The 106834-nt window shown below is 39.9% G+C and overlaps 3 protein-coding genes and 1 pseudogene across 3 annotated transcripts; 3 read left to right on the forward strand and 1 right to left on the reverse strand.

Annotated features, from left to right (window-relative positions):
• Window positions 1-7389: 7389 nt before the first annotated feature.
• EFCAB9 (EF-hand calcium binding domain 9) lies at window positions 7390-12884 on the forward strand. The gene is made up of 4 exons (XM_036846333.1): window positions 7390-7999; window positions 10801-10949; window positions 11736-11912; window positions 12676-12884. The coding sequence occupies exons 1-4, from the start codon at window positions 7864-7866 to the stop codon at window positions 12781-12783; spliced, it is 570 nt and encodes a 189-aa protein (XP_036702228.1). The 5' UTR covers window positions 7390-7863; the 3' UTR covers window positions 12784-12884.
• A 2901-nt stretch (window positions 12885-15785) lies between these two features.
• Window positions 15786-79882, reverse strand: UBTD2 (ubiquitin domain containing 2). Its single transcript, XM_036846332.1, has 3 exons — window positions 79688-79882; window positions 33380-33616; window positions 15786-18357 (listed from the first exon to the last, which is right to left on the reverse strand). Exons 1-3 carry the CDS (start codon window positions 79755-79757, stop codon window positions 17960-17962), a joined length of 705 nt encoding a protein of 234 aa, XP_036702227.1. The 5' UTR covers window positions 79758-79882; the 3' UTR covers window positions 15786-17959.
• On the forward strand, window positions 32428-32485 carry LOC118893748 (annotated as a pseudogene).
• LOC118892132 (gamma-secretase subunit APH-1A) lies at window positions 54597-56691 on the forward strand. Its single transcript, XM_036846330.1, has 2 exons — window positions 54597-55528; window positions 55868-56691. Exons 1-2 carry the CDS (start codon window positions 54796-54798, stop codon window positions 55930-55932), a joined length of 798 nt encoding a protein of 265 aa, XP_036702225.1. The 5' UTR covers window positions 54597-54795; the 3' UTR covers window positions 55933-56691.
• Window positions 79883-106834: the final 26952 nt, after the last annotated feature.

The following is a 106834-nucleotide window of genomic DNA, read 5'->3' on the forward strand; positions in this document are numbered from 1 at the left end:
GAGGCCCACCGTGTCTCGTGGCTCCCAAAATTTCTGCGGGAGCGAAAGGGGAAGCAGATTGGTTATTCGCGAGCGCCCACTGATTGCTGTCCAAAGACCAAAAAGGCGAACCGGCATTAATCATTGAATCCGCCCCGTAACTGCCCCGCGCGGCTGCTCTGCTCGCGCCCACTTTTAAGGTGGGAGCGCCCGGCGGGCGAGGGCACTAGCCCCGGGCTGCACATCCTGCTGGCGGATCCGGTGCGGATTGCTTGGCGTGGTGCTGCCTCCTAGCGCGGGAAATGCTGCGCCCTTGCGGCGGCGGTCAGTCCCTGAAGACCCAGGCTCCCCGGCTCGCCTCCTGCTTCCCAGGGGCTCTGCCCCACCGAGATCCACCAACCGGCCAGGATTACAGGGCTAAGAGAGAGCGCTCCTTGGGGACTTACTTATCACATGCTTCCTGCTGGATCTTCAGATATATCTGCATATTAGGTAATAAACGTCCTTATTCTTAATTTTCCAATTTTTTAAAATAAGCTCATTATACATAGAATTGAAGTTTTCTTTGACCACCATCATCCTCGATCCTGTCCGTTTTCTACCTGCCACTGTTAACTGTCTCTAGGACAGTTAACACTTGTATCTAAATCTAAGTGGGTTCCAAACAGCGAGTGCTGAGGGGTGGGCAGGTGGGCAACCTGTAAAGCTTATTATGGTAACTCTCCCACATAAGCAAATCGAGTCTCGGGGAATGTCACACTCCAATAGACCACGTCCCTGCGGAGAAGGTCCATGTTGAGGTGTTTTCACCCCTTCCTGAGCAGCATGCAAACACCAAGTATAGTTCTAAATTTGGAAAGCCAAATGCAGAAGCCTAGGGTACTGGTGGTGGTCTGCACAAAGGATGCCCTGAGTAAAGGTTGCCAAGCACTTTGAAATGTCCCCACAACTTAATGAGTGGTTGCAATTGTAGAGGGTCTTTATCACTAAAAGAAGGAAATGCAGCACAAGACCGGGCTGTCACCAAGTAAGCCCAAGTTTAAACCTCCCAGAACAAGCTGGAAGGCCGGTCTTTCATTAGTTTCAGTCCATTTGACCAACACTGTGAAGGGGGGTGGGGGGACAATGGGGGAGGCTTTCCCACTGGGAGGTGGGGGCTCTGACCACAGGTCAGTCTAGGGGGGCTGGGACAGTTCATCCCCAAGCCGGGCCAAGCCACACAGGACTCTGTGAGACTGGCTCTGCGATAGCTCCAGAAAAAATGAAATGAGAAACAAAAATGGAGAGCTTCACTCAAAAATGTTATAAGTGAAAGAAGCCAGACACAAAAGAGCACACGTTATATGATTCCATTTGTATGAAATGTCTAGAAAAGGCAAATCCATAGGGACAGAAAGCAGATTAATGGTTGCCAAGGACTAGGCTGAAATGGACATGAGGAGTCTTATTGGGGTGATGAAAATGTTCTAAAACTGGATTATGGTGATGATATAATAACTTGGCAAGTTTACTAAAAGTCACTGAATTGTATACTTGAAATGGCTGAATCTTATGATATGTAAATTATACTCAAGTACAGTTGTAAGAAATCAAACAGAGAGGTTCAACAAAACCAAAGCTATATCTCTGAGATAACTAATAGACAAGGCTGGTCAAAAAGATTAAATAAAGAGTTGCAGAAAGAAAAATATTCTCCAAGACAATGAAAATGAAAAAAGAGACAGAATATTAGGTACAGTAGAGATTTTGATATCATAATATTTTAAACAATTTTATGTGAATACATTTTAATGTGACATGGGTAACCATGTAGAAGAAAATATAAATGATATAAACAAATGATATATAAATATATGATATGATATATAAAAGACACATAATTTCAATAAGAAATAAAAAGCCTAAATAAGCTAATAACCAATAAAGAAATGAATCAAAAATCTAAAGTCTGCCCCCACTGAAAGACATCAGGTTATGTGGTTTTACAAATTATCTCTCCCTTTATATAAATACTTTAGGAAGATAGAAAAAAAGAAAACAGACTCATTTTTATGAGATGAGCTTTACTACAATTAGGTAGGAATAGTAAAAGAAAATTATAGACTAATTTCACTTAGGAAATAGATGGGGGGGTGGGGGGAAATACAAGCAAGATGAAACCAGAGGCTAATAAAAACATCATGACTAAGAAAGGTTTATCCAGGAATAAAAGAATGGTTCCATCTAGGAATAAAAACCATTAAAGTAAGACACTGGATTGACAAAGTAAAGAAGAAAATCGTATACTCTTGATAGTCACAGAAAAAGCATTTGACTGTATTCTTAGGCTAGATTTCCCCAAAGATAAGAATCTGAATGCAAATAGTTTATTTGGGAGGTGATGCCAGGAGGCACCAGTAGGGAGTGGGAAGCTAAGACAGGAGACACTTGAAGCCAGTAAAGGGTGTACTTTGTAGATGATTACTGCTGTGGCCAACTGGGGCTTAATCCCACTGGGGAATTCTGGGGATCAGGATGCAACACACTTCAGACTCAGCCTATCTGACAGTCAAGGACACTGGGGAATTTTCCTCTAAACCTCATCTGTCCTTGGCCAAGGGCTGCTCCCTAGGGCGGCACTTCTAGCCTGCCCTGCTAGAGGGCCTAGAGGACACCTGTAAATTGAGAGATGTCACGGGTCTTTGTACAGCTTCTGCGGTAACAATCCTTACACTTCTTAATTTCTTCTACTTTCCTATAGCATTTGCTAGAATCTTTAGCTTTATGTTAAACAGTAACAGTGAAAATAGGAATTCTTGTCTTGGTCCAGTATTTAATGGAAAAGGGTTTAAAGTTTCTCCTTTAAGTATGATGTTTACCAAAGATTGTGGCAAAAGATCTTCACACAAAGTTCCCTGCTATACCTAATTTGCTAATAAGTTTTTCTCATAGCTGTAGAACTTTATCAAATGTTTTTTCTGCATTTATCATATGATTAACCATAGGAGTTTTCTCATCTAGCCTATAGACATGGTAAATTTCATTTATTGAAACATTCTTGCATTCCTGGAAAGCAAATATTTTATCTCCCTCTAGGGGGGCTAAGTAACATTCCCAAGGTATGCTTCTTCATAAGTCAGTCCCCATTCACGCGCCTCACCCCAGGCAACCACTAATCTGTTTCTTGTCACCATATATTGGAAATATCTTTCCTAGTTAACCATATAAATGGAATCATACAGTAGTGCTCTTTTAAGCCTGGCTCCTTTTCACTCAGCATAATATTTTTGAGATTCATCATGTTGTTGTATGTATTTGTGGTTCGTTCTAATTGCTGAGTAGTGTATGGCTATACCACAATTTGTTTATCCATTCAGCTGTTGATGGACATTTGAGTTGCCAGTCTTGTTATCATGAATAAAGCTACTACGAACATTTGTTTACAAGGCTTCGTACGGATATATATTTTCATTTTCCTAGATGCACCTAGGAGTGCAATTGCTGGATCATACACTAAGTATATGCTTAACTTTTTAAGAGGCTGTCCAAGTATTTTACAAAGTGGTTCTATCACTTTACATTCCCACAAGTGATGTTGCTCCAATCACACTGATAACATCAGTTTTTAAAAACTCTAGCCATTCCAGTGACTATGTAGTGCTATCTTACTCTAGGCTTTTGCCCTCAAGACATTTGCCAAATCCTAAACTACAGAGCTTAGGGAAAGAGGTCACGAGACCAAACAGAAAGCCAATAGGCTCATGGACCAAAAAGCTAAGCAGAGCCTAGATTGTGGTCTCCAAATACAATTTTCCATAAAATGATACTATGGCTCCTTGGAGAAGTCTTTCTAGATCTAAGACAGGAAATGTCTATCCTTACATCAACATCTGTGCCTCTGTCTTGAAACAAAATACAGATGGCAAATATGCACATGTAAACATGCTCAACTTCATTAGTCATCGGGGAAATGCAGATAAAAACCACTGTATCCATTTGAGCAGGCTGTTATGCTGCAATAAAACCCTCAACATCTTGGTAGCTTAACCCAACAAAGATGGTTTCTTACTGTATAGAAAGCTACAAAGAATGTAGCATCTATCTTAGTGAGAAAAAAAGATGGATGATCTACAAAACTATAACTGTTCTTGAGCATATCAAAGAACTGAGGTCACAAGGCAACCAAGGAAAGTGAATTCTAAGAAAGAACAGGCCCCTGCAAGGAGAGAGAGGGCACACCAACCACTGGACCTTTGGCAGAACATGGCTGAAAACGGCAGCCACCGTACAAGTGAAGAAAGCAACTACAGTTTGAGCAGATCATTAGAGGCAAAGTTTGGGATACCATGTCAGTGTGGAATAGCCGGAGTTCCCAGACACAAGGGGCGATCACACACACTGGCAAACTCCTTCCCATGGGTCGCCAATGGGAGCCTGTGAGAAAAACTGGGGGCAGGGCAGCAGACTGGAGACTGCCAGTTCTTGCTGATGCAGGAGTGAAGGGGTGGTTGGTGCCTGCCGGGGGATGAGTATAAGGTCTCATCTACTTCCTCAGAAGTAGCAAAAGCAAAATTCTTCAAAGCAATAGCTTTCTGCTGCTGGGAGAGGGGAACCCCTCACTCTCAAGGTCCAGGTAAAATCCACGGTTCTCACCCCCAGGACATGGAAAGATCCTCTGTCTTTTCGTGTAGTCACTGAGGAACTCAAGACTGATAAGGAACCATCATCTATTTTTTAAATTTATTTTTTATTGGTGTGACATTGGTTTGTAACATTAAATAAGTTTCACGCGTACACCGTTATATTTCTACTCTGTGTACACTGTGGCACCCTCAGAACACCATCATCTTGAATGTTACTGCTACTATGGCACTGGAAAAGAGAGTTCTGACATTGTGGGAATTGTTTGTTACAGAAGTTAGCAGTACTCACCCTAATACGCTGGGAAAATGCAGTTAAATATTACACCATTTTTTCTCCCTTCCCCTAGCAGCAATAGATCTTTCCCTACGTAGCTCCTGGTGAGTTCTGAGGGCACCACAGCTTGCTTCTTCATGTGACATTATTTTTAGTGTTTTATACAGTCAATATTCATTTAGATTTACTCACATATTTTCAATTTCTGGTACTCTTCATTCCTTCCTGAATTTCTGTGTTTCCATATGGAATTATTTTCCTGTGCCTGAAGAATTCACTTATGGCTGTTAATTTTCTGTTTTTGTGTGTATGGATTTATTTTGTTAGTTACCTCCTTCTGTCATAATTGTATTGCATTTAAATTTTATCATTTTAAACTCCCTATGACATTGTTATTATTTTACTCCATGGTTGTTTACTTGCACTGACCCATGTATTTTTACTACTTTGTTGCTCTCTATTCCTTCTGATATCTTGGATTTTCTCTCTGTGATCATTCTCTAACTACCGTAAGTTGATCCTTTAGAATTTCTTTTGGGAGGGTCCGTTGGTGATCATTCTTACTTGTTTGGTTGGTTGTTTGTTTTTGCCTGAATACAGCTTTATCTCATCCTAATTTTTTTTTTCTTTTCACTATAGAAAATTTCAAACATATTCAAAGTAGAAAAAATAGTATAAGCTAGTACTCCTGTATACCCATCAGTCAGTTCATGTTTGAACAATCCTGTTATATGTATACCAACACCCATGGGCCTGGATTATTTTGAAGCAAATTCCAGACATCTTACCATTTTATCTTTTTAAACCACCACCACATCCACTGTCATTCCTAATATTACATCCAATCAGTGTTCATAGTTCTCCATCATCTCATGCTTTTTGGTAAGCTGTTTGTTTTTGTGGGTTTTTACGTACACAATCTATATGAATTAGGATCCTCATAAGTCCATACACTGTAATTGGTTGATGTGATTTGAAAGAAATTTAACTATTAATCTATAGATCCCTCTTCCATCTCTTTTTCTTTTCTTGTAAATGTTTATTGAAGAAGTGGAGTCATTTTCTTTTAGAGCTTTCCACAGTCTGGGTTTTGTTGGTTGTGTCCCCATAGTGTCATTTAACATGGACCTCTGCTGTCCTATTTCCCTGATTTATATTTTCTATAAATCGATCAAATTCAGGTTTGATTTTCCTCCTCATTCTTTTAAATGAAGGTGGAATTCACATAATATAAAATTACCTATTTTAAAGTGTACAATTCAGTGGCATTTAGTACATTGATGGTGTTGTTCAACCATCACCTCTGTCCAGTTTGAAACATTTTCATCACCCCAGTGGGAATCTTTGTATCCAGTAAGCAGTCACTTCCCATCACCCACTCCCCCAGCCCCCAGCCCCTGGCAATGACTGATCTGCTTTCTGTCTCCATGGCTTTGCCTCTTCTGGATATTTAATATAAATGGAATTATACAATATGTGACCTTCTGTGTCTGGCTTCTTTCACTTACTATAAGGTTCATCTACACTGTAACATGTATCATTCCCTTTCATGGCTAAGTATTTCACTGAATGGATGTGCTACCATTTCATTTGTCCATTCATCAGTTGATGGACATTTGGGTTGTTTCCACCTTTTGCCTATTATGAATAGTGCTGCTATAAACATTTTGTACAAGTATCTGTTTGAATACTTGTTTTCAGTTCTTTTGGATATATATCTAGGAGTGGAAATGCTAGGTTATATGGTAACCTCATGTTTAACTTTAAGGAACTTCCCTTCAGTCTTGAAAGATGATTTTACTGAGTGTATAATTTTAGCTTGGCTATGATTGTTTTTACACATTGAAATAGTATTACATTATGTTTTGGTTTCCATGTTGTGAAGAAGTTGATTGTTAAGTTTAATCATCAGTCCTTTGAAGATAATCTTTCTTCTCTGATTGCCTTTAAAATCTTTGTCTTTGGTATAATGCAGTTTCACTCTGATGTGTACATATATGTACACATATGTACATACACATTTCTTCTTATCTCAACTACTTAGGACTTCAGTCTTTTGAGAGGTAATATAGCATAGCTATTAAAAAGCAGTGATTATTGCCAGACTAGGTTCACATGCTGACTTCACTATTAATTAGCTTAGTGACTTTAGGAAAATTACTTAACTTTTCTGAGCCTTTTTAAAATTTTTATTGATACAATTCATGTACAATATTATACAAGTTACAGGTGTACAACATAGTGGTTCACAATTTTTAAAGGTTATAATCTATTTATAGTCACTATGAAATATTGGCTAGGGAATTCCCTGGCGGTCCCGTGGTTAGGACTTTGCGTTTTCACTGCCAAGGGTGCGGGTTCAATCCCTGGTCCAGGAACTAAACTAAGATCCCTCGTGCAATGGGGCACGGCCAAAAAAACATATATATATATTGGCTATATTTGCTGTACAATATATCCTTGTTGTTTATTTATTTTATACATAATAGATTGTAACTTGAGCCTGTTTCTTAATCTGTAAAATAGGTATAATAATCTCTACCTCATAGGATTGTATGATTAATCTTCAGACTAAATGAGTTAATATATTAATACACTTAGAACAGTGTAAGATGTTACTATGTAACATGTAGTTATGTAACTGTTCACCTTGATAATGATGATGAGCACAGTCTGTGGGTGGGTGTCTTTCAATGGTTTTGGAAAATTCTCAACCATTTTTTTTTTGGCTGCTCCGAGTGGCTTGTGGGATCTTATTTACAACCAGGGCTTGAACCCAGGCCACGGCAGTGAAAGCACTGAGTCCTAACCACTGGACCGCCAGGGAATTCCCACAATTCTAATTTTTTTATTGACTGTTTCCTATGATGCTTTGACGTAGGAAGACCTTTACTACCAGAGCTTCTCTCTATCCAACATTCTAATTCTGAGGCAGAATTCTCTCTTCTACTTCAGGTTGCCAGAGTCTTCGGCTTAAAGGGCACCATAATGAAACTGAAGCAAGGATCGTTTCTGTGGTACCTCTATCTGGATAAACTATATTGCTTATTATCCGTGAGAAATGTGAAGGCTTTGGTGCAGTATTTTCACCTGCTTGATGTGCACCGCAAGAAAACCTTGAATGGTTAGTACTTTCAGAAATGCTTCCTCTGGGTCATTACCTGGTTTTTAACGAATGTGCAGGAAAATTTACAGAACCACAAACTATTTCATTAATGTATACATCATATCTTCTAAATGAAGCACAGAGAAAAATTGCCAACAGAGACTTGAAGGCAGTTCTGTGAGGAGGATAAAACTGCAGGCTCTGGGGTTAGGTCCTCCACCCATTATTCCTGGGTGATTTGGAGAACAACATCATCCTCTTTTAAGTCTCATTTTCCTCATCTGTAAGTGAGGCTTCTAATAATGGAGTCCATCTCACAGCTGGAAAAAAAAAAGATAAATGAGATAATGCATGGAAAATGCTTAGCATGGTGCCTGGCACACTGTAAGGGTTTAATAAGTGTTCCTTATTATTACAATTATTCCTGGGGACTGAGCCCCACTCAGGCATTAACCCTCAAGGCTCCCTTAGCAAGACTTCTCGTCTAGCGATTGGGAGGTTTGAATCAGATGATCTGCAAGATCCCTTCTAATTCTTGGTACTTGTGAGTGACCAGAAAGTGCTGATGATCTCGACCCTGCCTTTGAGTGCACAAACTAATAGAAGACCAATTAAAACACTTTAGGTTTTTTTTAAATATTTATTTATTTATATATATTTTTGGCTGCGTCGGGTCTTAGTTGTGGCACGCGGGCACTTTCGTTGCGGTGTGCAGGCTCTTCATTGCGGCATGTGGGCTTCTCTCCAGTTGTGGCGCGCAGGCTCAGTAGTTGTGGTGCACGGGCTTAGTTGCCCCACAGCATGTGGGATCTTAGTTCCCAGACCAGGGATCGAACCTGTGTCCCCTGCATTGGAAGGCGCATTCTTAACCACTGGACCACCAGGGAAGTCCCCTAGGTTTTTTTCGTTTGTTTGTTTTGTTTTGTTTTTAGGACTGGGTATAAATAAGGTGTCCCTACTCATTGTGACCTGAGAAAGATGTCATTTATCAATAAGGAGTTTCTTCCATAAAGATATTTTAAAGAGTTCATTCAATCTTTATAAAATAATAAAAAGATACTTTTATTTTCTCATACTTTCATGCCTCCAGTTTACACACAGTATGTCACCAAAACTTCACAATAACCCAGTCCTAGATAAAGCAACTGTAGGACGCCTAGATGTAAACAGAAGATCTGGGACCAAAACCCAAAGCCCACACTCTTAGTCTCACCAGCGTTTGCTGAGCAGAATCTGATCTCCCTGGTAACTAAATCACTCCCTGGTGATGCAATACCCAAGAGATAAAGTCATACTTGTGTCTTCTGGTCACCAAGGGACTGGATGGTGACCTGAAAGAGTGAAGGCATAGCCTTGAGTTCTGCCTTCCAGGGAGGTAGTGACTTAAAGCCTTGGAGACTTGAGTGGGCCAGAGCCAGCTGATTGAAAAACAGTATTTGTTAAGTAACTACTAAGTCTCACAATAAAACATTTCTCAAGGAGCAAACATCACGGTGTTTACACATGGTGTGTTGTTCCCAAGTGCTCGTACCTGGTTGGACTCATACCTGGTGGGACGTGGGGAAGGAACATCAAGAGGCCATCAGAAACCCCCAGATCATGACTTTGTGACGACTGGTTTCACTGTGCACTTAGCCAGCTTCAGCCAGGACTCCAAACCACACAGATGTGCTTTACGGATTTAGTGGAGCCATGTCTTGTGCAGGAGGTAGTCTCTGTATCAGTGGGCAAGGAGAAATCACATGTAGACAAAGTTACACTTGAAAATCCCTGAAATCCCCTGGGTGATTTGTACATACAACCTGTACAGCCATATATCACTGTGTAAACTTATCACCATGTTTGTTTCTTCCATCTAACACTCCCTGAGACAGATGATTAGTGAGTGGAATTTCAGGCAAAAACCTTCCATGTCCTTTAAATTACAGTATTTTTTTCTCTGATTGTATATGACTGTATATGCATTAACTAATGTGCAAAAGATATGGCTTCACTGTGGAAAGAGCAAGGCTGTGGAGTCAGACGGACCACATCTGAATCCCAGCTCTGCCACTCAAAGTGTGGTCCATTGACCAGCAGCTGCCGCATCACTTGGGAGCTTGTTAAGAATGCAGACTCAGTCCCATGCCAGAGTTCCTAATCAGAATTGGTGTTTTACAAGATCCTCAAGTGATTGGTATGCCTATTATAGCTCAAGAAGCCCTGAGATTAGTTACTACCTGAGGTTTATTGTAAAAGGCTGTGTAGGGTTCAGGGTTCAGTGACATGTGGCACTTAAAGCGCCCAGCATCTAAGGTGCTCAGTGATAGCTCCTTTCCCCCATCACCGAATGCATTTGCTTTATGTAAGCATGAGGAAAAGTGATACTTTTACGGAAGAGGAATGATTTTTAAATTTCTCTTGTTTTAATTCTCTCAAGTGAAAGGCCCAGGTGAAATGTCAGCTTTTCCAAGAATGTGTCATAGGTCCCCAGTGAGAATTAAACTCTTCCTTCTATGTACCAGGAGCACTTTGAGACTTTTATTGGTTACGTATACACATCTGTCTGCTCTGTCGAGCGTGTAAGCTGGGCTCAGGAACCAAGCCCTATCCACTATCTCCTTCTCCACAAGTCCAGGTACAGTGCTTTTCCACACAGCTCAAGGGCAACTGAGGTTTGAGAAATTGTGGAAGGTACAGTGGCAAAGCTGGAAACAAAATATTATCGTTACTATGGCCAGGTCAACAAGCTTCCAACATGACAACCATTTATGTGGTTCCCAGATGTTTAACATTTTGGAACCGTTTCAGAATAATCCATCTCATCTCCTTACCAACAGATGTGCTATTCTACCACTTCCTTCATCACGTGACTGACCTGAAACGGAACCAGATCACAATCGTGTTTAACATGCTGGACTGGAATGCTGTGGGCGAGATTGGTTTTGACCAGTTCTACATGCTGGTTTGCATATTGCTGGCACAGGAGGCAAGTAACGAGTCAGGCTCTGTGGAGCACAGGGGGCACAGCTTGGCTGCTGCCACCATTTTGCTAAAGGTAGCACCGAATTAAGAGTGCATCAGAATTTTTCTTTTCACTTGAACCAGGAAGAAAAAAAAATGGGGGGAGAACTACTTTTGGTTCCTAAATGGCCCATCTATAACCTAGGAGTTTCCAAAGGTTATCCAGCCTCCCTCCCACATTGCCTTTATAAAGAACGAATCTCATCCTGTCACATCCCTCCTTGGCATGCCCTTCCTTGCCCCTTCTAGCTGGTGGGTCTTAAAATAATCACCAGTAATCCTAACTGCCTCTCTTCCGCAGTGATCCCTTTTCTCAGAGAACTTTCTGAAAGGGATGAATGATAAAGACAAGACACACTCTTCTTTGGGTTCCCACCTTACCTGGTACACACTCCTAGTGTGTATTTACCTCTTTCCCACTCCTTGAGGAAAGGCACCTTGTGTCAGCATTTTACTGCCAGTGCCACAATTTTCTAAGTAGATTTTCACTGAACATAAGGAAATACATTCTAGTGACTAGAGTTCTGTCTAGCAGAACCAATCACTACAGGTGGCGTTAAGTCCCCCTTGAACGCAGATGCTGAAGCAGGATCTGATACATCGACCATAGAACCCTTTCAGCCCTGAGCTGCTATGATTCTGCCTTTTGCTTTTAGCTGTCTAGGAAATGGATTAGTGAATATATGAGTCTTGATGTCGCAAGTTTAGAAAGTAGCACCAACAACATATTTACATATTTCTCCCAAAGCAGAACCATTTGGAAGAGCAATTTATTTTCCGCCATTCCCGGCCTGTTTTTGAGCTGCTTGACCTGGATGGGGAGCTGAAAATTGGCCCATCCAACTTCCACATGTACAACTTTCTCTTCAATATTAAAAAACAGCAACTCAGAGACCTGTACCATGACTTTGACATCACAGGTGACTGTGTAAGTGCAGATCCCTAAAGTGTGGCCCGGCAGCCCCTCTGTCCAAAGGTAGAGGACCATGCATGGCCTGCTACCTACAGTGGAGACGGGGGAGGAAGAGGGTGGGAAGAACCTACTGGAGCGTGTCATGGCTCTGGGATCATAAAAAACTAAAGAGATATATAGGCCTGTGAAAGAGAGAGGACTGAATAACTAAGTGCTACGTCATAGAATGTGGATATAAAATGATATAAGTTTGGAGAAGGAAACTTTGTTTAGAAGTTCAGTTGAAAGAAGGAAATACATTAATATGGCAGAAGTTGGTCTTAGGGGAAGGGTTTATAGATTTTAATAAGCAGAAAGGAAGAAATTCTTAGATGGGAACACATGAGCTAAATCCCAAGAGAAAACAACTGTGGAGAAGACAGTGGATCCTGCCTATTTAAAGAGGAAGTCCATGTTGACAAGCACATGAGAGCTAACTAAGGTTTACAGTTTAAAAAGATGGCTCATACTCTGAAGAAGCTCAGATGGCAGCCTGAGGGAGTCTGGACTCGAAGTAGCAGAAGTAAGAAAGTGACCCTTGGTGCCTTTAGAGTCTACAATAGACTCTCTGTTCCTGGCTCCTAGACTACAATTAGACTATAATTATGTCCTAATTACTGGGCCTCTTTAATAAAGTTTCCAAGGTTTTAAATGAGAAATGATTACAATCCTGCTGTCATCTGAAACAAAGTATCAAAGCCTTCCTGAAATAACTTTTCTTTTTGCCCCCCAACACAAGCGTCTTAATTACAAGGAATTTAAGCTGTTTACTATCTTCTCCATGGACAAATACCAGGAGAGTCAGAAAGCAGTGAAAGAGGAGAAAGAAAGCTCTGCCCAAAAATAAAGTGTCACAAGTTAATGTGAGCCAAAGAGAGAGTCTTCTTGGAATAAATGATTTTGAAAGTAATTACAATTGTTAACATCTCTAAAAATAAATTTAGAACATCAAAGTAGATATCTTTAAATTGATTTTTACACATGCGGGGTTCAGATAAGCACTCGTCAATCAGCATATTCTTAACTTTAATAACCTTTAGACCTCACAAATGACTCACAATTATGTAATGTGAAGTAAAAACTTTCTCTTTGTTGACATGTCCCAACTCTGCTGCTGCTTTTCAGATCAACTCTGTCCATTAGGTCCCTGTGTATCCAAATAATTACCAACTCTTACTGGAGCCAAGCAGTTGGAAGGTGATGCTTTCCTAACATTTGTCACTAGTGGTCCAATACTTTCAGAATTCTAATTCTTCCACTCCTTAGGCTAAAACAAACTTCAAACTGGCAAATGGCGAAGCGCCTCCAACCATAAGGGAAACTGACTTCTAAGGATATGGGGACTGTGTTCTTCCTAGAATTTAAGTTACTCTTTGATGTGTTAAGTGCTTAAGCAACTATACCAAATCTACTAGGGTAAAATAATTATTACATGCCCTTGTATAATTCTATTTTTTTGTATAATTAATGCCTTGAATAATTTTTAAGTGTCTTTAGCATGGGATTTGTGAATCCTCCCTGACTACTGTGATGTTAATGATAACTACCACTGAGTAAGTGCTTGCAATGGGTCAGGCAGGGGCTTTAGACGCATGACTTTATTTATCCCCTAACCCTGCGAATTAAGTGTTATCCTCAATTTACAGATGAGGAAATTGAGGTGTCAAGATTAAGAACCTTACCCAAGGTTCTTAATGACTCACTAGTGGCAGGACCAGAGTTCAAATTCAAGGTCAATGAGACGCTTGTGCTGAGAACAAGTGATTTGAGTAACTCACTTCAGTCTTAGCAGATTCTGTTTAAATTTTAAGCTGGCGTTTCACTGGCTCAGAAACCCCTTCTACCTAATGCTAATTACCACATCTCCTTCCACCATAGATTTCTGAGGGACATGTTTGGTGATTAAAGAAATACAGCTCATTTACTATAAACCAAGAATTTCTTAAGGAAACAATATATGCAGTATAACTGACCGTAAGGCATTCAGTGAGTTCCAGAGTACTTAATAATCAAAAACCACTTTGTCAATGTGCAACAGACAAGAATACTGCCTAAGACTGTCATTCATAAGTCACAGGTAATAACTGAAATCATGTTAATTACTATGAACATTCTCTATATTTACTCTAATAGTCATGAGATTTCGATAACACACTTATGAGTAATGCTTAGCAGCCAGAACTTTTGTCTTCCCCACAACGGTTACTACAAAAACTAAATGGAGCTAGCGGGAATCCCCTAGCGGGAATCCCCTGGCAGTCCAGTGGTTAGGACTCCGTGCTTTTGCTGCTGAGGGCACGGGTTCAATCCCTGGTTGGGGAACTAAGATCCCATAACACAAAGTAAAACCACATGACACAGGTTTCCACCTAGACTGTCAAAGATCAGTAAGTTGGTCAGGGACTTCCCTGGTGGCGCAGTGGTTAAGAGTCCGCCTGCCAATGCAGGGGGCACGGGTTCGAGCCCTGGTCCAGGAGGATCCCACACGCCGCAGAGCAACTAAGCCCGTGTGCCACAACTACTAAGCCTGTGCTCTGGAGCCCACGAGCCACAACTACTGAGCCTGAGTGCCACAACAGCTGGGCATGCACGCCTAGAGCTGGTGCTCCACAACAAGGGAAGCCACCGCAATGAGAAGCCTGAACGCCGCCACTAAGAGTAGCCCCCGCTCACCACAACTAGAGAAAGCCCGTGGGCAGCAACGAAGACCCAATGCAGCCAAAAATAAATAAATAAATTTATAAAAAAAAAAAAAAAGTTGGTCAGGGTATAGGAAAATAAGAGCAGTCATATTGCTATAGTATTAAATTGGTAAAAATCTATTTGGAGGGCAATTCAGCATCTACTCCCTAAATGTATATACTGTTTGATATAGCAATGTACATAGATGTAAAGATGTAGCTATAGAAAAGGACATTTCACAGTAGCATGGTTTATAGTACCAAAAGACTAGAAACAGGCAGACTGACCTGTGGTACTCCAGACAATGGGATACTACTGCACCTGTAAGAGGAATGAAGCAGATCTAGCTCAACATATATGGAACAATCTCTAAGATTAACCATTTTAGAGAAAAATCAAATGTATAGAACAGCATATTTATGGAAAAAACAGGGTAGGGCGGGTAAATATACTCACATACACTAGAATGGTGGTTCTCACATTGGGATCCCCTGACTAGTAGCAGCAGCACCTGAGAACTTGTAGAAATGCAAATCATTGGACCCCACTCAGACCTACTAACTCCGAACCTCTGGGGGAAGAGCCCAGCCATCTGTGTTTTAATAAGCCTTCCAGGTAATTCTGATGCATGCTGAAGTTTGAGAACCACTGTGGTAGAGCATCTTTAAAGATATCTAGAAAACTGGGAACAGATGTTACCTCTGGGGAGAAGAAATGGGAGATGAAGAACAGGCATCTTCAGAGAGACTTTTCACTTCGGTATGTTTGGATTTTTTTCCCCATGTGTATGTATCACTTATTTTAAATAAAAATTAACAATCAAAGCCTACCACTTTGATCCAAAATGGATAAAGAAATGAGCTCAGTGCTTCTGAAAAACTGAATTATGGGTTTTGGTTTACAGCATGATTCTTAAAAGAAAAAAACAACAACCTATTTGAGACCAAGATTTCAATGCAGCAAATAAAGTATATCTATAAATGACCATGTATGGTTTGACATAGCAGAGCCTAAGTTTGCTAGTAATGAACTTGTTAGTTACTGAGCTGGGAGGTTTTAAAAAGGGGAAAAACCTTTTTAGAGGTTTTTATCGGAATGAAGCAGATTACCCTTATTGTGGAGAGTAATAATAATTAAAAACCCAGAATAAAAGCAAAGACAAAGAGAAAAATTGAACTTTTTTTTAAAAAAAAGCACAAAAACCCTACATACTAAAATTGTACACATCAAGTATTGGTCCAATCTTATATCAATCTATTTACAATTAAACAGCACCATGGTTTTCTCACCTAGGTTAGTTAAATGCCCAGAAAATTGTTATTCAAAGTACATGTTCCTTTAAAATAAACTATTAAGAGAGCTCAAATCCTCAACAAAAAAACTTCTACCAACTATAGATTATTATATCACCAAATTTACTTAAGAAAAATAGATTTGAACACTTTTTTGTCCTCCAGTTGACAAACTTTGAGAGATGTTGCTGTTCAATGTGGCACACAAATTAATAAGGAAACATTTTGATGACAGGGCATTATATTGAAATACCCTCGCATATCTCCACCTCCATATATAAAAATACTCCTTTGGAATTAATGCTGCTGTTGCCTCTTGAATTTAGATTCAATTATCAGTAAACCTAAATTAAATGTAGCCACAGTCTTTAAAATGATTGCATGAAAAAGAGAAGTAGTTAAAGCTCTCAGAAACATATGTTACAATTATAGATATTATGTGCAATCAGGCTATAGGAAATTTAATAGTATTTTAAACATTACATTTAAACTAAATAGTTTCATTTTGCCATTAAAATTAATAATGGTGCTTCACATCCAAAATACATGTGAAGGTTTGATTATTTCTCATTTGAGAACAACATAAGTGCCTTCTTGCTTCTACTTTTCCATCTCATGGATTCTCAGGGGTTCAGAAATCACGTGGTAGACCCCTTCTCACTTATGGAACCAACCTTGAAAAGGCTCCAAATTAAATATAATCCTTGGCAGGTTTAATCCAGTCCTAGTACAGAAGAATCAGGTTATCTCACCAAATTTTTCAGTCCTCTAATATAATCTGCAGATGCTTCTTAATTTGCCTCTTTGCTAGGAAAGATGAGAGAGGAAAATTCTCATCCACCACAACTACAGGTAACAGTGAACTATGGAAAGCACTAAAGCATAAAGCAACGTATCATCATTTGGTCTCACTGTCGATGTTTACGTGATGTCAGTAAATCTTTCTTTCACACTAGCAAATTATGAGTTGAAATTTTTTCTAAAAGATTGAAGACAGGCACAATTCTCCCAGGCACAGACAGAATGGGTTTTCCTTACACCCTTCCTGCAAATTGGGGGAGAAGAGATAATTACTTTATTATCCTACAGTAGGAACAGCTGTACTTGATTCCGTGCATTCCCTGGGATTCCCTTGAATCCCTGGAATGATTCAAGTACATTCCCAGCTGTACTTGATTCCATGCATATACATGCATTTGGGGGCACAGTTAGCTCTGAAAAGTTCTAAGCAGAGTAGGTAGATCAATGAAGGTATTACATAGTAGTGTCCTTCTAAGCCTGGATATGAAACAGCTTCATTATATAGACATTTCAAAATACCTATGCAGCAAGAGGACAACAGACTTTTCAACTAAGTTATCAGTTGAAAGTCAGAGATCTGAATGCACTGACCAAATTATTGCCTAGTGTTCCAGAAAGGTGCCTGCCACCAACGTGCTGGAAGGCACCAAAATTTAGTGTGAATGTAAACAAGGAGCTCAACATATGGGGATGGGGAAAGCAATACTGAAACACAATTTGCCAGTCTCTACTCCTTTATGGCTAAATATTAATTGAGCAAGGAATTAAGACCAGAAAAGAAGAGAACCTCAAGTACTGCTCTTTTCAGTTTCCATTTTAAAAAGCTCAAGTTTTATAACTGTTATTGTATTTTTTTGTATTTGATTTATTTTTTAAGAATTCTGTATTCACAGGTGCTTGGTGCTGTTCTGCATGGATGCAATGGTCTATTTACAGTCCAAATCATTTAAATACAGCCATTATATAGTTGTTGGGTATTTTAAAATAAATGGTTATCTATTTCTTAACTGCCTCTTGAATTAGAAACTGTAATTACATGAGTCTCAAAGGCTGGCTCTTTGTGTTTTATTAATTATTTTCGTTGGTCTCCATCACAGATGGAAGTTTTCACTGGTAATTCCTCAGAACTAAATCCATTCATACGGAATTCAGAGCAGTGAAAATAAATTTCACGCCGTAGAGTAGGAAATGATAACAACAACAATAAAAAGGAGCAGGAGGGATCTGGGGACAGCCGACAGGACCAGTTCAGTTCTCAACTGGTGTTGGGTTTTGCAAAGGTTGGCTCATTATAACCTGTACAACATAGTCCTTTGGGATCTTCAGCTCTTCCAGCTTCATTTTGTCGGTGAGAGGTCTGCCAGAAAAGAACCACCGCTGACTACCCGGTTCCACTCCTTCTGCTGCATGTAGCCGCCTCTTCATGTGGTACACTGTGTCTGTGCTGCGGACCACAAGTTTGAGGTCCTTGCCGGTGGAAAGGCGCAAACGGAGCTGAGATTCATACCCCGAATTGGGTGGTGGCTCAGGAATATCCAGAGTCTCTATGTCGCTCTTTTCCTCTATCATGTTGATTGGTGGTGCCAAGCAGTAGACTGGAAGCTGATACCTATTCCCCAGTTCATCATAGCACTCTGTAAGTGCACCTTCAGAAAGAGAAGATATGAAAAAGAGTTTAATCTAAATGAATGCATTTTTCTTTACACCTTGCAAAATGCTCAAACATCTCATTGGCTTGCCACTGTAGAGAAAAAAAATGTAAAATAAGGCCAGTCTCTGTCAGTGATCATCAATAATCATTATCAAGACCCATGACCAAATATTTCAGTGTTTATCAAATTTTACATTAATCAGGACCCTAGCTCCTTGCCCTCACTTCTTCTAAGTCATTTCATACCTAATTCATACTTTTGTTAAAAAAGGAAAAGAAAACACACAAAATTCCAATTTACTAATATTATCAATGCTTAGACCAAATTAATGGGAGATGAAAATTACATTGGGATATCTTTTTAGGAAATGAATCAGCTAATGTTAAAAAAAAAGGCAAAAAACCCCAGATCCCTAAGCTCAATTCTCCACAACACAGTGTTCCACAGTGGTTCTCTTAGTGCCTAGGCTTCCTAAGTTGAAGTACTTGGCCAGAAGTCCTCAGTCCAAAGAGATAACAAACTAGAGAAGACAAGCTTACCAGCTGCCACTGTCTCATGGCTTATGTATGGATCTCATTAGCACAACTACCACAGAAATGACTGAGGTGTTTTATTTAACCCTAATTAGTCAATCTGTTACAGAGAAGTTTTGAGTTAAAAAGGAAGAACAAAAGGGGCATGAAGTTTATAACTTGCTAGCTCAGGGGAGGGGGAAAAAAGTGTTTATGGTTTAAAAGAAGGTATTCATGGGACTTTCCTGGTGGCGCAGCGGTTGAGAGTCTGCTTGCTAATGCAGGGGACACGGGTTCGAGCCCTGGTCTGGGAAGATCCCACATGCCGCGGAGCAACTGGGCCCGTGAGCCACAACTACTGAGCCTGCGCGTCTGGAGCCTGTGCTCCGCAACAAGAGAGGCCGCGATAATGAGAGGCTCGCGCACCGCGATGAGGAGTGGCCCCCGCTTGCCGCAACTGGAGAAAGCCCTCGCACAGAAACGAGGACCCAACGCAGCCAAAAATAAATAAATAAATAACTAAATAATAAAAATAAAGGAATTCCTTTAAAAAAAAAAAAGAAGGTATTCATGGTTAATTTCTTTATAAAGTATAAACTGCATTGTAATTACCAGAGCTTCCCTTGGGGAACTTGAAAGCATACTTAATGAATGTTTTATTGTAAGGTTATTCATAATGTGTCTTTTGCTCAAACTGGAACATTAACGTCAGCTGATTATCAATTTGGATAAAAACCAAAAACATCTACCATATTCAGAACACTCATACACAGGCTAATGAATATGGGGCGTGGACACTGAGAAATGGTTACCAATGAACAAATGAGTTAATAAACTGATCTCCATCAATAGGCTGAAAATCCAAAGCATCCCAAATGAGACTGGAACAGTCACCAATCCACCAAGGGTTGAACTGGGCCTGCTTTCTAAGTTACATAAGATGCGCTGGGGTGAGAACTCAGGCACCAAGCATTAATACACGCGGATCTCCTCTTTCCTCTGTGTTTAAAAATAATGTTCAGCCTCTGTGTTATTCACTAATCTGAACACTGCTATGACTGTAGAAATAGATATGCTTCAAGCCCAGTTGTGATCACCAGCAGTTCCCTACACTAGTAACCATCACACTGCAGTATCAATATTATTTATAGTCAGTTGTGCAAACTTCACTGTTTATATACTTGATATAGCCTTGTCCTAAGGCAAAGAAACCTCAGTGCCTTTCAGGTGGGCTGCCCATTAGGAAACTAGCCAAGAGAAGGTGGAGAGTTCACTACAGACTCATCATCTCTCTCAGGAAAATACCTTCAAATACATATCCCACTGATACTGGGGCATCAGTAATGTCAGCCTGACAGGAACAAGAACATATATACTTACATAACTGTTCTGCTAGAAAAACATTCTCTTAGAGAGGCACCATTCTAAATCATTACCTTTGGAATCAGGAGACCAAGATGATATTCCCAGCCTTGTTATTAACTAGGTGTACAACCTTGAGCAACATTCTTTAACCTGTAATACTTCTCTCAATTAGCAAAATGAGGCAGGATAAAAATGACCTCTAAAGTGACTTCCAGGTTTGCACATGCTGCTTCATCTTCATGCACCACAAGAGATAGAAAATAAAAGTGCAAACCAAAGCTGTCAAACTACAGGCAGAACAATGTCTTGACCGAAAGACAGCCTGTATTTTTAGCCTCCCTAGAAACCAGGACGAGAGGTGCCATGGCAGCCTCTAGCACAGTGCTGAAACAGTAGTGCATGCCAAGCTTAAACAAATGTACAATCTAACAGGCACTTTGGCTCTTCCTAGATCTGAATACTCACCCTTTCATCACAGTAGAAAGCTGAGTCTTTCCCCTTCTGCCCTTCAGCCCAGCAAGTCAGGGGTTCAGTTTTCAGACTCAAATGGGTGAGAATAAAAACTCCATTGAAGAGGTACAGCTGAAGATGGCATACCTTCTTATTCTAGCTCAGGCAGCCTCCCATCCATGAGGCTGGAAATCAGCTATCCAGACTCTGTTGCTTAGAAGCTCCCATATTCCAATATTTTGGGGAAAGATAACTTGCAATTTATTTAACATGAAGTTTTCTGGTTTATTCCTTTCCTCACTCCTACCCGTCAAATTATACTGTAATCTGAGTTATAAATATGCTCTAGTTTTAGATTAAACGAAAAACTAAATAGGGGAAGAATTCAGGCCATGAAGTCAAATATTATTTAATTACATTTTTAGGCTGCAGTTTTATGGGTTACCCTCTCCCCAAATTTAATATCTGGGATCATAAAGTATCAATAAAGATAATCAATATAGCCCAGAGCTGAATATTACCCCAAAATTACCTATTCAGAGCAAAATGACTCCTCTGCAGGCTCAAACTCTTTTGAATAATATACTGCTAAATCCTCCACCACTTTATGGCCCCATATCTCTTTATTAAAGACAAAACTGCTCTGCTAATAGTGGTCTCTATCACACAATCTCTTTAGGACTTAATAAAGATCACTAGAAAACAATTCTTGCGTTCCAGAGTTGCTACATGAACACTTACTAAACACCTGGAAGTCTGTAGGATATGTCACTGGCACTAAGTAGAGAAGGTTACAAGAGAGCCAAGACTGTCCTTGACCCCCAGGAGCTTATAATCAAGGTGAGCAGACACAGCATACCCACCAAAGATTTAAATACAAATTGATACACTGAAAATCAAACATAGGAGCTGAGATATCACACAATAGAAATGTGACTAGAGTTGGCAGAGCCAAGAAGGAAAAATTCTGTAGAAATAGTGTGTTCTGGGCATGACAGAATACAAATGTAGGGCATCCCAAGAAATACGAATGATATGGAAACAAGAATTAGTACAAGAGGGACTTCGCTGGTGGTACAGTGGTTGAGACTCCACACTCCCAATGCAGGGGGCCCGGGTTCAATCCCTGGCCAGGGAACTAGATCCCACATGCTGCAACTAAGAGTTCGCATGCCACAACTGAGGAGCCCTCGAGCCACAACTAAGGAGCCCACTTGCCGCAACTAAGACCCAGTGCAACCAAATAAATAAATATTTTTTTAAAAAAAGAATTAGTACAAGATAACTAGGGAATAACAAGTGGCTCTGCTGAGGTGGAATACACAATCGATGGTGTGAAATTACTAAACAGAGAACAATAGTGAAAACCTGATAGGAGGGTTCAGGAGTTTAGACTTAATACTCTAGGAAATTTCTAGAGGAGGCTAGTATAGGTACATGTGGCTAATATAGGTCCATGAGTCATTCATCCAACAAATATTGAGTGCCTACTATATGCCAAGCAATGTTTCAGGTGCTAGGGTTATGCTAGTGAAGAAGACAAAGCCTAAAGATTATTTTATTATTTGCATGAAGGGAGAGTGACTGACTGGAATCAGGGGGCCCTGCTAAAATGACTGGCTGACTAACAGTGGAAAGAAATGGATCTGAGAGAACTGGTAGTAAGGGGCGAGACCTAATGATAGGTTATGAAAGGTGAATCACCTAACCAGGAAATGAGAGTGACAGAGAATTTAGGGTTACAAGATTCTCTACTTGGATTCTTTCTTTTTAATTTATTTATTTATGTATTTATTTTTGGTTGCGTTGGGTCTTCGTTGCTGCGCGCGGGCTTTCTCTAGTTGTGGCGAGCGGAGGCTACTCTTCGTTGCGGTGCGCAGGATTCTCATTGCGGTGGCTTCTCTTGTTGCAGAGCACAGGCTCTAGGTGTGCGGGCTTCAGTAGTTGTGGCACACGGGCTCAGTAGTTGTGGCTTGCAGGCTCTAGAGTGCTGGCTCAGTAGTTGTGACACACGGACTTAGCTGTCTGCGGCATGTGGGATCTTCCTGGACCAGGGATCGAACCCATGTCCCCTGCACTGGCAGGCGGATTCTCAACCACTGTGCCACCAGGGAAGCCCTCTGCTTGGATTCTTAACTGCTTCAGGTTCAGGGAGATACTTCAATTGAGTTATCTGAAGGTAACTGAAGAAGCATATTGGGAAAAGGGTAAAAGCAGTTTGTAGAGTAATAATCTCGAATGTGTTAGTTTAAACATAAAAGCAAACACTTAAGAGGGCTTACTAGCTCTGTCTAAGCACTTTGCATACATTAACACTTAATCCTCACAACAGCCCTCTAAAGTAAGTCTATCATACTCATTTTACAAATGGGAAAATTGAAAAAGAGAGAGGTAGCTTGCCCAGGGTCAGAGATAGTTAAGTAACACAGTAAAATAATCTGATTCCTGAAGAAGTAAATGTGTAACATAGGGATAAGGCTATAGGGCTTGTGACAGCTCTACAAGACTCCCAGGTTAATGATATTGTTAAGGGGAGGAGGAAATGTGCTTGGAAAAAGGCAGAGGACAAATACAAGAGGGATGAAGAACCAAATGTGAATCACAAGGAGCAAGAAACCAACACTCCAAACGCAGCCCAACAATACGTTTGCCAGTGATGTTAGTGACAGGTCAAAGAAGGATCTGGAAGATGAGGCAAAAGAAAGTAGTGACTAAGAAGTTTCAGTGCTGCGAAGCCACCACATGTAGTGACAAAACGGACCTATTACTATCACTGTCTCACCTATGATATTTAAGAGCAATGTGTAAAAAACAGGGCATGGTTAGAAGACAGAGTTTTGCTTAAAGAAACACTGTATTTAAACACAGAAGGGAAGGAACCACTCTAAAAGTTGAAAACATAAGGATTTTTTTACGTTTCCAAAAATCACTCCTAGCTACGTTTGCATTTGCAATTTACAAAACGTTTTTAATCATCACCCACTGGCCACTGGCAGTGCAGTTCATCTAATAATTCTTCACTAGTTCTAAAGACGTTCTAGCCAGGCTTGCTTTGATTGTTCACCTAAGTACACTTGTCTTTTTTTCCCCTTCTCCTCAAAAACCCATTATAGGCCTCACTCAAGTCCTAGCAGAGACAGATGGCCACCAGGATAAATGATTGCCAGGCCACTGCTTCCCCAGGTCAGGAAGCCCTGAAAGCTCCCCAGGGTAGGAAGAAAGCTGCCAAGACTACCTTCTGTTCTGATTTCATACATAATTTTTTGAAGTTGTTTTTATTTATCTTCTATCTAGATGACTGGCCCAGATGTTCTATTTTTCTTGGTCAACTCTTTTCTATGGCTGTTTTTAATTAGGCTTCAAAATATTTCAGAAGAAACTTATAAAGATAAGACTAAATTATATACCAAATAATAAAAATAGCTTTACTAAATGCCAGAACGTCTAACACTTTATTCTTTCTCAAGTAGTCTTTCAGGTTAAAAAGAAAGACGTCTTTTTAAGCATTCAAAGGCCTCACTGGTTTTCCCTCTATGTTCACTCCTGCAAGATTGCAGCTCAGTCTTAAAATTTTTACCACGTGAGACTTGCAGAGTTACATGAACAAATCTGCAAAAGTTAAAAATCAATTTTTATGTAAGGAAACTTTTGAGGATATTAAAATGTTACCTTGATTGTAGTGATGGTTTCATGGGTGTTTACATGTCAAAGCTGACCAAACTGTACACTTTAAGTATGTGCTGTTTAGTGTTCTTCAATATACCTCAACAGAGTTGAAAACATTTAATATTTAAAACATACTAGCAATCTGATATAGAAAACGGTCCTCCCAAAATTAATTAAGAAATTAGGAAAGCAATATCCTAGAACTTCAAGGCTTTTGTCACATTGGGGGTTTCTTCCAAGGATGAGAAAGGACGTCTTTATTCTCGACTTCACTTTTCTAACTGATCCAGAAGGCATGAACTCTTCATAAAACATGACTTCCTAAGACAACAGAAGACCTAAACACATAAGTGAGTTGGACACAGCTAAATAGGAAAAGAACACTGAAATAACAGAAAGAATGGGAAGGAAAGAAACAGTGGGTTAGACCTATGATTCAGGCAGCCCACTGTTGAGCCTGACAGAGGAACAGAAGACTGGAGAAGCAGTAAATCTGATAGAAGGAACAGTGGCTTTGGAGCCATCGCACCCAAATTTTAATTTGAATCCTAATCTTGGACATATTCAGTCTGTTTCCTCAAGGACTATACTATCTACCTCACAAAGTAGTTGTAAGGATTAAATAATAAAACACATGCAAAATTGACTAGTACATATAATAAATCCATTGAAAACACTCAGTAATGTCAGTTCCCTTCTCATACGAGTTTTAAATCTCAGAACCAGACTTATGGAGGAAAGCTCACCAATAGCAATATCACAAAGGATCAAAGTTTCATAATGTTTGAGTCCACTGCTTTATGCTTCATGGGGTCCTTTACAAACCTCACAATAATGTCAAAAGGGCCATCGAAATGACCCTTCATCCAGGTATTATGAGCCGTCTTTCAGGACTAACAAATTACAGGCTCTCTCATGCAAACACTTTGCTGGGAATTATATTAAGCTTATGTCTGATAGTCAGGCTTTAGGAGAAGCAGGTTCAGTTGTCTCATCCCACCAAATTAGCTATTAAGACTGGGATTCAGAAGTACCAAGTCTATCATCTCTTCTAGCAAGCACAGGTGAAAAGTGGCTTAGTTTGGATGTATTACCAAAGTCTTACTATGGTTAGACCATGATTAACAGCTTGTGTAACATTTGGTCACATTTCTAACGGGACACTGATCTTTAATTCCAACTCTTTAAAATGAACAGAGGAACAGACCAGCAGCACTTGGGCACTGGTTTATTTAGCTGACCTGGCTTTACAGAAGTGGAAGTCGGTGCAGTACACTTCCTGGGACCACATCAGAAACCCTGCTTTCCATCCACCCCCACCACCCAGAATGGCAAAGAAAGGAGGTCTTCTTCAGAGACAAGCCTACTGACTCAGGAACAAACTCCCACCTCAGCTATTTTAGGCGCTTTGTTGCTCTACCTGAAGAAAAAGGGTGACAGCAGCCGAGGAGTGGATAAAGCTACACTGTGTAACTCCAAATCATTTTTGTTTCGTTGAGGATAGAGAGAGGAAAAGGATATAACATTTAATTTATGATTAGTCAGTCATCAGATCCTTTATTAAGGCCCCATTTCATTTCTAAACACAAGTCTGATAAAAATCCTCTGTCTCTCATGTATGTACAATTTTCATGCTTTCGTTCTTAAGCTTTATGTTCATGAATTAAGTTTATTAAATGACAAATTCTTATAGGGACCTTTAAAGGAATCAGAATTCATGGCTTGCTTTTTTTAAAAAAAAAAATTTATTTTATTTATTTATTTATTTTTGGCTGCATTGGGTCTTCGTTGTTGTGCGCGGGCTTTCTCTAGTTGTGGTAAGCGGGGGCTACTCTTTGTCTCGGTGCACGGGCTTCTTGCGGTGGCTTCTCTTGTTGCAGAGCACAGGCTCTAGGCGCCCGGGCTTCAGGAGTTGTGGCTCGCGGGCTCTAGAGCGCAGGCTCAGTAGTTGTGGCGCACGGGCTTAGTTGCTCCGTGGCATGTGGGATCTTCCCGGACCAGGGCTCGAAGCCGTGTCCCCTCCATTGGCAGGCAGATTCTTAACCACTGCGCCACCAGGGAAGCCCCATGGCTTGCTTCTTAATGGGCGTCTAACACACTTAAAGGAAAGAGAAACAAGGCCTACACATATGCATTTCCTATCTGTCCATGTCTGAGAGAATCCACTTGTTTCTCTTTTGTATTAATAGAAGTATATCATTTTAAAGTATTCTAGGGACTTCCCTGGTGGCACAGTGGTTAAGAATCCGCCTGCCAATGCAGGGGACACGGGTTCGAGCCCTGGTCCGGGAAGATCCCACATGCCATGGAGCAACTAAGCCCATGCACCACAACTACTGAGCCTATGCTCTAGAGCCTGCAAGCCACAACTGCTGAAGCCCGTGCGCCTAGAGCCCGTGCTCCGCAACAAGAGAAGCCACCACAATGAGAAGCACGCACACCGCAACGAAGAGTAGCACCGGCTCACCGCAACTAGAGATAGCCTGCAAGCAGCAGCGAAGACCCAATGTAGCCAAAGATAAACAAATAAAATAAATAAATTTATAAAAAAACAAATAAAGTATTCTATATAGTGTGGGAGAGACCTAAAATGATACACACGGAATTAACATTGAAAATTACTCGTCTAGTAACTTTACAGAAAACACAGATGAAATGACTTGACCTTGTAACTTAGTTGCTTTAGTTACCGTTAGATCTAGGACTTGAGTTCAAAACCCAATTTCATGACTTTTACCTTGGAAAAATAATCTAACTTCCTTGTGCTTCAGTTTTCTCATCTGTTTAAAATGGGGACTGTTGTAGGTGATTATCACAGGCATGAGAATTAAATAACATCAACTCAAAACATGAATTGATAGTATTTTATTATTTCTGATTCTCAGACCAGGAGTTCTTTTCATCATGTTGGCTTCCTATACACAGAAATGCTCTATCTACGCTATTTATAAGTGCCTTAGTTTTAAACAACTTAAACTGCATTATACATAATTTAATTTATTCACATTTGATATATTCTGAGATAAGAAAGATCAGGAAAAAGAAAAAAAAAATTCTGGGCAACTCCTTTCCCACCTGGATTTTGAAGGTGACTAAAAAATAAAGTTTTTTCAAGAATTACTATTTTCTACCTCCCATATCCTGAAGAATGAGAAAGGACAAAAGAAAATGGCCTTCAAAAGTCCAACTGAATGACTGGTAACGTTTAGCCATGAGAAGTAAGAATAAACTTGGAGTTAAGACTTTAAATATGAGAAAAGTAAGTGTTTGGGTAATAGTGAGCAGCTACTCCTCCTATACAGGGAAGATTAAGAAGGGAGCTTTTACATGTGAATTGCAGGGAGATGGAAAACACATTAATTGTAGATGCTAAAGAAATAAACAACAACCTTTCTAGAAAATTGGAAGGTAGGGAAAGGAGTAGGCAATTTTAAAAATCTTTTTAAATCTTCTGAATAATAATTTTAAAAAAGCATTAAATCCTCCTCTTTACCAGATAAACAGATACTGTTTCTGAACGAGCTCTCACCGAAAATATCTGAATAGCCACTATGAACCAGACTCTGTGAAAAATGAAAATAAAAACCACCTTCTTTTCACCCTGTTTATGCTAATTTGGGCAAGCCACTTAATCTATAATCTGGTTTCACAGGCAAAACACTGTATTTAGGAATGTTTTTAGGAATTTTAGGTAGTGACAAAATAGCACTCAATTAGAAAAAGGAAATAAGCTCTTTAAGAAATTTAAGACCATGAGTAAAAAATGCTGTGTAAATAAAGAAAAATAAAGCTCTTCTAGGATGGGGAGGCTGTGGAAAAGAAGTAGCAGACATTAGAATCACTGAGGGAGCTTTTTCCACAATAGTACACTATTACACATGTCCATATCATCCTCTACCTGAGTCATAATTTCCAAAGTGAAAATATATGTTCATATGTAAAATCCCCAGGTAGTTATGACACCAACTTCCCTCTTAAAAATCCCTACTGCCATTTGAGAATAACAAACTAAAGACTTCTCACAGATATTAATAGAGGAAGATAATTAAAGAGCACAGAATTATTTTGTGCTTGGACAAGGCAGGAATATAATAAATATGACCTGCTGACTGGAATTAAGATGAAACACATTAATTATCAAGGGAACCACTATAAGAGAAAGAAAAGAAAGAGAAAATATGGGGAAAAGGGTTTTTTGTTGTTTCCTTGAAACAACAGAAAAGGTAACTATAATCACAAGAAAAAAGGCCATTGACAAATACATAATTTTTATGCATAAAACACTGACACTAAATACAATTTAAATCAAAAAGGGCATAATCCTTGCTTACTTCGAGCATACAATCTAAAATAACAGACAACACAGATACAAACAACATTTACAAAGACATTTTCATATGGTTTTCAAGCTTTAAAGAACTTTTTATAATATTTATACTGGGAAGATAATATGAATAAGGTTGAGATAACAAAAAGATTATGGGAAGAGAAGAGAGGATGAGATGAAAACAAAAAAGGAGATTTTTGGAAGAAAACTTAGAAAGGAGTGTATATCCTAGGATCTCTTCAGGCTGTCAGTCTATGATTAGTTCAGTAACCTTATGGGTAATACTGATAGATGGAGATGAAGGGGATGGGCATGGATCAGGTGTGAGATGATGCTAAACTAACAATGTCCTCCTCACTGCTAGGTATCTAATTAATAAATCTACTACTGGGCTTCCCTGGTGGCACAGTGGTTAAGAATCTGCCTGCCAATGCAGGGGGCACGGGTTTGAGCCTTGGTCAGGGAAGATCCCACATGCCACGGAGCAGCTAAGCCCATGCACCACAACTACTGAACTTGTGCTGTAGAGCCCGCGAGCCACAACTGCTGAAGCCTGGGCGCCTACAGCCCATGCTCTGCAACAAGAGAAGCCACCACAATGAGAAGCCCGCTCACCGCAACTAGAGAAAGGCCGCACACAGCAACAAAGACCCAATGCAGTCAAAAATAAATAAATAAAATAAAATTTTAAAATAAATAAATCTGCCACTATTGTTGCTATTGAATCAACATAACCTCAAAATTCCATTAGGCATATGCCCAAAAGAAGGGTATCCTAAAAGCCAAAGAAAGATGTTACCAGTAGACAATACACCCAGAAAATGATTGAAATCTATAATTTAAGATTTAGGTGCAAGGAATTTACTTGTTAATGTCAGAGTTCAAGAAATACAATCATCGAGAGGGTAGACAGCAGAAGCAAGAAGAACTAAAATCCTGCAGCCTGTGGAACTAAAACCACATTCACAGAAAGAAAGACGAGATGAAAAGACAGAGGGCTATGTACCAGATGAAGGAACAAGATAAAACCCCAGAAAAACAATTAAATGAAGTAGAGACAGGCAACCTTCCAGAAAAAGAATTCAGAATAATGATAGTGAAGATGATCCAGGATCTCGGAAAAAGAATGGAGGCAAAGATAGAGAAGATGCAAGAAATGTTTAGCAAAGACCTAGAAGAATTAAAGAACAAACAAACAGAGATGAACAATACAATAACTGAAATGAAAAATACACTAGAAGGAATCAATAGCAGAATAACTGAGGCAGAAAAACGGATAAGTGACCTGGAAGACAGAATGGTGGAATTCACTGCTGTGGAACAGAATAAAGAAAAAAGAATGAAAAGAAATGAAGACAGCCTAAGAGACCTCTGGGACAACATTAAACATAACAACATTCGCATTATACGGGTCCCAGAAGGAGAAGAGAGAGAGAAAGGACCCTCACACCGGTCAGAATGGGCATCATCAGAAAATCTACAAACAACAAATGCTGGAGAGGGTGTGTTGAAAAGGGAACCCTCTTGCACTGTTGGTGGGAATGTAAATTGATACAGCCACTATGGAGAACAGTATGGAGGTTCCTTAAAAAACTAAAAACAGAATTACCATATGACCCAGCAATCCCACTACTGGGCATATACCCAGAGAAAACCATAATTCAAAAAGACACATGCACCCCAATGTTCATTGCAGCACTATTTACCATAGCCAGGTCATGGAAGCAACCTAAATGCCCATCGACAGACGAATGGATAAAGAAGATGTGGTACATATATACAATGGAATATTACTCAGCCATAAAAAGGAACGAAATTGGGTCATTTGTAGAGACATGGATGGATCTAGAGACTGTCATACAGAGTGAAATAAGTCAGAAAGAGAAAAACAAATATCGTATATTACGCATATATGTGGAACCTAGAAAAATGGTACAGATGAACCGGTTTACAGGGCAGAAACTGAGACACAGATGTAGATGAACAGACGTATGGACACCAAGGGGGGAAAGTGGCAGGTGGGCGGTGGTGGTGGTGGGATGAATTGGGAGATTAGGATTGACATGTGTACACTAATATGTATAAAATGGATAACTAATGAGAACCTGCTGTATAAAAAAATATATAAAATTAAAAAAAAAAGATACAATCATCAGCACTACTATTTACTAAGTATTTTCTGGACTATGGTAAGCAATTTACATGTCTTATAATCACATTTAATCAATACAACCACCCTACAAGGTAGGTACTTACAATCCATATTTTACAGATGAGAGAACTGAAGCTTACAGAAAAGAAGCAATTTGCCCAAAGGCACATAGCTGTAAGTAATACACTAGAGGCAAGAAGTAAGGCTAGATCTGATACCAATGCCTGAGCTAAACAAGAGCTAAAGCCTATGCAATATTTTAAACTCAAAATATGAAGTACTTTGGGATGTTTAGGGTTTAACACAACAAAATGTGTCCAAAGTAAAATTTCAATTACGTAATTACACCTAAAAGATGGAAGGGATTTCACCAATACCACTGAGGTCTAGGTAAAAACATGTAACTAAATAGCTAAGTTATAAACTGATGGTGAGTTAGAGTACCTGACGAAATATAATTCAAAAGTCCACCCAAGAAACATTATTGATAAGTTTCAGGTATGAACAAGGGAAATCAATCAAGGGTACCAATGACAATAATATTAATACACACAAAGTTATTACAGAGCTTTCAAAGAGGAAAGCTTGAGGAAAGTCAATTTGATTCTTTCATGCTAAAGCAGAAAATATTCCTTAAACATAGAGGGGACAAGTAGAGGCTCATCCAATATTCTCAAATTTCCAAGAATAATTCTCCCCAGTCTGTTGGTTGGTGGGGCTGCCAGGATCATTACTTTGCTGTTCACACAGATAAGCAGAAATGAGGGACTTGAGTTTTTAGAGATCTGAGCCCATTTCTAATAGGATATGCGTAGGTCCCTACCTTAAATGTAACAGAGCTGTTATGCCTCCATGAACTTGTAAACAAGGCCATAATGTACAGAACAAAATTCGATTTTCCCATAGGTAACTATGACAGGTACAAAGTAAGGAAGTCAAAGTTCCAAGGTTCTGGGCCTTGGGTTCCTAAATAAAGACAATCGCAGATAAACGCCACCCCCATCCCACTCGCGGGCCTGTACAGATACCAATCTATTCTGCTTTTAAAATATAGGATGTAAGCAGTAAAAAGAGATGGATGATAAAACTAACTGTAAAGGAAGGCCCTTCCCCTTATATTATATACAGGTAGTATTTGAAGACAAATTATAGAACTAAGAAAGGTAATGGAACAAGGTGATGTCCTCTCCAGTCATGTAAGAGGTAAAGAATTCAGAGACTATCCATGAAAATGGGACTAAAGAGTCATACTAAAACTGCATTCTATTATACATTTTTCAAATGTAGGACAGATCATTTTTACACCTCCGTAGAAAAAGTGATCTATATATAGTGGGTGCTCAATGTTATTAACCCAAGCCCATCCTAATAAGGTTTTATTAATAAAGAACAGGACAGCTATGGAATATATATTTTTAAAAGTTTCTTGGAAGCACAATTAATTCAGAAAACTAATGGAGATTTGGAAAACTGGGAAGGATACTAAGTTAAATATCTTTTATTTGACAAAGAGTCAAAGCAGATGATTAAACAGTGAAAAGCACTGTTCCTCTGAAACTGTAGACAAAGTAAGATACTGATCGATACTCATGTTTCTCTTCAGATCATATGAATCTTTCGCCTTTTACTAAAAATTCCCGTGGGGGGAAAAAGAAAGGAAAGAAGAAAAGAAAAAAAAAGGAAGATACTCCAAACAAAACAATGAAAGTATAATAATAAATAGTAAACTATGCAACGAAATACAGGATTATATCGGGCCTAAAGAGACAACTTAGAAAAATATTAACTTGAAAAACTGAAAAGTCAATTTATAAATATAGTAATCAACAGAAGAATATACTGTAAAATTAACATCTAAGTCTTAGTATAGCATGAAACTTTTCTGTTTCTAATCAAGGAGACTAAACATGAGGATATGCATGCGTCCAGCATACATGTGTCCCTGGAAACATTCAAAGCTTATGGTGGTCCTTAGAGTCACATTCCTAAGCAAAGGAGAGAGGTTTCTAATAAAGCTCAGGGATACAGTCATAGAAAACTGTCCTTAAGAATACGTGAGACTCACTTCAAAGTTTAGGTTTGCTCATTATGTTAAAAACAGGCTTAATGAGAAAGGATAATGACTAAAGGTGTGTCCACTGAGTCTCCATGGCTTCTGAGATCTAAATTTGAGACTACTTCTCTAGTGCTAGCAGGAAACCAGTGTACTAGAATCTCTAGAAGACTGGGGCAGGGGGAGGCCTTGATGGAGAACTAGATTAGACGGAGGTTAGAAAATACAGGTTTATCAAGTGTTCTCTTTCTTGATATTAAAAAATACACACACACACACACACAAACACACACACACACAGAGTAAACCTATCTCCAGCTAAAAGATATACAAGAAGTAAAGAGGAATGTTCCTCTTTGCTACATTAAAAAAAAAAAAAAAATAGAATTGAATAATGCATAGCAGGAAAATGAACTCTTCCCATTTGGTTTCGTGCCATTAGAAAGGAGCTGATGATGTCCCGCTTTGTCCTTGACAACAACCAAACCTACCATGTGGTAACGTTATGTTCGCACCATCAATGATTGCCTGCGCCAGTTCATGATCGTTGCTTTCAAAAGCATGTGCTGCAGCCTTCAAGGCATCCCAAATCTCTTTACGGCCTTCAAAAGCTGGTGCAGTATCCCAAAATTCATCTCTCTTGCTGCGCAGTTGTCCATCTGTCATGGGATAATCGCTTTTCCATTTGGGTTTCTCCTTTTTCAAAGGCTGGTTACGACCTAAAGCGACTGAGAAGAAAAATAAAAGGCTGACATCAAAACCAAAATTTATAAAAGATGTTTTAATAGCTATCTGGTCATTCTTCTTTGGTTCTTTCATCAAAATTATAGCTGGAAGTTGGTCCACTAGCTAACTCTTGTGTTCTGAATTCCCCTAACCTATTTTATTTTAGATCTACAAGAGCAAATGGAGACATTAGGTGGCTCTACCCAAATCTTCCAGTGACAAGTTAGTAGCTCTTTTCCATTCAGTCTGCCTTCTCCAAAGGAGAATTTTTTAAATTACCGAGAAAAATCCTAGTAAGTGTTCCATCAGACAGCAGTGGCAGAATTTAAAAAGAGTCAAAGGATAGCATAAAAGAGAGGTGAGACACTAGGAGAAACCAAATGGCATATGTTCAAGGGTCCTTGAATCTCAGGACCCTTGAACATATGAAGCCGGAAAGCAGGAACTGAGAAATCTCAAAGAGGGAAAAGACTACTTTGTGGTATCCAAAGGAATAACAGCCAAACCACCAGATCCACAAGGAAACCTGATCATAGAAAAGCTTCCTCTAGCACCCTGTTCTGGACATGAGTCTAAGAACTGTGAATATCTTTCTCTGAAACTCAAATATAGGAGCTAATTTAGAAAGGGATGAGGGAGAGAGGTAGTGCTCTACTCTTTGGAGGGACCAGGATTGGAACAGGCGATCCTTGATACTGGGCCAAAGGAGAAGTGCCCAAACACAAGGAGAAGAACTACAACACCCTACTCTAGTTTTAATCCAAGAGGAGAAGAAAAAAGAGGGTAAGAGTCCACTCCTTTTTTGCTCTAAGTGGCAGCATGGCTCCTTAGAGAATGTAGAAGTAGTGCTATAACGAGTCTGAGGCAGCTTCTTTGCACCCAGATACTTACCTGGCATATGATCACTGATCTCATACTGACATACAGAGACATTCTTATCTTACACAGAGCCATAGATAAGAAATTGTTAAACAGATGGAAGAACAGGTAAAAAGAAAACTGAAGCTCCATAGAGTGTTGGGTAAGAGTGGGTGTGAAATAAATGACAGAGTGGGTAGGAGGGAGAGGGTGTATGTCAAAATTCAATGTTCTATATTTAATTGCAGGAAGAATACTAATTTAAAAGAAATTACTCTCAAAATGGTTCTAAAGAATCCCTGAAATCAACCACTCCCTCACTGGCCCAGGGCCAGATGAAATTTGGGTTACTCATAACAGAAATAAAACAAAATAACTCTAGCCCCTAGGCAATCTCTACATCCTATACCAGGCTATATTTCAAGATGATGGGACCAATTCATGCTGCAAAGTGTATCTGGTTTGACACTTGGAGTAAACCATGCTCTCTTCACCCAATCTGGCCACCTTATTTCAAGGCAGCACATCAGGTCTCATCCCCTCACCTTCAGAACACCCAAAGGTGTTCAGAATATGTCAGATAATCATATTCCACCCCCTACTGATTCCACCAACAAGGTAAAATTAAAGGTAAATTTTATTTTCTGCTACATTAACCTTTAGATGAGTCAGAAACAGTTTAAAGACAACATTCACTATTAGTTTACTGAGTAGGGAGTGGAAGATAAGACATCACAAGTGTATACCTATTTGAATAGGTATCTAATTCAATACTCACATAAAATACCTATTTGAATAAAATTTCATGTCTACTTGAATAGTTCCAGAGAATTGTCTAATGTCATATGTATTAAATGTATGAGAGAGAAAGTTCATATAATTCTGCCATTGTGGAAGAATCGCAACGCAAAGGTAAAGGCAACAACAAAACCTCCACGATCGCGGTACTTAAGCAAAGGAAACTGAAAGGCCCTCAAAGAGAAGAACCCAACAGAAAAACTAGCTCACAGTAAAGGTAGAAAATACTTTGGAAAAAGTAAAAGCACCTTCCTTACAAATATGACAGCTTTATTTTATCTCCCCCCATCTGCAGAAGGCATAAGAATAAAGTCAAATAAAAAGTATAGATGGGACTTCCCTGGTGGCACAGTGCTTAAGAATCCGCCTGCCAATGCAGGGGACACGGGTTCGAGCCCTGGTCTGGGAAGATCCCAAGTGCTGCGGAGCAACTAAGCCTGTGCGCCACAACTGCTGAGCCTGCGCTCTAGAGCCCGCGAGTCACAACTACTGAGCCCGCGTGCCACAACTACTGAAGCCCGTGCGCCTAGAGCCCGTGCTCCGCAACAAGAGAAGCCACTGCAATGAGAAGCCCGTGCACCACAACGAAGAGTAGCCCCCGCTCGCCACAACTAGAGAAAGCCCACACGCAGCAATGAAGACCCAACGCAGCCAAAACTAAATAAATAAATTAAAAAAAAAAAAAAAGTACAGATGATACATTATGCTGCTTAGGGATAATCATTACTCTAAATGCATTTTCAAATCTGTATGCTGCCAACAGTTCCAAAGTAATTACTTTGTGTAAAAGTAAATAAGACAAAATGAATGCTTGTGACATCTAAGTAAAGCTTACTTTTACTTCCGCCTAGGTCTCTGCTTTCCCTATATCACAAACATATGTAATGGAGAATATCTGCCTATCAAATGTCCACTATAAGAATACTTAAGTCTTGGGACTTCCCTGGCGGCACATTGGATAGGACTCCGTGCTCCCAATGCAGGGAGCCCGGGTTCGAGCCCTGGTCAGGGAACTAGATCCCACATGCGTGCCACAACTAAGGAGCCCATGTGCCGCAGCTAAAACCCAGCACAACCAAATAAATAAATAAATATTTTTTAAAAATACGTAAATCTTTGCAACATAAAATATTATTTTAGTGAAACCACTGAGCAGTACAGAATTTTCACTACAAAATATGAGGTTAAAAGTTTCATGTTAAACTAAATGTGGTTTATTGTCTAAGTTACTTTTGTTAAATAAACTAACTGGGGAAGAAAATGAAAATTTAGCAAAACTATCATCCTGAAATATTTATATTCATGAAAACATTTAGGGTTGTTATGAGGATTTAATAAATTAACACTGTATAGCACTTACAATAATGATAGATATATAATAAAACTACAAATAAGTGCTTGTTAAATAAAAATAACTTTGGAAGTATATATGAATTTTTAAATCTTCAAACATTTTTGCAAAAATATACAGACTAAGTCTTTTTTCTTTCCATGATTTCTGAACAGAACCTGACATTCTGAGACCATAAAACAAAGTACCTTCCTTAACTTAAAAAAGAACTGTTCTATGATTATCATGTACTTCCTATGAATTTATCAGTGTACATTTTTTAGGAATTTGCTCACCAAATCTGTGCTTTGATTTTAGGTGATATCACAAACCTGAATTTCTAAAATACTTATAACACAGAAATCGGCCTAGCAGGTAAGTAGCTATGTCTGCGCCAACTCAATCATTTTCAATTATTATGAAATAAGTCATAAAATGTATATACTCAATTGGATTACATTTTATGCTCTGACACTTTCGGATTTATCCGTTTCACACATCTTCTGACTCCTGATACCAAGAGAGAGATGTTCAGTATCAATCATACTATCTGGAACTAACTACTATGCTCTAACAATAAATTTAAAGACAGGAAACAGGGACTTCCCTGGTGGTCCAGTGGTTACGATGCCACCCTTCCAATGCAGGGGGCGTGGGTTTGAACCCTGGTCTAGGAACTAAGATCCCACACGCCACGTGGTGTGGCCAAAAAAAGAAAGACAGGAAACAGTTCTTATTCCCCAAATTTGTTTCTAAATCTTTAAATTATAGGCATCCAACCATACTAAGTTTAATTCCATGGTTTAACATACAAGAAACAAAAGATTAATAAAGCAATTAATTTTTTTTTAAAAATCTAAGTTATTTCAGAAAACACCCTTTTTTCCCTATCAATACACATTTACTTTCAAAACTTTGCCAAAAACTCACCCTCTCAGAAGCCTCTTGATCACATTCATCTACTCCTTATCTTCTCTTTCCTTGTAACCTTTCAACATTTCTTCCCAAAAATGTGACAAATAAATAGATCTAACATGTAAAAACCCCAAGAAAGATTTGCTTCTCAGGGCTAAATATTGATAAGAAACACAATCTTAAATATTTTTACTCCACAACTGAATGCATTTTGCAACTCATTTTGACATTTTATTGGTAAAAAACAATGATCTCCAAAGTGAAGTATGTTTGTAATTGTTTTCCTGCTTTTGGTTCCTCTTCTGAAAACTGATTTAATATTGGGACTCTTCAAATGAAGGAAGGAGAGGCCGTTAATGCACAGGTACTGTAGATATCGAGATATGACTCAAGAAATAATAGCTTTAACAAACTGAAAACTCCAAGAGTTTTCCTAACACAACATTCAGGGGAAAAAAACTGAATATTTAAAAAGATCACAATCAAAGGGAAAAATGCTGTTCAGAAGAATTCTGAAGACTTTAAAGAAACACAGTATAGGACTGGGATAATGCACCTATTTTAGATTGATTAGAGTCTTAACATCGTGAAAATGAAAGGGAAATTTTTCTGTCACTTCAATAGTTAAGAATAGATCCTACAGAACCCTTCTGTAACAGATTGTGCTAGCCTAAAAGGATAGTTGTAAAATATTTTATTCTCACGTAAATTTAGAATACACTATATATACACATATGCACACATATATTCCCTAAGGCAACTAACTGCCAAAATAAAAACAGGGATATGGGGCTTAAAATGCCTAAAATACGAGCATCAACATGCCAACAGTCAATACCAAACCCATATCTGCTCTACTGTCTGAGAATTTAGAGGTGGAAGAGACCTTAGATGGTATGAGCAACCTTACTATTTGACAGAAGACCTAACGAGGATAAATGACTTGCTCAAGGTCAAAAAGAGCCAAGACCAGAACCCAGATGACTAGATTCAAAGGCCAGAGCTCTCTTTCCATTATAGCACTCCATGTCTTACCAGAGCTGAGAAGTGTGTTTTCTTGTACAAACCAAATCAATTATGAAGGTTCACTCAAAATAAAGCATGTGTTGAGCTGTTTTTCTAGTATCACTCATCCATCTTTCACGGGCTTCATTATGACCAATGGAATGTCTCTGGTAGGACAAAGGAAAAACTAACCAAGCAGCACCAGCTCCCCAACTCCATCCAATTTACCACCTAATTCATTTCTTTGGAGATATGCTCACCGAAGAAGAATCGTATAAGGAAAGAGGTAATGCAGTTTTCTGGCCTGTCAGCTTCAACTTAACAAAGTACTCAGCATCTATACCACATTAGGCACTAAAGATCACATGTATGCATACTTACTTAAGTAACTTAGATACATCATTTTTTAATGCTACAATTTTATAATAAATAGAAATGAGAACTTTGATTATACTTCTACCCTAAAGTTTATAAAACTTAAGCAACTAGAGCATAATTTTAAAGGCATATATAATAATTTCTAATGTTGTTTGAGCTACCTTTATTGAGGGGGAAAAAAAATCAACATAATGACCTCATATCGACTTCCTGGCCCTGTTTCTCAGAGTATAAGTCTACTTACCAATGGTCTGAGCACACAAACAGGCAACAGGAAAGCCTAACTGCAACATAATGTTTCAAAGACTTTTTTAATGGATGAGCCTTATTAGAAATGTTACAAAAACATACAATTAAATCACACACACAAAACAACTTTATTAAAAAGGGCAACATTACATAAAATTGGGACTAAGAATATGGTCACCTAACACCAGCACACTGTACCTTTTAAGTAATACATTAAATTTTCAGATGGTTCATTCTACTGGGGGGTAGGGAGGTGGGGAATGGCTTTATCCAGCATTACATTCTTTGGAATGCAGGGGCCTTTTCTTCTCTCAATTTATGGGCAGTTTGGGGGAGGGAAGCACACACAAATCAAGGATGCCCACAATTTCCACTACTATCTAACACTGTGTTGAAAGTACTAGCCAGCACAAGCAGACAGAACAAAACAATTAGAAGTGTAAGAACCAGAAAGGAAGAAAACCATCTCTAACTGCAAATGATATGATGGCATGACTGGAAAATACAAGAAAATCAGTGCTAAAATGAAATGATAAAAGAAATTAACATAGTAACAGGATATAAAATGTAGGCCTTCTTATATACATAAACTACCCAGCGAGAAGATGCAATGGATGAAAAGGTCCTGTTTATAATAGAAACATAGGGACTTCCCTGGTGGCGCAGTGGTTGAGAATCTGCCTGCCAATGCAGGGGACACGGGTACGAGCCCTGGTCTGGGAAGATCCCACATGCCGCGGAGCAACTAGGCCCGTGAGCCACAACTACTGAGCCTGCGTGTCTGGAGCCTGTGCTCCACAACAAAAGAGGCCGCGACAGTGAGAGGCCCGCGCACCGCGATGAAGAGTGGCCCCCGCTCACCGCAACTAGAGAAAGCCCTCGCACAGAAACAAAGACCCAACACAGCCAAAAATAAATAAATAAATATCATAGAAACATAAAAGATATAATACTTGGAATGCAACAACTCAGGAAAACTTTTTTAAAACCCCTGAAAGATGCAAAAGTAGACTTGAACAAAATGAAGACATCTCTTGTACTTGGACTTCGACATTATAAAAATGTCAATCCTTCTAAAGTTAACACCTACATTTAACATGATTCCAGTGAAAATAATTTTTTCAAAACTTTTTTCTCACGCTAGATGAGTTGATACTAAAATACATACGTGGGACTTCCCTGGTGGCGCAATGGTTAAGAATCCGCCTGGCAATGCAAGGGACACGGGTGCGATACCTGGTCCAGTAAGATCCCACATGCCGTGGAGCAACTAAGCCTGTGCACCACAACTACTGAGCCTGCGCTCTAGAGCCTGCGAGCCACAACTACTGAAGCCCGTGCGCCTAGAGCCCGTGCTCCACAACAAAGAGAAGTCACCGCAGTGAGAAGCCCGTGCACCTCATTGAAGAGTGGCCCCCCCTCTTGCTGCAACCAGAGAAAGCCTGCGCGCAGCAACAAAGACCCAACACACACAAAAATAAACAAATAATTAATTAATTAAAAGAAAGAAATCAACCTAACTGTATACCAAGTGTTAAAATTACTATACAGGGCTTCCCTGGTGGCACAGTGGTTGAGAGTCTGCCTGCCGGTGCGGGAGACGCGGGTTGGAGCCCTGGTCTGGGAGGATCCCACGTGCCGCGGAGCAACTAGGCCCGTGAGCCACAATTGCTGAGCCTGCGCGTCTGGAGCCTGTGCTCCGCAACGGGAGAGGCCGCGATAGTGAGAGGCCCGTGCACCGCGATGAAGAGTGGCCCCCACTTGCTGCAGCTGGAGAAAGCCCTCGCACAGAGACGAAGACCCAACACAGCCACAAATAAATAAATAAATAAATAAATAAATAAACCCAAAAGTTAAAAAAAAAAAAAAAGTATGACTGAGATGCAGTACTATATGGTTAAAAAAAATTACTATACAAATTAAAAAATAATGATTTCAAGTTAATTTTGAACATGATACTCTGACTATACATCTTTAGTGGGATAAATTCTAAGGAAGAAAAAACATACTACAAAGATATCTTAAACTTTACTCTGTATGTTAAAATACTAAGAATTCATGTACAATACTAATTACTATAATTCTAAAACATTTGATGTTTACTGTAGGATAAAGCAAGTAAGGAACTACATTAACATCAATAGAAACAAAGATTTTTTTATGAAAGGGAAGAAAAAATTAAATATAAAATATAAAATAAAAAGACAGGAAAACAGATTTTTTTGAATTGGAAATAGCAATAGGAACTTGTAATCTAATGATAAAAAGTATTTTATAGCTCTGTTGACTAAAAGGGCTTAGAAAGAACAACAACCCAGTAGCACTGAGCATACCTAGCTCCCAGATCTTAGTTTTAAACACCTTTCCCCACTGAAAAGGTCCTAGGGCTATTCAGAGAAACGGCTATTTCTAAAATTAGAGCTGGGAAAATTCAAAGCAAGGCTGGAACATCTGGTTGTGCCAAGAAAGCAAGAAAGTGCTCAAAAGACTAATATTAATGAGATCACTTCAAAGGCACAAAGGAGTCAGTTTGAAGGAGATGTCTGCATCAATTTTGCAGCATCAAAAATAATGACTGAAATGGACTTTAAAATACTGAATAAATAAAAATTCATAAATCACTACTAATACTAAAAGGGAAAAATAGGGCTTCCCTGGTGGCACAGTGGTTAAGAATCTGCCCGCTAATGCAGGGGACGTGGGTTTGAGCCCTGGTCCAGGAAGATCCCCCATGCTGCAGAGCAACTAAGCCCATGCACCACAGCTACTGAGTCTGCGCCCTAGAGCCCACGAGCCACAACTACTGAGCCCGCGTGCCACAACTACTGAAGCCCGCGTGCCACAACTACTGAAGCCCGCGTGCCTAGAGCCCATACTCTGCAACAGGAGAAGCCACCCAACGAGAAGCCCGTGCACCGCAACGAAGAGTAGCCCCCGCTCACCACAACTAGAGAAAGCCTGCGTGCAGCAACGAAGACCCAATGCAGCCAAAAATAAATAAAATTAAATAAATAAAAATTTTTTTAAATAAATAAAAGGGAAAAATAAGAGAAGAAAGGCTCTTTCTTACTGACAAATGCTGGTAATAAACAAAGAAAAGAATGACATATTTAAAAGAATCATTCTTTAGAACCCCATAACTGATTCAGGTAAGGATTATCAATAAATATACTAAAGCATCATGGGTAACAGGATACACAGGGTGTCAGAGGATCACCCCAAAATATTGTGAACTGCTAAGGAGAAATTACACTGTAGATACCTGACATTCATTACCTTAACCAAGTGACCAAACTTAGCCCCCTGATGTGCTGCAATATGAAGTAAACAAGACAAAGATGAAGTGTTCTTACCCAAAATGTTTAACTTGACTCTAATTAAACTTCTAAACCTAACTTCTCATTTATAGGAAATACAAAGACTAAAGGAAAAAGTTAAAACATTTTCAGACATTGCCAAACATCCCCTGGAGGGCAAAACTGTCCCCAGTTGAGAAACACTGGTCTACACCAAATGAGACAAAATATGAACTTTGGTTGGAACCTGGTATGGAAAAAAGTTATAAAAGATAATCTGGGACAACTAGATAAATCTAAATAAGAATAGATAATAGATGTCATTAAGAAATTACTTTAAGATTTTCCTAGGGGAATCCCCTGGTGGCGCAGTGGTTAAGAATCCGCCTGCCAATGCAGGAGACATGGGTTCGAGCCCTGGTCCGGGAAGATCCCACATGCCACGGAGCAACTAAGCCCACGCGCCACAACTACTGAGTCTGCGCTCTAGAGCCCACGAGCCACAACTACTGAGCCCACATGCCTAGAGCCCGCGCTCCGGAACAAGAGAAGCCACCACAATGAGAAGCCTGAGCACCAGAACGAAGAGTAGCCCCCATTCGCCAAGTAGAGAAAGCCTGCGTGCAGCAACAAAGATCCAACGCAGCCAAAATAAATAAAGAAAGAAAATATTTTTTTAATAAATAAATAAGTAAAATGTACAATTTAAAAATATATATATAAAATTTTCCTAGGTATGAAAAAGTATCGTAATGACACAGCAAAATAGCCTTATTCATAAAGTAGAGGCATGCTGAAATTTTTATAAGTGTTACGATGCCTACAACTTTCATTGGTTCAGCTGTTAAAATGGAGAGTGTGCCTGTATATATACAAAACATACATATACACACATACAAAAGAGAGAAAAAATGTGAATACAGCAAAACGCTGGCTACAAATTTACATGGGAAGTACATGTGTACTTATTTACCATTATGTTTACACAACTGTTGAAGCTCCCCATATTTGATTTTAATAAAAGATTAAGGAATTATACATTTAAGATACAAAGCAGATAATTCACAAGCTGAATCCTTGCTACTCAAACTCCCACTTTCAGAGTTCTCTTTAGGTATGGCTTTTAGGCACATACCTAATCCTCATATATCCCCATGTCCGGATTCCAACGCCAATCCTGAGCATTGAAGCTTGTTGGGACCATCTACAATTTAGAACACAACAACTGAATGGAGATCTGGAAAACTCAAAACAAAAGCAACAGAAGTATTGAACAGTTATTACTTAAACTCTCATCTGTGGGATAGTGCTTATTTGGAACAAAGAGTTAATAAATCAGCAATAACATTTTAAAAGAACATTAAATAATGAAAAAACACCCAATTTAGGGCTTCCCTGGTGGTGCAGGGGTTAAGAATCTGCCTGCCAATGCAGGGGACACGGGTTCAAGCCCCAGGCCGGGAAGATCCCACATGCCACAGAGCGGCTAAGCCTGTGCGCCACAACTACTGAAGCCCGTGTGCCTAGAGCCCGTGCTCCGCAACAAGAGAAGCCGCTGCAATGAGAAGCCTGCGCACCACAACAAAGAGTAGCCCCCACTCGCAGCAACTAGAGAAAGCCCATGCACTGCAACAAAGACCCAACACAGCCATAAATAAATAAATAAATAAATAAATAAATAAGAATTTAAAAAAAAAAACGGCCAATTTACCAAGAAGATATAACAATCATAAATGTGTATGCACCTAACAATAGAGTTTCAAAGTGCATGAAGCAAAAACTGATTGAATTAAAGGAGAAATAGACCATCCTACAATTATACTTAAATACGTTAAATTCTTCTGAGTAACTCATAGAACAAGAAGCCAGAAAATCAGCAAGAATACAGAAGACCTGAACATTATCAACAAACTTGACTTAAATGACAATGATACAACACCCCACCCAACAAAAAGAGAACATACGTTCTTACCAAGTGCATATACAGGGCCATTCACCAAGACAGATTATATAAACCTTAAAAGAAGTCATACAAAGTATGCTCTACAACCATAATTAAATTAAATTAGAAATTAATAACATAAAGATACATGGAAAATCCCCAAATAACTATAAATTAAATAATACACATATAAATAAGTCATGAGTCAAAGGGAAATTAGAAAATAACTTGAATGGAATGAAAATGAAAATACAATATATCAAAACTCTAGGACGGACTTCCCTGGTGGCGCAGTGGTTATGAATCTGCCTGCCAATGCAGGGGACACGGGTTCGAGCCCTGGTCCGGGAAGATCCCACATGCTGCGGAGCAGCTAAGCCCATGCGCCACAGCTACTGAACTTGTGCTGTAGAGCCCACGAGCCACAACTACTGAGCCCGCATGCCACCACTACTGAAGCCCGCGTGCCTAGAGCCCGTGCTCCGCAACAAGAGAAGCCACCGCAGTGAGAAGCCTGCGCACCACAACGAAGAGTAGCCCCCACTCGCCGCAACTAGAGAAAGCCCGTGCACAGCAATGAAGACCCAACGCAGCCAAAAATATATAAATAAATAAATAGTTTTTTAAAAAAGAAGAAAAAAAAACTCTAGGATGCTGCTAAAAAACCTGCTCAGACAAAAACTTATAGCATTAAAATGCTTCCATTAGAAAAGTCTCAAATCAATAAAGCAGGCTTCTACCTTAAGACTAAATAAACAAATTAAACTCAAAGTAACCTTAAGGAAGAAAATAATAAAGAGCAGAAACCAAAGAAATTGAAAACAGAAAAATACAGAAAAATCATAAAAGTAAAAGCTGATTTTTTAAAAATATCTAACTGATAAATCTCTACCTAGACTGATCAAGAAAAAAAGAAGACAAGTACTACCAATATCAGGAATGAAAGAGGTAATATCACTATAGACCCAACAGACACTAAAGGGATAACAAAGGAATATCTATCTATTCACGAAGAAAACGATAACTTGACTAGCTCTGTATATACTAGCTGTCTATATACTAAAGACATTGCATTGTTTCAACAAAGAAAACTCCAAGTCCAAATGGTTTCATTACTGAATTCTATCAACATACAAGGAAGAGATAATACTAATTACTCACAATCAGTTTCAGAAAACAAAAGAGAAGGGAACACTAAGTCAATTTATGAGGCCATGACTGCACTGATAACAACACCAGACAAATATAAGAAAACTATCAACAAATATGCCTCATAAACATACATGCAGAGATGGCTTAAAGACCTTATCAATCATATAAGAACTGAAAGAATTCATCACCTACATACCTGCACCACAGGAAATATTAGAAGTCCTTTGGGGACTTCCCTGGTGGCGCAGTGGTTAAGAATCCGCCTGCCAATGCAGGGGACATGGGTTCAATCCCTGGTCCGGGAAGATCCCACATGCCACGGAGCAACTAAGCCCGTGCGCCACAACTACTGAGCCTGCGCTCTAGAGCCTGTGAGCCACAACTACTGAGCCTGCATGCCACAACTACTGAAGCCCGCGTGCCTAGAGCCTGTGCTCTGCAACAAAAGAAGCCACCGCAGTGAGAAGCACATGCACCGCAACGAAGAGCAGCCCCCGCTCGCCACAACTAGAGAAAGCCCGTGCAAAGCAAAGATCCAACGCAGCCAAAAATTTTTTTTTAAAAAATCCTTTGGGCAGAAATAAAATGATAACAGATGGAAATATGAATCTACATAAAGGAATGGGGAGTACCAGAAATGGATAACTACATGAATAAAAACATTATTATTCATATCGCCTTAAAAAAATATTGGGTTGGCCAAAAGCTTTTGTTCAGGTTTTTCCATAAGATGTTACAGAAAAACCTGAACTAACTTTTTGGCCGACCCAATAACTGAGTGATATCATCGGAAAAGGAAGAGTAAGGACTTCCAAAAATCTTCTCCTCCAGTAATGCAATGAGAACATTGGCAAAAACTCAAAATAAACTTCTTCAGTATTTTGGAAATTAACCAAAGACCTGCAACAATCCAGGGAACATTTATTCTTTCTTATTCAAGAAAAATAGCTGAATTTTGGTAAAAAAAAAAACAAAAAAAAACTGGGGCTTCCCTGGTGGTGCAGTGGTTGAGAATCTGCCTGCTAATGCAGGGGACACGGGTTCGAGCCCTGGTCTGGGAATATCCCACATGCCGTGGAGCAACTGGGCCCGTGAGCCACAATTACTGAGCCTGCGAGTCTGGAGCCTGTGCTCCAGACAAGAGAGGCCGCGATAGTGAGAGGCCCGTGCACCGCGATGAAGAGTAGCCCCCGCTTGCCACAACTAGAGAAAGCCCTTGCACAGAAACGAAGACCCAACACAGCCATAAATAAATAAATAAATAAATAACACATTAAAAAAAAAAAAACTGTATGTGGTATTTAAGCATACCCTAGACCCATCCCCCTCTCCTCAGCTCCAGGGTAGCCTTGAAAACCAACAGATAGCAATACAATGAAAGCCACCAACTCAGCAGCCATAGGAAGGGTCAAAACAGGGTTGGTACTCTTTAAAAGCCCCATCTGCAGAGAATTGTCATTTTTTGGCCTATCTGAAAGTTCTTTAGAAAATACTACTCATAAGGCTTGTCCTTATTTGACCTGACTTAGAGATAACCCAGTATGAACAGCCTTTTCCTGGGGGCATTTGTCAAAAACAATCAGCAGCAATTGTTAAACACTGTACCTGCATGGGGCAATGAAAAATTTGGACCAAGAAGCTAATCAAAGCTGGAGAATGAGATGTCCAGGAAAAATGACATATTTCTGGGGATCTAAAAGGTTACACATATGCATATAACTGTGTATACACAGGGCCGTGCATTCAGGAAAGACCTGAGAAGGTCCTACACTCCCACTTATGACTGAATATTGAGGCTCTGTGCACAAAGGAAGTAAGAGCTAAGGAAACTGCCTGAGTTTTGAAAGTAAGCCCTAATCTGAACATAGGGCCACTCAGCAAAGAATAGGAGACTTACTCATTCTAGGCTGTTAAGGAAATCTGTCCAATCGTTAGCTTACCACTAAGCTAATTAAGCAGAGATTTCAGTGGCTACACCTAACAAAGAATATAAACTTTACAGGATAAGTTCAGGAAAGTCAGTAAACAAAAAGCAACAACAATAACAAACCCTGAGGGAAAAGGGAGAATCTGATTTCCAGGGTTGCCATATATTAAATGTCTAGTTTTCAACCAAAAATTATGAGGCATGCCAACAAACAAGAAAGTATGGCCCACACATGGGAAAAAAGGCAGATAATAGAAACTGTCACTGAGGAAGCCCAAGCATTGGACTTATTAGCCAAAGATTTTAAATCAGCTATTTTAAATATGTTCAAAAACCTGAAGGAAATCATGTGTAAAGAACCAAAGCAATGAGAATTAAGTCTCAACAAAGAGATGAAAATTAGTTTTTAAATTATGGAGTTGAAAAGTACAATAACAAATGAAAAATTCACTACAAAGGCTCAATAGTATATTTGAGCAGGCAGAAGAAAGAATCAGTGAACTTGAAGATAGGTCAACTGAGATGACCTTGTCTGAGGAACATAAAAGAAAAAACGAATGAAAGAAAATGAACAGCCTCAAGTGGGGCACTATCAAGATTACCAATATACACACAATGAGAGTCCTAGAAGAAGGGAGAGAAAGGGGTAGAAAGAATATTGGAAGAAATAATGGCTGAAAACTCATATTTCATGAAAAAGATCAATCTACACATGCAAGAAACTCAACAAACTCAGAGATCACCACCTAGACGCATCATAATTAAGCTGTCAAAAGTAAAAGATAAAGAATCTTGAGGGACTTCCCTGGTGGTCCGGTGGGTAAGACTCTGTGCTCCCAGTGCAGGGGGCCCAGTTCTATCACTGGTTGAGGAACTAGATCCCACATGCATGCTGCAACTAAGAAGTCCACATGCCGCAACCAAGAGCCCACATGCTGCAACTAAAGGTCCCACATGCTGCAACTAAGACCCCACGTGCTGCAACTAAGACCCGGTGCAACCAAAATAAATAAATAAATATTTTTAAAAAAACATTTAAAAAAAAGAATCTTGAAAGAACAAGAAGCAACTCATCACATACAAGTATCCTCAAAAAGTTTAACAACTGATTTCTTATCAGAAGCCATGGAGGACAGAAGGCATTGGGACAACATACTGAAAGTAATGAAAGGAAGAGTGTGTCAACCAAGAATTCTACATCCAGGAAAAAGTATCCTTTGAAAATTAAAGAGAAAATAAAACATTCCCAGATTAGCAAAAACTGAAAGGATTTGTTGGCAGCAGACCAGCTCTGCAAAAAATACAACAGGGAGTCTTCAGGCTGAAATAAAGGATACTAGACAGTAACTTGAATACACATTAAGAAATAAAGACCAGGGGCTTCCCTGGTGGCGCAGTGGTTGAGAATCTGCCTGCTAATGCAGGGGACACTGGTTCGAGCCCTGGTCTGGGAAGATCCCACATGCCACGGAGCAGCTGGGCCCATGAGCCACAGCTACTGAGCCTGCGCGTCTGGAGCCTGTGCCCCGCAACGGGAGGGGCCGCGATAGTGAAAGGCCCGTGCACCGCGATGAAGAGCGGTCCCCGCACCGCGATGAAGAGTGGCCCCCGCTTGCCGCAACTAGAGAAAGCCCTCGCACGAACCTAAGACCCAACACAGCCAAAAATAAAATAAATAAATAAATAAATTTAAAAAAAAAAACAAAAAAAGAAATAAAGACCAGGAATCCCCTGGCAGTCCAGTGGTTAGGGCTTCACACTTCCACTGCAGGGGGCACAGGTTTGATCCCTGGTCGAGGAACTAAAATTCCACATGCCACACGGAGGGAGGGAGGGAGGGAGGGAGGGAGGGAGGGAGGAAGGGAGGAAGGAAGGAAAAGAAAATCAGTAACATTACACAGGTCAATATAAAAGACAGCATATGTGCATTTTTTTCTTTGTAACTTTTTGTTTCCTCCTATTTGATTTTAAAGACAATTGCAGGGGCTTCCCTGGTGGCGCAGTGGTTGAGAATCTGCCTGCCAATGCAGGGGACACAGGTTCGAGCCCTGGTCTGGGAGGATCCCATATGCCGCGGGGCGACTGGGCCCGTGAGCCACAGCTGCTGAGCCTGCGCATCTGGAGCTTGTGCTCCGCAACAGGAGAGGCCGCGACAGTGAGAGGCCCGCGCACCGTGATGAAGAGTGGCCCCCACTCGCCGCAACTAGAGAAAGCCCTCGCACAGAAACCCAACTCGCACAGAAGACCCAACACAGCCAAAACTAAATAAATAAATATTTTAAAGACAATTGCATAAAAAATAATTTAAAATTTGTGTTGATGAGCATACAATGTTTAAAGATGTAATATGTATATCAATAACAGCCCAAAGAAGGTGGGAGGGAATGGAGCTGTCTAAGTTTTTATATGCTACTGAAATTAGGCTGGTTTCAATCAGAACTGAATTGTTATAAATTAAGATATTAATTATAATCCCCAGAGCAAGAAACAGGAAAATGACTCAAAATATATAGTAAAAAAAAATTTTAAAGGAATTAAAATGATATGCTAGAAAATATCTATTTAACACAAAAGAAGGCACTAATGCAGAGATGGAAGTAAAAACGAATAAGACATACAGCAAAAAAACAGCAAAATGGCAGGTATAAATCCTATCTTACTAGTAATTACATGAAATATAAATATTAAGCATTCCAATCAAAATGTTGAAATTTGCAGAATGGACCAAAAAACACAATCTAACTACATGCTGTCTACAAAGAGACATTTTATATTAAAAAACACATTTAAGTCAAAAGCAAAAGGATGGAAAAAGATATATCATGCAAGCAGTTATCAAAAGTGGAGTGGCTATATTTATATCAGACAAAATAGACTTTAAGACAAAAATTTTTACTAACAAAGACAAAGAAGGACATTTATAATAAATGCATCAATTCATCAGGAAGACGTAACAATTACACACATATGCACATAACAACAGAGCTCCAGAATATGTGAAGGAAATATTGACAGAACTAAAGGGAGAAATAGTTCTACAATAATAGTTAGAAATTTCAATACTCTAATTTTCAATAATGGACAGAATATCTAGACAGAATATCAATACAGAAACAGAGAGGACTCAATACTATAAACCAGTTAAACCTAATATACATATATACAGTTGACCTGAGCATTCCAACACAGGTTTCAATGCTCGGGTCTACCTTTATGCAGATATTTTTCAATAGAAAATACCTCTGTACTACATGGTCTGTGATTGGTTGCATCCACAGATGTGAAGGAGCCACAGATGCAGAGGACCAACTATAAATTATATACAGATCAACCCCCACTTGTTCAGGGTCTACATATATAGAACACTCTGCCCAGACTAATAAGTTAGGTTACAGAACAAGTCTCAATAAACTTTAGATAAAATCATACGACATATCTTCTCTGACCATAATGGAATATAGCTAGGAATTAATAACAGAAAGAAAGCTGGAAAATTCACAAATATATGGAAATTAAGCAACACACTCTTATACAACCAATGGACCAAATAAGATATCAAAAAGAAAATGAGAAAATACATTAAGACAAATGAAAACAAAAACGCAAATACAAAAACTCATGGGATGCAGGGACTCCCCTGGTGGTCCAGTGGGTAAGAATCCGTGCTTCCAATGCAAGGGGCCCAGGTTCAGTCCCTGGTCGAGGAACTAGATCTCACACGCATGCTGCAACTAAGAGTCCACATGCCGCAACTAAGCCCGCACGCCGCAACTAAAGATCCCGCATGCCACAACTAAACATGCTGCAATGAAGACCCCACATGCTGCAACTAAGAACCAGCACAGGCTAAATAAATAAATAAATATTAAAAAAAAAAAAGAAAGAAAAACACCTCATGGGATGCAGCAAAAACAGTGCTTGGAGGGAAATCTGCAACTATAAACATCTACATTAAAAAAGAAGACAGATCTTAATCAATAACCCAACTTTACACCTTAAGGAAGAGTAAAGTAAACCCAAAGCTAGCAGAAAGAAGGTATAATTAAAGATTAGAGTGGAGATAAACAAAATAAAGGACAGAAAAACAACAGAGATTCAACAAAACCAAATGCTAGTCCTTCTAAAATATGAACAAAACTGACAAACCTTTAGCTAAACTGACTAAGAATAAGAGAGAAGGCACAAATAACTAAAATCAGAAATGAAAGTGCAAATATTACTACTGACCTTACAGAAATAAAAAAATATAAGAGAATACTAGAATAGTATGAATTGTTGTACACCAACAAATTAAATAACCTAGATGAAATGGACAAGTTCCTAGAAACACAAAATTATCAAAACTGACTTAAGAAGAAATAGAAAATCTCAACAGACTTATAACAAGTAAAGAGACTGAATCAATAACCAAAATCCTCCCAACAAAGAAAAGCCCAGGACCAGATGGCTTCACTGGTGCATTTTACCAAACATTTAAAGAAGAATTAACACCAATTCTTCTCAAACGCTTCCAAAACAACAGAAGAGGAGGGAACACTTTCTAACTCATTCTATGAAGCCAGCATTCCCTAACCAAAGCCAGACAAATACAATACAAAAAACCTACAGACCAATATCCTTAAGAAGCCAGATGCAAAATCCTCAACATAATACTTGTAAACTGAATCCAACAGCATATTAAAAAGATTATGCACCATGACCAAGTGGAATTTATCCCAGGAATGCAAGACTGATTCAGCATAGAAAATCACTGTAATATGCCATATTAATAAAACAAAGGAGGGAACTCCCTGGTGGTCCAGTGGTTAGTACTCAGCACTTTCACTGCCGTGAGCCCGGGTTCAATCCCTGGTAGGGGAACTAAGATCCTGCAAGCTGCATGGCACGGCCAAAAAATAAATAAATAAAATAAAAAATTAAAAAACAAAGGAAAAAACTCACGTGATCATCTCCATGACTGCAGACAAAACAGCTGACAAAACCCAACACTCTTTCATGATAAAACACTCATAAAGCTAGGAATAGACAGGAACTTCTGTGACATGATAAAAGGTCTTTATGAAAACTCACAGCTAACATCATACTCAATGAAGAAACACACTGAAAGTTGCCCCCCAAGATCAAGAAGACAAGCTAAGAAACTCTTATTGCTGTTGGGGGGGGGGGAGGGAGGGAGGGGGAGAGAGAGAGAGGGAGGGAGGGAGGGGGAGAGGGAGGGAGAGAGAGAGAGAGAGGGAGGGAGGGAGGGAGGGAGGGAGGGAGGGAGAGGGAGACCCTCTAAGTACTGGTGTGCTTCACTGTACAATCAAGCAAAAAAAGTTCCTATTCTTTGGAAATTCAAAGCTTTTTAATTCAGACATGTTTGAATTACATAAGAGCGTATACAAAAACATCATTTAAATATCTGCAATGATGACGATCATTAAATATCTGCACTACATACAATGGAGGAAACTAGCCCATTTCAAACAAGGAGTTCTATGAGACATTCAAAACCTTAAGAGCATAGTTATCACTGTGCATGATGGTATAACTATAAAGTAATGAGACTGTCTATCAAATGCCACACCTAAAACAAGTTATGTATAATCACCATGTATTTACACAAATGTATTCTGAGTAGGTACTGCTGATGAGGCACTGTAAGGCCAAAAACTACACTGAAAGGTATAACATAATTTGGAGAACCAAATTTTCACTATTCAAAAGAAGTCCTACAACAAAAAAAAAAGGAAGGAAGGAGGGTCTTCCCTGGTGGCGCAGTGGTTGAGAATCTGCCTGCCAATGCAGGGGACATGGGTTTGAGCCCTGGTCTGGGAAGATCCCACATGCCGCAGAGCAACTGGGCCCGTGAGCCACAATTACTGAGCCTGCGCATCTGGAGCCTGTGCTCCGCAACAAGAGAGGCCACGATAGTGAGAGGCCCGCGCACCGCGATGAAGAGTGGCCCCCGCTTGCCACAACTAGAGAAAGCCCTCGCAGAGAAACGAAGACCCAACACAGCCATAAATAAAATAAATAAATAAATTTAAAAAAAAAAAAAAAAAGGAAGGAAGGAAAGCAGACAGACATGTATCAGCTCAGTTGTACAAAAGGAAACAGAAGGATAAATCAGAAACTAATGGTACTGGTTACTTACAGAGGGTGAATGGAAATAATGGAAAGATGGGTAAGAGGTAGAAATGAATAAGGGTTACACTTCTGAGTATACCTTTTTGCCTAGTTCTAACTTTTAGAACTATGTTAACATTACACATACTCAAATAAGCAAACAAACAAAATCAACAAGAGGGGGAAAACTAAAAATGGAACACAACTAGAAATCAATGAATTTAACTGTAACTGAATTCTAGTTAGTAGTTTTGTTTTTCACAATGAAATGTATTAGCAATTCCAAACTATTCTATGTGTATTCTCAGACTGAGTAAACAAGTAAATACACTGCGGAAATTGGGAGCCAGGTTTCTTTATTCTTAGAAAGAGAATTATAAATATGGACAGGGAAAGGCTAGAATGAACCCTGTACCATTAGACTGAATGAGAGAGATCAGTATGAACTCATTGTTTTTAATATATAAAAAGGTACAGATGTGTGTTATACACATGTATATATCATATATATCTGTATCTCCTATATAGCTTAGGGATATATAGGCTATATATAAATATATATCCTAGCTCTTTCCACCATGAGGATCTAGAGGCAAAGACACTCCAATAGCACCAAACACACCTGGATTCTAGATTTTGGCTTCTACATATCATTCTCCACTAAAAGGAACCAGGGGTCCCTGGCTGATTCCAGGGCTCTGACAGGTAAAATACAAAATGAAACTGGAACATCTTGTTATGTCAGAAAACAAAGAAGTGATCAAGAATAATGAAGTCATGTCAAAAGAACGCAGAGGCCAGCTTGGCGGAGCTCCCACTGGCCAATCTGGTACAATTTGAGCATCAAAATAAATAACAATAGTAACAGATTATACCCCATGGAATAAAACAGAAAACCATGAGTCCATACCAATGTAAATAAGTAAGCAAATAGGGGAGATGAGAGCTCTTTCTTACATTAAAATGCTGATTAATAAATATAAAACAAATAGTGAAATTAGAAAAATCACAATTTGGTCCCCTCCTCGGCTTCCGTAGAGGAAGTCGCGCCGACCTGTATCTGGGGTTTCGGTGTCCCCGCCTTCCCGGGGGTCCGGGGTGACATTGCACCGCGCCCCTCACGGGGTCGCGTCGCCACCCCACGCGGACTCCCTGGCTGGCGTGCTTCACCCCTTCGCCTCTCTTGGCCGGGCCCCCACCTCGCCCCCAGCTGCCCAGCCATGGGGGCCGCAGTGTTTTTCGGATGCACTTTCGTCGCTTTCGGCCCGGCCTTTGCGCTTTTCTTGATCACTGTGGCAGGAGACCCGCTTCGCGTCATCATCTTGGTCGCCGGGGCATTTTTCTGGCTGGTCTCCCTGCTCTTGGCCTCTGTGGTCTGGTTCATCTTGGTCCATGTGACCGACCGGTCAGATGCCCGACTCCAGTATGGCCTCCTGATTTTTGGTGCTGCAGTCTCTGTCCTTCTACAGGAGGTGTTCCGCTTTGCCTACTACAAGCTGCTTAAGAAGGCAGATGAGGGGTTAGCATCGCTGAGTGAGGACGGAAGATCACCCATCTCCATCCGCCAGATGGCCTATGTTTCTGGTCTTTCCTTCGGTATCATCAGTGGTGTCTTCTCTGTTATCAATATTTTGGCCGATGCACTTGGGCCAGGTGTGGTTGGGATCCATGGAGACTCACCCTATTACTTCTTGACTTCAGCCTTTCTGACAGCAGCCATTATCCTGCTCCATACCTTTTGGGGAGTTGTGTTCTTTGATGCCTGTGAGAGGAGACGGTACTGGGCTTTGGGCCTGGTGGTTGGGAGTCACCTACTGACATCGGGACTGACATTCCTGAACCCCTGGTACGAGGCCAGCCTGCTGCCCATCTATGCAGTCACTGTTTCCATGGGGCTCTGGGCCTTCATCACAGCTGGAGGGTCCTTCCGAAGTATCCAGCGCAGTCTCTCGTGTAAGGACTGACTACCTGGACTGATCGCCTGACAGATCCCACCTGCCTGCCCACTGCCCATGACTGAGCCCAGCCCTAGCCCGGGTCCATTGCCCACCATTCTCTGTCTCCTCGTCGGTCTATTCCACCACCTTCAGGGTTTTGCTTTGTCCACTCATGACCTTTAGTCTCTAGGCTTTACCAGGAGCAGTCTGGGTTCAGCCAGTCAGTGACTGGTGGGTTTGAATCTGCACTTATCCCCACCATCTGGGGACCCCCTCCCCTTGTTGTCCAGGACTCCCCATGTGTCAGTGCTCTGCTCTCACCCTGCCCAAGACTCACCCCCATTCCCCTCTGCAGGCCGACGGCAGGAGGACAGTCGGGTGATGGTGTATTCTGCCCTGCGCATCCCACCCGAGGACTGAGGGAACCTTGGGGGGGACCCCTGGGCCTGGGGTGCCCTCCTGATCTCCTCGCCCTGTATTTCTCCATCTCCTGTTCTGGACAGTGCAGGTTGCCAAGAAAAGGGACCTAGTTTAGCCATTGCTGTGGAGATGAAGTCAATTGGAGGTTCAAGGGTAGACGAGCTCTGAGTTTCCCAGTACCCCCTCCCCAGACTGGATATCTTAGTCTTTTTCTCAGGTCTGAGGGGAACCATTTCTGGTGTGATAAAGACCCCCAAATTGCCTTTTTTTTTTTGAGCGGGAGGAGGGAGGAAGTATGTTGGAATTCTTCTCCTAACGTCCTTGGACTATGTTTTCCCTCCTCAAATTGCTCCTTATGGCTGGGCTTATATCTATCCAGCTTTCCCCTTGGTCCCAGGCTTTGGGGGAAAGGAAGGAAGTGCATGTTTGGGAACTGGTATTACTGGAACTACTGTTTCAACCTCCTTGACCACCAGCATCCCTCCTCTCCCCAAGGTGTACTGGAGGGTGCTGCGGGGAGCTGGCCCACCCCAGAGCCGCAGTGCCACTGGGGAGTCAGCCTACCGTGACATCGCAGGGAAGGAGGGCAGATTTTTTTCTAGTTTTTAATTGGGAGGTGTTGGGGGGGGCGGGGAGGTTTTCTATAAACTGTATCATTTTCTGCTGAGGATGGCATATCCTATCCTTTTAATCAAGGTGATTGTGATTTTGACTAATAAAAAGGACTTTATAAAAAAAAAAAAAAAAAAAAAAAAAAAAGAAAAATCACAATTTGAAAACCACCATAATTATTTAAGGCAAGAATTACCAACGGATGCTAAAACTAGTGCCTGTTTGATAAGAAACAAAATATTTACATAGACTCAGTCTTCCTACTAGATATTTATTATTTGCAGAGGGAAAAACAATAACTTTGCAGGGAAGAATCTTGGCTGGCACCGTAAGTGATTAAAGTTAACATCACCAATAACGGGAAAAGCAGACATTATATGACCCCTGACATGATGCACTAAGGACACAATCTCACTTCTGTGGTATTCTTACCCAGATTGCATAATAATGGAGGAACCTAAGCATGAGGAAACATCAGACAAATTCCAATTGATGAACACTCTGCAAAATAACTGGCACGTACTTTTCAAAATGCCAACGTCGTGAAAAGACAAAGTCTCCAGAACCGTTCCAGATTAAAGAAGACTAAAGAGATATGACACTTAAAACACAATGAATGATCCTAGGTGATTTTCTCTGAATATTAATGAAGACAATGGGGAAATCTGAATAAAGTCTAGAGTAAATATTATTTCAATATTCATTTCTTGATTTTGATTATTATATTGTGGTTATATGAATGTCCTTTTTCTTAGGAAATACACACTAAAGTATTTAGGGGTAAAAGGGCTTACTGTGTGCATCTTAATCAAACAGCTCAAGAAAATTTAAGTATTTACACACATGTATGTATATATAAAGAGTATGATAAAGCAACTGTGATAAAATGTTAACATTTGGGGAAATTCGGATGAAGGGTACCAGAACTTCTTTGTACTGTTTTTGCAACTTTTCTGAAGTCCGATGTTATCTTTAAATAAAGTAAAAAAGAAAAAAAAAAGACCTGTGACCCTTTGATAATCACGTGGATATAATTTGGATTTGGTACAACAACCATGATATTAACTTAGATCTCACTTGGCCCCCAAAACCCACGACACCCTAAGGGTGCTGATTGTGTCTAGACAGAATTAGACACTTTGAGACTTTCCTTGACCAACTCAAAATTCTTCAGGAAAAGGAAGAAAAGTTCCTGTAAGCATTTCAAAAACCCTGCAGGGAATGATCCCTACTACTCTGACTGTTACATCACAGATGAAGGCAGCAGTTTGCCAAAAATGTTGCTTTTCTCAGAAAAAGTAACAACAGTCAACAGAGAATGCATACTGTGGTCCAGCCACTGTGCAGAGTGCACTCTATACCATCCCACTCAATCCTCTCAATAACTCTAGTGTAATCTCTATCTTAAAATGAGGAAACAAACTTAAGAAGGTAAAGTATCTAGGTGGGGAGGAGGATAAGGGAGATGACAATAGTAATATCTGTTTCACAGGATTGTTACAAAGATTTAATGAGGTAATATTTCTCACAAAATTAGAACAGTGCCTGGAACATAAAAAACAATACCTAAATGTCTGTTAAATGAATAAATATAAAAAATATCCCAAAGATCATACAGCTAAATGGTATAGCTGGGATTTAAACCTAGACTAACTCCAAGGTTCATATTCTTAGCCACTAGGACTATGGTGTCTCGTGGTTTTAAGAATTACTAGAATAAGTGTTCAGCATGGTCCCAGACTTTCACCGACAAAGTGAAACTACATGATCAATCCATCTCTAAAGTCTTGGGGTTCCATGAGGTTTCAAAGCTGTGAACCAGTACTTAAGATGGCATAGCAAGTTGGCATTGATCTGAAGTGCCCAAACAACATGCTATTTCCCAGACACTAATTACTAAAAGCATGTTGGTGCCTGTCCCAAGCCCAGTGCCAAAATTAGTACTAAGTGTTTCCTGAGAAAGATACTAGCAGTCCATACAATTCTTTATTCAAGATGGTTTCCCTTTTCAATCTGAAAAGTTTCCTTTGCTTGAGAAATTCTAATGTTTTTAAGAGCCTGCCAAAGATGTGGGTAAACATACTTTACTTGAAATTGTGTTCCTCTGCCAAGTCCTTCTCCTTGAATGGGATTCTAAGTGCAAAGAACTCTTGCTTTTAAGAACAGATAAGAATCCAAGAGTAGGTACAGCAGAACCATAGAAAATAATGATATTTTGGCTTGTCTAAGATTTTGCCACAAAATCCATAAAGCAGAACTGGGGCTCAAACATCAAATTCTCTATCAAGTTAAAAAGAAAGTGATATCTGATGCAAACAATCAAAGTGACAGAAAAACTACTAGAAAGTGTATTGCCTTTGGGTTAGATTCATGGGAAAAGAAATATATCTTGGATGTCATTTAATCCTTTTAAATTGCATCTATGGCTATCACCATTACAAAATCCCAAGCTTTACTTTCAGCTTATTTAACTTTTCAGAAGGAAGTAAAGAAATACTAAATTCTTGCAAACTGCCCACAAAAAAGCATCAAGCAACTTGCCAATTATAGTGTGGTATTCCTTTCTCCAGTTTACACTGCATCTCCTCACATTAAGTCCTGGAATGTGCATCTCTCACATCATTATGATGACTCTACTAATTCCTAACTTTTAAAACAGCCAGCTCAATTTTAGAAAAAATACTGACAACACTCCCAAAATGAAAAGCTAACAATGACATACTCATTATATCCCAAAGCTAACACATCAGTAAAGTCAAACTCTAGAAGCTGTAGCTGTGACCTTAAAAAGCACATCACAATTTCTCTAAACATATGAACACATTTTTGCTTCACTCTCTCTTTTATACACACAGCCATATACTCTGAGTCTGAAAGGATGTACACGAAAATGTTCACGTTAGGTCACAGGATAAATTTTTTCTTAAACCTGCTTTTTACATTTAAAAAAATTTTCAGTTTTTAAAAAGATTTTAAAATGACCATAAGTTAGTAAAAAAAGGATTCATCCTACACAAATTCTCATATAAAACAAAGAGATTATATATAATAATGTATATAATATGCATAGTATATGTCTATATATCTACGTATACGTTGTATATGTGTATAGTGTTTATGTTGTATATATATTGTATATATAATGAACATATATGTATAAGAGTGTGCATGCTATGTATAGGAATCAAAAGCTTTAATTATTCTCTTTTCTTACTTAGAAGGCAAAAGTGATCTTACAAGTGCTCCAGTCTGAACTTCTGGACAGGTATTGATTTAGTTTAGCAATGTTATAAGTAGCTTGTAGCTTGTATCTAGAAATAAATGCAAAGATATTGTTAATCAATACTTTAACTATTTTAAAATTGTATAGCATTCCCCCCCCAAGATTTTACTACAAAAATAACTCACCAATGTTGTTTATACTTCCTATTTATTATTAAATCAGAACTATCAGAATTATTTCTCAACGGAAACTGAATTTTATTCTACGTCTTAATTTTCTTTAATCTCCCTCAATGTTTCGCCTGAAAACGTCTTTTCCCTCCTCTGATAAATGGTGAAACTTTCATACACCTAAGACTTTTAGTATACATCCTTGTCCCAAACTGAAAAACCTACCTCTACCACTGAAAAGTAAGTTCTGTCCCTATTTATTATTCCCTTCTTAAAATGGTTAAAGATCATCTGTGACAGAAAAAGAAAAAGGTTCTTTTTCCAGTCATTTGCTTGTCCTATACAGTTACACTGTAATTTCTAGTCAGTACACTTAGTGCTGGTATATAGAAAACAAAAATACAAACACACACAGGAACCTGTTTTCTACCCCATGATGGATCCAATGCAAAAAGATAGTCTCCTTCTTGCCTCCAGTAGTATTTATTACATTTTATTACAGATAAGCAATTTTCCCCATTCTCAAAGCTCTTGTTACAGCTTAAGTGTCTTATTCAAGGTTCAGTCTAGAAATATTGGGTATCATTTTATTGTTTCCTCAAATTCCTTTTCATTATGTCCTACTTGTTATATGTAGTGGCACATCTCAATTTTTCACTTCATAGTTATGAGAATTTAAAGGGTATATAAACTACTCTTGAGTCATTTAGGAAGAGAGAAGTATCCATGACAAGATGCAATCATCACAAACCAAGAGCCACAAAAGCCAAATTCACAGAAGGGTTTGTTCAACAGGCCCTGCGTGTTAATTTTTGCAACACAGCAATGATCAAAGGCCCAAAAGCTGTTTAATCAACATCAAGTTAAAATTATTATTTCCAAGTCAAGGAAGAAATTTATTGGTGACTGCCAGAAAAAGTACAAGCTCTGATAATGAAACTATATTATGGGACCACCATAGGTTCCCCCCTCCCCACTTCTGAATGAGACACTCCAGGTGACGGATGGTTTCAGTTCCTTTTATCAGGTATAAAAACCAGGAGTTGGTTTCAAATGTCCATATGCTGATATTATAAGCACAGACACTCATTCACTTCTGGGTTCCAAGCCCCATCCTTAAATTTCTGTATATACTAATCAGAGTGAACTTTCATGTAACCTCCTTCAACTCACCCTTCAGGACAATCACCACTCTATGATTTGAAGCAGACAGATATTCTAATACTCCACTAAGGGTGATTTAAGAGCACCCTTTATTAAAAAGACTTTTTAAGCTTTCTCCAAATTAGACAAAGCCTTCTTTTCTTGTACTTTAAGGACCTGAAGGAAACTTGCTTCCCCACAAAGTTCAACTGCTAAATTCAAGTCAAGCTTGAATAAAACTGAGTTTTAAGCTGAAAACATTCAGTCTGGGATAGGAGGCAGAGGTAACGATGAAAAAGAAGGTAACTGAGTAAAGGGGCACAAAAGAAAATGAGCAAGATTATCACTTTTTTCCATTTGAGCCAGTTAGATAATTAAGATCTTAGTTCAAAATTTCTATCTTGTGAGATGCAATATAATTTGTTGACTAAGATCAAAGACAATTACCCACCTCATTTCTTACTGCTGCCATCTCCATTTTGGAGTATGAACACAAGAGTCCTTAAGAACCACATTTCATTAACTTCAACTCAACTGTGTTTACTGCCATGAATGAAAACACTCACACACACACACACACACACACACACACACACACACACACACACACACACACATTCTGCTCCAAGGATAGAAAAGTCAACCAAAACCCTTCCTTACCATCTGTGGAGAGAATACTGAATTAGAAAACAGAAGACAGAGCTTACAGTTTGGGCTACTCTTTTTATCCCTTAATCAGATCAAAACATCTCTGTGCCTCAGTTTCCTCCCTTCTAAAATGGCGATATTAATATCAGCCTTCCTTAAAAGTCAAAGGTTCCTTGTAAGAATCAAGAAAATGTATGTGGGACTTCCCTCATGGCACAGTGGTTAAGAATCCGCCTGCCAATGCAGGGAACACAGGTTCGAGCCCTGGGCTGGGAAGATCCCACATGCCGCGGAGCAACTAAGCCCGTGCACCACAACTACTGAGCCTGCACTCTAGAGCCCGTGAGCCACAACTACTGAAGCCTGGGTGCCTAGAGCCCGTGCTCCACAACAAGAGAAGCCACTGCAATGAGAAGCCTGCGCACTGCAACGAAGAGTGGCCCCCGCTCGCCGCAACTAGAGAAAGCCTGCGCGCAGCAACGAAGACCCAACACAGCCAAAAATAAATAAATAAATTTATTTTTTAAATGACTTATCCAAATTGGTGAATTTTTGTGTAGCCATTTTAATATTGAAGGTGGAAGAAAAAAAAAAACATTTTCAGTACATCATGCTTTATTATTTCAAGAAAGGTAAAAATGCAACTGAAACACAAAAAAAGATTTGTACAGCGTACGGGGAAGGTGCTATGACTGACCGAACGTGTCAAAAGTGGTTTGCAAAGTTTCATGCTGGAGATTTCTCGTTGGATGATGCTCCACAGTCGGGCAGACCAGTTGACGTTGATAGCGAGCAAATCGAGACATTAATTGAGAACAAGCAACATTATACCATGCGGGAGATAGCCAACATACTCAGAATATCCAAATCAAGCACTGAAAATCATTTGCACCCGTTTGGTTATGTGAATCGCTCTGATGTTTGGGTTCCACATAAGTCAGGTGAAAAAAACCTTCTTGACCATATTTCCACATGTGATTCTCTACTTAAACATAATGAAAACGTTCCATTTTTAAAACAAATTGTGACGGGCGATGAAAAGTGGATATTGTACAATAATGTGGAACTGAAGAGATTGTGGGGCAAGCGAAATGAACCACCACCAACCACACAAAAGGCTGGTCTTCATCCAAAGAAGGTGATGTGTATATGGTGGGATTGGAAGAGATTCCTCTGTTATAAGCTCCTTCCGGAAAACCAAATGATAATTCCAACAAGTACTGCTCCCAATTAGACCACATGAAAGCAGCACTTGACGAAAAGCGTCCAGAATTAGTCAAAAGAAAACGCATAATCTTCCATCAGGATAACGCAAGACCGCATGTTTCTTTGATGACCAGGCAAAAACTGTTACAGCTTGGCTGGGAAGTTCTGATTTCCGCCGTATTCGCCAGACATTGCACCTTCGGATTTCGATTGATTTCGGTCTTTACAAAATTCTCTTAACGGAAAAAATTTCAATTCCCTGAAAGACTGTAAAAGGCACCTGGAACAGTTCTTTGCTCAAAAAGATAAAAAGTTGGAAGATGGAATTATTAAGTTGCCTGAAAAATGGCAGAAGGTAGTGAAACAAAAGGGTGAATATGCTGTTCAATAAAGTTCTTGGTGAAAATGAAAAATGTGTCTTTTATTTTCACTTTAAAACCGAAGGCACTTTTTGGCCAACTCAATAGTTTTTATATGGAGGAATGTGGTTTAGAAAATAAATAAATAAAGGACGAATAGTTCTGAGCCCCACAGTGAAATCAGTCTTTAGTAAAGTACTTCAGAGAGCAGTTCCACCCTACAAGTTGTCCCCAGGCTCTGCCCTTCTCCAACATCCCCTAAAATGTCTCCTCAGAAAAACCCCAAACACCTAAATTCAGAGAATTCTTAAAGGGTGTCTTCATTATTCCTTGTCAATATAATAGTTTACAGGCTGCATGTGAGACCTAGATTTCTGCTGCATTCAACATAAGCACAGAATCAGCTCAAAAACAGCCTGACATAAATGCTACTGGGCTGGGTGGGCTTTAAATATAATTAACCCTCTTTTCATATGCAAAGCAATTCAAATCACCACTAAGTTTGCTAAGGATGACAGAATAATACACAAATAAACACAAAATAAGTGGGGAGACTTTAACAAGCAAATCAGATCACTCCCTCCTTTCAGCAAATAGGCAAATAAGAATCTATCCCAGAGTTAATTATCATGAGGAAGATCACTAAAGATAATAGGCCCTTGTACAACCAAGGACATAGTTGTACATTACAACATTACAATAGTTTTTATTACTATATATTTCACCCAAAAAACAAATGAAATAACTAAAGGCAAGTAGTAAACTTTTCATTCTCCAAATGATAAAATAGTCACAACTATTCATTCATTATTTCACTTATTTATTCAATCAGCAACTACTGAATGCACATGTACCAGTAACTATACTAGATACTAGGCATACAGTAAAGAAGAAATCAGAAAAGGCCCCTGACCTCACAGACCTTATAATATTGTGGGAGAAGACAGGAAATAAACAAGTAAACAAATAATTTCCAAAAGCAATATAAAAAAATAAAACATGGGGAAAGATCATGCTATTTTTAAGAACTGTAATAAAAAGCACTACACAGCAAATATTTATTTACATTAAGGCAAAGGCCCTGAAATGGGAAGAAGCTAAGCTTTATTCACTACATGCAAAGATCTTCCGCTGACATCCCTTCTATGATTCATCTCAATCTAGTCCATTCTTCATAAGCAAGAGTCAGACCCTCACAAACATGGCAGACACCAGACCTCACCTCCAGGTCCTTCTCAGCACCTCTTCTGATTCTAGTTCCTCCTTCATAAATCACAAACACAAGATCTCATCCAACAATCCCTTTTCCATGAAGTACTCACTGTCTGAACTTCCAAAGGTTAAACATAATACAAGTTTGCCCAATTGTAGGCAAAGAGTTGGAATATTTTATGCTCAAGAGAGAAAAGAGAAAAGTGAAAAGTGACATGGCGTCAGAGGTAGGGAAAAGCAAAGGCCTAACCATGCCAAGGTGCACTTCCAGCTTCAAATGAACTGAGAGGTGAAGTTCACATCTTGAATAATAAAATACCTACACTTACAGAGTGCATTCTAAGCCAAAAGTTGCTCTGGAAGAGAAAGACCACCCTGAGGGCTTGTTCCCCATCCTTTTAATTCCTGGTGAAAGCAAATCAATTAGAGGGAGTAAGTGAACCAATTTCCAGATCTGTAACCAGATGGCAATTACTGGTATAGCTACAACAGTCACCATCTTCTTGATCTCTTCACTATTTTTAATGTTTTATCTTTCCTTTGTTTCCTCTAGAAGTTAGCATCAAAATTAATTTGGATAACATATTATTTCTCTGAATTGTGTAAACTTCTTAATTAATATAGTACTATTCTTTCATTAATTCTATGAAACTCCAAATATCTAATACAATGCCCAACACAGTACACGGATCCTGAGAGTAGAGAAAACCTGATTGAAATTATGTGTGTTAGGTTAAGACTTTCCCTAGGATCTAGTCACACAACTTTTTAAACTGGTTCTAAAGAATTCAAGAGACCAAACATGTGTTTCAGCATTCCATAAACATAAACTATTTTGTAAAATATATTTTTGCTATTTTTTAAGAACCCTAATAAAAAGTACCACACATCTAATGTTAAATTTCAAACATAAAGACCATCATGAAACATGTTAGCTTATGCTGCTTGGTCAAAATGATCACAGAGTCATTGAAATGAAGCTTCTCTTGCCTTCTCTACGCATATATGAAACTTAAGGAACGTCTTGTAACTGTGTCACTGATTGGGAAAACCACAGCTCTGCATGTGCCTTTTATTAATACAAGCACATACATATAACACAGCACCAGGGAACACACTAATACAGCACATGGATGTCTGGGCTTCACTAAATGTCAGAGCAATCTCATATGCATCTGCTCAGTATATGCCCTCATCTTAAAAATTAACTGAAGAATGCTTAGTGAAAGTAAAACATAAACCATAATACTGTATGACATGTTAGTGTTTAAGTTCTGAGTACAGCTGATAGTGTTAGTGATTCAAACTTTTAAAAAATCTCCTATAGAACTTTATGAGACTCTAAATCAGTTATTTTTATTTTTTAGTGACTATACACAATCAAAATAAAAAGAAATCAAATGCTGAGACTGATATATTAGTGTTCAGTGTAATACATACCTAAAAAAGAAGATTCAACTGTCTAAAAAGTTGGAGTCTACTGATCTCATCCAACATGCTCATTTTATAGATGAGAAAAAAAACTAAGAAACCAGGAAGTCAAGTGACTTATTTAAGGTAACTGAAACAGGGAAAAGAGGTGGAACCAGAACTGAAGAATTCTGACTCCCAGATCTTTTCATTACACTGTATGGTCTTATTTAACAAGGTTTTCGTTCTAGAATTAAATAATGTTCTATCAAGAAAATATCACTTTCTCCCTAACGCCATGATAAAGTCAAAGATGTGTTCCACACAATTGTTAACTGAACCTAAAGTACTATGAGAAAACTGAAGTCTCTGTCCCAGGTCCAATGCAGCTTATATTGTGAGAATATAAGTAATGTACAAAAATAACGATGATAGATCTTTGTAAAAATGGGAGAACGGGATGTGGATCAAAGGGTACAAACTTTCAGTTTTAAGAAGCAAAAGTTATGAAGATCTAATGTTCAGTATGGTGACTGTTAATAACACAGTACTCTATACTTTAAAGTCGCTGAGAGTAGACCTTAAGGATTCTCATTACCAAGAATGTGTTAATTATCTTGATTTGGGTAATAGTTTCACAATGTATATGTATATGAAATCATGATATTGTATACTTTAAATATATACAACAATAGTTTTCAATTATTCCTCAATAAAGTTGGGGGAAAGAACAAGAGAAGGAGACTAAGCACTAAAGAATAATAGTACTACGATATTCAGGATGGCAGGATTATTTCTGCGTGGAAAAATGAAAAACAAAAAAAGGCTCATACTTGTTCCATAATGAAAGGTTATCCCAGTGTTGGAAGTTAGATAGCAGAAAAGAACTAGGAAAAGTTTGGATTTTGGATCTACTATAGTCTAGGAAATAAAGAATCATACATATTTTGTTAGAATTAGATCTACCTGGGACTTCCTCTGTGGCGCAGTGGATAAGAATCCACCTGCCAATGCATGGGACACGGGTTCGATCCCTGGTCCGGGAAGATTCCACATGCCGCAGAGCAACTAAGCCCATGCGCCACAACTACTAAGCCTGCGCTCTACAGCCCGCATGCCACAACTACTGAAGCCCGCACGCCTAGAGCCCGTGCTCTGCAACAAGAGAAGCCACCGCAAGGAGAAGCCCGTGCACAGCAACAAAGAGTAGCCCCCGCTCACCACAACTAGAGAAAGCCTGTACGCAGCAACGAAAACCCAACGCAGCCAAAAATAAATAAAAATTAAATCTTAAAAAAAAAAAAAGAATTAGATCTACCTAATTTCCAGTCTAAAGAAAATACAGAGGCTATAAGAATTCACTAAATACACCACAGGGAAACAGACAAATCCAGATGGTGGTACATAATATAAGACTCTTCAAAAAGTCAATATCATAGGGAAGAAAAGCGGGGGGAGGTTTTCTAGATTTAAAAAGATTGAAGAGGGGCTTCCCTGGTGGCGCAGTGGTTGAGAATCCGCCTGCCAATGCAGGGGACACGGGTTCGAGCCCTGGTCTGGGAAGATCCCACGTGCCGCAGAACAACTGGGCCCGTGAGCCACAACTGCTGAGCCTGCGCGTCTGGAGCTTGTGCTCCGCAGCGGGAGAGGCCACTATAGTGAGAGGCCCGCGCACCGCGATGAAGAGCGGCCCCCGCTTGCCGCAACTAGAGAGGGCCCTCGCACAGAAATGAGGACCCAACACAGCCAAAAATAAATAAATAAATAAATAAATAATAAAAATAAAGGAATTCCTTTAAAAAAAAAAAAAATTTAAAAAGATTGAAGAGGGATTTCCCTGGTGGTCCAGTGGTAAAGAATCCGCCTTACAATGCAGGGGACGTGGGTTCGATCCCTGGTCAGGGAACTAAGATCCCACATGCCGTGGGGCAAATAAGCCCATGTGCCACAACTACTGAGTTAGCACACCTCAACTAGAGAGTGTGCATGCAGCAAACTACAGAGCCCATGTGCTCTGGAGCCCATGCTCCCTGAAGCCTGCACGCCACAACCAGAGAAAACCCGCCGCCACAACCAGAGAGAAACCCACTACTAGAGAAGCCCATGGGCCGCAACGAAAGATCCCATCATTGACCCTGCGTGCCACAACTAAGATCGATGCAGCCTAAAATAAATAAATAAATAAATAAATCTTTAAAAATCTTAAAAAAAAGAATAAATTTCTAAAGAAAAAAGATTAAAGAGACAAACAAATGCAATGTCTAAATGCAGATTAGATCCTATTTTGAAAAAAACAGATATAAAAGACACTTGGGGGACAACTGGGAGATTCTGATTATGGACTAGATCTTAGGGAATAACAGTTAATCTTCTTAGGAGTGATAATAGTATTGTTATGTAGGAGAAGAGCTTTATTTTTTAAAGATGCATGTTGAAGTGTCATGATGTCCGTACTCACTTTCAAACAGTTAAGCAAATGTATATATACATACACACACACATTTGTTCAATCTAATTGATGGGTATTCAAGTGTTTGTACCAGAGTCTTTCAACTTTTCAACATGTTTGAAAATTATCATTAAAAATGTTTTAAAAAGAATGAGATATCTTGATAGAGAAGATCTAATCCACTAATCCGCTGTTTTTCAACAATTTTTTTTTTCTTCAGAAGAAACTGAGCCCAAAGTACCACAGCTAATGCAGGCCTTTTCTCAATAGAGATTAAAACTCAGGCAGATCTGCAGAATCTTAGCCCAAACTCTTCACATATGCCAGAAACTGGAACCCAAGAGAAAACAACTGATCTGGGACAAACACCTACATGTATATGTAAAAACCAAACATATTTTTTATGGGTTTTTTTCTATTTTATTTTTTTAATTTTTAAAATTTTTATTGGAGTATAGTTGCTTTACAATGTTGTGTTAGTTTCTACTGTACAGCAAAGTGAATCAGCTATACGTATACATATATCCCCTCTTTTTTGGATTTCCTTCCCATTTAGGTCACCACAGAGCACTGAGTAGAGTTCCCTGTGCTATACAGCAGGTTCTCATTAGTTATCTATTTTATACATAGTATCAATAGTGTATATATGTCAATCCCAATCTCCTAATTCATCCCACATCCCCCTTTCCCCCTTGGTATCCATACATTTGTTCTCTACGTCTGTGGCTCCATTTCTGCTTTGTAAATAAGATCGTTCATACCAGTTTTTTCAGATTCCACATATATGCGTTAATATACGATATCGGTTTTGTCTTTATGTTTAATATGTAATAATCCCATTACAACTACAAAAGAAGAAAAATCTGTTAAAGACTATAACAACCTAGTACATCAGAAATTTGTACAAAATAACTTCAGAATGCAGCATTAAATGGGAATTAGTTCATTAGATGCACAAAAAAACAAAAAGTAAAATTTTAAACCACTTAACTAGTATCGCCTATAATATTGTCTCACAACTTTGTCTATTGATTATGCCAATTATGCCTTCCAAAATCTGACAACATACCCTAATAACTTCATGTTTCACCATTCCCTCCACAAGCTTCTTGCCAGTCCCCCAAAATGCCATGTTTTTTCATATTTCTATACAAGTAATTTCCTCTGCACACAGAATGCCCTTCTGCCTTTTCTTCATCTACTCCTCTTTCAAGACCAACTTCTTATATCACCTCTCCAATGAAGTTTTCTGACAGTGCTCCACACTGCTCCTTGAATTTCCATAATACTTTTTTCATTGCTATAGAGACTTTTTAAACTCTTCCTAATTATTTAAACATATGATTCCTTCATTAGACCATAAGCTAACCTGATTTCACAGAGCAAGCCTTATTTATATCTCTACTTATAGTTAGCTTCAAGTGCTGGCAATTAGAAATAACAGAAGCTGTCTATTTTTAAAAGACAGCTTTCTTCCTTTCAAGAAGAACCTAAAAAATAAAGTGTTTGCCCTGAGTTGAAAGTGATAGTTTATTATGAAGCAGATTCATACCTTGAATGACTTGGACTATTTGTTACTCTGCCCCTTTGATACTCTTGTCACACAGCCCACAAGCATGGAAACTATCTGAACAAATGCAAAGAAGCAATCTGACCCTGCTTATACCTACAAGCCAATTATAATAAATGCATAAAATTATCTGAAGGGTTTCTTGTGAGGGTAAGAACTTAAACAGAGAAGTCCCAAAGTCACTAATTCATTACTTACTGAAGTCTTGAGCAAATGTATATCATTAAGACTTCACACTCAAGTAAAATTCATATAAAATTACCTCCACATGTAAAGATCTCTTTTTCTTAGACAGCTACCTTCAACAGAAATTTCATTTCTAAAAACAGAGCTATAATGGAAACTTCTAAAAGTTTTACTGCAAACATGCAAAAATATGGCATTACAATACCCAATGTATACTCAGCAATATTTAACCACTCAGCTCAATATATGGAGTATATTCAAAACCAAGCTTGATTCTTGCTGCCTGCAAGTCAAAGTAGCTGATGCAAGATGAATACATGCTTGATTGTTCTTGGCCAACACACATGCATCTTTAAGTACATACGCATTAGTAAAGTCTCAACCTACGGTCCTTGAACTACCAGTGAATCATGAGGAGCCTGCTGGTAGCCTAGTACTGCCCGACAAGCAGAAGCAGAAAGTTGGGTAGGGATGGTGAGGGGTGGCGGGAAGAATCAGGTGCAGTGGTCCACCAAGTGAAGATAAACCATTCAAGTGGTCTGCAGTAAGGAAAAAGGAGAGAACCACTAAATCAGCATGATCATGTTGTTTACCAAAATCAACCTAATGCTCCCTTGCAACAAGAGAAGAATGTGTTTCAGTCAAAAACCCCAAGAGAGATAATTCATTATCATAAAGGCAAAAGTTCCTTATTACTGTTATTAACACTCAATACTCATTCACATTAGAAGACTCACCTGGGTATAGTACTACTAGCAAGGTGCTGCCAAAGCTTTGCATTTACAGTAAGAAAATCAGATTTAAAAATAAAATCCACTGATTACAATTTCTCCATAAGAAAGACAGGTATTATAGACTAGGGCCATCAAAAATCAAAGGAATGACAATTCCTATCATTTCTAGTGGCTTAAATCTTCTGTCCATACTGTGTATCACTAGCAACTGATTCCTAAATACAAAACCAGAGATGAAAAAAACAGCCCATTTAATATCCATGATGAGACTCTTCTTTCAAAATGTCTTTCCAACATAAATTCCAAAATAATCTTGACTGGGAAAAATTTTCAACCCTCTACTTAGTAGAAAATTGAAAACGAGTGGGACTAGCTCAGTGGAAGGTAGCTGATGAGGCGGGGGCTACAACATACCATGTCAGTTTTTAATGTAAACTGGAGTTTTAAAATCTTTTCTCAAAGAGGATTCAGCTTGCCCCATATGGCAGTATTTTCCAACTGTAGCTTCCCTGGCCTAATTTCAGTTCTCATACCTCCTGAACCTACCTACCCACCCACAGTACCACTCACTGTATCTCCAACCTGCGTTTTCTTGCTGTGGATGTCCCTTTTGGTTCTTTCCACACAACTCCACTCCTAGTCAAATCAGCCACCCTCTGCTTTATCAAATAAATGCCTCCTATTTCACAGTACGTCTCTCTCCAAATAGTACGAAATTTTATGCATCCCTCTCATAAAGCCCCAGAGCTCACCAACCCAAAAAAAAATATGAAAGATTTTTACTTCTACTGTCACACTAGGGATAAAAAAGGAGGAGACTTAATCTTTAGTCCTAGTCATGTTCAGTGTGCTTCATTTTTTACTATAGGCACAGCCCTAAGAGTAGAAGCAAAAGAAAATTCAATAAGCAACCTAGTTAGATGATGTGTATAAATAATATATGGGACACTGAAAATATATAAGGAATAGATTTGCATGATATTCTTGGTGAAGAAAGTAACTGATAGGCTTCCCTGGTGGCGCAGTGGTTAAGAATCCGCCTGCCAATGCAGGGGACACGGGTTCAATCCCTGGTCCAGGAAGATCTCACATGCAGCGGAACAACTAAGCCCATGTGCTACAAATACTGAGCCTGCGCTCTAGAGCTCACGAGCCACAACTACTGAGCCCGCGTGTCACAACTACTGAAGCCCGCGCGCCTAGAGCCCGTGCTCCGCAACAAGAGAAGTCACCGCAATAAGAAGTCTGTGCACCACAACAAAGGGTAGCCCCCGCTCGCCGAAAACCCATGCACAGCAACAAAGACCCAACACAGCCAAAAAAATAAAAACAAATAAATTAATTAATTAAAAAAAAAAAAAGAGTAACTGATGTCTTGTAGAGGATGTGTTTGTTCTGAAGTACACCAACCTCAAAAGGGCTGTTGGTATATTCTGGGGCTGGATGCCTAAAAAGTCTATCTTGTATTAGGATATGAGTCAAACTACAACTAGAATTTCTGCAACCACCGTACTAGAATGAAAAGTTCAAATACAATCAGATCTATCAGTTTCACAGGCAGACCTGTTTTCCCATTTCCCAATAATTCAACAAAATTCAGTAAACTAAGTACTTACTATGGTCAGGTCCTGAGAGATGATTCTCATTTCTCTACCTTTTGTGAAATTTTCATGACTCAATTCTTAGTACTTTCCTCCTCTTTTTACTTACTTATAGCAGTCATTCGCTTTTAAACCTTCAGTCAATCCCCCAGGTGATTCCAAAATCCACATTCATAATCCTGAACATTTAGGAGTTCCATATCTAAACTTCTGCACATTCCTAAATGATATCTCAACTTAAAAATTCTTCTGGGGCTTCCCTCGTGGCGCAGTGGGTGAGAATCTGCCTGCCAATGCAGGGGACACGGGTTCGAGCCCTGGTCCGGGAAGATCCCACATGCCGCAGAGCAACTAGGCCCGTGCGCTGCAACTACTGAGCCCGTGCGTCTGGAGGCTGTGCTCCACAACAAGAGAGGCCGCGATAGTGAGAGGCCCGCGCACCGCGATGAAGAGTGGCCCCCGCTTGCCGCAACGAGAGAAAGCCCTCGCACGGAAACGAAGACCCAACACAACCATAAATAAATAAATAGATAGATAGATAGATAGATAGGTTCACAAACATGGTATTTTCTTTTCTCTTCTGTATCCATCCCTACATCCAATAAATCACCAAGTCCTGCCATTTTTTTTTTACCCTAATGGGTTCCTCACTCCAGTCTCTTCCCATTGTAAGCAATCCTCTATCAATGTTTCTCGAACTTTAACGTGCATGAGAATCATTTGAGAATCTTGTTAAAATGCAGATTCTGATTCAATAGTTCAGAGCTAGGGCTTGAGATTCTGCGTTTCTAACATGCTCTCATGTGATGGCAATGCTGCTGGTTGAGGGACCACACCTTTGAGCAGCTGAGGCCACTTTGTTTTCCTTTATTCCCTCAGCATGTGCACAATTTATTCAATGGTATTTTTATCTGTTTAAATAGTGTTTTATAGTTGCTTCATGTGTGCATATTTTATTACGTTTTCCCAGAAAAGGATTCTGACATACTCAAGAAATAGGATAATGATTCCTTTTTTTGGAACAACAGCAACCAATACAAAGTTGGGCATATTATAGGTACTCAGCGCTTGTTGATTTTAAAATGCTTCCCCAGAAAATACAACAATCAGCTCTTGATTACGAAGTTGAAGTAGGTTTATGGATTACCTTTGTCAACTTTTTAAAAGCCATTTCACTGCAGGTGCTTCCCTGGTGGCGCAGTGATTAAGAATCCACCTGCCAATGCAGGGGACAGGGTTCGACCCTTGGTCCAGGAAGATCCCACATGCCACGGAGCAACTAAGCCCATGAACCACAACTACTGAGCCTGAGCTCTAGAGCCCATGTGCCGCAACTACTGAAGCCCGCGCACCTAGAGGCCTTGCTCCGCAAAAGAGAAGCCACTGCAAGGAGAAGCCCGCACACAGCAACAAAGACCCAATGCAGCCAAAAATAAAAATAAATAAATAGAGTTATAAAAAATAAAATAAAATAAAACAAAAACCATTTCACTGCAAATCAACCTTTTCACCAGATCTGACAGAGGAAATAAGCTTAAAACAGCTTTCTAGATTGACATGTATACACCGATGTGTATAAAATTGATGACTGATTAAAAACAAAAAAACAAACAGCTTTCTATTCATAGTTAAGAAAGCAAATGTTAATTTGTAAATTACTGGTTATAGATTTATTCTTTCTCCATCAGTGAAGCATGAAATACATATTTAAAACTGAAACTATAAGCACAGGCAACAAAGGGAAAAATAGATATACTAGACTTCATTAAACTTTTGTGCATCAAAAGACACCATCAAGGGGGCTTCCCTGGTGGCACAGTGGTTGAGAATCTGCCTGCTAATGCAGGGGACACGGGTTCGAGCCCTGGTCTGGGAAGATCCCACATGCCGCGGAGCAACTAGGCCCGTGAGCCACAATTACTGAGCCTGTGCGTCTGGAGCCTGTGCTCCGCAACAAGAGAGGCCGCGATAGTGAGAGGCCCACACACCGTGATGAAGAGTGACCCCCGCTTGCCGCAACTAGAGAAAGCCCTCGCACAGAAACGAAGACCCAACACAGCCATAAATAAATAAATAAATAAATAAATAAATAAACCATTGAAGTTAGTTACCTTACTTTACAGTTTCCAGGATGTGGGGTTTTTAAAAAAAAAAAAAAAAGACACCATCAAGAGAGTGAAAAGACAACCTACAGAATGGGAGAAAATATTTGCAAATCATGTAGCTTGATAAGGGTTTAATATACAGAATATATAAAGAACTCTTACAACTCAACAACAACAAAACCCCAAACAACCCAATTAAAAAATAGGCAAAGGACTTAAGTAGACATTTCTATCTATTAAAAGAAGATATTCAAATGCCAAATGAGCACATTAACATCACTAGCCATTACAAAATGCAAGCCAAAACTACAATGAGATACCACTCACTTCACACCCACTAGAAAGGCTATAATTTTTAAAACGGGAAATAACAAGTGTTGGTGAAAATGTGGAGAAACTGGAACCCTTGTATGCTGCTAGTAGGAATATAAAATGGTACAGCCACTGTGGGAAAGTTTGGCAGTTCCTCAAAAACGTAAACACAGAATTACCACATGACCTATCAATTCCTAGGTTCTCCTAGGTATATATCCAAAAGCACTGAAAATAGGGATTCAGCTATGTGTACACCAAAGTTCATAGCTGTATTATTCACAACAGCCAAAAAGTGGAGACAATACAAATGTCATCAATGGATGAAGAGATAATCAAAATGTGGTGTATATATATACAATGAAATATTATTCAGCTATAAAAAGGATTTAGTATTGATACTTGCTACAACAGGATAAACCTGGAAGACATGTAAGTGAAATATACCACCAACAAAACAATAAACATTGTATGATCCTTTTTATATGAAATATCTACAATAGGCAAATTCAGAGACAAAACATAGATCAGCGGTTACCACAGGTTGGGAGGAGAGGGGAGCAAAGATACTGCTTAATGGATCCAGAGTCTGTTTGGAGTGATAAAAAACTCTGGAAATACAGTGATGATGGTTGCACGTTGTGAATATAATTAATGCCACTGAACTGTACACTTAAAAGTGGTTAAGGGGCTTCCCTGGTGGCGCAGTGGTTGAGAATCTGCCTGCTAATGCAGGGGACACGGGTTCGAGCCCTGGTCTGGGAAGATCCCACATGCCACGGAGCAGCTGGGCCCGTGAGCCACAACTACTGAGCCTGCGCATCTGGAGCCTGTGCCCCGCAACGGGAGGGGCCGCGATAGTGAAAGGCCCGCACACCGCGATGAAGAGCGGTCCCCGCACCGCGATGAAGAGTGGCCCCCGCTTGCCACAACTGGAGAAAGCCCTCGCACGAACCGAAGACCCAACACAGCCAAAAATAAATAAATAAATAAATAAAGTAGCTATAAATGTAAAAAAAAAAAAAAAAAAAAGTAAGAAACTTCCTTTAAAAAAAAAAAAAAAAAGTGGTTAAGGGGCTTCCCTGGTGGCGCAGTGGTTGAGAATCTGCCTGCCAATGCAGGGGACAAGGGTTCAAGCCCTGGTCTGGGAAGATCCCACATGCCGCGGAGTAACTGGGCCCGTGAGCCACAACTACTGAGCCTGCTCGTCTGGAGCCTGTGCTCCGCAACAAGAGAGGCCACAACAGTGAGAGGACCGCGCACCGCAATGAAGAGTGGCCCCCACTCGCCGCAACTAGAGAAAGGCCTCGCACAGAAATGAAGACCCAACACAGCCAAAAAAAAAAAAAAGTGGTTAAGGTGGTGAGTTTTATATGTATTTTACTAAAATTTTTAAAACATAAAACTAGAAAAAAAGAAAAGAACTAGCATTCTTTATTATAGCCCTGAGTTTAAGCTCTGACTCTGCCGTTTATAAGCTATGCCATGTTAAGCAAGTTATTTAATTTCTCCCAGCTTCAATCCATCTATGAAACAGAGATACTATCCACCTCCCAGAGTTGTTGAAGACTAAATGAGAACATAATCACAGTACCTGTTACATAATAAATACTGGATAAATGGTAGCTGTTGTTACTCAAAAACCATTGTTCTCATCAAGTAGGTGTTAAGGCTGCTATAAATGGATATCTGAAAGAATTCCATGATATTCTCAAGACACTCTGAAATAAAGAAGTCAATGTTCAGCATTCAGAGTTATCCTCCTGTAAACCTGGAAACTGGTGACCGCCTGGGTCAGTAATCTTGGGATATCATTGAATGTACAGAATAAATGACACACCCAGAAAGTGAGAACCTACTTTGTACATCACTATTTTCATTAAAGAAATGATCAAAATATGAATAGAAGGTAACTGGCTGTCTTCAATGAATTTCATTTTATTGTTTTTTCTTCACATATTTCTTATTTTTAAAAATCCTCAGAGATTTAATTACTTAGCAAATGCCTTGGGCTAGAGCCTTGTCTAGAGGACCTAAGTGCCAACCTCAGCATCACAATGTCATAATAAGGTGGAGAACCATACAAAATATGCTGTCTACAAATGTCAAAACAATTGGAAATTCCAGGAGTGTGGAAGCTTGGAGAGACCTGTTAAATAATCTTGCATAATTCCTGTAATATACCTTTCTTGATTAAAATTAGGCATTTAAAAAATGGTCAAAGTAGCTGAAACTCAAAAGCTGAATTCTAGGCACGGTATGCCAGAAGATACAGCTACTGATTCCAAAACAATAGACAACACAAATCCTATAACATGAATTAAGCCATTTCCATATTCTATAACCTCTTACAAAAATTTCTCAAAATTTCTTCAAAGAACTAATCCACCTAGAAAGGAAGTTTTTCTCAATATACACACAGTTATTTGCATACTTAAGAGACTTAGATTCAGAGGGAAAGGGAAAGTACAGTATCTCAAAGAGCCAAAAAAGTTTGTTTTTTTTTAAAGTCATCTTACTAAGTCTGCTGATATTCAGAAAGTGAAGCCATTCTAAAACGGTGATGTTTGCACAACACTGTGGATGTAATTAAATCTGTCATGAAAAGCATCGGAAACTGTATTTTACTCCATGCTGATAAAAAAATTTTCATAGGCCAATATGTCCAGATTAAAACTACTAACAACTGTTGTACGTCTCAAAAGTGAAGGATCTGTGCCAACGCCCTTAGGAAAAAGTCTTTCCCTTCCCAACAAAAATCTATCATAATAAGCATGAAACTATTTAACATGTTAACCTGAAACACTCACCTGAGCTAATTCCTTTAAACCACAATTAACTCTTTAACTATCATGACAATGAAGAATAAAGGCCTCCCTAATTAAATTCCAGAAGTAATCCTTTTATGCCACACAGCTCATTCCTCACCCCAGTTACATCAGGGTCATGCCTTCGCTCCAGAAAAAAAATAAAGAGGTTTGGTGATTGAGGTTCCTTTTTTCTAAACTTTATTTCAAAAAGGTAAAGCACAGCTTAAGATCCAGAGAACTCAGTTCTCAAAGAAACTGATACTATAGTTATCTAACTAGATACCATTGGTAATAAACTACCAAAAGCTAATACTTCTTGCTTTAAAAAGCCCATGCTAATAATGCCTGGCTCGTCATAAGTCACACTACCAAAAGGCCATAAAACCATAAATTGGTTCAAGTGCATTACCAATAGAAAAACGTTGAATTAGAATATTAAAATAAGTGTGAAAAATTTTAATAAAAACTAAACACTACCTATAACAAGCACACTACCTATACTTACTAAAAAGTAACACCACCTATAGTTCAGTACCATTAATTATCACCTCAACCCGCAGGAAGAATCATCTGACCCCCAAGTTGATCTTAACCTAAGGGTGTTTTCAATCATGCCCTTTTTATCTTCCTGCCCTGTTTTCAGGGCAAATCTCATTGTTAATGTGCCACTGAGTAATTATGCTCTGACTTGAAATGCACTATAAAGTACCGTTTTCATGGACGATTTTTTCAAGACACGCTTCGCTGAGCTCTCAAACTATTTACCCAGGACTTAGACATACAGGATGCCCATACACTTTAAATGAAGTGGCATGGCTAAACACCAGGCAATTCAGGACATTCATCAGCCAAACCATTCATGTACATGGTTTACAGATGGAGCTTAGTGACAGGCAAGCAGCTGGTCTAAATGCTAGCTAGCATGTTAAGAAAAAGTTGTAAACCCACCCATCCCCAAACGACTTAGTCTAGGAACTTATGCCCCACATTTTGAGACGTCTAACACAAGGTTGGAACAAGACCAACACTGTCATCTTTGCTGTTCCTAAAAGCGATTTCTTATTTAAAACATTCTGTCCTCTACACAAGCTATAGAATGGACTCAGCAAGAGGTCATTTAACTAAAAGTAGAATTAACTGTATTATTCTTCTGCTATACTACAACACCAATTGCATTAAAATACTCTCCTCAGCAAACTGCTTTTTACAATAAATAAGAAGTGCGTTTCGTGTTACAAAAACTTTTACAGTACCGATCCTGCTAGGGTAAACGGACTCTCAGGCATTTGTACTTTTATCCTACATATTTTCCTTTACGTAAGACGGACAGGAATTTGACTAGCCCACCCCGACACTGGTCCAACACCCCCGGGCTGTAGCAAGAAGCCACGTTTTACTCGGGAAGACCGTTTCCCCACCCCTCGTTAAAGTAATGCCTGTGGCCGCTTGAGACTTGCCCAGCCGAGCTCCAGAAACTTGCAGGTTTAAAAGGCCAAACTGGAACCAACCAGGGCAGCTGTCATCTGAAACTCAGGAAAGCTGAGACCAGCCAACTCTGCTGAACAAGGACGGGTGCGGAGAGATGTGACGGGGCGCGTCGGAGGGAAGGCATCAGGCTCCCCCCCACCCCCCATCAATTGGCTTTTCTGCAACCCCAGCGCCGCCATCCTGTTCCTGAATAATTAAACCAGCTGGAGAGGGAGTGAAGGTGGCCAGAGGCAGTTTCTGGTCCGAGTTTCCCGAGCCGAGGCGGTGGGGTCGAGAGGCCGAGGGCTACGTCCCCGGAGCGCTGAGGGCTTTATCGGGGGCCAGGGAGAAAAGGGGGCGACCCCGCGGCCGGCGGGGCGGCCGGAAGCGGAGCGCGGGGAGTGACGTGGAGGCGGGGATGACAAAGGGGCACGGGGACCCCGGCCGCGCGGCCCGCGGGCCCGCAGGGGCCGGGACAGGTGGCCGGGCCTGGCCGGGAACAATGGGGGGCCGAGGCTGCCCCCTGGCGCTCACCTACCTCCGGTGCCCTCCGAGTTCTCGTTGAGGCTGCCCGAGGAGTCGTGCTGGGCGCCCACACACCCGCCCATGGGGGCCCCCGGCGCCTCGTCCGCCACCTCCGGGCGCTCGTCCGGGCCCGCCGCCGCCTCTGCCTCCTCCGGCGCCGCCGCCGCCGCCGCCGAGCTCCGGACAGGCGCGCCGCTCCGCTCGCCCGCCGCGGCCCAGCCTCCGCCCCCCTCGCCGCTCCACCCACCGCCTTGGCTCGGCCCCTTCCTCCGCGCCCACTTCTACCTCAGTCCCCGGGCCGCCCGCCCGGCAGGCCTGTCCCGCGCGCCGCCCTCGCCTCCGGCTCGGCCCCGGCAGGCCGGGGCTGGCCCATCCCGGGCGAGCCGCAGCTCTCGCCTCACCCCTTCACAGCCCCGCACACCCGCGTCCAGGCGAGCCCAGCGCCGGCGCCGCCCGACCGCCAGGCCCCATCGGCCCCCACGCCGCGGCGCCGCCCTCCGCTCCCGAGGCCTGGGCTCCGCCGGGCCACCCCGGAACAGCCGGGGAGGGCGGGGCCGCGGGAGGCCGCGCACTGATTGGCTGCGGGCGGGGCCGCGGGCGGAGGGGTAGCCGGGAGGCGACGAGGCAGGAGGAGGGCGCCTCCGAGCTGGAGGAAAGGAGGTGCCTGGGGAATTGCTCCCGGGGACGAGGCGTGGAAAGTAGGCGTGGAGGAGGGAGAGGCGAAGACGGGAAGAAGAAAGGAAGTCGATGAAGGGAGAGAGAGCAGGAAAGGCGGAGCAAAAGTGAGAAAGGAGAAGTGGAAAGGGGCGAAATCGAGTTTCTGACTCCTCGGGCGGCGTCAGCTCTTTCTTGTAGAAGCGGGTCGGGAGCGGAAGGTGGTGGTGCACAGAGCAGTAGTGATGGGAGACTCGCAGGCGGGGTCCCAAATAACTGGCGGAGGGAATGCATTAGGCTGGCCGAAGGTTGAAGTCCCAGCACCTTTTGGATTTGTGTAGAGTTCAGTGGGTTGGTATCCCGAGTCTGGACTTACCCTTGCCTGCCCCATCCCCTTGCCCCCTAAAATCTCTGTGCCCCATTATTAGACGTAGAGGCGGTCATTGTGGTTGCAAACTGAACTCAGATTACAGAGGCAAGCCATCCGGTGCAGGGAGAGATAAGCGTGGACCTTAGTTCAGGGGACGTGGGCTAGTTTCATTCTCACAGGACTGATTATTCAGACACAGTGCTACTTCTCAAGATCCTCCCTTTAAGTATCCTAAATCGTCTTTAGAACAAAGTGAAATATAAATAAATAAAATACCCTGCTTTTTCTAAACTAGAATTTGGTACACTGACCACGCCCGACGTTCTTGGCGGTTGCTATCCCAGTCTAAGCCAAATTGTTAATGGTCCCTTCAGAATCGTGCTTCTTGCCATGATGCCTTAAAATTTTTATCACCTCGCTTGGGTCTTTCTAAAGCTTATTTCTGCCTAAGAGCTGTTTTAACTATCTGCTCCATTTTTATAATCAGATTTCTTTTTTTAACATCCTGGGTCAGCTTTTGCTTAGCATTAAAGAAACAGTTTTAAGTAAAATACCTAGGAAAGAGACTCTATGCAGCTTGGAATTTGAATTTAAATATATTTTCATACACTGCTGGTGGAAGTGTAAATTGGTTCAGTCTTTTTGCAAAGCAATTTGGAAACGCAGATCAAAAGCCTTAGAAATGTTCATACCCTTTGACTCAGGATTATCCCACATGTGGGAATCTAACTCACAGAAATAGTCCAAAAGAGAGACAAAGATTCATTTGATAATCAGATTAAAATGAATGTCCAACGAACAAACAAAACCCTATACTTATATGAAAACACAGAAATGCCTTGTGAGAAATAGAAGTCTGCTATATTAAATTTATACTGACAAATTAGCGTTGTCCTGGGTACTCATGAACATTCAAAGAGCTTATATACAAGTGACATCTTTATGAGTTTTCAGAGGGTGCTCTGAAATTCAGTTACTGTGTTATAAAGCCTTCTATCTGATCATTCTCTGCTAAGTATTCACATTGGCAGACAGACACATCACTTCGTCACTTCCCCAAAGGAGAGAAGCTGCATACTGATATCTTCAAAGGGATTGCTTTGTTCTAAATTTTGCTCTAGAAACTGTAGAAACCAAGACTTCCACAATGTCTATTAAACAGATGGTAGGCACCCAAGCGATGAGTGCTTTCTGAGGAGCATTGAGGAGTTGGCACTAGGAGGAGAGAGCAATGTCATTGAGAAATTCTTAGCCATGGATGTTCTCCACCTTGCCTTTATCTTAGAACAGAGACAGAAATTCCCAGGAGAGAGTAATGTGGTAGTTAAGGGCCTCACAGAATCTGGCTTCTGTCCTGTACTAGCTGTATGACCTTAAATTTCTGTACAGCTCAGTTTCCTCACCTGTAAAATTTGGCCAATAATAATGCTGCAAACCCTGTGGGAACTCCTTATTAACTCTCCTCCTTACTTCACCTCTAGCATCACCTGTCTAACCATACTGCATAACCCAATCCACTTAAGATGTTTTATATAAACATGCCTTTGTGTGTGTGTGCGCGCTTTTCTACATTTTATAACATCTTTATTGAGGTATAATTCATATATCATATATTTCACCAGTTTAAAGGGTAGGATTCAAATCAATTGGTGCAGCCACCATGGAAAACAGCATGGAGATTCCTCAAAAAATTAAGAATAAAACTACCATGTGATCCAGCAATTCCACTTCTGGGTATTTATCCAAAGAAAATTAAAAACACTAACTTGGGACTTCCCTGGTGGCGCAGTGGTTAAGAATCTGCCTGCCAATGCAGAGAACATGGGTTCGAGCCCTGGTCCAGGAAGATCCCACGTGCCGTGGAGCAACTGAGCCCGTGCGCCACAACTACTGAGCCTGCATGCCACAACTACTGAGCCCACGTGCCACAACTACTGAAGCCCATGCACCTAGAGCCTGTGCTCCGCAACAAGAGAAGCCACCACAATGGGAAGCCCATGCACCGCAACAAAGAGTAGCCCCTGCTCACCACAACTAGAGAAAGGCCATGCAGCAACGAAGACCCAAAGCAGCCAAAAATAAATAAATTTATTAAAAAAAAAACAAAACACTAACTTGAAGAGATGTGTGTACCCCCATGTTCATTGTGGCACCATTTACAATAGCCAAGGTATGGAAACAGCCTAAGTGTGATCAGTGGATGAATAGATAGAGAAAATGTGGTGTATATATACAATGGAATACTACTGAGCCATAAAAAGGAGACCTTGTCATCTGTGACAACATAGATGGACCTCGAGGGCATTATGCTATGTGAAATAAGTCAGACAGAGAAAGATAAATACTGTATGATCTTACTTACATGTGGAATCTAAAAAAAAACAATGTAACTCATAGATACAGAAAACAGGTGGTTGCCAGAGGCAGCGGGTGGTGTGTTAGCAAAATGGGTGAAGGAATCAAAAGGTACAAACTTCCAGTTATAAAAGAAATAAGTCATGGTGATATAAGGTACAGCATGGTGGCTATGGTTAATAACACTGTATTGCATATTTGAAAGTTGCTAATGGACCTTTCATACAAATGGGGATCATATGAGGTCTTTTGTGACTGGTTTCTCTCATGTAGCATAATGTTTTCAAAGTTCATCCATGTTGTAGCATGTATCAGTACTTCATTCCTTTTTATGACTGAATAATATTCCATTGTGTGGATATACTACATTTTGTTTGTCTGTACATCAGTTGATGAGCATTTAGGTTGTTTCCACTTTTTAGCTATTATGAATAAAGCTGTTGTGAACATTCATGTACAAGTTTTTGTGTGAATGTAGGTTTTCAGTTGTTCTGGGTAGATACTTAGCGGTGAAATTGCTTGGTCATATGGTAACTCTATGTTTAAGTTTCTGAGGAATTGGCAAACTGAATTTTCCAAAACAGCTGTACCATTTTATATTCCCACTAGCAGTTTATAAGGGGATATAAAATGGTGCAGCCATTTTGGGTATGTAGGGTATCTCATTGGGATTTTGACTTGCATTTCCCCAATGACTAATAATGTTGAGTGTCTTTTCGTGTGCTTATTGACCATTTGTATATCTGTTTTTGGAAAAATGTCTACTCAGATCCTTGGCCCATTTTAAAATAGGATTATTTGTCTTTTTATATTGAGTAGTAAGGGTTCATCATATATTCTGATGAATATCCCTTAGCAGATATATGATTTGCAAATATTGTCTCCCATTGTGGATTGTCTTCTAATTTTGTTGATAGTGCACCTTTGAAGCATGAAAGTTTTAAATTTTGATTAAAAGTCTATTTTACCTATTTTTTCTTTGGCTTCTTGTGCTTTGGACCTCATACCTAAGAAACCATTGTCTAATCCAAAGTCATGAAGATTTATACTTGTTTTCCTCTAAGAGTTTTACAGTTTCAGCTCTGACTTTTAGGTCTTTAATCCACTTTGAGTTAATTTTTGTATATGGTATGAAGTAGGGGTCCAACTTCATTCTCTTGCATGTGGATTTCCAGTGTCCCAGCATTTGTTGGAAAGACTGTTCTTTACCCCATTTAATTGTCTTGGCACCCTTTTTGAAAATCAGTTGACCATAAATGTTTGAGTTTATTTCTGGACTCAATTCTATTTCTTCTTTATGTCTACATTAGTCTTTATGTCTGTTTTTATGCCAGTACCACACTATCTTGATTACTGTAGTTTTATAGTAAGTTTTGAAGTTGGGAAGTATGAACCTCCAACTTTATTCTCCTTTTCAAGATTATTTTAGCTTTCTGGATTTCTTACATTTCCATATATTTTATCAGCTTTTCCATTTCTGAAAAAAAAAAGACAGCTGGAATTTTGATGGGAAATGTGTTGAAACTATAGATCAGTTTGGTGAGTATTGCCATCTTAACAATATTAACCTTCCAATTCAGGAACATGGATGTCTTTCCACTTATTTATGTCTTAAATTCCTTTCAATGACATTTTATCATTGTCAGTGTACAAGATTTGCATTTCTTTTGTTAAATTTACTCCTAAGTATTTTATTCTTTTTCATGCTATTGTAAATAGCATGATTTTCTATTTACAAATAGATTTATTGTCTTTATTTCCTTTTCAGATGGTTTGTTACGAGTATATAGAAATACAATTGAGTTTTGTATATTGATCAAGTATCCTACAACCTTGCTGAACTTGTTTATTAGCTCCAGTAGTTTTTGTTTCATGTATTTTGGGGCTTTGTTGTTAGGTGTTATATGCTTACAATTGTTATACCTCCAGTGCCTTCTTTATTCAGCTAATTCTCCAAGGAGAACTGGCAAAGGGAAAGGAGGAAGGAGAAGAAATGGGAAGGAGGGGAAAAGGGAAGGGAGAATGAAGTCCAGTAGCTGTCAAACCCTAGTGTGGATTTCAGTCACTTGGGGAGCTTGTTAAAATCACAATTTCCCAGAGATTCTGATGGTGGAGTCTTGGAACCAGCATTTTTAATGCATGCATCAGGCGTATCCTGATGCAGTTTGGTCCACAGATGGAATTTCAAAAAACACATGTTCTTGACAAAACTTGATTCTCCACATTCCCTGCCAACCTGTTTTTACTTTAGTCTTTTTCATCCTCTACAAATGGCACTATAGTCCATCCAATTGCTCAAGCCTCAAACTTAAGAGCTATTGGTGATTCCTCCATCTTCCTCACCTCCTGCCCCCAGTCCATTATCAAGTCCTTTATATGCTATCCATTAAATATATTCTGAGTCTCTCCTCTTTTTCCCTGTCTGTGTTGCCACCAGCATCTCTCACTTTGGCTACTGCAATACCCTCCTAACCGGACTTCCTGTACCCTTTCCTACCTCCTCCTATAACTCATTCTCCAGTCAGCAGCCGTCATGATTTAAAAAAAATTTTTAACATAGTACACTGCACATACCTAAAGTGTATACTTTTATAAGTTTAACAAATATATACACCTATGAATCCATCACCACAATCAACATAATGAATATATCCATCACCCCAAAAGGTTTCCTCATGCCCCTTTGTAATCCCTGTCTACTGCATCTCCCGAGTCACCTGTCCCCAGGTAACCACTGATCTGCTTTATGTCACTATAGATTACTTTGCATTTTCTAAAAATTTCTGTAAATGAAACCGTACAGTATGTACTCTGTTTGGTATGGCTTCTTTCACTCAGCATAATTATTTTAAGATTCATCCATATTTTAGGGTTTATTCCTTTTAAATACGAGTAGTTTTCCACTGTATGTTTATGCCAGTTTGTCCAATCACTTGGTGAACTTTTGGGTTGTTTCCAGCTTTTCGTGATTACAAGTAAAGTTGCTATGAACATTTGTGTACAAGTCTATGTATAAGCACATCCTTTTCTTTCTCCTGGGTAAGTATCTAGCAGTAGAATGGATCGATCATATGGTCATTTTTTTTTTGGGGGGGGGGGGTTGCTTGTTTGTTTGTTTTTAAAGAAACTACCAAACTATATTCCAAAGTGGCCTTACTGTTTAGATTCCCATCAGTGTTGTATGAAAACTCCATTCCTCCACGTCATCACCAACACTTGGTTTGGGTCAGTTTTTATAAATTTATTTATTTATTTATTTATTTTTGGTTGTGTTGGGTCTTCGTTTCTGTGCGAGGGCTTTCTTTAGTTGCGGCGAGCGGGGGCCACTCTTCATCGCAGTGCGCGGGCCTCTCACTATCGCGGCCTCTCCTGTTGCGGAGCACAGGCTCCAGACGCGCAGGCTCAGTAATTGTGGCTCACGGGCCCAGTTGCTCCGCGGCACGTGGGATCTTCCCAGACCGGGGCTTGAACCCGTGTCCCCTGCATTGGCAGGCGGATTCTCAACCACTGCTGGGTCAGTTTTTAATATTAGCCATTCTAATAAGTGTGTAGTGAGTAACTCACTGTAGTTTTAGTTTTCATTTCCCTAATGACTAATGATGTTGAATACCTTCTCCTGTTATTATTTACCATTTGTATATCTTCTTTTGTGAAGTGTATGTTCAAATCTTTTGCCCATTTGTAAATTGGGTTGTTTTCTTATTATTGAGCTTTGAGAGTTCTTTATATTTTCTGGATACAACTCTTTTATCTGATATTTAATTTGCAAATATTGACGCCTATTCTTTGCCTTATCTTTTTATTCTCTCTTTTTTTTTTAAATTGGCCGCACTGCGCGGCTTGTGGATCTTAGTTCCCCGACCAGGGATTGAACCTCAGCCCTCAGCAGTGAAAGCACGGAGTCCTAACCACTGGACCGCCAGGGAATTCCCTAAGTGCACAAGTCTTGTATATCTTTTGTCAGATGTATCCCTAAGGACTTCATTTTCTGATGTTATCAATAACAATATTGTTTTTATAATTCCAATTACTGCCCGTTTGTTGCTACTACATAGAAATACAATTGATTTTTGGATGGTGATCTTGTTCAATCTTACTAAATCATTTGTCAGTTCTAGTAGCTCTTTTAGAGATTCCATTGGATTTACTAAATAGATGATCAGGTTGTCTGTGAATAAAGAGAATTTTACTTCTTCTTTTCCAATTGGTATATGTTTTTGTTCCTTGCCTAATTTCACTGGTTAGTAGGCATTACAATGTTGAATGGAAGTGGTAAGTTCAGACATCCTTACTTGTTCCTTATCTTAGGGGAAAAGCATTCATCTTCATCATGAAGTATGATGCCAGCTATAGGCTTGTTTTTAAATAGTCTGCAAAATATACATAACATGGTGTTTATCATTTTAAAGTGTACAATTCGGTGGCATTAAGAGCATTCATGTTTGCAACCATTACTACAGTTTAGTTGCAGAACTTTTTACTCACTGCGAAAGGAAACCTGGTGCCCATTAAATAGTCACACCCCGTTCCTCTTCCTCCAAGCCCCTGGCAACCTCTAAAATGCCTTCTATCTCTATGGATCTGCCTATTCTGGATATTTCATATAAATTGAATCATAGTACAGTGGCCTTTTGTGTCTGGCTTCTTTCACTTAGCAGGTATCAATACTTCATTCCTTTTCATGGAAGAATAATATTTTATTGTGGATTTTATTATGGATATACCACATTTTGTTTATTCATTCATCAACTGGTGGACATCTGTGTTGTTTCTACCTTTTGACTATTGTGAATAGTGCTGTTATGAACATTCCCATACAAATTTTTGTTTGAACATCTGTTTTCAATTGATGGCTAGAACTGATGGGACATGTGATAATTCTATGCTTAATTTATTGAGAAGCCACCAAACTGTCTTCCACAGTGGCTACATCATTTTACCTTCCCATCAGTAATGCATGAGGGTTCCATTTTCTTCACATCCTTAACACTTGCTATTGTTGCAACTTGAGTTGTTGTGTTGTTGTCATTCTCCTCCCCCTCCCCCTCCCCCTCCTCCCCTTCCTCCTCCTCCTCCTCCTCCTTCTTCTTCTTCTTCCTCTTCTTCTTCTTCATTGGGTGTGCAGTGGTATCTCATTGTGGTGTTGGTTTGCATTTCTCTAATGACTAATGATACTGAATATCTTTACATGTGCTTTTTGGCCCTTTGTGTATCTTCTTTGGAGAAATGTCTGTTCAAGATCTTTTGCCCGTTTTTTAATTTGGCTTTTCTTTTCATCGTTGAGTTGTAAGAGTTAGCTATAGGTTTTAAATAGATGCCCTTTATTAGATTGAGGAAGTTCCTTTCCATTCATAGTTTACTGAGAGTTTTTCTTTTTTTTTTTTTTAAATCACAAATGGTTTGGGGGGCTTCCCTGGTGGTGCAGTGGTTGAGAATCTGCCTGCCAATGCAGGGGACACGGGTTTGAGCCTTGGTCTGGGGGGATCCCACATGCCGCGGAGCAGCTAGGCCCGTGAGCCACAATTACTGAGCCTGCGCGTCTGGAGCCTGTGTTCAGCAACGAGAGAGGCCGCGATAGTGAGAGGCCCGTGCACCACGATGAAGAGGGGCCCCCACTTGCTGCAACTGGAGAAAGCCCTCGCACAGAAACTAAGACCCAACACAGCCATAAATTAATTAATTAATTAATTAAATTTTTAAAAAATGGTTTGGGACTTCCCTGGCGGTCCAGTGGTTAAGACTCTGTGCTTCCAGTGCAGGGGGTGCAGGTTCGATCCCTGGTCAGGGATCTAAGGCCGCACATGCCTCAGGGCCAAAAAACCAAAACATTGTAAAACAGAAGCAATATTGTAACAAATTCAATAAAGACTTTAAAAATGGTCCGCATCAAAAAAATCTTAAAACAAAAAAATGGCTTGCCAAATGCTTTTGAGGGGCATCTACTGAGATGGTCATATGGTTTTTCCATTTAGTTTGTTATTATGATGAGTTACACTGATTGATTTTCAAATGTTAAACCAAGCTTGAATGCCTTGGAAAAATCTGACTTGATCATGATGTTTGTCCTTTTAATATACCATTGGATTCACTTTGCTAAAATTTTGTTCAGAATTTTTCCATCTATGTTTATGAGGGATATTTGTCTATAGTTAGTTTCCTTTAAAATTTTTTCTTTAGTTTTGGTATCAATATCATTTCAATGTTTTGGAAGGGGAAAAGTAACTCTAAAGAACAGAGGAAAGGCTGACTAAGAAGCAGCCACGTCCCTTGGGGCTGAGATAGTGCTCTTAATTAAGGAAGACATCCCTCTAAGGTTGAGAGCCAGACCTTCTCAGAGAGGACACGGCCCTGGTTTGGTGAGTACTAGAGTGGATATTGTTGTGCTACACCAGTGAAATTGCTGGAGCTCCACACTCCAGGACTGGCTAGAAATCTGTCCTGTAGGGTGCTAGAAATTGTCTCACTGGAGCCATTCTGCTATGAATCTACCTGAGGGGAAGTGCCTGGGGAAGCTGTTGTTTGCTAGGTGTTGGTTCCTGTGCATTGCAGGAGTTGGATCTTGGGGAAGTTGCTGCCATTGCAGGAGCCTGGTGTTGAAGCAGTTGTGTATCCTGAAGAAGCTGCATGAGAGAAGCGGTTTGTGCTACAGGAGCTAGGCCACGGGCAGGGTGCACACATCACAGGAACCTGGCCCTGGAGAAGTTACCCATGCTGCAGCAGCCAATGGGAATTCCTCCTGCAGTGTCTCTCCAGTGCCCTCTATTGTCAAAGCTAAACACTGTGCCTACTGACAAAGGCACAATATTTAAAGGGCTCAAATCCATTTTTTCAAAGCAGGCAATGAAGAGTGATTTTGGATCTGGGTTGCAATAATTTGATAACTGGCATAATTTCCTACCTGGAAACTTTTAAACCTTGTATTTAACAATGCTTGAATATAAGAGAATCACATAAATTACAGAATTGCTACATGTTAGAATCTATGGTATATATAATATGTAAGGCATATATCCCAAGGAAAATTCATATATATATCCAAGGAAAATTCATAGCCCTAAAACCTACATCAATAAAATTAAACAGAATTAAATTAAAATTATTTAGATTCCCAATTTAAGTTAGAAAAAGAACAAGAGAAACCACAGGGAAAAAAATTATAAAGATAAAAGCAAGAAGTAATGAAGTAGAGAACTAGAAAACAGTAGATCAAACTAAAATCAGTTTCTTTGAATAAAGTCAGAAAATAGACAAACAGCTAGGCAATTTAATTTTTAAAGTGTGTATGGAGGAGAAAGCAGAAATCTGTAGCAAAAGAAATGACAAGAGAAAAGTAGCTATTAACACAGAGGAAGCCAGAAGGTCATAAAACAGTCCTTAATTTACATACATAGTGCCATGCAAAAACTGTGAACCTAATAAAATGAATAACGTCTTAGGAAAATATAGTTGATCAACACTGACCCCCCCCACCACCAAAGATAAAATTTTAAACAAATCAACTTCAAGGAAGAAATATAGAATGATATCAAAAACTATCCCACATCAAAATACCAAGCTCAGATGTCTTCACAAGAGAATTCTACCAAATATTTAAAAAACAGCCCTGTTGCTACATAAATTGTTTCAGAGTAGAGAAAAATGAAGGTAAGCTTCTAAATTTTTTCTATGATGTAGGTTAACATTGATAGTGCAAGTTAAGTGCCACACACCACAAGATAAAATTACAGACCAATGTTATTTACAAACATTGATTTAAGAACCCAAAATTTAGCAAACAGAAAATTAAGAAAATTATAAACCATGACCAAGAGGGGTTTAAAGTAATACAAAGATGGTTCAACATTAAGAAATCTATTAATATAATTTGACATATTTACATCTAAGAAGAAAAATCATGTTGTTATTCCCATAAGAACTAAGAAGAAAAATTATGTGATTATCACCATATGTGTTTTAAAAACTTTAACAAAATTCAACACCCATTCCAAAAAAACAAACAAAAACTAATGAAACAAACAAAAAAATCTCTTGAAATAGGAATGGCTGGACACTGCCTTAACATGATAAAATATATATACCTTAGTCCTAAAGTCAGTATCTTACTTAAGTGAAAAACACTAAAGATCAGGGATAAGGCAAGGATACCCACTAACTCCACTAATATTTAACATTGTGTTGAAAGTATAAGCTAATGCAGTTAGACAAGAAAAGTCAAGGTAGGCATAAGAATTGAAAAAAATATTAATTATAACTTGTTCTATTGGCCAAAGACATGAGAGTGTACCTGGTAAACTCTAGGAAATCAATGACAATACTAACTCAAACAGTAAAAGAATTCTGCAAGGTACAGCGTATAATATTAACACACAAGGGGGTGAGTGGCCAAGATGGCAGAGTAGGAAGACCTTGAGCTCACCTCCCATGGGCACACCAAAATTACAACTATTCACAGAGAAACTATCAATGAGATAAAACTGAAGACTAGCAGAAATGATTTCTCACAACTAAAAAGATATCAAAAACAACCACAAGACAGGCAGGAGGGATGGAGACATGGTTCAGTCAAGACCCACACCCCCAGAGAGGTGACCAACAAGGTGGGGGATAACCACAATTACAAGGGATCTCTCCAAGGAGTGAGAGGACTGAGCCCCACATTGGGGACCCCAGCCCAGCAGTCCTGCACCAAAATACAAGCCCCCAGAACATCTGCTTTAGAAAGCCAGTGGGGCTTGAGTTTGGGAGAGCTGAGAGGCTGTAGGCAACAGAGACTCTGTTCCTAACGGGTGCACACAAAACCTTACATGCTCTGAGACCCAGTGCAGAGTCAGTAATTTGAAAAGATCCTGCGTCAGACCCCTACTCGCTGATCTTAGAAGAGCTTCCCAGAGTGGCAGGAGGCAACTGGGAACTCCCCCTGGGCACACAGATGCTGCGACAGACATTTTTCAGAGCTCATATACCACAAAGATGCTGGTTTTGACAAGGGCCATTTTGGAGTCCTCCGTCTAACCTATTAGCACCAGGCGCTTACTCACCCACCAGCTGGCTGGCACCAGTCCCAGGACCACCCAAGCCAAGCAGCCAGCCAGTGGGAATCCAGCCCCCCCTACCACCACCAGCAGGCCCAGGACCTGGACCCGGCCACCAGCAGATCAGAACCAGCCCCAGGACCCACTGGGCCCCAGAGCCAGTGATACCAGGAGCCAGCCCTGTCTACCAGCGGGCCAGCGCCAATACTGGGCCCCTAGGCCCAACTGCCAGTCCTGCTGGAGCTCAGCCCCACCCAATCAGCAGCTCCACCTGAGGCAGGGCCCAGCAGCCAAAGAGAAATTAAGAAAACAATCCCATTTATAATTTGCATCAGGACTTCCCTGGTGGCGCAGTAGTTGAGAATCTGCCAGCCAATGTAGGGGACACGGGTTCGAGCCCTGGTCTGGGAAGATCCCACATGCCGCGGAGCACCTAGGCCCGTGAGCCACAACTGCTGAGCCCACGCGTCTGGAGCCCGTGCTCCGCAACAAGAGAGGGCGCGATGGTGAGAGGTCCGCGCACTGCGATGAAGAGTGGCCCCCGCTTGCCGCAACTAGAGAAAGCCCTCCCACAGAAACGAAGACCCAACACAGCCAAAAATAAATAAATAAAATAAAGAATTATTCTGCCTTCCTCACCAAATTACTTAAAAAAAAAATCACAATCTACTGAGATCTGAAAAAATAATAATAATAATAATTTGCATCAAAAAGAATAAAATACCTAGGAATATATCTAACCAAGGAGGTAAAAGACCTGTACCCAGAAAACTATTAAGACATTGATGAAAGAGATTGAAGACAACACAAACAAATGGAAAGATATACTGTGCCCATGGACTGGACAAATTGATTTGTTAAAATGACTATATCACCCAAACAATGCACAGATTCAGTGCAATCCCTATCAAAATGCCAATGGCATTTTTCACAGAACTAGAACACATAATTCTGAAACACGTATGGAAACACAGAAGACCCTGAAAGCTAAAAAAAATTCTTGAGAAAGTGGTAGGGATGAAAATATTACCTTTCCTCTGTTTTTTCCTTTAAAAGGGCAATGTTGTAGCAAATAGAGAGACTAGCTCTTCCAGCCTGCCTTATTGAGACATCATCTCCACCTGCTGAGGTTTTCCAAGCTCAGGAACCTGATTTTATTTTTTCATGGAGGGTGAAAGCTCAGGGTAATGACAAGGAATAGATACATAAGATGGAATGCCACACTATTTATTTATGCCTGGGAAGATAACTCTCCAGTCCTGGTCGCTTGTGCCAGTCTCCCTCCTAATGCTGCAGGTGGGACCTTTCAAGAGACCAAGTTCAGAAGGTTGCTTGGTAAGAAAATAATTCAAGCAGGTGGCGCTGGATCTTCCTAAGGAATGTTTCTCTTATCTGTTTTCTATCTTCTTCCTCCAGTCTGAAAATAAGCAGATATACTTTTCTCTGGATAAATGGAATCAATTCTGAAAATCAGAGTATTCTGTCCCTTGGAAAATGTTGAAGAAATCCTATAAAATCTTGCTCTCTAATGCAATTTTCTGGACTCCATATAGAACATTCTGTATTATGACTAGACAAGGGACTTATTACAACAGCTGAATAAAGGTTAGATTTGAGTGTGTGTAGTTTGAGCTTGCCTAGTATTCATTCATTCTTCCCTTAGTAACAGTGCCCTGAATTCCCTTCGAAGAACCAATTCCTCCCACCCATGACTCCGTCCATATGGTTCTGATGGAGCACACACCATCAGACCATACTTCAGGGTGGTTCCAAGACCTAGACTTGAGCCAGTCAGTGCATTCCAAAACCATGATGGGTTTAGGATGGGCATGTGAACCATTTTGGACGCATTAGAATCAGATTCAGGACTTTTTTTTTCCACAGTGGTTTAGAAGAAAGAATCTTTTTTTTTTCTGAACACTAATTTGGGAGGACATAAACTTGGAGCTACCTGGAACCCCCGTCAAGGGAAAAATTGGGGCCACTTTCCAATAGGAGAGGGCCTACCCAAGAGACAAGCCAAGCCGGAGGAAAATACAGCTGAGAAACAGGGAAAAAAACCAAGCCTTGAACACGATGTGAGCTGGATCCGGCGATGCCTAAATCTACTGCCTGGAATTTTCAGTTCCATAAAACAATACATTTTCACTGTATTCCCTGTAAGTCTGCTTGAGTTGGGATTCCCTTGCTTGAGGGTAGGAAGTAGGTTTTATCTATCTTTGTCTCTCAAGCACCTAGAACAATGCCTGGTACACACCTTCCTCGTGTGTCAAGGTAAAGAGGCTTAGACTTTATCTTGGGCAGGTGAGGAGTAACTGAAGGGCTTCAGGTAGCAGACACATGTGGCATTTTGTGTATCAGAGCTACGGATGGGTAGAGTTTGGCGTTTTTGCTGCTTGCGAAAGCAAGCAGTGGTGAACATAATACCCTTACCTCGTAGCCCACCTGGCTGAAATTACACATCTGCTGACAACAGGAGGACGGAGCTGTAACTGAGTTATATGCCCCCTCTAGAGGTATGTGAGCGATAGGCCTTCTGTCTGCACTGCTCCAGCAAGAAGTCCCCAAGGTGTCCACGAGGCAGGATTGCGCACATCGAGAGCCGGCGGTAAAGCACGCTTCACAGGGTAACATGAGGCACTCATTAAAGGAATACAAGAGCTGTGGGTGATTAAAATCTAATTGAAACAAGCATCCTGTGAATGGCTTCCAGAATCCAGGCAAGAGAACACTGTTAAACGCCTGCAAATTATTTTATGGTCAAACGCCCCGACTCCCTTTTCCCCCAGACAATCTTATGGCAGAATTGATGTCTATCTCCTATTCTTCTTTTACTCTCATAGTCTCTCAATTACCAGATGTATTGTGGTAAGAGTGTAAAGTGCAGTGAAGTCTGTATTCCCTTCTAGATGTCAACCTTGAGGGCAGAGACAGTTATTCATGTTTATTTCCCTGCTGTCCTCACACTCTCCATGGTGCCCTCAGTGCCCGTTTGTTGAATTGAATTGGTAAAACTCCATCTCTAAATAAGTCTGATCCAAAAAAAATGATCGAAGATACACATATTTGCTGACTCCCTATGTATATTAGGACTCTCTGCGACTGCTGCTGGAAACTCAACTCAAACCGACCTAAGCAAAAAATCAAAAAACCAAAAACCAATCATCGATCACCTTTAGGCACAGATAGATCCAGATTTTCAGTGTCACCCAGACTCTGTTTCTCTACCTCTTTTGGCTCTCTGCTTTCCTTTGCTTTAGGCTTCATTCTCGGGCAAGCTCTGTGCTGGAGATGACAAGGATGGTCACCAGCATCTACAGGCTAAATTCTGCCAGCTTAGCAAGCCCAGCAGAAAATAGTTCCTCTTCCTCAATATCTCTGTCAAAGGTCCTGAGATCAAGTTTCATTGGCTTGGCTCAGGTCATGTGCCCATTACCAAACCAACTGTAGCCCGGAGACTGGGCTGTACTGACTGGCCAGGTCTGAGTCACATGCCCATTCTTGGCACCAAGGAGTGAAGCCTCTTCCAAATCACATGGATTGAGAGTAGGGGAAGAGTGTTCCCCAGAGGAAAATGAGGGTCATACTACCCGAAGAAAGGAAACTAGATTATGGGCAGCTAAAACTCACAATGTCCATTCTATACAAACATTTGATAATTCGTGTGTGTGATTATATCAACAACAACAACAATAATAATAATTGTAGCCACCGTCAACTAAGTGTTTACTAAATCCTAGGACTGTTCTAATCGCTTTAGGTCTATTTAACCCATTTAATTCTTACACCAGTCCTATGAGGCAGGTGCTGTTACTATCCTCACTTTACAGGCAAGAATTCAAGTCTGTCTAGACTCAAGTTAATTGTCATGCTACATTATTTCACATTAAGACAACATAGGTTAGAAGCACAGGAGAGTATTTGATTTTTTGTCTTCCCCTTCCACCACCCAGTCGGCTGGGCCATTCACACAGCAAACACTGAGCTCTATAACATCTGAGTCTTCTACCAGATACTCAGAGAAAAGTAACAGGAGATCCCTGCCCGGAGGATGCCAGTCTGGTTGGGGGAGACAGACGTATAAACACAGGATTACCACGCAATGTGGTAAGTGTTAGAGCAACATTCTTTAGAACAAATTTTTCCTTTTGTTTCCTTCCACACAAAGGGGTTTTAACATCTTATTATAATTCAGTGGTGTTATGAAAAGAGGCTCAAAGAATTTCGATTAAAATCAAAATTATTTCTACCATGGACCTCAACAAGCATTATTAGATCCAGAAAAGAGTGGTCAAAATGGGGTGATCCTGGTCAAATTTCTCTTTGCAATTATGAAATTACATACTTCTCCCCAGCTGACAGCTTCAGGGTGCCATGTCCACTCTGACATGTCCACCTCTCTCAACATATCTAGTCTATGTACGGTTAAATTGTCCTGTGCCCCCTAGACCTCACAAAAGCATCCAGATTAATCCACTATCTTTTAAAGTGTAGGAAAGGCCATTCGGGGTGGTATTCTCATATGTGTGAAATGCCATCAAATTATGGTGTGCAATTAGTACCGTTTCCAGTACTCTTGTAATTCTTCTGTTTTATTTTTATTTTTTTATTGAAGTAGAGTTGATCTACATAATTCTTCTGTATATACTTCTTCTTCATATAGTTCTTTTAATGAAGTATAAAATCTCATTTTGGTGTTAGCTTGTCTTTAACACCTCTTTAACACATGCTACTTTCCTTTTAGGAGAGAGAGAGAGAGAGAGAGCCTCAGTGTCAGAACCTTTAACTGGTAACTAACTGTACCTAGCTGGAACTCAGTGACACTATTTTGCTTTCATCGTGTTTACCTTTAGAGTTACCTTCTATTTATGGAAAACCATACAGGCTTTCCAACTGTCATGATATAGCTTCCCTTTAAGGAAACATATTTAACTTTTGGGTTAATCAAAGTAAATTATTAAGGAAATGCTGATACAGGTGGGATGTGGACATAGCAACATTTGTGAGGGTGCCACTCAGCTCAAGTTTAGGGAACTCTGCCCTCACCTATTGGGGTCCCTATTTTTGGCCTTTTGGACAGCTTTTTATTTTTATTTTTTAATAAATTTATTTATCTATTTATTTATTTTTGGCTGAGTTGGCTCTTTGTTGCTGCACGCGGGCTTTCTCTAGTTGTGGCGAGCTGGGGCTACTCTTCGTTGTGGTGCACGGGCTTCTCATCGCCGTGGCTTCTCTTGTTGCGGAGCACGGGCTCTAGGCTCCGCGGCATGTGGGATCTTCCCGGACCAGGGCTCGAACCCATGTCCCCTGCATTGGCAGGTGGATTCTTAACCACTGTGCCACCAGGGAAGACCTGGACAGCTTTTTATAATCATCACCCCTAGGCAGCTTTCCCTTCCCACTCTGTGTCCTTCAGACATTTTGTGCAGTATTCTCTTATAATTCTCCTACCTGTAGTTGTCTGTAGGGCAGTCTTTCCAGCTAGTCTATATTTTTCTTATTTATTTCTCTGTCCTCAGTTCCCAGGACTGAACCCGGCCCAGAGCAGGCCCAGGATTAGGTTGGTTGCCCCTGTGCTCTCATGCATGACGATGGAGGTTTCAGGACTGTCCCTACGGGATCAGGACTCAGCTACCTCGTGCCAAAGCAGTTCTGCCCCCTTGGAAGTCTGTCTGTCATGGATCTGCTGGAGTCCGCGTGGACGTCTGGGAAGGAACTTCAGCCAGGGCACGCTGGATCCCTGATGGACACGAGTGGCAAGGGAACCACATAGCCCAGGGTATGTTCTTGGCCGATGTTACTGGCGCACTATTGGAGCGGAGGGGCAGACTGACTCTGAAGGGGACACATGGGCCCCGTAGGCTGAAAGAGAGCGGTCTGTAAGAGAGAACTCTCTGTTCTCCCTGCCACCGGGCCACTTGCTAGCCTGGCCCTGGGCAGCCGTCTTTCAGCTCACGTAGAAGGGACATGTTAGTTGATGTTGGAATGTCCAGCTTTCAGTGATGAGCGATAAGCACAGAAGTGAGAACCCTTATCCTGTTCATCGGGCCTGAGTACGTGTATTGGTAGGGGAGGGCAGGAGACGAGGAGGTAGCACCTGAACACCAAACCTTGGTCTTCTGTGAGTCCCTGGTCCTGATTCTGAATAGTCGAGGGGCACCTTTGGGAATCCAGGAGTTCCCTTTCACCCCACCCCCACCCCAGACTTGCATCCCTTAGCTGAAAAACTATGAATTTTTTTTTTAAGGTAATTAAATACAGGCAGAACTTAATGGAGGCACTACCCATCACAGGACCAGAACTAAAAGACTTTTGAAAAGCAGGAGGTTCTTGGAAGCATTTGCTTTTATAAACAAACCCGTTCTGCCTACACTTAGAGCACCAGCATGGAGAGTATTTCTGAGAATCTCTACAGCGTATCCCCCATGGCACATCTGGTTTTGATTGATAATAAGCCCAATGAGCAGAGGTGCACCTGGAAAAAGGAAGTCTCCTAATTGGCTTTGTCCCACTTGCCAGTGGCAGGAGTGGTTAATCACTTAGTTTCCTCAGCTTTGCTTACTCAAGTTCTCTCAAGGGGCCTGGGGCCTGGGGCTGGGCCTGAAGCAGCCCAGTGAAGCCATTTCTTTGAAGTCTGCAGTTTTATCTTAAAAATGCAGTCGAGTTTTATATTCTATAGCATAACATATCCCTGTTTGTTTCCATATGAAAATGTGTAAAATAACTTCCTGGTGAAATTGCTTACATCTCTACTCCCAACTTTTTTTCCTATCACCAACTTTTGGGTAAAAAATCAAGTCCCAGAAGCAGCTTTGAGTATCTCTTAACACACTGCTGCTGTGTGCTCCCAGGGAGCCTGCCTGAGTGAAAGTGAGTTGCCAGGTGATCCCAGCACTTTTCAAATGTCTTCCAGAACATACACAGAGCTTCTGTAAGCCCTCTTCCATGCATGGAGGGTGCTTACAGGAAGTGGAGAGGTTTGTGGTAAAAAGACTTTCCCATTGGAGAGCATTTGTCTACTCATCCCTAGGGCTTGGCAAAGTTAAGGGGAGGGTTAGGATTAAACAGGAAGACAGCGTTTCTTAACTTGGGTATACAACTTCTCTATGAGAATGTTTAAATTTTGCATTTCAATTTTGATAGTATTTTTTTAAAAATGTTCTAGATTCTAGATCATCAAAATATTCTAGATTATCTGAATGTTGGCCTCAGCAATAATTCTGTTAGCAAGTGAATTGTGGTCCCAAGCTAGTACTTTCAGTTTCATGGGTTAACAAGAAAAGAGCCAAGTTTAATTTAATACATGTTATGGACTGACTGTTTGTGCCCACCCCCCATTCATGTGTTGAAATCTAATCCTTGATGTGATGGTGTTTGGAGGTGGGGCCTTTGGGAGGTAATTAGGTCATGAGGGTGGGACCCTCAGAATGAGATTAGCTTCCTTATAATAGAGGCCAGAAAGCTAGCTTGTTCTCTTTTTGTCATGTGACCATACAATGAGAAGTCAGCAGTCCACAACCCAGAAGTCTGGTCCTTATGAGAACCTGACAATCACTCTGGTCTCAGACTTTCAGCCTCCAGAACTGTGAGAAATAAATTTCTGTTGTTTATAAGCCAGTCAGTCTATAGTACTTTGTTATAGCAGCCTGAATAGACTAAGATAATACGTAAGTGATGTATTAACTATTACATTTAGAATGGATAAACAACAAGGTCCTACGGTATAACACAAGGAACTATATTCAGTATACTGTGATAAACCATAATGGAAAACAATATAAAAAAAGAATGTATATATGTGTATAACTGAGTCACTTTGCTGTACAGCAGAGACTGGCACAACTTTGTAAATCAACAATACTTCAATTTAAAAAAATCGAAAAAAGAAAAAAACTTATGCAGACATAAGTGATGTATTCACACCAAATGAGGGCTAAATGCACCATGATGTGCTGCTTTAACAAAGGTTTTCCCAGTATTTCCATTAGAGAAAGATGAATCGTCATAATACACAGAATATATAGACAGACTGACTCCAAAAAAACTTGCTCCAATGTGGTTGGTTCTATCCTGTCATTGTTAGTGGAGATATAGTTTCAGCAAAGCCAGATCAGCTCATATATATATATATATATATATATATATATATATATATATATATATATATATATATATATATATATATATTTACCACTAAAACAAATGAACAAAAAAAGCAACATCAGCTCTCCTGTTAATGGTGTTAAGATAAATTCTGTTGGTTTTGTAGTTGTGTGTCTAACCTCGAAAAGTGTTCAATTTTATTTGTATCCTCGCTACAAAAAGAACATGTTTATGCCTGGTTTATGTTAGGTAACATTATAATTAAACTCATTTAAGTCTAAACACTGGGAGCCTATAAGAATTTTATTATCTTTATTATCTTTAAACTTTCAACTTTGAAAAGTCATTTTTAAACATAAGGAACTCTATCTCAAAAATGTGTTCCAGGGACTTCCCTGGTTGTCCAGTGGTAAAGAATCTGCCTTATAATGCAGGGGACACAGGTTCAATCCCTGGTCAGGGATCCCACATGCTGTGAGGCAACTAATCCCACGTGCCACAGCTACTGAGCCCGTGTGCTCTGGAGCTCGTGTGCCACAACTAGAGAGAAGCCTGCATGCTGCAATGAAAGATCCTGCATGCCTCAACTAAGACCTGACGCAGCCAAATAATAAAATAAAAATTAAAAAAAAAAAGTTCCATGTTCACCCTCACCACTTTTATTCAACATAGTATTGGAAGTCCTAGCCAGAGCAATTTAAGCAAGAAAGAGAAATAAAAAGCATCCAAATCAGAAAGGAAGAAATAAAACTGTCACTACTTGCAGATGACATAATACTATATATAGGAAACCCTAAAGACTTCACCAAAACAAAAACAAAACAAAAAAGCCCCCAAAAAACCCACCACCACCACCAACAAAAACTGTTAGAACTAATAACAAATGTAGTAAAGTTGCAGGATACAAAATCAATACACAAAAATATGTTGCATTTCTATACACTAATAACAAACTATCAGAAAGAGAAATTAAGAAAAATAATCCCATTTATAATTATAGCAAAGAGAATAAAATACCCTAGGAATAAGTTTAATCAAGGAGGTGAAAGACCTGTACACTGAAGGCTATAAGATGTTGAGGAAAGAAATTGAAGAAGACACAAATAAATGGAAAGATACTCCATGCTCATGGATTGGAAGAATTAATGTTGTTAAAATGTCCATACTACCCAAAGCAATCTACAGATTCAATGCAATCCCTATAAAGGTTCCAATGGTATTTTTCACAAAAAGAGAGCAAACAATCCTAAAATTTGTATGGAACCACAGAAGATGTTGAATAGCTAAAACAATCTTGAGAAAGAAGAACAAAGCTAGAGGCATCACATGGCTTGATTTCAAACTATATTACAAAGCTATAGTAATAAAGGTAGTATGGTATTGGCATAAAAACAGACACATAGATCAATGGAACAGAATAAAGAGCCCAGAAATGAACCCACACATAGTATATGGTCAATTAATTTACAACAAAGGAGCCAAGAATATACAATGGGGAAAGAACAGTCTCTTCAATAAATGGTGTTGGGAAAACTGGACAGCTACATGCAAAAGAATGAAACTAGGACCACTATCTTACACCAAACACAAAAATTAACTCAAAATGCATTAAAGGCTTGACCATAAGATCTGAAACCATAAAACTCCTAGAAAAAAACATAGGCAGTAGGCTCTTTGACATTGGTCTTGGTAATGATTTTTTGGATTTGACACCCAAAGCAAAGGCAATAAAAGTAAAAATAAACAAGCAGGACTTAATCGAGCTCAAAATCTGCACAGCAAAGGAAACCATCAACAAAATGAAAAGGCAACCTCCTGAATGGGAGAAAATATTTGCAAATTATATATAAGATAAGGGGTTAATATCCAAAATATATAAAGAACTCATACAACTCAATAGCAAAAAAACAAAAAAACCAAACTGATTAAAAAATGGACAGAGGATCTGAACAGATATTTTCTAAAGAAGACATCCAGGTGGCCAACAGGTACATGAAAAGCTGCTCAACATCACTAATCATTAGGGAAATGTAAACCAAAACGGCAATGAGATATCACCTCACACCTGCTGAATGGCTATTATCAAAAAGACAAGAAATAACAAATGTTGGCAAGGATGTGGAGAAAAGGGAACCCTTGTGCATTGTTGGCAGGAAAGTAAATTGGTGCAAACACCGTGGAGAACAGTATTGAGGTTCTTCAAAAAATTGAAAATAGGGCAGTGAAAGCACAAAGTCCTAACCATTGGCCCTCCAGGGAATTCCCCTTACTTGCTTTTTTTTTTTTTTTTAACATCTTTATTGGAGTATAATTGCTTTACAATGGTGTGTTAGTTTCTGCTGTATAAAAAGTGAATCAGCTATACATAAACATATATCCCCATATCTCCTCCGTCTTGCGTCTCCCTCCCACCCTCCCTATCCCACCCCTCTAGGTGGACACAAAGCACCAAGCTGATCTTTAAATAATAAATCCTTCCTTCTCCCGCTTAAAAAAAAAAATTGAAAATAGAACTATCACATGACCTAGCAATTCCACTTCTGGGTATTTATTGGAAGGAAATGCAAACACTAACTTGAAAAGATATATGCATTACATGTTCACTGCAGCATTATTTATAATAACCAAGATATGGAAGCAACCTATGTGTCCATTGATAAATGAATGGATAAAGAAAATGTGGTGTATATATACAATGGAATAGTCAACCATAAAAAAGAAGGAAATATTGTCATTTACAACAACATGGATGGACTTTGGGGGAATTATGCTATGTCAAATAAATCAGACAGAGAAAGACAAATACTGTGTGATCTCACTTACATGTGGGACCTAAAAAGAATTGGGACTCATAGATACAGAGAACAGATTGGTGGTTGCCAGAGGCAAGCGGTTGGGAATGGCTGAAATAGGTGAAGATGAGTTACCAAACCTAACCTGGGTCTGCTCGCCTGATATGCAGCAAAGCCAATCTCCTGACACTGTACAAAGGAAAGTACGGCATTTATTGTAGGGCACCAAGCAAGGGAGTGGGAAACAAGCCTCAGATCTATTTCAACTTGGTCTTTGAGTTAGGGTGGTTTTTTTGTTTTGTTTTGCTTTGTTTTGTTTTTAAGGGAAGAAAAAAGAAACTGGAATTAATTATCATCTTGTGACATTTCTTAATCATAGTTTCAGGAGTCAGGATGTCTCTAGTGTACGATTCTCTGGCCAGGTGGTCCATGGCTGGGGTGTCTGTGAGCTCATCTTGCCCTGGAGAAACAACTTGAGTTTGTATGTTGGTGATGATATCTCTAATAGCAATTTTAGTACATTAACAATGTTATCGACAACAGCGATTTTAGTCCTCTCACTCTGGTCTATTAGTGTTCAGTTAGCACAGGATTGAGGTCAGAGGGGACAAGAAAGAGAGTAAAGTTATGGATAGAGAGGTTAATCATAAATTCAGTAAAGGAACTTGGTTTTAGGGAGACTCGGCTTCAAATGGTGAAAAGGTACAAACTTCCAGTTATAAAATAAATAAATCCTGGGATGTAATGTACAGCATGGTGATTACAGTTAATAATACTGTACTGTATATTTGAAAGTTACTAAAAGAGTAGATCTTAAAACTTCCCATTACAAGAAAAGATTTTTGTAACTGTGTGGTAATGGATATTAACTAAACTTACTGTAGTAATCATTTTTGCCATATATAAAAATACTGAATTTTATGTTGTATACCTGAAGCTAATATAATGTCGTATATTAATTATGTCTCAGTTTAAAAGAACTGTGGTCCAGAAATTAACAACATACGCAGTGAAGGTGCAGCCACTATGGAAAACAGTGTCAGTTCCTCAAAATGTTAAATGTGGAGTTACGTATGATCCAGCAATTCCACTTCTGGGTATATATCCAAAAGAATTGAAAGCAGGGATTCGAGTAGATATTTGTACACTCATGTACATAGCAGCATTATTCACTACAGCTGAAGAATGGAAGCAATCCAAGTGTCCATTAACAGGTGAATGGATGAACAAAAGTGGTATAAACATACAACGGAATATTATTCAGCCTTGAAAAGGAGGGAAATTCTGACACATGCTACAACATGGGTGAACCTCGAGGACATTATGTTAAGTGAAATAAACCAGTCACAAAAAGACAAATACTGTGTGATTCCACTTATATGAGGTACCGAGAGTAGTCACACTCAGAGACAGAAAGTAGAATGGTGGTTGCCAGGGACTGGGGAAGGGGGGAATGGACAGTTGTTTAATGGGTGCAGAGTTTCAGCTGGGGAAGACGGATGAGTTCTGGAGATGGATGGTGGTGATTATTGCACAAACAATGTGAATGTACTCAATGCCACTGAACTGTACACTTAAAAGTCAGACTGAGAAAGACAAATATCATATGATATCATGGAATCTAAAAAAAATGATACAAATGAACTAATTTACAAAACAGAAACAGACTCACAGACTTAGAAAATAAACTTACAGTTACCAAAGAGGAAAGCTAGGGGGGAGGGATAAATTAGGAATTTGGAATTAACAGATACACACTACTATATTTAAAAGAGATAACCAACAAGGACCTACTGTACAGCATAGAGAACTCTACTCAATATTCTGTAATAACCTCAATGGGAAAAGAATTTGAAAAAGAATTTTCCCCTCAGTGGGAAAAGAATTTGTATATATATACATATATATAACTGAATCACTTTGCTGTACACTTGAAATTAACAAAGCATTGTATAAGTCAACTATACTCCAATATAAAATAAAAAATTTTAAAAAATGGTTAAAACAGTAAATTTTAAGTTATGTGTATTTTACCACACACACACACTCACACACACACTCACACACACACACACACACACACACACACACACACACACATAAAATACAGTGAAAGCAGTTTAGCAAATCCATGTTCACAGCAGCAAGGCCATGGCCTGGTTCTCAATCTTCTCCAAGGACACACGGCAGCTGCTACCTTCTTCCCAAGGTGCACAAGTGCTTCATGAGCCATCTTGATCTTTCTAAGAGGCATTTCCATGGGGCTCTCCAAGTGAACATTCTTATGGTCCCGAGATAAACACAGGGAGAAAAATCAGCAAACCTGCAGCTCTTGCAAATTGAAGACCAAGTTGGCCTGTTTACTCTGCAGAAGATAGTAACTAACACACAGCGTCCAAGCCAGATTTCTCAGGTGGATGCATCATGATGGAGCACAAACTCAATTTAATACAGTAATAATAAAATTCTGCATAGTCATTAAATTTTAGGATCTACAGCAGCATTTTCCAAAGTATGTTTTGTGGGATGTTCATAAATGTTACGTGAAAAAAAAATTCTGTTGTGAAATACACTTTGGCACATTGGATTAAACAGGTTAAACAGCTTCTTTACTGCAGGATTCTCAGAGCCGTGCTAGTGTGTGACACAGATTCCAAGTGGGGAGGCTTGGAGAATACTCAGGCAAGTGGTTGCCAAATGGATCTGACCACACAACGCTTTTTCAGGATCATGTGAGGGACTGATGTTCCATAAACACACTTTGGGGAAACTTTCATTTAGAGAAAAGTAATAAAATAGGAGATGGATGTACACCTGACCAGGGTGTCAGCAAACTATAGCCCTTGGGCCTAATCCATCCAACTGCTTGTTTTTTCACAGAACTGAGAATGGTTTTTACATGTTCAAATGGTTACATTTTAAATAGTTATGTAAGTTCTTGCATAACATTCTGGTTTTGCCTCTTGGCTCCCAGAGCCCCAAATATTTACTAACTGACTCTTTAAGAAAAAGTTTGCCAATTCCTGTACTAGGCTGTGAAAATATTTGAAGACTGTTCATTCTTCTTGACTCTCCACAGAAGCAATAATAATTATGATGTCCTGTTAGAAGTGCCTACTATGTGCTAGGCATGTATTATTTCCATTAATCGTCACAACAACTCTGTGAGAAAGGTATTATGGTCCCCATTTTATGGATGAGAATACTGAGTATCAGAGAAGTAAGGTGTGTATCAGAGTCAGAACTCAAACCCAGTTCTAACCCCAAAGTCGGTCATGGTTCCTTTGTCAATGGTTTACAAAGTAGGGTCTGTGTATCCCGGGGGCGGGCAGATAAGACAAGCCATTGGAGCTCAGTGAAAAATTAGATCTTTTCATTACATGTATTTTTAGCTTATCCTTCACTTTAAATTTTGTATATATATTTTATTATAATATATAATAATTATAATAATAAATCAGCTAAAATTAGCCTTAATCAGTAGCCAATAGACAGTTTTTTAGGAGCCTCATAAATTGCTCCCCTTTCACCTCACCTCAGTTCCCAAGTAACTGAGAGAGACAGAGGGATCTGGGGACTGGAGAAGGAAATGCCACCTTTATTCTTGAGAGAGCCATGGGAGAATCTGTCTTAGGTGAGGTGTGCGGCAGTTATGGGCTTCCCAAGGCTGAATTCCAGAAATAGTCGTGTTCCTTGATCCAGTCACAGACGCCCCTGAAAAGCACAGGATGCCTTTTGTGGGGTCCCCTTTACCACTAAGCCTCCCACTGTCAGGGACAGAGGGGAAGGTGTGCTCCCTGAGGACATCTGTCCCCATAGAGGAGAGAGGGAGGGGCTGAGCTATGCATGCCTGG

This window comes from Balaenoptera musculus, chromosome 3 (genome assembly GCF_009873245.2).
Source record: "Balaenoptera musculus isolate JJ_BM4_2016_0621 chromosome 3, mBalMus1.pri.v3, whole genome shotgun sequence".
Lineage (NCBI taxonomy): Eukaryota > Metazoa > Chordata > Mammalia > Artiodactyla > Balaenopteridae > Balaenoptera > Balaenoptera musculus.

Bases quoted from the DNA above. Each gene is read 5' to 3' on its own strand.
- LOC118892132 (XM_036846330.1), top strand. From the start codon at position 54,796: ATGGGGGCCGCAGTGTTTTTCGGATGCACTTTCGTCGCTTTCGGCCCG. The intron at 55,529-55,867 runs GTAAGGACTGAC...TCCCCTCTGCAG, and splicing joins TATCCAGCGCAGTCTCTCGT to GCCGACGGCAGGAGGACAGT.
- UBTD2 (XM_036846332.1), bottom strand. From the start codon at position 79,757: ATGGGCGGGTGTGTGGGCGCCCAGCACGACTCCTCGGGCAGCCTCAAC. The intron at 33,617-79,687 runs GTAGGTGAGCGC...TTTTCTTCTCAG, and splicing joins GAACTCGGAGGGCACCGGAG to TCGCTTTAGGTCGTAACCAG. The intron at 18,358-33,379 runs GTAGGTTTGGTT...CTCTTTCTGAAG, and splicing joins GAACATAACGTTACCACATG to GTGCACTTACAGAGTGCTAT.
- EFCAB9 (XM_036846333.1), top strand. From the start codon at position 7,864: ATGAAACTGAAGCAAGGATCGTTTCTGTGGTACCTCTATCTGGATAAA. The intron at 10,950-11,735 runs GCAAGTAACGAG...CTCCCAAAGCAG, and splicing joins GCATATTGCTGGCACAGGAG to AACCATTTGGAAGAGCAATT. The intron at 11,913-12,675 runs GTAAGTGCAGAT...CCCCAACACAAG, and splicing joins TTGACATCACAGGTGACTGT to CGTCTTAATTACAAGGAATT.